This window comes from Anas platyrhynchos, chromosome 32 (genome assembly GCF_047663525.1).
Source record: "Anas platyrhynchos isolate ZD024472 breed Pekin duck chromosome 32, IASCAAS_PekinDuck_T2T, whole genome shotgun sequence".
In the NCBI taxonomy this organism is placed as follows: Eukaryota; Metazoa; Chordata; class Aves; order Anseriformes; family Anatidae; genus Anas; species Anas platyrhynchos.
Window position 1 is genome coordinate 4,597,003 of NC_092619.1, and position 140,125 is coordinate 4,737,127.

A 140,125-nucleotide genomic window follows, 5' to 3' on the forward strand; every position below is an offset into this window, starting at 1 on the left:
GGGAGTGCCCAGCACAATCACTCAGGTCCTCTGCCTGCCAACCAGCTCATGCTGCAGAAGGCCTCCCACACATCCCGACTCACATTTCCTCTGTGAGATCTTCAGCTCCTCCAGGGCATCCTGAAAGAATTAGACTCCTCTGTGTGGAAAACTGAATCAAGCACTGAATGAGCATTTTAGGGAAAAGTTGAGAACGAGGCAGATTGTTATTGTAATTATTGTAAGAGCTGAATATTTCATAATTTCCGGCATTGTTTCAATCATGTGGTTTCCCAGGGGATATTACCCTCAAAGGGAAGTGACTTTGAGACACTGTCTGTCCCACTTCATGGCACCCCTAGGGAACAACTTAGGGCTCTTGTGCTCACTTGGGTTCATCTCACCACTAACATACTGAGTGCAGTCTCATTATGGACAAGGCAAACATGTCCTTTTGACAGTCATTCTGTGTCCTTCCGTGGAGGAACAAACCACCTGTGCGAGTTGGGCCAAAAGCTCAGTGCTAGGAATGTGCTGGGAGAGGCTGCTCTGGGACCATGCCTTAGGGCAGCATCTGCCAGGGTGTCCAGAGAACAAGGACCCAACCCAGCCCCCGCTCTGCTGGTCCTCCCTGTCTCTCCCAGGAGGCCAGCCCAGCCCAGACCCTCCTCAGCTATCCGCATCTCCCTGTCCCCTCCCCAGCCCAGCTTGCTGGGCTGGACTCAAAGCAACAAATGGAGAAGTGAAGGGCAGTGGCAGTGTCCCTGCTGCTGCTGCCATCTGCATGAGATTCTCCTCCCCCAAACAGCCTGCAGCCCCCCAGGCCAGCTGCCCTCCCCAGCACAGCACCACACTACTGGCCCTGGGGCTCCTCAGTCAGCAGCACTGCACACACACAGTACCCTGCTCTGCTTTCCCTCTGCCTGCTGTGTTCCCTGGAGTTGCAGAGCTCTCCTTTCCTGTTCCCACCAAGATTTAGCACCTTACCTTTGGGTGGCTCCACCTGGGACATGCTCTATGGGCTCCATGTGCTACTGACTCCCTGGCACGCACTCTCCCTGCCAAGCGCTTGGGCTTTCCTGGCAGCTCTCACTTCCCTCCAGAAAGACGCCAGCCTGCCATCAGCTCTCTCGCATGTTGTGGACAGAGGCAGGTGAATTCACCATCTCTGAGGGTGTTGGCCATGAACAAGGAATAATCACAGGTGCACCTGTGCTGCTGTGCCAGGACTCTTCACCCCTCCACCTCTCCACACTGTCACATGCCCCTGAAGCTCCACCACAGGTCTCCAAGGAAGGGTCTCAGGCAAGCAAGTCCGTGCAGGATCATTTTGTTTATTTAAAGATGCAGAGGGAATCCTCAGCACAGCCCTGAAGGTCAGCACATAGGATAGCAAAAGGAAAACAAAACATGCAAAGAGTAAACATGCAGATACCACAAGAAACCACAAGGGCAAGGTCCTGCTGGTTCACCTCTGAGAACCAGCAGAACCTTGTCCTGCCCTGAAAGGGGAGGCTCTTTCCACCCACAGCTTCTCCCCGCAGCACCCTGGGCAGCTCCCCAGGCAGGCTGAGTGCTGAGCCTGGCAGGTGGCAGAGGCCCTGTCCCGGCACACAGCCCCTGGGGCACAGCATGGACCCTGCTCTGCACCACAGCCCTGGCCACCCCTGCCCGCATCCTGGCTGCACAGCCTGGAGCCGGTCCTGTGAGAAGGAACCCTCATGCCCTGTCCCTCTGACAGCTTTGGCAGGGAATCATTGATCCAGGGAATACCACCGTATTCCACATTAGAGAAGCCAGGACAGACACTGTGACATGTCCAATCATTCGTGGGATATGGCAGATTTAGAAGACTCCTGGGGGACACTCATCTACTGTACCCTTCTGCCAGATACTTACTCTGTGAAGTGTTGTGAAGAGTTCTCCCACAGTGAGTTCTCAGCATCCCCCCTCCACACTGCCTTTAACATCTCCCTCCCTTCTCTCAGACGCCCTTGTCCCCTGCAGGCAGTGCCCCCAGCCCTGCTGTGCTGTGCAGAGGAGCTGCTCCTGGGCAGAGCTGTCTCTCTGTGGCACTGCCTGCTTGCCAGGAGCTCACATTGGGTCCCCTCTCTCTGCTGGGAGTGGATGCTTATTTCCAGTGGTGTCTTTTCACGTAATCAAAAAAAAAAAAAAAAAAAAAAAAGTTGCAGACATGAGAATAATCTACCTACCCCATTTTACATTGGATCCTCACAGACTGACAGGGTAATGGCTTTAAACTAAAAGAGGGTAGATTTAGATTCTTTAGTTCTTTGAACTTTGAGTTAGGTTCGCCCACAGTGAGTTAGATTCACCCACAGTGAATTCCGCCCCAGGGATGGATGAGAGCCTTACAGTGACTGGTGGGAGACTGCCTGGCTGGGCTCCGGTGGTTCTTAGCTTTTATTGGACAAAAAAGGACAAAACCAATGATGTCCTGGGCTGAACGAGCAGGAGCTCTCTCAGGGGAAGTGTTCATCCCCCTCTGCACAGGACAGTTTCTGCCTGAGGGAGTTGCAGTTCACAACTATGATGTCTCTAGGCCCACATATGGGGGCTTGGATAAATAAACAAATTTATATGAATCATTCAGTTTGTATGATTTAGTCTAACCCCTTAAATTTGCCAAGATAAATTGCATTTTTGGCAAAGATCATGCATAAACCAAAAGGCCTCCCCTCCAGCTGCCCATCGTTGACCTAGGCATGGTCAACACCCTCTGGGTGTTGAGTGCGGAAGGACTCTAATGATACAGCTATGCCCTGGGCCTCTGTGTATCAGCTGAGGTCTGTCTCTGTCGTGGTTTAACCCAGCCGGCAGCTAAACGCCACGCAGCCATTCGCTCACCCTCCCCCCTCCCTCTCTGGGACGGGGGAGAGAAATGGAAAGTGAAGCCCGTGAGTTGAGATAAAGACAGTTTAATAAGACAGGAAAATAATAATAACAATAAATAACAATAACAATAACAATAACAATAACAATAACAATAACAATAACAATAACAATAACAATAACAATAATAATAATAATACAATGGTTATAATAGTACTACTACTAGTAATATGTACAAACAAGTGATGCACAATGCAATTGCTCACCACCCGCTGACTGATGCCCAGCCTAACCCCGAGCAGTCCCGCCCCCTCCCCCGGCTAGCCACCCCATATATTGTTTATCATGACGTCAGATGGTATGGAATACCCCTTTGGCTTGTTTGGGTCACCTGTCCTGGGTCTGTCCCCTACCAGCTCTTGCTGCACCCCTAGCCTGCCTGTTGGCAGGACAGAGCAAAAGGCTGAGATGTCCTTGGCTTGGTATAAGCACTGCTCTGCAACAATTAAAGTATCAGGGTGTTATCAGCACTCTTCTCATCCCAAGCCAAAACACAGCATGCCACCAGCTACTACGAAGAAAATTCTGTTCTAACTGAAACCAGGATAGTCTCTTAGAGAGCCATGGTGTTGTCACACTGTATATAATAAAAAGATTTGGCCAGCTCATAAACAAGGATGATAGGAGGAAAGTGTTAGCTGGTAAAGTCATTGCTTAACAGAAAAAAAAAAAAAAAAAAAAAAAAAAAAAACAGGCTTCAATTGAAACACGGCAGCTCATTTATGTTTGTTTGTTTTTCCCAACAATGAGTGACTTTCAGGAATTAAAGTAATGAACTTTAGGGTATCATCATGAAGAAAATGGGCATTTTACCATAGCTTTTATTATTGGTGTTTGCACTAGTTCTAAAACGTCCTGGAGAACTTATCAGTGTTTTCTCTGTACCAAAGGTTAGCTTGCTTAACTCCCAGATCTATTTAGTTATGAAATATTAATATGCCAATATAAACATATCCTTGAGACACTGTTTGACCATTGGAAGTATTGGGATGAAATGTATTCTTGGAAATGACTGAATAAATCTATATTTACACAGAAGGAGAGAAAGCGTCCATGTCCTTGGACTATGAAACATTTTATGAGAATTACTAGACAACCCTCAAAATTCTGAAAATGAAGACTTGTAAAGTTACTTAACACCCATTTTTTGGCATGTTTTCTCCTTTGCCTAACATCTTCATTCAGGGCTTGATTCAGTTGCCCACCCAGAGAGAACCACTGCCCTCCTTGGGCAGCTGGATTCCCCATCTGGAATGTGGAAGTGTGACCAAGGACCTGTGGGAGCCTTTCTGGAGCATGAGTTGGTGCACAGTCATGGCAGGGGCCAGTTGAGACCCCTGATACCTGTTCTACCACACCACTTTCTCACTCCCCCTCACCTCACCTCAGAGGAAGAGGGGGAGAAAATACAATTTAAAAGAGCTAGGTGTTATCTCAATAAAATGTAGAGATAAGGACAGGGAAGGTGATCAGCAATTACCATCACAGACAAAACAGACTCAGCGTAGGGAGATTAATATGATTTATTGCATATTACTAACAGACTAGAACACTGAGAAACTAAAAGCAAACTAAAACCTGAAACCAGGACAACACCTTAACCCTCCTCCCCCTCAACCCCCCCCCCCCCAGCCCCCTCAATCCACCCTTTTCAGCTTCCTCTCCCTGCATGATGCAGGGAATGGGGGTTGAAGTCAATCCAGAACACTTCATCATCTGGCTCTCCTTCATGGTCACTCTCTGCCCCCCGGACCAGTGTGGGGTCCCTCCCACACAATGCCATCATTCCTGGACTTATCTGATGTGAGCTTCCATGGGTGCAGTTCCAGAACTGCTTCAATATGGGTCCATACCATGGGTTCCATCCATAAGGAGAAGACTGCTCCAGCATAGGTTGCCAACAGCTGGCAGCTCCTGCCAGATCACTTACTCCTGCATGATCACCTACTCCTCTCCAAGGGCTGCAGCTCTGACCTGGAATCTGCTCCTGAGGGGACTCTCCATAGGACACAGCCTCCTTCAGGACAGACCCACCTGTTCCACCATGGGCTTCTCCATGGGTCGTAGTGTGGAGATCTGCTCCACTATGATACACCATGGCCTGCAGAGGAACAGTCACCTGCCTGCCCTTAGTGACAAGGCAAAATCCCACTGTAAGCTAGCTGAGAGAGCATCCAAGAGTGCTATTAACAGGGTCCATTGAGACTCTAAGGGGCAGGGAGAGGGTGAACCAGGTCCAGGATCCACCCATCGAGAGTATCATTAAACAGAGAGAGCAGACAGGCTGAGAGAAGACTGAGGTACTCAACAACTTCTTTGCCTCAGTCTTCATTGCCAGTTGCACTTTCCTAACTGAAATTGGCAGGTTGAACTGTATCCTGAAACTGAAGCAGGAGAAAATTTTTTGAGAGATAGGATAGGTGCTATGCAGGGCCTCTTCTCACCAACAAGGAAGGGCTGGTAGGGAATGTGAAGCTCAAGGGCAGCCTTGGCTGAAGTGACCATAAATTGGTGGAGTTCAGGATCCTTAGGGCAGCAAGGAGGGAGCACAGCAAGCTTGCTATCCTGGGCTTCAGGAGAGCAGAACTGGGCCTCTGCAGGGACCTGCTTGGTAGAGTACCATTGGACAAAGCCCTGCAGGGAAGAAAGTCCCAGAAAATCTTGTTAATCTTCAAGGATAACCTCCTCCAAGCTCAGGAGTAATGCATCCCAATAAAGAGGAAATCAGTCCACCTGCATAGATGAACAAGGAGTTCCTGGCCAAACTTATGCAGAAATAGGAGGCCTACAGAGGAAGCAAGGACAGATAGCCTAGGAAGAATACAGAGAAATCACCTGAGCAGCCAGGGATCAAGTTACAGAAGCCCTTTTAGAATTAAATTTGGCCAGGGGCATCAAGGGCAATAAGAAAGAGTTCTATTGGTACTATAAAACTATAGGTAATGACTATTTTGCCTCAATTGTCACCAACAAGAGCTCCAGCCACATGGCCTGTGCCCAGGGAGGCAAAGGTAGGGACTGGAAGAATGATGAACTGCCCACTGTAGGAGAAGATCAGGTTCGAGACCAGCTGAGGAACCTAAAAGTGCACAAGTCCATAGGTCCTGATTAGGTGCATCTATGGGTCCTGAGGAAATTGGCAAACAAAGTTGGTAAGCTACTACCCATCATATATGAGAAGTCGTGGCAGTTTGGTGAAGTTCCCGCTGACTAGAAGAGAAGAAAAATAACCCCCTTGGGAAAAAAGGAAAACTGGGGAACTACAGGCCAGTCAGTCTCACCTCTGTGCCTGGCAAGATCATGGAGCAGATCCTCCTGGAAACTATGCTAGGGAACATGGAAAATATGGAGGTGACTGGTGACAGCCAAAATGACTTCTCTAAAGGCAGATCATACCTGACAAATCTGGTGGCCTTCTATGACAGGTTTACAACACTGATGGATAAGGGAAGAGCAACTGATATACTCTTTCTGGACTTGTACAAAGCATTTGACACTGTCCCCCATGATATCCTAGTCTCTAAGCTGGAGAGACATGGATATGGTGGACAGACTACTCAGAGGGTAAATAATTGGCTGGATGACTGCACTCAAAGAGTCACGGTCAATGGCTCAATGTCCAAGTGGAGATCAGTTACAATTGCTGCTCCTCAGGGGTCAGTATTGGGACCAGAACTCTTTAACATCTTTGTTGGTGACATGGACAGTGGGATCAAGTGCACCCTCAGCAAGTTTGCTGATGGCACCAAGCTGTGTGCTGTGGTTGACACTCTGGAGGGTAGGGATGCCATCCAAAAGGCCCTTGACAGGCTTTAGAAGTGGACCTGTGAAAACCTCATGAAGTTCAACAAGGCCAGGTGCAAAGTCCTACATCTGGGCCAGGGCAATCCTAATCACAAATACAGGCTGAGTGGAGACTGGATTGACAACAGGCCCGAGAAGAAGTACTTGGGGATGTTGCTGGATGAGAAGATCAACATGAGCTGGCAACGTGTGCCTGCAGCCCAGAAAGCCAGCTGTACCCTGGGCTGCATCAAAAGCAGCGTGACCAGCAGGTTGAAGAAGGTGATTCTCCCCCTCTGCTCTGCTCTCATGAGACCACACCTGTAGTACTCTGATCAGCTCTGTGGTCCCCAGCACAAGAAGGACATGGAGCTATTAGAACGAGTGCATAAGAGGGCCACAAAGATGATCAGGGGGCTGGAGTACCTCTCCTATGAAAGGGGGCTGGGAAAATTGAGGTTGTTCAGCCTGTAGAAGAGAAGGCTCCGGGGAGACCTCATGTCTGTTTTTCTGTACCTAAAAAGGTCCTACAATAAAGCTCAGGATGGGCTCTGTATCTGATAATGTCATGATAGGACAAAGGGGAATGGTTTTAAACTTAAAAAGGGTAGATCTAGATTAGATATTCTGAATGAATTCTTTACTCTGAGGATGGTGAGGCACTAGAACAGGTTGCCCAGAGAAGTAGTGGATGTCCCATCCCTGGAAATGTTTAAGGCCAAGTTGGATACGGTCTGGCAAGGGGCTGGAATTAGATGATCTTTCAAATCCCTTCCAACCCAAACCATTCTATGATTCTATGAGTGTCTGCCCACCTCTTCCTTCATTATATTCTCAAGAATCTCTCACAGGGAAAGAAAGATTCCTGGATGCATCATAGGAACCCAAGCACACCACCTCCAAGCAGCTGAATGGGAGTGGGGCTTACCTCCATTTCAGTTGATTGACCCCACCTTATTCATCCTTAAAAATATCAAATTTCAATCTGGTGGTGGTGGAGTAGTTAATTTAGAGTGTGGTCAATATGATTGAAACCTTTAAAGCAAAATTCCTGCTGCTTAGATGAATGAACCTGATATCTCTGTCTCTGTTGTGGTAGAGGTGGGAGCTCTGAATGTTTTCTCAGTCCCTTGCCCTGTGGTTACCCCTCTTCACCACTTCACCACTGAGTGCAGCCACTCCAGTTGCCTTTAGCTCTTAAATTACCCAGGATGGTGGAGGGTGAAACCATGCAGGACAGCTCCGAAATTGCTACCTGGCTCATCCTCCATCCCTGAGTTTTTGCTGTTCTGAAAGGCAACTTCTCTCAGGATCCCTAGAAGGGTCCCAGATCCTTAAAAAGACATTCCACAGTCACATATGAGCTAGCTGGACACATGGACCTTTCCTGCCACAGACCGTTATACTGGCTGACCATGAGTTACTTTGTCCAGCCTCTTCTCATCTACAGGCAGAATGGTAGAGTATGGATTTGTCCTATGAAAGGGGCACAAGAGATTTCCACTAGGTACATTATTTGCAGAGTTAAGTGGTGTGATGCTTTTTTCCCCTCCCATAGATCACAGATTTCCACTTTACTACTCAGTTCTACTGCTCAGCTCCATCAAGTTTGAAAACCATGTAAGATACACTGATCCTCTGTAACTACGCATTAGCATTTCCTACCCAATTCTTCACAAATTTGACAAGTCCAATTTGTATAGAATTCAGCCATAGCCTGATTCTTTCAGGTTACTTCCAACTCTGTGGCCAATATCATTTATCGATTTCATAGTTGGAAGTGATTTATTAGCAACAGGACATTTTGAAAATACTTTGGTAAGCATTTCTTTTTATCACCCAAAGTACTAATTCCAGTTTTTAGGCCTAAACCAATCATTGCAAGCCATTTCAGTTAAAGCAGGAATTCACTAACACAGGTGGGCATTTAGGTGCCCAAATAGTGTTCTAAAGGTTCCTTGGAAATTTATCACTGGGGGCACATTAGCAAATGATCAGGCACCCATCACATACACACAGTCTTGACCAGATCCTGACAACTACACCAGATATGCATGGATGTCAGGAGTGCGGCCTCCTCTTCCAGCTGTTCCAACCCAAGCCCGCTCCTGTCCAGCCACTGGGGCCCAGCCCGGTGCCTGTAGACCCGGGGTCAACACCCAGGGCAAGGGACATAGTCGATGCTTTCCCCTTTTCAGTTTCAGCTGGTAGCAAAGCCAAGCATATGCCAGAGACACAAAGACAGATACAGAGCACTGGCATGACTGGTCACACAGGCTGCCTCAGCAAATGGCTGCCTTCAACAGCTCTTACACACAGGACTCACATGAAAGGGAGAAGGACAGGGAAATGCTTGAGAGGGTCCAGTGCAGAGCCATGAGGATGATTAAGGAAGTGGAGCAGGCTGAGGGAGCTGGGCCTCTTTAGCTTTGAGAAGAGGAGACTGAGGGGTGACCTCATTAATGTTTATAAATATGTAAAGGGCGAGCGTCAGGAGGATGCAGCCAGGCTCTTCTCAGTGACATCCAATGATAGGACAAGGAGCAATGGGTGCAAGCTGGAACACAGGACGTTCTGCTTAAATATGAGACGAAACTTCTTCACAGTGAGGGTTACAGAGCACTGAAACAGGCTGCCCAGGGGGGCTGTGGAGTCTCCTTCTCTGGAGACTTTCAAAACCCACCTGGATGTGTTCCTGTGTGACATGATTTAGGTGTTCCTGCTCCGGCAGGGGGATTGGACTAGCTGATCTTTCAAGGTCCCTTCCAATCCCTACCATTCTGTGATTCTGTGAAACAGAGACAGCTGAGCCCCCTGCCTCCTCTCCAGCTGGTAAAGACAGAAGGTCAGTACTGCAGGCACACTCCACGCTCCAGGTTTTCAAGCACACACGCATTTGTGGATCCCTCAAGTACCTATCATGGCTCTTCTGTCCACCTGGAACCCCTGCCCAGACCCCAGACCCTTTACCTACTTCAGGGGCCACCTACTGACTAGCTGCTCCAGCTTTCAGTGCACTGCAAATGCACACAGTCACACACCGGTCCCTCATGCACACCACAGACACAAGCATTCCAGGGCATAGCAGCATGGACCCACTACCCGAGACCCCCACCCCTTGCTGTCCAGCCCAGATTAAAGTCTGTGGGTGAATGCCCACGCATGGGCCTCCCCCACCCAGCGCCGTGCCCCCAGTGCCGTTCCCTCAGGGCTCGGTAACGGCCGCACCCCCCTGCACACCGCTCCCCACCCAGCCCGAGAAGCACCCAAAGGTGCCGCCACTTCTGCGCATGCACAGGCGGAACTTGGGAGGCACCGAGGTTGTGGGGGGTTCGTATGTGGGGTCCCCGAGGCAGCAGAGGGGCTGAGGCAGAGGGAGGGAGGGAGGGAGGCTGGGAAGGGGAGCAGGGATGTGAGGTGATGGGGAGGGGATGAGCAGTGTGAGGAACGGGGGGGGGGAGACGGGTTTCCACCCTATCCCGGGACATCCCAGCGCTCCCACAGGGATAAAAGGTTTCTATTTCACTTTCTACAGCTACAAGACAGGAAGTGACTGACAAGTCATGGAAAGCAAGAATTCTAGACAGTAAGAAAGCTATGGTAATAAGTATACCGTACTTTGTTGCACATAAATTCTGTGCAACAATAAGCTATTGTAGGTAAGAATAAGCTGCACTGCTTGCTTAAATGGTTATGAATTGAAACAACTGTAATTATAACCACAGCTCTACGGTCTTTCCTCACTCTGCCAAGAATCCCTAAATAACCTGCCAGTCCCCATAGCGCCAGCTGAAAGATGTCCTTAACATTTCTGCTGCCTCCCTGCAGCAAAAAACTCCTGCTCTAGGGGGAGGGGGGGGGATTGCGTCCTGCAACAGCCACTCATCCGCAAGCATCTGCCTCTCTTTTGCAGCAGCACCGTGGTGAACTGGGGCATCAAGAGGCAGTATGGAGAAAATCATGGCACATCTCCTGCGGGAAACCCTTGAAGAGCTAGGGAGATACGCCTTCCCGAGATTCAAGAGGGAACTCAGTAAAATCCAGCCCGAGGAGCAGTATGAGCGCATCGAACTGGAGAGCCTGATGGGGCTGTCACGAGCAGCCCTCGCCGAGCTGCTGTGCAGCCACTACGGACAGCCCTATTGTGTGAAGGTTACAGTCAGAGTGCTGAAGGCCATGGGAAGGAGCACCCTGGCATATGCACTCCTGCACAGGCTGACCGATGGTAAGTTGGGGGAAATAAGATTCAGGCAGGGACTGGGGTAGCCCTGAGTCGAAGTGACCCATACCTGTTACTGCAAGTGCTGCAGAAGCCTGTTCCCCTTGGCACTGTACTGCCTTCAGCCCAAAATGCTGTGCCAAGACACACACCTCAGAACCTGGTCCCATAGAGAGCAAATGCTTCCTTCTACCCAGGTCTCCCTGGAATATCTGGGTTGCACTTACATGTCTGCAGTTGGTGTAAATAACTTGTAGATGAAGCAACATGCTCTCTGCTCCAGCCTCATCCCAGAGAAGCAGCTGGAGGGTCCCTGCACAACCCCACCTCTCCCCATTGGCCCCACTGCAGAAAGGCAGAATGCACTGGATGGGGCTCTGGGCTACACAGGGCTGGGGCACCCTCCTGGGTGGAGGGCAAGGGGTTCCTGCCCAATTCCACCATCCCACCTTCATCAGACCTTGCACTTCCCTGGGGGAAGAAGGAGGGAACTTGACACATCAACCATTCAGATTCTTTCATAGCTGGAACTACCCTGGTGAGGTATGAATTGCACCAACTTTATTCTCCACTTCTCTACAAGGGGCAAATTTTGTCGAGCGCTACAAAAAAATTGTGATCCAGCAATCCTCTAATGTGGCTAATGTCATCATGGCTCTCCTCCATGAACATGTACTGACCTCTGAGCAGTCTGACAGCATCATGTCAGAAAGAACCAACCACAAGAGAATGCAGAAGCTCTATGAACTAGTGCCAACGTGGGATGTCACAAAGAAATATTGCCTGTATAAGGTTCTATGTGCAACAAATCCAATTCTCACTTTAGCATATACAGGTAAGAAATGTACCCTTACTATCTTCCCAGCTGTGAAAAAGTCAAGATAGGGGCTGGGCCTTTCAGGATAATGAGCCAACTACAGTTGCATATAAACACCTTGTCCTTGGGATGGTCAGGAGCCATTTCTATAGGAGGTGGCAGCACATCAGTTACTGTCAAACGACAAAAGTAGAGGAGGCTATTAAGAACACATTAGGAAAACTCATGCTTCCAGCTGAATCCCAGGACTGCAGATATAGTGCTTTAACCCTAATTTTTTTCACTTCTCTGTCTCCTCTGTCCTGCAGCTGTCCAGGCACAGGGTAGCATCATATTAAAGGGTAAGCGCTGTGTGTGCTCTATACCATCATTCCCTTGGTTTTTGAATGCATTACCCTTCCAAAGTCCCCTCCTGTCCCATTTGGTACTGTAAAGCATTTTAAGATGGCTGAGGATCCAGGCAGTCCTTGGCCATCGGTCCCCATCCTTGAGCCATGCACTGAATGATGCTGTAAGGTGCTGCTCTCCCATACCAGAGCAAGTATCCTCTCCTGTTGCTCAGCTGCATTTCTTTACTTAGACGCTGTCTCACCTTTGCTGTGCTTCAAGCAGCCTTTCCCAAGGCCTTGAGGCAATCAAGTCACCCTGTTTTCTGGAACTCACCACTGACTCCTCTCTCTTGCAGATCCCTGGGAAGACATTTTCTATCCTCAAGGTGAGCTCTGAACTACTCAGCATTGTCTTCCCTTTATTTACTGAATACATCATCCTCACAAAGTCCCCTCCTGTCCCATTTGGTGCAATAATGCATTTTAAGATGGCTGGGGATCCAGGCAGTCTTTGGCCTGTGGTCCCTGGCCTTGAGCTGTGTGCTGAACAGTGCTGGAAGGTGCTGCTCTCCCAAACCAGAGCAAGTACCCCCTCCTGTTGCTCAGCTGCATTTCTTTATTTAGAAGCTGTCGAACCTTTGCTGTGCTCCAAGCAGCTCTTCACAACCCCTTGAGGCAATCAAGTCACTCTGCTTTCTGCACCTCACCACTGACTCTTCTCTCTTGTAGGTCCCCAGAAACACACTATAGAACTTCAAGGTGAGCTATGAACTTCTCTGCATGTTCATGCCCTCGTTTTCTGAATGCATCACCCTCCCAAAACCACCTCCTGTCCCATTCAGGGCTCAAATGCAATTTAAGATGTTTGAGGACCCAGACAGTCCTTGATCTTTGGTCCCTGTCCTTGAGCTATGAACTGGACAGTGCTGGAAGGTTCTGCTCTCCCACACCACAGCAAGTACATCCTCCTGCTGCTCAGCTCCATTTCTGTACTTAGAAGCTGTCTCCCCTTTGCTGCACTCCAAGCAGCCTTTCCCAAGCCCTCAAGGTAATCATGTCACCCTGCATTCTGTACCTCACCACTTACTCCTCTCTCTTGCAGGTCCCCGGGCACAGTCTGGCTTTAGTAATCAGGGTGGTAAGTGCTGGGTGAACTCTGAACTGCTCAGAATTGTCATCCCCTCATTTTCTGAATGCATCACCCTCCCAAAGTCACCTCCTGTCCCATTCAGTGCTCTAATGCATTTTAAGATGGCTGAAGATCCAGGTAGTCCTTGGCCCGTGGTCCCCATCCTTGAGCTATGCACTGGACAGTGCTGGAAGGTGCTGCTCTTTCATAACAGAGCAAGTACTTGTTTGTGTTGTTCAGCTGCATTTCTTTTACTTAAAAGCTGCCTCTCCTTTGCTGTGCTCCAGGCAGCCTTTCCCAAGCCCTCGAGGCAATCAGGTCACCCTGCTTTCTGTACCTCACCACTGACTCCTCTCTCCTCCAGGTCTCTGGGCAAAGTCTGGCCTTAGTAATCAGGGCGGTAAGTGCTGGAGGAACTCTGAACTCCTCCTCATCATCATGTCCATATTTTCTGAATGCATCACTCTCCCAGACTCCCCTTCTGTTCTATTTCATGTAATAATGAAGTTCAAGATGGATGAGGATGCACGCAGTCCTTGCCTTTTGGTCCCTGTCCTTGAGCTATGCACTGGACAGTGCTGGAAGGTGCTGCTCTTCCATAACAGAGCAATACCTCCTCCTATTGCTTGGCTGCATTTATTTTCTTTAGAAGCTCTCTTACCTTTGCTGTGCTCCAAGCAGCCTTTCCCAAGACCTCAAGGCATTCAGGTCACCCTGCTTTCTGTACCTCACCACTGACTCCTCTCTCCTGCAGGTCCGCCGGCACAGTCTGTCTATATAGTTCCAGATGGTAAGTGCTGGGTGAACTCTAAACTGCTCAGCATCATCATCCCCTGATTTTCTGAATGCATCACTCTCCCACAGGTGTCCCCCGGGGGTCTGTGTTGGTTCCCATCCTCTTTATTCTCTTCTTTATTCCTCTTCATTGATGATTTGGATGAGGGAATTGAGTGCACCCTCGGTGAAGTTGCAGATGATACTAAGATGGGAGGGAAGTGTTGATCTGCTGGAGGGTAGGAAGGCCCTGCAGAGGGACCTGGACAGGATGGGTTGATGGGCAGAGACCAATGGGATGAGGTTCAATGTGGCTAAGTGCTGGGTCCTGCACTTTGGCCACAACAACCCCATGTAATGCTACAGGCTTGGGGTGGAGTGGCTGGAAAGCTGTGCAGAGGAAAAAGATCTGGGGGTGCTGGCTGATGCTCACCTGAACATGAGCCAGCATTGTGCTCAGGTGGCCAAGAAGGCCAACAGCATCCTGTCTTATATCAGGAATAGTGCAGCTAGCAAGGCCAGGGAGATTATCGACCCCCTGTGCTCTGCTCTGGTGAGGCCGCATCACGAGTACTGTGTTCATCTTTGGGCCCCTCAGTACCAGAAGGACATCGAGGCCCTGCAACATGTCCAGAGAAGGGCTACAAAACTGGTGAAGAGTCTGGAACACAAGTCCGATGAGAAGTGGCTGAGGGAACTGGGGTTGTTTAGTCTGGAGCAGAGGAGGCTAAGGAGAGACGTTATTGCTCTCTACAAACTACCTGAAAGGAAGCTGTGGGGACTTGAATGTCCAGCCTCTTTTCACAGATAACTAGTGATAGGACTAGAGGAAACGGCCTCAAGTTGCATCAGGGGAGGTCTAGATTGGAAATTAGGAGACATTTCTTCTCAGGAAGAGCAGTCAGGCATAGGGATGGGATGTCCAGGGAAGTGGTGGTGTCACTGTCCCTGGGGGTATTCAAGGAAAGGTTGGACCTGACACTTAGGGACATGGTTTAGTTGGGTGGGTGACATTGGTAGTAGGGTGATGGTTGGACCAGATGGTCTTGAAGGTCTTTTCCAACCTTAATGATTCTATGATTCTAATGCAGTTTAAGGTGGCTGAGGATCCAGGCAGTCCTCGGCCGTCGGTCCCCATCCTCGAGCCATGCACTGAATAATGCTGTAAGGTGCTGCTCTCCCATACCAGAGCACGTATCCTCTCCTGTTGCTCAGCTGCATTTCTTTACTTAGAAGCTGTCTCACCTTTGCTGTGCTCCAAGCAGCCTTTCCCAAGGCCTTGAGGCAATCAAGTCACCCTGTTTTCTGGAACTCACCACTGACTCCTCTCTCTTGCAGATCCCTGGGAAGACATTTTCTATCCTCAAGGTGAGCTCTGAACTACTCAGCATTGTCTTCCCTTTATATACTGAATACATCATCCTCACAAAGTCCCCTCCTGTCCCATTTGGTGCAATAATGCATTTTAAGATGGCTGGGGATCCAGACAGTCTTTGGCTTGTGGTCCCTGTCCTTGAGCTGTGTGCTGGACGGTCCTGGAAGGTGCTGCTCTCCCACACCAGAGCAAGTACCCCCTCCTGTTGTTCAGCTGCATTTCTTTATTTAGAAGCTGTCTAACCTTTGCTGTGCTCCAAGCAGCCCTTCACAACCCCTTGATGCAATCAAGTCACTCTGCTTTCTGCACCTCACCACTGACTCTTCTCTCTTGTAGGTCCCCAGAAAAACACTGCAGAACTTCAATGTGAGCTATGAACTTCTCTGCATGTTCGTGCCCTCGTTTTCTGAATGCATCACCCTCGCAAAACCACCTCCTGTCCCATTCAGGGCTCAAATGCATTTTAAGATGTTTGAGGACCCAGACAGTCCTTGATCTTTGCTCTCTGTCCTTGAGTTACGAACTGGACAGTGCTGGAAGGTTCTGCTCTCCCACACCAGAGCAAGTACATCCTCCTGTTGCTCCGCTCCATTTCTGTACTTAGAAGCTGTCTCCCCTTTGCTGCACTCCAAGCAGCCTTTCCCAATCCCTCAAGGTAATCATGTCACCTTGCATTCTGTACCTCACCACTTACTCCTTTCTCTTGCAGCTCCCCAGTATCCGTCTGAACCTGTACGTCAGGGCGGTAAGTGCTGAGTGAGCTCAGAACTGCTCATCACCATCATGCCCTTTTTTTCTGAATGCATCACTCTCCCAGACTCCCCTCCTGTCCCATTTAGTGCAATAATGAAGTTCAAGATGGATGAGGATGCACGCAGTCCTTGCCTTTTGGTCCCTGTCCTTGAGCTATGCACTGGACAGTGCTGGAAGGTGCTGCTCTCCCACACCAGAGCAATACCTCCTCCCATCGCTTGGCTGCATTTATTTTCTTTAGAAGCTCTCTTTCCTTTGCTGTGCTCCAAGCAGCCTTTCCCAAGCCCTCAAGGCAATCATGTCACCCTGCATTCTGTACCTCACCACTTACTCCTCTCTCTTTCAGGTCCCCGGGCACAGTCTTTCATTAAATTTCACGGTGGTAAGTGCTGGGTGAACTCTGAACTGTTCAGAATTGTCATCCCCTCATTTTCTGAATGCATCACCCTCCCAAAGTCACCTCCTGTCCCATTCAGTGCTCTAATGCATTTTAAGGTGGCTGAAAATCCAGGTAGTCCTTGGCCCGTGGTCCCCATCCTCGAGCTATGCACTGGACAGTGCTGGAAGGTGCTGCTCTTCCATAACAGAGCAAGTACTTGTTTGTGTTGCTCAGCTGCATTTCTTTTACTTAAAAGCTGCCTCTCCTTTGCTCTGCTCCAGGCAGCCTTTCCCAAGCCCTCGAGGCAATCAGGTCACCCTGCTTCCTGTACCTCACCACTGACTCCTCTCTCCTCCAGGTCTCTGGGCAGTCTGGCCTTAGTAATCAGGGCGATAAGTGCTGAGTGAGCTCTGAATTGCTCAGTGTCATCATCTTCTTATTTTCTTAATGTATCACCCTCCCAAAATCCCCTCAGGATATACCCTTCCAGAAGCAGAGCTGGCATTGAGTTTCCAACTTTTACCTGTGCATCCACAGCAGGCACCTGGCTCCACTACAGACTGAGCCTTGGAGGGAAAAATCTCTCCACTTCTGAGATGACAGGCTACAAAACTATGAAATTTTGGCTATGAAAGCCAAAGAAATTATGGCTGAACCTAGATGTTCCTCATGAGGAAATGCAACACAGCGAGTATCTCCCTTCAGCCAAGCCCAGACCTGTCCTGGGCAGTGGAGTGGAGGGATCCAAGTCCACCTTTCTTCTCACTGCTGGAGAGAGAGAAAAAACCACCTCAGCTGGAGCAAGGTGGGCCACAATCTCAGCTCCACTTTGAGTAGCCACTCAAGACTCAAAGTGTACATGCAAAGGCAGCAAAGTATCTTGCAAACATAATCAGGGAATAGCACAAAGGGGGCTCCCATGTGGCTATGCCTCACAGCAGGGAGGGTTCCACTGACTTCACTCCAGTTCTCTTCCCAGTATCATTCAGGATAAGAAAATCAGAAACATTCCTGGCAAGTGTATTATCACAACTGATAAAACAAAATTAAATTCACACTGCAGCCAAATACCTAAGAGCTGTGTGCAGAATGGAGAGTTACCCAAAGCAGCAGTTAGATCAATTCAAATTCTATGTAGTCATGCTACTTAAAATGTCTAACAATCTAGACAGTTCTTGGCTTTTGGTTTCCTCCTTCATAGTATGTCCTGAGCAATGATACAGCATGTCACTATTCCAGGAAGTGGCAAGTGTCTTCTACAGCTCAGCTGCATTTCTGTTTGCTGTTCCCCAAGCTGTCTTTTTCAAGGGATCTACTGGGAAATGGAAGTACAGGGAGGGTGGGAAGAGGCCATTCCTCAGGCCTCCTGCTGCTGAGCAAGAAATATGGGGCTTAAATGTCAGCTGGGATCTCTTGGCTTCAACCTTCATGAATAGACCCGCAAGGCAGGCAGAGGAAGGATCTCAAGAGGTTTAGGGGAAAATGTAAAGGTGGGTTCTGAACTGGGACAGCTCCTCTGGAGCATTCAGGCTCAAGTTCCTACAAGACCTCAGGAGTTGGGGAGGTCATCACAGCTCCTGAGGCCTTAGGGAGAAAGGATGCTCACTTGCTTGTTACTTGACAGCTACAGCTGGGGACTTGCCCTCTAAAAAGACAGACTGGTCGGACGAGGGCAGCAGCGTCCATGGGGCAGCAGTGTCCATGTTACCACTCTTTGGAGACATTGATAAGAGCACCAGTCCCAGTTCGGGCAGCAACACACGTTCAGGTGCCATCTGCATGTCATGTCGCGCTGAAGAGGTAAGGCAGTACTGGGTTCTCCTTACTCCTGTCCTCACCTTGGCTACAAGAGCTTCTTGGAGCTCCTCTCCAAGGGCAGCATGTGAGTGCATGAAGACATCCAGCAGCTGGGCTCAGGGTCTGCACATCTCTGCCTGCTCACGCTATTGTGGTTTCCCAGGCTACCCTTGTACACATCCATCTCTGGTGTTGACCAGCAAAGGGAAGTGAAAAGGGGGATTCATTTCCAGTCACTTCAGTGCATCTGGATACAATCCTAATGAGTTCTTTGACTCATTTCATGTGGGACAAAAGCCTGATGCATTTTCTGAGCCTGAGGCCCTGAGTCAGAGCCAAAGAAGCGCCCAGGAGGAAGCCCATAGGGCCAAGACAAGCACATGCTCTTTGATCCACCAGCCTAATGGATGAGGGGAGAGCTATGGACATTGTCTTCCTGGACTTCAGTAAGACAATATCCACAGCTCTGACATTGTCCCCTATTGATATCCTCATAAAGAAGCTGTTGATGGATGGCACGGTGGGCAAACAGTGAGGTGGATTCAAAACTCTCTGAACACCTGGGCCCAGAGGGTAGTGGCCAGTAGCACAAGGTCTAGTTGGAGTCCAGTAACTAGTGGTGTACATCAGGGATCTGTGCTGGGTGCTGTCCTGTTTAATATCTTCATTAATGATCTGGATAATGGGACAGAGCATACCATCACCAAGTTTGTAGATGACACACAACTGGCTGTACTGTTGCACAGAGCTTCCCCAGTACAAGAAAGAGTACCACGGAACTATGGGAGAGAGTCCCACATAGGGACATGGAGATGACAAAAGGCCAGGAGCACTTCTATGAGGAAAGCCTGAGAGCGCTGACACAGGTTCCCAAGAGAGGTTGTGAAGTCTTCTTCCCTGGAGATCTTCAAAAACTCTCTGGACATGGTGCTGGGCAACCTGCTCTAGGTGGGCCTGCTTGAACAGGGGTTTTGGACCAGACTGTAGAATTGTTTAGGCTGTAAAAGACCTTTAAGATCAGGAAGTCCAACCATCCACCTAACACTACCATGTCCACCACTAAACCATGTCCCTAAGTGCCACATCCACACACCTCTTAAATAGTTCCAGGGACAGCAACTCCACCACCTCCCTGGGCAGCCTGTTCCAATGCCTAACCACCCTTCTTGCTTATTCCTTCAGCTTTTCTTCTGGGCACCTTTCCAGACACTCTTCCCCAAGACTATACCACTGTATGGGGTTGCTATGGCCCAAGTGCAGGACTCTGTGCTTACCATTGTTGAATGTCATGTGATTGGACTCAGTCAATTGATCTAACTTATCCAGATCCCTCTGCAAACCTTTCCTACCCTCAGGCAGATTCAGCACTTGGTGTCAGCGGCAAACTCACTGAGGGTGCACTCCATCCCCTCAACAAGATAATTGATAAAAGTCTTAAACAAAAGTGGCCCTGGTACTGAGCCCTGGGGAACACCACTTGTGGCCCTCTGCCCATCAGGTTTAACTCCACTCACAACAACCCTTTGGGCCCAACCACCCAGACATTTTTTTACCCAGAGAAGTGTACACCCACTTAAGCTATGAGCAGCCAGTTTCTCCAAGACAATGCTGTGGGAAACAGTATTAGATGACCTCCTGAGGTCCCTTCCAACCTTGAACACCCTGTGATTCTGTGATTCTTGTTTAGGACTGGGCAGAAGAAGTGAAGCCAGAGATTATTGGGGACAAACGAGGGAAGAAGGAGATATACAGGTAGGTACCTGGTGGCTGAGTGTGTTCCATTCTGCCCTGCACAAACAGTTACAAGTATGGGCCAGTTCTTACGGGAGGTGGAAGGGATTAATTCATACCAATTAAAGATCTCTAGGCCAGGAAAGTCTACAACAGAGGAAGACATCCATGCAACAGAGAGACAAAGGTGCTTTTACAGGGCAGATCCCTGCCATGTCTTTACACATCGGGCAGTTGTGCTGAGGAAAGCCTCAAAGCAGGACACTCCAAGGAAAAGGGTAGGGTGATCCCACAGCCTGGTGTTTAACTTGACAGTTCCTTTCTCCTCTCATTCCACCACTCTGCAGAGCTCATTTTCCTCGGGCTGGTCTGTTCCGCTGTGTCGAGACGGACCTTGAGTTCCTGGTGAGGACGGCCACCAGCATTGAGTACAAGTACTCCTTCTGGGAGCGTCACCTGGCTTCGGGGATCCCCCCTGTATGGATGGAGGTTGGCCCCGTGTTCGACATCCATGCCCCACCAGGCACTGTAAAGGCCATTTATATCCCACACTTCCTGTGTCTTGGAGGTACTGTGGCAAAGATGATGGCTTGGTGGGTGAGACAGCGAGGGGCCCTACAGGAGCACACACCCACTTGCTGGCTGGCTGCCCTGGTGGGGCAAGCCAATCTGTAACATATTTTGTCCATTGACAGAGTGGAAGCAAAACACTTTCAGGATCCAAATTGCCCATGTTGTTGATGGGAACCTACTCCTGGAGAAGCCTACAAGGGTGAAGCCATTCCATGCTGTGCTGCAGGACCCCAGCTTTTCCCCCATGGGTGTCATAGTGCTTTCTGACATATTGCCATTCATCCCCGTCCATTCCCTCGTACTCCTCTATCAGGTCTTAAGTGCTGCAGACATCACCTTTCACCTCTACCTAATCCCCAACCATCGTGGCCTGGAAAAGGTGAGTGTGCCTCTGATTCTGTTCATTCAAGTTTGGTGGTTCCCAGGGTACACACCCAGGTCACCTGTGCACATCCTCTATGCAGTCAAGAGAGACAGGCGCCTCCAGGCTGCAATTCCTCCCCCTGGCCATGGCACACATTACCAGACAGTTTCTGGGAGGATGTCTCTCCCTTGACCACAAAACAGCCTTGGCCATGTGGTCAGAAGCAAGGCCCAATCTTTAGCTGCTTGCACTGGGGCACAAATCCCCAGAGAGTCCAGGCAGTGTGCCTGTCATCTAAGGAGAGGTGAGGGGCAGCAGCAACAACATGCCATCAGAGGGTGGCCTGAAGAGACAGTTTATCTCAGGGGACACTAAACAACACCTTCTCTGTGACTCTGGTGCAGCAAGAGCATCAGGAAAAGACTGGGTTCATTCGGTGAAATCACCTGGAGGAAAGGCCTCTGTTGAAGAGGGTCCCACAAGGCATCAGAGGGATCCTGCTCTTTCTAACTGCTTGTAGCTTTTCCTCCTCAGCTGAGTTCTACCAGAGCAATCAGACTAGCACTTTGTCTCCCTGCCCTCTTGGCACTCCCGTCACCACTTCTCAAGTCACTATGCTACAATTTTGCAGGCAGTGGATGAGGATGAGAAGAGAAATGGACATTCGGTCTTGGTGCACAAACCTCCCAACACCATCCTGAGATTTAACAGGTGGTATCGTGTATCCAGTTCTTCAAGGGCAGAGATAAACCCCAAAGTAAGTGAGCCTCGTACCTCACAACCAGGGTGAACAATAGTGTTCTCATGGATCATCCTGACACACTACCCTGCCTCTTCTAGAAGCTGAAATTCACCTACCTGTCATTGGACAGACGTCAGCTCTTCACTGAGATCTACACCAAGGACATGGAGGAAGGAATGCAGCTCACCTTGACAAAGGCGGACCAGGAGGGCAAAAGGGACTGCGAGCCACTCTGGGACACCTTCCTTAGAGCAGGTAGGGAGAGCAGGATGCAGGTCTATGTCACAGGTTCTGACAGGCTTGGAGGATGTCCAAATGTTCAGTCCCCTGCCCTGGGAAGGGAGCATGGTGCAGACATGCTCAGGTGCAGATGTTCAGACATCAAATAATGCGCGTCCCATCCTCCTGTCTTCAATTCTTACTCTCCATTCTCCTTCTGTCTCTCCTCCAGGTGACATCAAGCAAGCCACCTCTTCCACTCCAACATGCTCAGGTTTGTTCATCTTTTGGGGTGTGTGGGTTTGGCAGGGAGGGCCAGGGAGAAGACATCACATGTGGAAGGAGCGTTTCCTCAGTCGTGGTGGCAGATTTCCCTTCAGCAGACATCCTCATCTCAGGGGAGAATGGCAGTAGACCTGTGTGGTGACAGGAGTTGGACTCGATGATCCTTATGGGTCCCTTCCATCTCGGGATGTTCTATAACTCTATGATTCTAGTATGACATCCAGGCGAGGGACAATGGGACAGTATGAGGACACAAGCTATTTCCACAGAATGCCAGCCATGGCTTTCCACCTAACCTGAGATCTTCCTTTCTGCTGCTCACCCATGCAGGTCACTCACTTTTGGAGCATGAGCCATCCTCTGCTCTCCAGGTCAGACATAAAGGTGAGTTCATGACTGCTTTCCTTAACCCTAATACAGCCCAGACTGCCAGAGGGGGAAGGGCCATGAGGCCATAATGCAGAAGAATCTGTGGACTCATGTGTCCCCTTCATCAGTGCTTCAGGATTCACTACAACACCAAAGAACCACAGCTCAGGGTTCTACATGCAGATGTCTTCCGAGCTGGTGCATCTCAGCTCCTGCCAGTGCAGAACTGGGGTTCCATCATGTCCCTCTGCTCATCCATATGGTCCCCTAGGAGACTCCCAGGAGGTCCCACTTTAGCTCCAAGAGGGAAGTGTCCCTGGACACAACTCTGTCCTATCTGCCAACAGAAGGTGTCCCCGACAGCCCCAGAGGATTATATCAAAGCCCCAAACCACTTCAGAGTTGTGGCCTATAAAGCACATCTCTAGAAATAGATTCTGACTAGGGTGAGGAGGACCAGGATGAGATCTGCTTTGAGGTCATGGATATCTCTCTCTCCTGCACAAAATCTTAGTGGAAGTGGGAGATACAAGATGGATTAATTTTCCATGCCACCTATGCCCTAAGGGTCAAGGGACAGCAGTAACGGGACCTTCAGTATTAACATTGGTGGGTTGTCTCCTGCCAAGCTGGCAGCAGCACCCAACCATTCACCCTTCTGTGCATCTCCAGCCTGTGCACCAGGACAGCATTTTGTGGAGAAACACCGAGAGCAGCTGATCCAGCGTGTGACATCAGTCGACAGCATTCTGGATCGGCTCTACATGCGTGTTCTGAATGATGAGCAGTACAACCACATCCAAGCAAAAAGCATCAGGCAGGAGAAAATGCGCCTCCTCTACGACTTCATGTCCAGCTGGGACACCAACTGCAAGGACCTGTTCCTTGATGTGCTGGAGGAAACCAATCCCTACCTCATCCAAGAGCTGAAGGATCGTGAGGGCCAACGTGAGGATGATGGTGGTTCCAAGTGAACACAGGACTTTGAGGACTCAGGGAGGGTGAGAGATGGGGAACCCCAGGATGGGATCTAAGGACTCAGGGGAGCCTGCACTACAGTCTCAGGAGGAGCCAGCAGCCAGCGCTGCTGAGGGGGACTGATGAAGTAGTATGATAACCCTTCCTGTGCACTGCACCACGTGGGGAAAAAGCTGGCCCCAGAGCCAGCAGGTGTGAAAAGAAAGAAACAAAAAAAAAAAAAAAAAAAAGAAGAAAATAAAAAGTTGAAATGGTGCTTCCGAGCCAGGAATTGTCCTTAGAGCACAAGAAGACTGTTTGCACCCATGTTTGTCACTTCCCGTGTTCTGCCTGCACTCTGAGTGCTGTTCCAGCAGAGCCCAGGTTTACCAGCCCCACACGGCTGCCTCAGCTGCCCCTAAGGATACAGTGGCCTCAGGCATTGGGATGGCTCCTGGGTGTCCCCACAACTGACAGCTCCTGTCAGAAGACCCCCCCTGGGACAATAATCACCCCCACTGGCCCCTGTTGCCTTAGAGCTGCCCCCACAATCATTTCCCACAACCTGGGTAACCCCGAGATCTCTGGCACCCCTGAAGACAGTGCCCTCACTGCCACTCCCTCAGCCCCCTCAGGGGGTGCCTGAGGAAAAGGGAGGGAGGGAAGCCAATAAGGGGAGTGAGGGATGCAAAAGAATAAAGTATTAAAGTATTAAGTACTTTACTGCACAAGTATTAAATACAGTATTTTTCAAGCTCTGATTCATTCATTCCACTGTCCTTGATGATGGTGATTGATATGGGGTATACAGGTGTTAGGTGATGCCTAATGTTTCATATCACCTTTTTAAAACTTGAACTGTGAAATGGCTCCCTTGGTTTGAATCAACCTCTTCTGGAATTCCAAGCCTGGTCACCATATCTTTTAATAAGTACCTTATTATACTGCCTGCCGCTGCATTCCATAAAGGTGATTGCTTTGGGGCATCCTATTGTGGTAGGTATGCTCTTCTCCTGCACTTGACGGAAGTCTTCCTTGGGTTTATGAGCCACAGCAGGCCTTGATGCGACCATTCCTTGAACCAGACAGCACATCAATATCAGAGCACCGAGTTCATGCTCAAAGCCATGACCATGAACAAAGGGGGTACTGTCTTAAAGCAGGTACCCATTGAAATTCCCCGTGGAGAAATTATGGAGCTCTCCAGGGATCACAGCAGGCTGTGACCCTCAGTGTCCCTAAGCTTGGACACTTCTGAGGTGGGGTGTCTCTCAGGGCTTACGCCTTGAGTGTCAAGGCTCACCTGCAGACAAAGGCCAATGAGGGAGAAGAGTGAGTAATTTACCAAAATTGGAGGAAGATTTTAAGCACAAAACTGACTTTAGACCTCCCCCTCCCAATACCCTACAGTAAGTCTCGTATGAACCTTGCCATTCTCAAACCGTTAGCCAAGTCACAGTTTCAATTATAGCAAATTCCTTTGAATTATTGTGTTAAATTGGCCGATGATTAAATGCACATTAAGTGCTATTAAGAATAATACAATCTAATATTGTGACTTACCATAAAAGTATTAATAAATCTTAGATTGTTGCTAAATCAAAGTTGTGTAAAAATCTATTTGCAACACCTGACTAGTCAATAATTACTAACATGTATTTGTATCCCTTTGACATGCACATAATGTGTCTTCAACATTGTATAATCTACTTGCAGGTTTTGGAACGGGAAAGTAGCCCATGGTTTGTCTCCAAGAGTCTTTTCCTCCTTGTCCACCTTCAAACTGTAGACCTGAGAAACTGGGCAAATTTTAGTCACCTGTTTTGCTGCAACGTAAATTCCTGAGGCACACCAGTCCTTTCAGAATTGTCTTTGCCAATGCTGTATGTTCAAAATGATTTAGTTGGTGATGGATTTTTGCCATTGTAATCAAGTACCTTTTGGGCAAAATTGGTAAACCTGATTTACTTCTTCTTTTATCTATCTGTGCACCCAGTCTTTTCCATTCTTCTATTTCTTCTTTTGCTATTTGTTCATATAAAATTAGCAAATTAGTAAGAGTCTCCTGATATTTGATTTTTTCCCAAAGGCTGTCTTGCTATTGCTTTGGCTCTAGTGTTTGCATTGGTGCCTACTTTTTATAAATCAGTCTTTTCTTTATTGTGGGTTGTCTGATGCATCACACTGATCTCTTCGAAGTGGAAGGTTAATAACTGCTAACAAATTCTCAATCTATTGAGCATTTGCTGTCTGTCCGCCACTAGAGGTCATGAAACCTCTGTTTCCACAGCTGTCCTGCAGCATGGAAGGTATCAAAAGCGTATTTCTATTACATATGGATGGTCTCTTTTTACCATTCTGCTTCCCTGCAGATTTATGTCAGGGTTATTAACTTACCTGCTTGAGCATTGTGTTTAGGAGAAATACGCTCTGCTGTTAGTAATCTGTTCTGGGTCACGGTGCCATACTACCTGGAAAGAAGGTAAGGAACGGGGTAAGATAATCCATCTACAGATAGAGTCCAGTCTGGAGCTGGCAGGGTAAGGTCTCTAAGGATCTGAAAGGTCTGTCAAGATCAAGAAAGAGCTCACCTTGGTCTTACAGATCAAGAAAAGGTCATCTTTTCTTGATTCTAGGTTACCTCTATGCAGCCATGATGTGGTTCCCCTTCATCCACCAATGGTAACAAGGTTGCCAGGTTCAAGGATTTGCATCTTCTCAAGAGGATGTTATCTACTGTCATCAACAGCAGTTCGTACTTGTGGAGTCTCTGAAAACTCATATAGATAAAGAAGCACATTTAGTTAACATCAATTCAACACCGTGTAGGGTGTTTAGAGTCCTAACACAATCTTCTGACGTTTTTCTACTATCAGTGCTGCTGAGGCTATTGTTCCTATGCTTCCTGCCATGCCTTTAAAAACTGGGTCCAACTGGGCTGACAGTAAGCCACTGGGTACATCCGCCCTACCAAAGTGTGAGCCAAGACCCAGAGGCCATTCCTTTCCTTTCGTGCACAAGTAAATGGAACAGCTTACTGTAATTTGGCATCTTGAGTGTGGGTGCTGACATCGAAACTTTCTACAGGATTATGAAAGCTTTCTCCAAATCTGAAGTTCATTTCAGTCATCTGCTTTTGTGCAGGCCACAAATGGTTCAGCTATTTTCCCACAGGCTCTTATCCATTGCCTGGAAAATCATTGTACATATCTAAAAAACAGCTTTCCTTCTGGGGCACGTTTGGGCTTCTTTATTGGCAATAATGCTGTTTTACAAGGAAATTTACAAGGGGTTAAAATTCCCTTCTTCAACAACTCTTCACACGTCAGCCTTACTCCATCTTTAGCCTCTTGTGGGAAAGTGTATTGCTTTAAAGTGGGAAGTTTCCTCCTTTAGTTTTCAATGTAACTGGGGATGCTGATTCTAGTAGCCCCATACCCATTGAACTCCATGCCCATGAAGATGTTGGTATGCCTTTCAGCTCCTCAGGGATTTTGTTTATTTTCTGCCAGAACATAAACATTATTGTTGGAACATCTTCTACTGGAAGTTTTACAGTTATACCTTGAGTGATCACATACCAATTCTGCTCACAATTTACAGAATAAGTACCACCCTAATAAATTTGTAGGCGCTGATTCTAATACCAAAAAGAATTGGTCTACTAATAGCAGGCCCATCACATCTTCTATCTTTGAAACAGTTCCCTGCTTTCCTTCTGCACCTATGACATTTACATTTCCTGTTACATCTGAGCCCACTGGGACATTGGTTACTGTGGAATAAGTTGTCCTGGTATCAAGTAAATATGAATAACCTTATTTCCAATTTTTGTATCTATTATCGTTTCCTGGGATCCACCTGGGAGGTATATTCCTGTTTTATTTCCCAGTGCTGGGGTTTGTGATCTAAAATAACTTTGCTTATCTTCCTCTCATTGTCCCCTGCTCTATTAGGCTTCCCTAACCTGCATTCTAAGTCCCCTTCCTTGAGATTCCTGGGCATTCTCCAGTGCTCTGATTGCTTGGCATAACTGCAGCAATCCTCTAATGTTGCTCAACCTCTACTCTGATATCTGCTTGTCTGGTTTCTACTATTTCTTTGCCTCCTCTTAAAATCCCTTCCAATTAAGGCTGCCAGAAGGCTTGCCATTTGCTCCTGCTACTTCCTCTTTTGTCTAGCTTTTTCGTATCCTCATCTCTCCCATTATACACAAATGTGGTTATGCTCATTACTTCTATTGTTCTACCTTGCCACCCTGGGGTATATTTAGTAAAATATTTCTTGGTATCTGGGGCTGCTTGATCTACCAACAATGAGACAACCAAGGGCCGGTTTCAGGATCTATTTCCCCAAATATTCACAGCTGTTTCTCCAACCTCATTTGGAAGCAGAGGGGTGTACTCTGATCCTTGCTGACCGCCTCTTTGTCCAATTTACCATTCCTTCTCCTGCTGCCTCTGTTGCAGTTACTAACCCAGCGCAGCACTAAAAGGCACCTGCACCAAAGACAATGCCAATGCAGCCTCCAGGGAGGGTGGAAGGAGGATGGCAGGCAAAGGGAGAACAACCTCCTTTAGCAGAGCTGGCAGGGCAGGATGAACAGCCAGGGGTGCAAAACAAGACAGCAAGAGAGGAGGAAGCCAGAGGCAACAGCAGCACAGCAGAAACACCTTCAGCACTAGCAGCAGTTGCTTGAACTTGCACAGACAAAACACTCTAAGTTGACGCCTTTTTTCTATCACCCTATGACTCATTTTATTTAAATTGACCACTTTGTTTGGGCAATTCAGTTCTCCAAATTGCCCAAACATACCAGGGCAGGGAATTGGTCCTGAAATAATTATCACAACAACTTTAGGCAATCTATGTTAAAACTGCCAACTCCTGGCCACCCTTAGTCTGCAGTCTCTAACGCAGTCATAGCAGGCCAAGGTGTCTGACAAAATTCCACTACCTTTTTCTTAGATAACCTATAGATACCCCCAATTTTATTCCAATTTTCTAAAACTTCTGCTAGTGGAGCATCAATCACTCACTGTATCTTGTCCAATTTCTAAATTGCAGGATTTATGTGGAATTACAATTTTAACACACAACCACTCCACAAGATTTCTGTGAATTTACAGTCTTATCTTACCACCACCACATCTGTTAGAGACATAAAACAGGTGATTTTTACCCAGTTCACAGCCCAGTCCATCCCCAGAGGCTCTGGAGGCAAACTGTCAGTGCGGTCCCACCTGGGGAGCCAAATTCTGTCACAAAAATGACTTGGGATGTTCCATGACCACGAAAGAAACAGGACCCATGGACAGATTTACACAATTTTACTAAAGCTTTGTCAAGATCATGAGACCCCCATCCTCCACTAGAGAAATGAAAGCCCCCCCATTACATTTTGCAGCAGCTAATTAGATAATTTACAACAAAACACATCCAAACACATCATTACAACCATCCTGACCTTCATTGCCACGCACAGCAGGGCTTCTGGCAGGCAAGGTGCAGGCATTAGATTGGCTCCAGTCCTTTTTGTCTCCTGAGGCCTTTCTCATCTCCTAGGTTGAAGTTTCCTTAAATCAGGACTTTTGGTGATTGCTGCTCCTAGTGCATTCCAGGAGAGTGCTCAGGCCCTAGTTTGCAGCTCTAGGCAGACACAAAGCAATCAGTATCAAGCTTGTAGAAGAACAGGTAACTCATTAGGGCAGGGCACAGCAGGTAATCCTTTCTACACGCCCCAGTCTAACCCTTCCCCCCCCAGTTTCCCCTTCCTTGCCATTTCCCCCAAATCCCATCCCCCAAGGTGGGTGGGTGCCCTCCCAAACTGTATATTCCCACCCAAATTCAAATCCCTGAAGTTGGCTGTCCCCCCACCAACTATTTCCCCCAGCAAGCTATCACTCCTTATTGTACCATGCAAGCTGGCTATTTCCCCCCAAATCACCTCCAGCTGAATATTCCCTCCAAATCACCCCAAACTGGTGATGCCCCCAAATACTCCCTCCAAGGTGGCTATCAACCCCCCCCCTTCCTGCTGGCTCCTCCTCAGGCTGGCTAGTCTCTCTAAGAAAAGACCCCACAAACCAGAATAACTGGCCTGTGAACCACAAACTGGACTTAGAGGTCAGCATCACAGGGCACGTGTTGGTGGAGAGGTCTCTTTGCCCGTGGTTATGGGGGATTTACAGTTACTTCCAAGACCACTGTGGGGTGCAGGCTAGTGCTGCACGTTTTCCTTTGTCCTCAGGTCAATGAGCAGATTGAACATTACAAAATGTTTGGCAGACTCAGCAAGTGGAGTTGTCAGGAGTGTGCAGGGACTTGCCTGCATTCCTATGCAGGCCGGCAGCCAGAGGAAGGAGAAGGGCTGTACAAGTGACAACAGCATTCAGGGGAGAAAAAATAAAATAAAATAAATAATTTTAATAATTTAAAATAAAATAAAATAAAATAAAATAAATAAAATAAATAAAATAAATAAAATAAATAAAATAAATAAAATAAATAAAATAAATAAAATAAATAAAATAAATAAAATAAATAAAATAAAATAAAATAAAAGAGACAGACAAGCAGTTCCCAAGCTCCCTGCAGGGGCTTCCTGCCTCCCAGGGAGTTAGTTGTACTGCATCTAATCTCAGCCAGTGTGGGCTGAGTAGCTAATTCAGAGGGTGTGCAGAATTAACGTTTTAAGCAGTGCTCGTGCTGCTTTGGTGAATGAGCCTGATATCTCCGGCTCTCTGGCAGAGGGGTCGCACACAAACACACTCAGGGTTTAAAAACATGCATACATTTGCAGGTCCCCAAGCATCAGCACGGCCCATCTGTCCACCCACAACTCCTGCAGATCCCAGCCCCTGACCTACCCCACGGGTCCCCAGCTCACTGGCTGGTCCAGTATGGTGCTTGCTGCACACACGTAGCATTCACACTCACCCCCAATGCACACCACTTTCAGGGGTCCCCCGGGAGTACCAGTGCACAGACCCCACTGCCTGCCTGATACCCCAGCTTAGACCCAAGGGCCCTGCTACTTGCTGGCAGGTCCAGCTTAAAGTTTGCTAGCAAATACACATGCAAACTGGAATAAATTTGGAGAGTGGAGAAAAAAATGGAAAAAAAAAAATCACTGTATCATCAATAAATACTCTGTCCTCGAACCCTGGGCCAGGGCAATCCCAAGCACAAACACAGGCTGGGCGGAAAAAGGAATGAAATAGCCCTGAGGAGAAGGACCTGGGGGCATTGGTGGATGAGAAGCTCAGCATGAGCTGGCAACGTGCACCTGTAGCCCAGAAAGCAAACTGCACCTTGGGCTGCATCCAAAGCAGCGTGGCCAGCAGGTCAAGGGAGGGGATTCTCCCCCTGTGCTCTGCTCTCGTGAGACCCCAGCTGGAGCCCTGGGTTCAGCTCTGTGCTGGGTCTGGCTGGGATGGAGTCAACGTTCCCTGCAGCAGCCCATACAGGGCTGTGCTCTGCACCTGTAGCTACAACAGCACTGGTATCACACCAGTGTTGTGTCTATTGCTGATAAATACTGGCACAGCACCAGGACTCCCTCCAATCCCCCCAAAAGCCAGCAGGCTGGGGGTAGGGGACATCACCAGGGCACCTAAACCCACCAAAGGGATATTCCGTCCCATATGATGTCACATTCAGCAATAAAAGGTGGGAAAGGGGAAGGAGTGGGGGGGAGCAGGCTCTTGTTATGAAAATGTATGTTCTCAGAACAACAGCTACGTGTATGGAGGCCCTGCTTCAGGGACACGATCAAGAATCAATCATAGATGGGAAGTGATTAATTTGTGAGTAATTTCTTTCCTCTCTCTCTGCTTCCACATGGACTTTTTTTCTTTTGTCCCCTCTTCTTTTTCCCTTTAGTTCAATTAATTTTCCCTTAAAAACAATTTTATCTTAATTGTTTTCCCTTTAATTAAATTATCCTTATCTTAACCCGTGAGTTGTTTTTTTTTTTTTTTTCCTTTATTCTTCCCTTCCTCTTCTGAGGTGTGGGAGTGAGAGAGTGGTTGCGGTGGAGTTCAGCTGCCTTGCAAGGTAAAACCACCACAAGCTCTGGGGCCCCCAGCACAAGGGCATGGGAATACTAGAACGGGTTCAGAGGAGGCTCACAGAAACAATTAGAGGGCTGGAGCACCTCTCCTGTGAAGACAGGATCCCTGCAATCATTGTTGATTCCTGTCTTCAGTGTGTGGGCAGAAGTTCCGTCAGCTGTTCTGGAAACTGAACTCCTGTGCCTTAAGGTAGGATTTCTTTCATGTTTTGCTGCAGCTGCCAAAGATAATTATAGAGGTTTGACTGCAAAATTACTGTTAATGTTGCATCTTATGTCAACACCCATTTAGACAGTTAAGTTCTTGAATGTTACATATACTAGATGTTACTAAATGCAATGTTATGGTCTTACAACTCAGGATAGGATAGATACAAATGTCTCTTAAAACCCAGCCTACATCACCCCTACTGTCACGTTGCCGTCAAAATACTAGTAAGGGGACTGCTCAGTAATCAATCTTCCACACCATACTTGGGAAACGTGAGCTACGGCACAGAACCCTACAAAAACACACAACACAGACTTGTGCGCTTATATTTAAAAGTCCCCCTGACATACAATTGAGAGGTATAAAGTACTTGAAAACAAGATATAAAACAGGAAAAAGATACAAAAATCTTCAAGAAATATTTAAATAACATACAGCTATAAATTTTGCCTATACCTTTTATTCAACTACCCTTAAAGTACAGCAGAAAAAAATCCAGTGATACTGGAGTGAAAAATCAGTAGTCTGTGCACTAAGTCAATGCTGCTTACATGCCCTTCATTCAGTAAAGGCCTGGAGCATGAAGCCTATGCAAGATTACAATCAGCTTGTTTTTAAACAGTTCATATATATGACAAAAATAATAATAATAACAATAACTTACCGGTCAGTTTCCTAGTGAAGTGCTTCTGCTGTACTGAGTACAAAACCAGTAGCCGCACCTGGCAGCCAAGAAATCAAGAATTGAGCAAACCAAGGCAATAACGATGCTAAAAATACCTTCAACATTTTAAACTGTTACGCAAAATAAAAGGTTAGCAAAAATCCAGCTTTCAGAAAACTGCCTTATATTTAGGCAATTCTGTTAAAATTTCGAATAGGAAAAAAAAAACGTTAATAGAGAAATCAAAGTAGCCATTTCTCTCGGAAGTGTTATTTCAGCGTTTATTCAGCTTTAGGACACTGGAGCGATGCTACTCAAAAGAACGTGTTTTGCACTCTGCAGTTACCTTACTGCAGATGATTGCAAGAACACCGCTGCTCTATATATAATATAATAACTTAAAGTTCGCTGCTTTAAGTTATTCTCTGGACTGGGAGCACTTGTGGCTGCGCTTCCACAGAACTACTCCCTGCAAAGCCCCAGCTCCTGGCACCTCTTTGCAAAGCTCATTTCGTCGCTCCCTGAGGGACAAAAACACGGTGACACAGTCCTCGGGACTGCTCTGCCAGCAGGAAGAAGCCGTAGGCGGCTGGCAGGAGACTGCATCCAGGCAGCCATTTGGTACCGAAACGCGCCTCCCACTGCGTGTAACGAGCAGCGAGGGAAATAACCCCCCCCTTAACCGAGGGGAGGGACGAGAGGCTCCCTCCCCCGTTGCGGGCCGGCCGCCCCCTCCCCGCCCCTGTCCCCGTCACCCGCCTCAGCCCGGCCCCGAGCCCGCGGCCCCGCTGCCCCCGGAGCGCCGCCCCCCCCTCCCCTGGGAGCCTCCGCGGCCCTGGCCAAGATGTCTGCCTTCGGAGCCACCCGGGTGAGCGGGGGAGGGGGCGGGAGGGGGCGCGGAGCAGGGCCGGGGGCTGCGGAGGGCTCGGAGGTCTGAAGGGCTCGGGGCTGCTCGGGAGCCCCGGAGGACGGAGCCGTGCGGGGCTGAAGTCCGCGCCCTGCTCTGTTTTGTTGTGTTTTTTTTGTTTGTTTTGTTTGTTTTTTTTCCCGTCTCGGCCATGAATTGGCAGCGTTTATCTCAAGAGCGCTGCTCGTGTCTCTCTGCTGTTGTGCTGTGCATGCAGGGCCGTTAGAAAACAAAAAAATTTTAAAAATGGGTTTTGCTTCCCACTTCTAAGCGTCAGGGCTTACGGTTCAGAGTGTTTCGTAGGGTGCCTTTCCTAGCTGTGCTGCCTACACTGTTTTTTTTTTGTTGTTGTTTGTTTGTTTGTTTTTGCTTGTGCTGTTTTTTTATACGTGCAGTACATAAATATTGGTTTTCTGAAGTGCTGCAGTTCTCTAAACTTGAAATACCACTTACATGGAAAGAAGTTACTGAGCAGCGCAGGGAGGTTGTTTCTCTGAAGGGCCGAGCTTTTATAAACCTGGATTTCTGCATACATCAAAAGCTGCTGGCCCACCGGCACCTCCTCATTTCCGAGGTGGAGGTGGTTCAGGGCTCAGGTAGCACCTTGCTAAGCCTTCGCAGGGGCCTTTTCCTGGCTTCCCCGCTTCCAGAAGTAGGTAAAAGTTGAAGGGCCCTGGGTCAGTGCTGAGGCGTGACCGCTGGGCTGGGCTTGCGGCCAGGGTGCGTGGTGTGCCAGGCCAGCGGGTGTTCAGGGCACCAGGCGGAGAGCTTCCAGCCATAGGAAGGTGACAGACAGTGACCACGTACATCGGTGTTCCGAGTTCAGCCCCCGGACACGGCACCTTCACAGTCGTGGTTTTGGCCGCAGAGAGCCATAGGAGCTGTGCGAGCATCGCTAGCACCTTGGCACTGAATCCAGCTGTCCCACTGAGTCAAAGAGGGAAGCAGATGGAATAGGTGGCAACCCAAATTCGTACAGGTTACAAACTGTGGTCCTTTGTCACTTGATCGCTTGCGCCACATCCAGGGATGGATCACACCTTGTCCTTTCCTTGTGTCTGTCTGTGGTGTTTCTGCAGAACCTTCCGTGCTGATCTGGCATACCACTCTGTATGAAAACCCCAACAGACATAGGTTTTCTGGGATGAATTTCACTGTTCCCTTTATGTAGGATGTCACCCTTAGCATTATTTTGAATTCAGTACTTTTTCTAGTTGAGACAAAACATTTTGGTGAAAAAGCTGTGTATGACTATCAAGGGCTGCTCCTTTTTTTTAAAAAAAAAAAAAAACGGTGATTTCTAATACCTAGCTTTTGCTCAATGTCATCATCATCTTGGCTTCTACTAGATAAAGGAAGGTATAAAAAATTCTGAATGATTGAGGTTCGTCTAGATGCTTGTTGAGTTTGTTTGTTTTCCTATATTACAACAGTGGTAGCAGTTGCATAAAACTTAAGTAAAATATCATGCTACTATTCTGCAATGCTATGGCTTGTGAAAACTCCAAATGAGTAATATATTGCCTAATAGAAAATACAGTCCCGAACTGTGAATAAACTTAATAGTTAAATATTCAATTATGTGATACCTTCCCCTGTCCTATACCTAGTCTTCCAGCATTTCTTCACCTTTCAACTTTATAGATGTTTTCAGTATGCTTTAAAAATATCTCTTTTCTCTCTGTTGATACCCGTGTTTGCTTTTTTAACCTTCTTTGCGTAGCATTCTTATTTTTAAGAGCAGTAATCTACCACTACTTTGTTTTTTAACTACTTATAGCCTACCCAGCTATATACCGCTCCTGTCTCTAGAGTTTCCAATACAAATTCTGACATATTTTTGTACTATTATGATTAATTCAATTTTCTAATGCTACAAAATAAGTGACTGGTCTCATCAAACATTTTTTTTAACCTAATCACTGGTCACACGATGAAAGAGACTGACATCTGCAATGTCCTTTCAGGTAGTTGCAGAGAGAGCTGAGGTCTCCCCTCAGCCTCTTCTCCACGCTAAGCAACCCCAGTTCCCACAGCCACTCCTCATAAGATGTGTTTTACAGCTTCCTTGCTCTTGTCTGAACATGCCCCTGAACCCTGATGTCCTTCTTGGAGTGAGGGTCCCACCACTGAACACAGTACTCAAGGTGCAGGCTCATCAGTGCCACGTACAAGGGGACAATCACTTTCCCAGTCCTGTTGGCCATGCCAGTTCTGATGCAGGCCGCGATGACACCACTACACCAGTAATCACTAAGTATATATACATTACTGCAACTTGCTAGAAGGGAATCTTGTGCATTATTAGGTCAAAATATTCTGATACCTATTGTTTATTACGTAGATTGTTTTCAGAATCATACTAATCCTGACGGTAGGTAAACACTGGATAGGTGGAGTGCTTAGTAGTGGGCAATAACTTCTGGCTTGATTAGTGTACATTTCAAAATATATATATTATTATGTCTCTGAGCATGTTCACATGTGGATTTATGGACTTTAAAGAAGACGTGCTATATTATGCTTAGTTATTTTTAAATAATTGATTTTGCAATCTTAGAAATGGATACACCAGTTCACACAAGCTCAGTGCTGTCTTGGATCCCATGTTGATGTAAGCCATCAGTTTGCATCAGCTTGCCACAGGAACAAAGTTGAAGGTAGCCAGGAGTTCTTCTAGATCATGTTAGTCACTGTATTGTACCTGATGTGATACTGTTTTCTAAACAGGGAATCTATATTTAAAGTTGTGCTGCCATCAGGTTAGTAGCTTTAGGAGACTTGAGCTATCAATGTCTTATATCTCCTGTTCTGTTTCTCTTCAGCGGATGCTCCAAACCATTGCAGGGCTTGGATGGAGATCACATTCTAGTAAACCTGCTCAAAATGTCCATACAGGCAAACTTGGAGCTGGCTTTAGCTTCGGTAGGTATCACATTCTTTGAAAGGAGTGCAGCAACTAAGGACAAATTGCAGAGTTAGTTTAAAATAAAAAACACTGTATTGCAGTTCAGTATGAAGAGAAAGTTGAATTTTTTTGGTTACTAGAGAGGCCCAGGAAGTGGTGGTTTAGATTGTCTTGAGAGGAATGACACTACTCTTCTTTGTCTTGAGAGGAATGACATTACTCTTCTTTTCCCCTACTCTGACAACTGGCAAAATTAAAGCCAATGTAGAATTTGTGACTTCTTTTTTCTTTTTTATAATAGAACTTACTGATGAACAGAAAGAGTTTCAAGCTACTGCTCGTAAATTTGCTCTGGAGGAAATTATTCCTGTTGCTGCACAATATGATAAAACTGGAGAGGTAAATCTATCATACAGTAGGGGAAAATTAGATTTTTATATTACCCTGCATGAAATTTAAAATGCTGGCTGTGATTAATCAGAAGGTGATTTTCCTCATTTATTTCAGTATCCTCTTCCACTCATAAAACGGGCTTGGGAACTTGGTCTTATAAATTCACACATACCAGAAAGCTGCGGTAAGTAAATATTTTTAATCTGTAAAATAAAACTAAGAAAAGGATTTGGAGGTGTTTATATGTGTAATTAGGGATTCTGTATAAAATAAACAGTTGCATATTTGAATAATTAAGTTTAACCTTTTAATTTCCTGTTTTATTCATTATGTAGTCTGAGTCTTCCATCTTCAAAGGCTATCATGGAAGTGGAAGGGGTTCCTAAAAAGGATAAAGACAGCAAAAGATACAGAACAGCTTCTGTATGAGAAATAACTAAAACGTCAGTGTCATGAAGAGTGTGAAAAGGGATTGATAGCTCATCATCCCTTTCCATACAACTAGAAGGCATCAGTGAAGTCAGCAGATGGCAGGTTCTGAGTAAATTAAAGGAGGCCCCTGAGCACTTTTACAAGACAAAGCTGTGGCATTTCTCATCACGGTACCAAGAGAAACTCGTGGCAGAGTTGCTCTGTCCCTGGCATTCCTGCTCCCAGCCAGCCTACCCCATTCTCCAGCCAGGTCGTTCCTTGGTCACATCTGCTGAACAGTTAAAATCTCTATATCCCCTTCATTTTATGCAGTGTGTAGTTAATTTGTGAAACTCATAGCTGCTGCATGATATTGATGCTAAAATATGTACCTATGTTAAAAAGAGATGAGTGCAAATTCACTGAAGGGGAAGTCTGTCAAGGGTTAGCATTAACAAGGATACCAAGAGTACTTCAGGGTGAGGGAGACACCTAGAGGATGGTGAATGTATTTTGAATAAATGATGTATTGTTACTGTATTTCGAAGCACTTCCCAAAGTCGGTTTCTGTCAGAAATAGTCAGCCAACCAATCTAGTAACCTAAAATGAATAACTCGGTATTCATAGGAGCTATGGTAGCTCAGGAGCCTTTGTGGTCACTTCTCTGCTTCCTAAGAACTCTAAAGGACATTCTTAAATGTAAAGTAGTCAAACAGTTGTTGCCATTCTGTGTAACGTGCCCCATATCAATCGTGCAACCTTGGAGCAGTCAAATGTAGTTTTCCAATCATCTCTTACCATTCTGACAAAACTTTATTTAAAAAGTTGGTGTGGGATGTCTGATCAAACGCAGTGCACAATCAAGTGTATGCGGGGCAGTATGTTTTTGATAGTTAATTTATGTAAATTGCTAGTATGTCCCACTTTAAAATCATTTTAGTAAATTAAATATTTCAACTGTAGGTGGTCTTGGCCTTGGCAGTTTTGAAGCGTGCCTTATTACGGAAGAGTTAGCTTATGGATGCACAGGGGTTCAAACTGCCATTGAAGCAAATTCCCTAGGGGTAAGTTCTGTCATTTCTTACCTCCTTTAAACTGAAGTCTGTGCGTTATAAAAAAGCAGATTAATAGTATAAATATTTTCTTTCAGCAAATGCCAGTAATCATTGCAGGAAATGAGCAGCAACAGAAAAAATACTTGGGAAGAATGACAGAAGAACCCATGATGTGTGTAAGTATAACTTATACACTGTAGAATGTTCCTAACCCACATTCATCGGTATTAGTCATTTTTTGGAAGAAAGCAGTGGTATCTACTTAAAATTTAGCCTATTTTTGCTTGTAAATACACTGTGTCATTTATTCAAAGTCAAGGAATAGTAAATTTGATGCAAACAGTGAGAAAATAGAAGTTATTACCTGGAAAACCATCCTAATCACTTACAAAAAAAAAAAATTTATTTCCCTTTCAGGAGGTTGTTTAGCTGGGGTCATTTAGCTTGGAGAAGAGAAGGCTCAGGGGAGACCTTATTGTACTTTACAATTGCCTTAAAGGAGGTTGTAGTGAGGTGGGGATTGGGCACTTCTCCCAAGCACCAAGTGATAAGACAGGGAAGATGACTTCAAGTTGCACCAGGGGACGTTTAGGTTGGACTTAGGAGAAATTTCTTTACTGAAAAGGTTGTGTGGCATAAGAATAGGCTGCCCAGGGAAGTAGTTGAGTCACCATCCCAGAAGGTCTTCAAGAAATGTGTAGATACAGAATTTAGCATGGTTTAGCTGTGGACTTCAGTACTAGGTTAAAGGCTGGACCAGATGTCCTTAGAGGTCTTTTCCTACTTGAACAATTACAAGCTTCTGTGATTCTAAGAAGAGGTGTGGGAGTTTAAAAGAGATATGACATGAGCAGTACTTGTTACAGAGAAAGAAAGAGTCATGTGCAATGCATTACAACCTGAATAACTAAGCCCCATAAAATGAAGAACACAGTAGGTATAAAATGTTACACTGTACTCTTATTTGCAAATTTTAAAGATCCTCAGCTTTTACATCAGTTTGTGAAGTATGAGGAATTGATGACTTAAGAGTTACAAAATGTTTCTGTTTATCATGTTTATCTGGTGTACAAAAGGTTCAACATGAGTCAGCAGTCCATGCTTGCAGCCCAAAAGGCCAAATACATCCTGGGCTGCAACAAAAGAGGTGTGAGCAGCAGGTTGAGCGAGGTGATTGTCCCCCTCTGCTCTACCCTTGTCAGACTCCACCTCGAGTACTGCATACAGGTTTGAGGCCCCCAAAACAGGAAAAATGTGGACCTGTTAGAAAGAGTCCAGAGGAGGGCCACAAAGATGATCAGAGAGCTGGACCACCTCTCCTGTGAGGAGAGGCTGAGAGAGCTGGGGATGTTCAGCCTGGAGAAGAGAAGGCTCCCTCATTGTGGCTTGTGTATTGAAATACTGAAAGGGTTCTTCTAAAAAGGCTGGAGAGAGACTCTTTGCTCACTCAGATAATACAGGATGAGGAGTGATGTTTTAAACTAAAAGAGGGGATATTTAGGTTAGAGGTTAGGATAAAATTCTTCACTCAAAGGGTGAAGAAAACCTGATCTAGTGAGTGGCATCCCTGCCTGTGGCAGGAGGGTTGCAATTAGATGGTCCTTAAGGTCCCTTCCAGCCCAAACCATTCTATGATCATTAAAAATTATTTAAAATATGCATTTATTAGGAAAATTAACCCATATTTGCTTTGACAGTTGTTGCGTTTTGGTGGTGGTAGGGTATTTTGTATAATATTTTAGGGTTTACTATGTGGTTTTGGTGCACATAGTCTGCAATAATATGGTTCCTAAAGAAAGAACTTTTTTCCTCAATATTTTATATTTTATTTTTTTCTAGGCTTACTGCGTAACAGAGCCTGGAGCAGGCTCCGATGTGGCTGGTATAAAAACAAAGGCTGAGAAGAAAGGAGATGAATATGTTATTAATGGACAGAAAATGTGGATCACAAATGGTGGGAAAGCAAACTGGTGTGTTAACAGTTGACTCATCCTACATTTCCTATTATTCTGTTCTATACTGTTTTTTTTTTTCCCCAAAGTTAGATATTAGTGTTTCTTTAAAGTTCTGTTGTAAATCCAAGTCTTCATTATGTTTCACCCCAATACAATTTTGCATCTGTGATTAGTGTATCAGCATAAGTATAAGACTCTCAGGGCTGTGCAAAGCTTAAAAAGGAAATTAAGTGATGATATGGCAACTATACATTCAAGAATACCTCTTAAACCTTGATGCTACCAAACAAAATAATTTTGCTTTTTCTTCAAGGGAGGACAGCAGGAGTGTGATTTAATTTGCAAAATACTCAGGAAGCCCATATTACCAGCTACTTTACTTTGAAGGTGCAGTGATCAAGATCACATGCTATTGATTCTGTTCAAAACATCTCTCACTTTTAGTGAAGCTAGAAACACTCTTGGATTGTGGTGTTACATTTTATTTTCATAAGGGAAGACATTTTCTAACAGTCAAAGAATCCAGATATTGCTGTGGTGGTGTGTCTGTGGAGCATGCTTGACAATATAGACCTCTTTTCATCATGTCTCACATAATACCATACTCATCCCCAACACATAAATTGTCTTAATTTAAGTGAAAAAGCTGTGTGCATTCATTCATAAAGCTGAATTTTCTAATTATTTATTTCCTTGTTCAAGGCAGAACTATCAAAGAGAATGTACCAGCTACATGTATCTTTTGACATTACCGAACACCATGAATGTGATTTACAGCTGTTTAATTTCTAATTGAAATACTTATTTACAACTTAGAAGAATAACATTAAGATCTTAGAAATCAGGTGATAACATTTTCTGTGCAACACTGTATCTCCTAAGAATTCATTTTTAAATATGTGATGTGACAGGTTTTTACCTGTTCATGAAACTTTTTTACTGTTCATGAAACTGATAATACCATAAAGACTTAAAGTAAGTGGAAAAGGTGGAGAATCTTTGCATGTTTATATTAAGTAATTTTATTAAATCTTGAATGTTGCAGTAAGAGATGCAGTGACACTTCTCTCCGTTGCACACTGTCGGTTTATTTCTGTAAGGGGCAAGAAGAATGGATTGTTAATTTTCTGATAGATTTATTACATGCTAGAGACACTAAATATATAGATATACATACACATTGTTAATTGTGAGGATAAACTGAGTTTCCACCACTTTGTTTTACACTAGGTACTTCTTGCTTGCTCGTACCGATCCAGATCCAAAAGTTCCTGCAAGCAAAGCTTTCACTGGATTCATTGTGGAGGCAGATAGCCCTGGCATCCAAATTGGAAGAAAGGTAAAGAAAGTATCTCTTACTTGACAAACCAGGGGTTATTATTTGTTTCTAAATCAAATCACAACAAATTGCAATTAAAGAAAACATGTTACACAACTGAACGTTTTCACATTGTCATCTTTTCATTTTCACAACATAAACTATTCATAAGACATAATTTTACTCAGTCAGATAAAGAATTATTCAGAGTGGATTAAAGGAAAATGACTTTGAATAGCTGCAAAAAAATCTTTTGAGAACCATTTTATTGATCAATGCCAGTAGATGAGAAATATGCCATAAAAAATAAGGTGGACGGTTTTAACCATAATTACACAGTGAGCTTTAATTTTAGCTACTGCTTAAGGAAGGTTCTCGAGGTTCTGGTGCAAATTAAATAGGGGAAAAAAAGGGAAGGAATCTGAAAACTTGAAAACTCCATTTTATTTTTTTGTGCATGTGTTTCTGTTACGGTTATTTTTTTCTACTGCCTGCATACTAGTTTCTTTACTTTTTCCTTTCCCACCTCAAATGATAACAGTTGAACTTGAGAAAGACCACGTGAGTGATTGCAGCTACAGAATCAATTTTATATAGGCGTAAGATAAACTGCCCAGCTTAGACAAATAAAGGGCATGCTGGTCTGTAAATGCAGAACTACTATTTGTCACGTATATGGTAATTCTTAGATGAAATTGAAGTGTGTGGGAGGAGCTGGAGGGGAGAAGCTTACCTTATGCTTTGAGTAAACTAAAGCAAGATGATGTGTTGTACCTTGGAAAAATCAAGTTAGTTGGCACCTCCGTAAATTTCTCTTTTCAGGAAATGAATATGGGTCAACGCTGCTCAGATACAAGAGGTATTGTCTTTGAAGATGTGAGAGTCCCGAAAGAAAACGTATTAATAGCTGAGGGAGCTGGCTTTAAAATCGCAATGGGAGCTTTTGATAAGACCAGACCACCTGTAAGTATCAAAAATAATTTATTTATAAAATGTAATAGGAATTTTTTTGTTTTTATTCTGTGCTGTATTTAATTCAGGTAGCAGCTGGTGCTGTTGGGTTAGCAAAAAGAGCACTCGATGAAGCTACTAAATACGCTTTGGAGAGAAAAACCTTTGGGAAAGTGATTGCTGAAGTAAGTTAATGACATTTTTATTCATACATATTCACTTATATAAGCTATGTTTTCACATCAGTACAGTAGATGTACTACTAGTGAATTTTCAGGTTTGTTCCTTGATTTTTAGGGTATGAGTTACTGTATCTCTGCCATTGCTTAGGTTCTCAAATACGTAGGTCAGTGACATCAAAATAAATCTAGCCATGCAGTTACTCCAGGAATTCTTCTAAACTCTCAAGACATACGTAAGTTCTTCAATACTAAAAAATAGTGATTTTCACGCAAGGTATAAGCTTCTCTGAGCTATATGAAACGATACACAGTATTAATAAAAACTTAGAATATGTTACCAACCACGCCATTTACCAGTTTTAAAGAAATTTAAATAAACAGCTAGCTAAATAAGATGTCATAAATACTGAAACACAACTTCATAATTCAGTACTTAATCCCTGTGACTAAATGAATTTTAGAATGAAAACCTTAAAAGTCTAATTCAACACAGAATTATGACAGCTTGATCCATATTCTGTAGAACTCATCTTGTACAATTTACGTTGTTGAAGGTATTAGTGTATAAAAAAGATTATATTCTTTTTGGATGTCACAGAATCTTAAGCAGGCAATGTTAATCTAGTGTATTTCATCATTCATAGCACCAAGCAGTGTCATTCATGCTTGCTGAAATGGCAATGAAAGTGGAACTTGCTAGGATGGCTTACCAAAGAGCTGCATGGGAAGTTGATGCTGGCCGCAGAAATACCTACTATGCTTCCATTGCAAAGGCATTTGCTGGTGACATTGCAAACCAAGTAGCTACAGATGCGGTGCAGATTTTTGGAGGAAATGGATTTAATACTGAATATCCTGTAGAAAAACTAATGAGGGATGCTAAAATCTACCAGGTAAGTAAAAGAGAATGTGATTTCTACAATAATGCCTAAATTTTATATAGAAATACCTAATGGCTACTTATTTCAAATCTTGATATACACATATGACATAATTTTTTAGAATGACAGTAAGTATCCTTCAATTTAAAAAAAGGGAAACTCAAATTGGGCAAATTCTTGCATACTATGCACTAGATCAATAGCTTAACCTACATGTAACAAATAAATTTAATGGTGTGTTTTTTTCCGTATATGGTAACTCTGAAATTCTTAGGCTCTTCTTCATTTGGAATCTTCTTCATTTTGGAATCAAACACTGTAGAAAACACTACCCAAAGTACCAATACTTCCTCTGGTATTCTATAAGTAGGTGTAGTTTATGTATGATGCTGTTCTTGAAAACCTTCGGTGCTGGAAATTCTCTGATTTTCCATATGTATCATAGACTGGTGCCTGCCTATAGTTTAGCTTTTCCTTCAGCCTGATACCTAGTTCAAATAACAGTTATTGCAAATTATCTCCTTTTACTCCTCAGATCCAAAGACAGTATGCAGAACAACTGATTGGTACTGACAGTTTAGGAGCTTCTCACGTTTCTCTTATTTTAGTCTAGAAGAGAACACTACAGCGGCTTCTTCACCTCTTTCCTCATCAGTCATGCTGAATGACTTTTTTAGTTTTATTTTTTCCTTTTCTGTTTCCAGTCTCTTCATTGCTTCTGGCTGTACTCTAAACCTTATGTTTGAAACTTTGGTAGCATAACCCAGGCAGAATATTTCAGTTGATATATCACCAGCATTGAGTGTCATGGACTATATCGTGGTCTTGCATATGTTGTATTAACAGAATTATGACACAATCTGGAATGATTGGCCTGTTTTTAACAACAAACCAAACCTATACTTACTCATGTTTAGCCTGTAGTCACCCATAATTCCCAGGTTTTTCTGCATTATTATTGCTGTGAAATTATTCCATGTTATGTCATAATTCTTGTCTTGGGATATATTATGCTGCAGTTCTTCATTCAGCAAGAATGTTTTAATTATGCTCAGCAGAACCAGTAATCTTTTCACCTCTTTCTGATAGTAATAGTGGCTAGGTAAAACTTATCAGAATAGGTATCAAGAAATGCATGTGAACCATAATCTGAAAGGTTAGTTAGTTATAACAGTTGTCGTTCTTAAGATCCTATTAGTTAGCATTTCTCTTATAGCTGACATTAAAATGAAAACTATGATTCTCCCTAGCCAATATTTTGGTTTTCTCTGTTTAAGGAAAGACAGCTACTACTTTGGAGTCTAAAGGTCCTTAGTACTAATTGCAGTCCTGCAAGCAAGATGAATGAGTAATACAATTTTACTTTGGGCATTTTTTCTGTCAGGTTCTATGTTTTTCTAGAGAAAGATGTGAGGGTTGGAAGCTTATTTAAAAGTTAAGATTAATTTTACAGAATTCTAGTTATTCAGATCTTCTATTATACTGATCCATCACAGGTGCATGTCAAGGTAGACTTTTCTAATTGTTCAGTCTAATAAGATTTAGTATTAATTTTTGTTGTTTTTCTGCTTCCCTTCTTCCCTTAAAAGAATACAAGGAAGGATTTTGTCTTTAGAATAATTTTGCCCATGTCTCTTGATTATGCTTTACTATATTACGGCCCAATTCCACATGGTACATGCTTTTGGCCATGGGTTTCGTGTATAAAACTTCATTTTCCACTTGTTCTTTTCTTCCATATATTTGATATTTCTCAGTATTACACAGTTCTACTACTTCCCTTCAGTTGAAGGTGGTGCTTGAAGCTGCTTCCCTTGCTTATAAGCCAAAACCTCTTTTGCATTTATTTAAGCAGACTGAGAGTTTTGATGTCTTTACACTTGAGTTCCATGGCTGTCTTCATCAGCAAGTAATTTAGTACAATAGGAGGAGATTAGCAGATTGCAGGAATAGCTACTGAATGCCCTCCAGCTACACTATATCCAGTTTGGAGAGGCTAAGTTCACAGCATGCCCGTTTGGTTACTTGGACTGAATGTCCCCATTATGTGTGTAATTGTAAAGGCTTGTAAGTTGTAAACAAATCTGTAAATTGTTATAGGCCTAGACAATTTTGGCTTCATTAGGATTTGGACCGTATGTGGTGTATAGAGGGAGTAGAGTTTCCAGTTAAGTTTGCTCTAAAAAGCACCTACTTTCACCAAACTAAATCTGCTCTATAACCTGGATCATTGTAGGGTAAGCAGCAGCAGTCCGATGATTCACTTTGAGAATGAAAAGTTTCCTCTGAAGCAAAAAACTAATGTGACTGCAGGTTATAGTGGTTCTATTTCCAAAAAGCTTTGTAAGGTTCTTGAGAATACTGTCCCTATTTTATGACTGCAGAAAGTGAATTTACCTGAATTTGAGCAACTCGTCAAACCAAGTTCTGGCGGACCTGGGAACTGAAACACTTGAATCCCTAAGCTGTGTTACTTCCACCCTCAAATCCTGTTGCAGTATATCTGTGGAGCATAGAGTCTTCTTACTGCATTAGAGCTTCATATATACAGTGTTTTGCATCTGTGTCTTTCCTGCCATCAAGCCATGTAAAACGGGGATAATGCAGAATGTTTCTAGAAGACGATGCAAGAATGTAAGGTTAAAGAACAGGAAAAAAGGGATACTGTATTGGAGAGAGTACTAGTTAGCAAGAAGAAATGGAAGTAAATGAATCAAAGCAAATGCTTGATGTGACGTTGAAAGGCTAGACAACAAAAGTACAACACTCAGCACAAGTCATCTTCTCTTCACCCATTGTTTTAAAACCTAGTTTGTAAAACCTAAACTATGTATTTTCTTCCTCAGATAACACGTTTTCTTGATCGTTTTTGGCTCCCTATGTCTATTTGCCTGAGAAAATTATTGAATTTAGATGAGAGGATATGAGACTGTCTCTCAGTATCTTGTGTATGATTTATTTTATTTAGCCAAATGTAGCTACTTAGTCACATTGGAATTTTTCAGTTCTATTTTTCTTGGATTTAACTTTCCAATCCACGCTGTAATCTAGTATGCTAAGGAGGTTTAAAAGTGTAGAAAGATCAATTTAAACCTTTTAAAAAATGATCATCTAACATTGTTGCAATTCTTCTTTTCAGATTTATGAGGGAACTGCTCAGATTCAAAGGATGATCATAGCTCGTGAACATATTAGCAAATTTAAGGCTTAAAGAAATGTGTGTGGCACTATGGTAGTATTCTGTGTTCTCATGGAAGAGGATTTTAGTGTGTTTCTCAATACAACGGAAAATTTGTGGAAAAAAAGTCCTTTTCCTTAAAAATCTTTTTATTGAATACGTTATTAAACACTACTTCTTCCCATCCACTCCCTCTGAATTCCAAAGTGGTTGATTGTTGTCTTTCCCCACTTAATCATTTTCACTCAAATATTTAGCCTTTGATGGGGGAAGGGAAAAAACCTTCCCTATAAAATTTATAGATTTATTTGATTTAAAAAGTTACCAAAATTCAGATTTTTTTTTTTATTTGTTTTGGTCAGTGAAGGCATTCAGCATGTGGAAATTCAGCATGAGGATTTAAATACGGAGAGTTTCTGTATTGTTTATAATGATACAGATTTGTTCCGTCTCTTTTATCATTGGCATTTGGATGGATATCAAGTTAATAAATCTCAGGGAAATAGTTACTTACAAATGCTATTCTAATTCCTCAGGAATACCATGTTGCAGCAGATTGTCTCTAGGTCACCTAGAGCTAGCTGAAAATAAATACGCTAACATGTTGGTTTTGTTGGCCTTTAGAAATTCATATTTAAAAAAAAAAAAAAAGAATATTAATTTCTGAACCATTCGAAAGCATGTATTATCATGAAATAGAACACACTGCACTATTATTTTTCTCAAACAGAGACAGGATTACTATTTGTAGTTTGTCTATATTTTATGTGTGTCCCTGAAGCAATATGAACAAAACCTACTTCTTGTTTTCAAAAGACACAGCATAATAGGGCTTATTTTCAATTTCTTAACCACGTTATTCACCTAAATCCAGCACTGAAAAAAATGTCATTGAAAGCCTTTATCTCTGTTCTTCAAAGAAACCTGTTGTGTTCATGAAGAAAATACTTGTGCCTTCTCCTGTGCAAGACGTCTGCGTTACAGTTGGGTGTTATGGATAGCTTTTGGTAAAAATAATTATGTGGTTTTGTTATAGCATAAATAAGAATGATTGTTCAATTTTTAACTTTTTAATTTTAACCAATGCCACATAAAATAACCTCTAGGAAACATTGCCATATTTTCATTTATAATGTATCTATTCTAAATTTGAACATTACTCCAAAAATCCAAGTACAAAAAGGGCAAGAAACGAGAACCTCACAACACAATGTTTTTTCACTGTAAAGTTAGATGATCAAAATGTTATTTCTGACAGCCATTGCTGCATTCAAATAAAAACTCATTTTAAACAGAGAGGCGTGGTGGTTTTTATTCATTTTGTTTGCCACATCATTTAAATTGTATTTTGCATAAGTTGTCCAGCTTCTGAAACAGACAAATAGCTGCACCTCAGTTCCTCCTGTGCTACTGCCCACGACAGCTGCGTGGCTGTTGCGGTTCAGCAGTGTGAAGGCTTTGCCTGCATGAAGACTGTTCTGAGGACTAAGATCCAACCCAGCAGTGACGGTATGCGGCTTGAAGGAAAGCAGCCTCTCTGACTGGTGCACTTGCTTAAGTAAATGTTCAGTCACGATGATTCACTTCAAGTCAAAGTGAAACTTTTCCTTAAGAATGACTTATGTGATCATTTTTATTTCAGATTCAATGTATTTAAAGGTATATTCCTTTCCATCAGTGTATGCACTTAACTGTTTGCAGCAGGAACAGCCAAGGAAGAGGAATTTTTGAGAATTTTGTGTTTTGTTTTGGAATTTGGCTAGGCTCTGCTGGGCAGTGCTGGCAGAACGCGTGTTCCCTGGATGTCTTGGAAAAATTACTCAGCCACATCTGGAGTGCCATATCCAGCTCTGGGCTCCCCAGCATAAGAGAGAGATGGAGCTACAGGAGACAGTCAAAGGGCCGCTAAATGACAGACAGATGGGACAGCTGCACTGAAGGAACAGATGACAGATTCTGGTATTTGTCACATCACGTCACAGTGAGAGTGGTGGGATAAATGCCAACACAGGTCAGATGTTTGTTTTCTGTATAGTCAGTGCTGTCCAGGTAAATTGCAGAAAAGCAATTTCTAATCAATGGTTTTGATGATTGCAAATTTAAAAAACAAGTACTCTTGGGTAGCAATAACAAAAACTATTTCAGTATGTTACTTAAAAACAAACACTAATGGACAGACCTTCAGGAGTTAGTCCTATCACTTTCTAAAATAAATAAATCAAATTATAGAATGATGTGCTTTAAAGTTCATAATGGTGACTTTGCACTCCTGATAAATTTTATAATACTCTGGCTACAGGTTCTCCTGGAACTTCAAATGATTTCCTTTGGATTTTTAAAATTCTCTGCACATTCAGGTGAAAGCCCAGAAAATGAGTACTGTTTTAATTTTTATATATCTATGCATATATGCATGTGTCTATATAGATGCACATATTACTGTATTTTATAATATTTAATTACTTGGTATTTATATAAGCTATGCATTTATGTAATATGTATGATTCAAGTGCAGTACATCTACATTTTAGTACTATACAAAGGAAATATGGTAGGAACCAGTTCTTGTTCTCAGATCTGCTTTTACGTTAAAAATAAAATGCTCATCAGACTGGTATCATTTTTTCTTTTCTTTTTTCTTTTTTTTTTTATCTGGCTTGTGGCTTTTTCTTCCCCCTGAGAAAAAGGATTTAATCTCAGTCTTATTTTTTCACCATAGTGACTAGCATTATAAATTTAACTTATAACCATCTATTATGCCTTTTTTTCCTGTTCCTTCTCATGCAAACCATGGTGGAAAACAATACTCAAAAGCTTCTAAAAAATTGCTTGATTACTTGCACCTCCAGTCCCATCTCATGGAAGAAATGTTTAAATGGTGTTACAAAAAATAAGATAGTATCCTGGTTTCGGAAGAAAGTATATAGGAATTAAGGTATTGGATTTGAAACCTTTAGGGCAGAAGAATATTGCTTTCTTGGATCCCTGATGAGTGTTGACATGTATTATCTTATCTAAAGTAGATGTTTATCACCGGTTAAGCTCTAGAATTACTCAGAGACCCAGGAAGCTGAAGTTTCTTTAGGTTCCAACCTTTGAGCTTCTCAGAGCTGTCCAGTTGAATTCCTTTCCCAAATTCTAATCCAGCACTAGGAGGCAGGGGTACACTGTAAGGTCGTTTACATTGATGTATTAGAGATGTGTAGTTCTTGGATTAATGACTGATGGTACTAGGAAATACTTCTACGATAACTGAATATAGCTTTAGAGACACGAAGTTGAAAAGTGTTAGCAAATGCTAATGATCGTAAAGTCTCGTGGTAAATTTAAGCAGCTTGTCTTGTGCACGTTCTTAGTCCAAAAACACCATTTAGTTTCCTGTATGTATAAAGGGCCTTGTCACATTGAGAGAGGGAGTTAGGAGAATACAATAAATCACTAACCTTTTAGAAAAGAATTTACTAACTTTTAGAAAAGGGGGGAACTGGGAGAGGAAGCTAGGTGAATCTTATCAAGTAGAGATAAAGTGATAGCATGAAACTAGGATGCTCAAATTAATTAAAGCAAGAAGCCTTGGGCCCCAAGGTCAGTCTCCTAATAAGAGTGTGAGCCTATCTTAAGAAACTGGTCCTGCGGATGGACAAGAGCCAAGGAGCAACTGAGTCTGCACAGAGACAAGAGGTCAACGAGCGGTGACGAGGAAGAGTCATCAATCTTCATCCCCATGACCCCCAATGACCACCACCAGAATACACTGCGCAAGCGCAGATGGGAGGAGTTTATGGAAATGACTCCTTGGAACTAATTTTAATATGGAGCGGGACAGGTTATGAATATGTATAGGCGTATTGTGAAACTTCATGCATATGTAACACTTTACTGCATAAAACCAAGACAAGTTGCTGCGTCAGGTGCACACAACTTTGGCAGGACTACCCCCTGTGCTGCCCAGCGCTGAATAAACATACCTACTTTACAATCTTACTGATTGTGGAGTCCGTTTTCCGCAAGTCAACATCTTCCAGGTAAGTGTACCAGAATAATTGCAGAATTGCAAAATCCAACAATCAAAATCATGTTCTTGAATCAGTTTGATTAAAACCTGCTTTAGCTCAGGGTTTTAGGCTGGGTGTAGCTTTTATGGTTTAGCTTCCAGGTTTAAGTGTACCAAAGAAAATCTGCAGCTCTAGTCAGTCTTGCTTTAAAAACAACAATTGTTTCTACTTCTGCCCAGATACCAGAGAGAACCCAAATATTTAAGGCTGATCAAGAATTCCAGTATTTTGAGAATCTACTGCCCTGCAATTATCAAGTGGGGCACTACAGATAAATGTTAAAATTGTATAGCTATTTACAGATTACCACTAGTTGAACTGATTTGCATATATATAGCTATACATAAACTGAAAATGATTTGTTCACTGTTACGTGTAGTAAAGATCCAGATCGCTTGAGCTGTAGTGTGCACTTTGTGAATGAGGAGATAATCCGTCAGCTGGAAAAGAAAACAGTACAGAGGCATCTTTTTGGTTAATTTTTATCATTGTGTAAAACCTAGTATTCTAGCATTTTGTTCTGTATTTTCAATAGAGATTTAAAGGTGGTTTTGTTGATGCTGACAAAACTAATCTTTATTTCGTTCCCTGCAATTTACATTCTCGGAGAAATACATACAAGATTTTCATGTGCTGTACTTCTAGCAAGCCCTAAATCACTTGCACAAGCACAGTCTTCTCATTCGTATTGCTGAAGCTTGTGTATTTAATGAGGGTGATAGAATACAAAGGAACTTGATGTACCTTAGTTGCATTTCTGATTGCAGGGGAAAGTAAATGCTACTGATGTGGGGAAGGCCATATAATTAATTTTGTCCTGTATGAAGGAATTTATTGTAGGCAGAATTCTGAATTGTGTGCAAGTCAGGTGAGTTTTTCTTTACATGGAGATGCTTTAAATAAGCAGTTACTGCATACTACCTCTAAATGTTCCTTTCCAACTTCTACAAGTAATACCATTTAATCATCAACTATTCTCATTATAATAGTAAAAATCACGCTCTAGGCTGTGAGACCCCAGCCCGACCAGGAATCCTTCCACTCTGAAGATGTGCAGAATGATTCTGTCATGTTAGCTTTATAATCATGTAAGCAGTCAGAGGCTGGGGGATTGTAAAAACATAAAGGTATTGATAAGAGATTGTATAAAGGGTGACGCAGAAAATCCGTAGGTGTGCCAGCCTTGTGGAAAACCACGTGGTACTAAACAATAACAATATCTCAACCTAGTGTGTCGATTGGCTTATTGTATGTTGGGTAATGAATCCAAACTTTTTATCAGACAACAGAAGCAGCCCCCAGGGTATTCATAGTCCCTTGCTCCACAAACAAGAAGTGCAGAAGCAGTTTTACCATTCACACCTCTATTTGCTCATGGGCTCTTCCTCATTCCAGAGAATTATCTGATAATTGTGTTTGCTCAAGTTTAGCCCAGTACAGTCAGCAAGATGACTCAGGGAGGAGGCAGTATGGCATTGACACTCAAAAAAGGTATGTGCAGTCATTTTCAAATTTGGAAAGCTAAGAAACAAGTTTTCACAGAAAAAATACACAAGAGATGGTCACTATTCTACAAGTCATAGACTTCAGTCTGGTATTCTCAGACAGCTCTCTTGCTGCTTCCTTCATAATATGAGACCATCACATTTCCAAAATACTCTTTTCTGCTACTTAGAATACTTTGCTCCAGTTATATTGCAAAGAGCTCTTACCCTTGGCAACAACTAGCCTCATAGTTGCCAAAGCTCTAATTGTATATAATTTGCATTATAAGAAACAGTTACTAATTTTGCTCAAGTTGCCTTTTGCCACTAAGGAGAATTAGGAGTACTTTCACAGGTGAAGGAAGGGGAAATGAAAAAAAAAAAAAAAAAAAAAATGGGATATGCCTTTTTGCATGTATCCCAAAATGAAGAGTCAGGATTCATATGCTGGAACTTCAATTACCTTTCAAGAAACTGGGGATCCAGAAGCTGGATGATTAGGTTTTAAGTAGCTGAGGGTACTTACTCCAATAAAAGACAAGTCTGTGGGAAAAAAAAAAAAAAAAATGCATTTTCTTCATGAAGAGAATACCACGAAATTGGGAATCTTAATACTTTCCAGAAATCTTGTGGTAAGGATTTGGTCCTAAATCTTGAGAAATTATAGGATCCTGAGACAGTAAGTCAACTCCAAGAACTACAGGAGAGGATGTGAATGTTATCACCTGTCATTAAGAAGCAAATACCCCAACCGATGTGGTGACAGCAGCAGCAAGAGGAGAGGACGCACAAGCAGGCAGAACTGTCTGTCAAAGTCAAGTGCAGGAAGAAAGGGCAGAGCTGGAACCTGTAAAGACAGGGTGATAGAGGACAGATGATGTAATAAGGGAGAGGATGAGTTGAAAACAGTCAAGGAAGTGGAGAGCATCAAGAAAGGAGTTATTTCATGCAGTGGAAAGAAATTGCCAACAGGACAGAAAGCAATCTTTCCATTTTGGAAAGAACCTTTTAGCAAAGCGGTGCTCCCCAGCCCACTATTTGGCCATCATCCTGCAAAACAGTATTATATTTTTTGGATTTTCACACCTCCTTAGGCATAATGTACTGATTCTTCACTGTTTTTCATTCCTGCATAGAGTCATTTTTAAACATATAAAGTGTTGGAGAATATCAGAACTCCAAGCGCGTAATAACACATGTAGGATTTCAGAGCTTTATTAATTTAATAAGAAGCTTTATTAACAGTAATCAGAGGGAAAGAATGGCAGCATCTCTCTCTTGTGTTCTCTACCCGATTGCAGAGACCCGATTTACACACTGTTTCAAAGAAAGGAAAGAGGTAAGGAAAAAACATTATAACATTAACAAAGTCAAGTGTGCTTTCCTGGGAAGGATGGATGCCAGAATATCATTTAGATCTTAAGAAGAAGGAAGTACCCATTCCTGGAAGGGGTGGACTCCTTAAGCATCTTGTTAACTGCCACAATTGACGCCCTGGTTAGACATGTAGGAGTGTCAAACCCAGTATTATTAGCTCAGAAAACAGGAATAATCAAACTGCTAGGTTTTGGTTGAAAGCAATGTTCTTTTTGCTAGGTGAACTTCTTCATCAGGCATCTTATATCTTAAATATTGGTGTTTTGTTGTTGTTTTTGTTTTATTTTGTTTTCCCACCACACAGGGACTCCATTTTTAGGACACATTTCAATTCTGAAATGTTCATTTAGAAGCCAGCCTGGAGTTTTTGTGTCACAGGCACTGCAGAGCCTGCAGGGTGTTAAACGAGGTGCAGAGTGTGCCTCCTGCAGCCACCGCAGCCCACGCCAGCACATATCCCAGTGACAGTGTCCCAGAGGGGGTGAAGTGAGATTAATATGTATATATTCCATTAATATAAGTACCCTAGCAGTAACCCTTGGTGTGCAAGCTAGGAGGAGCAATCCCTCTTGCACCCAGTGCTGCAATAAACATACCGGCTTTATAACTCTCCTCAAGTTGTAAAGTTTGATTTCTGTACCTCACAGCTGATACAACAGAAGTAAGGGAAACCCTCCAAAGGGACCTGGGAAAAAGTTTGGGAAGTGGCCCCTCATAAACATAATGAGGTTCAACAAGTCCAAGTGCAAGGTGCTACACCTGGGTCAGGGCAGTCCGAGACATAAGGACAGACTGGGAGAAGAACTCATTGAGAGCAGCCCTGCAGAGAAGGACTTGAGGGTTCTGGTGGATGGAAAGCCTGCCATGAGCCAGCAGTTTGTGCTTGCAGCCCAGAAGGCCAACTGCATCCTGGGCTGCATCAACAGAAGAATGGGCAGCAGGTGGAGGGAGGGGATTGTCCCCCTCTGCTCCACCCTTGGGAGGCCACATAGCATCATTAAGGTTGGAAAAGTACACACTTGAAGTATTGCATCCATATCCAGCAACACCAACACAAAAAGGATGTTGATCTGTTAGAGTAGGTCCAGAAGAGGGCCACAAAGATGATCAAGGGGCTTCTTCTCCTATGAAGACAGGCTGAGAGAGCAGGGGTTGTTCAGCCTGGAGAAGGCTCTAGGGAGACCTCATTGCAGCCTTTCAATACTCAAAGGGGACTGATGAATTAATGGAGAGCAACTTTTTACATGAACAAATAATGATAGTACACTGGCGGATGGTTTTAAACTAAAAGAGAGGAGATTTAGATATTAGGAGGAAATTCTTCATTCAGAGGGTAGTGAGGTACTGGGACAGGTTGTGCAGAGAAGTGGATGCCCCATCCCTGGAGATGTTCAAAGACCAAGTTGGACAAGGCCCTGGTCAACCTGATCTAATGGGTGGCATCCCTGCCCATGGCAGGTGGATTGGAACTGGATGATCTTTAAGGTTCCTTCCAACCCAAGGCATTCTATGTTCCCTCAAGTACCTGGCACGGCTCCTCTGTCCACCTGGAACCCCTCCCCAGACTCCAGGCCCCTTACCCACTTCAAAGGTCACCCATTGACTAGCTGATCCAGCTTGAAGCTCACTGCAAATGCACACTCATCCCTCATGCATGCCACAGTCACAAGTGTCCCTGGGCATAGCAGCATGATTCCCTGATTCCCACCTGATTCCCTGGCCTGACACCTCAGCCCAGACCCAAGGCCCCCATTACTCGCTGGCTTGTCCAGCTTAAAGTTTGCAGGTGAATGCACGTGTACACCCCATGCAGGCCAGTTTGGTGAAGATGCAGATGCTCAGGCCCCCCAGCAGCCAGCACCAGGCTGTGACCCATGGCCCTGATCCAGCTGCTGGTGCAGAGCCTGCACTCACCTCACACCAGTTGCCCCCAGCAGCTCTTTGGGAGCACACAATGCTCACTCCCCATGGCTGGGAGGAGAAGACCCCCCACTCACTCCAGCAGCTGATGCCAGGACCCCACTGGACCCAGTAGGTGGCACCACAGGCCAGGTGCCCACTCCTCCAGTCAGACTGGCACACAGTCCACTCAAACAAACACACACAAACACCCCTGAGTTAAAAGCAAAATAATGAGAAAGAAGTAGATAGGACAGACTGCGGTGATCAGATGCAAAGCAGACAAGTGTACATCCCATTTTGCCTGTGAACCACCATTTTACACTTTTTCTGCCTGCCCCCCCTATGTTCCTCCTGCTTCCTTTTCAACTTGCACTTCCCACATGGGTTTGCAGTGCTCTGCAGTTTCCTGTATCCCTCACAGTCCAAGGTCTCCCTGGTTTACAGTCTTATCTGTTGCAAAGTCCATGTTGATCCGCCTAGAAGTATTTTGATAGCTCATCAACTAGTGTGACTGAGAGTGATTTTTTTTTTTTCTTGTCATTGTCTCCATGTTTGTTTTGTCAGGTCTTTGCCTTAGCATTTTGCATATTGTTCCCCTTTCTTTTCTTATCAGCCTGATCCAGAAATCCTCACTCAGAAACCATTGCTTGAATCAACAGTCCCACATCCTGTCTCTTCTCTTATTTATTACAACTGTACAGGTTTGTTTCTGGTCAGTCTACTAACTTAAAAGTCCTTGATCAAGATAAACCTGCTGGAATAAACCTTCCACATTCTCACATGCCCTTACCAATCAGTGTGACCAGACACCAGAGATACTGAAGGGAAGCAACAGAAGGGTAATCCTTGCAGGTCCGGCCAAGACTACACAGGGTTACACTGACAACTGCAGCAACTCTGATCCTGCAACTCCCTTCCAGAGAAGTGGGACTGTAAAACTTAGCATGCCAAGGCAATATAGACCTATCTCTACAAGATACCTTAAAGGAGGCTGTAGTGAGGTGGGGGTTGGCCTGTTCTCCCACGTGCCTGGTGACAGGACGAGGGGGAATGGGCTTAAGTTGCACCAGGGGAGTTTTAGGTTGGATCTTAGGAAGAACTTCTTTACCGAAAGGGTTGTGAGGCACTGGAACAGGCTGCCCAGGGAAGTGGTGGAGTCACCATCCCTGGAAGTCTTTAAAAAACGTTTAGATGTAGAGCTTAGGGATATGGTTTAGTGGGGACTGTTAGCGTTAGGTCAGAGGTTGGACTCGATGATCTTGAGGTCTCTTCCAACCTAGAAATTCTGTGATTCTGTAAGACCCTTTAAAGGTACTTAGCAGCAGTACTAAGTATGCTCCATGAGTGCATCCTTCCCAGGAGATGAAACAAATGGCTGAGAATTGTTGTGTAAGAAGAGATGATGAACTTCTTTCTGGTTCTTTAAGTGGGAGAATGTCAGATTATGTGATAAAAGCTCATCTACCCAGCCACAAAGGAACACAGAAGCATGATGACAGGTGGTCATACCCTGCAAAACACACTCTGATGTCACTGCCCCCAACCCCACCATCACTTTGACTTTACAGCTGCAATCTATTTGCTTTATTCTGAGAAAAGGAAACACATGAAGAGGGATGGGAGGTTCCAGCTGCTCAGGACACCCAGGTCTCTGGGGAAGGCCCAAATGCCTGGGTCCTCAGAGGGCAGAGGCTTGGGAATTGGAGTTTTCTGGAGGAGCTGCCAGGCCCAGCAGCCCCCGGGCGGTGGTAAAGAGGTTGAGGGGTGCAGCACCATCGGTGATGAGGGTCGACTGGAGTCCCAGGCCTTGCAGCAGCTTCACCTGGAGATGGGCACAGTGCTGGTCATCCCTCCCAGCACACCACAACCCTGGCAGACCATACCCCCTCCGGCAAGTCCAAGCAGGCACTGCCTCCTGGAAGCCCTGTCCTCCTTGAGCCGCTTCCCCACTCAGACCTGCCCCATGGAGACCCCGCCCCATGGAGACCCCTACCAACAGCCTGCCCCCTGAGGCTCAACACCCACAAAGCCCCACCCGCTCCCATGGATCCAACCCCCCCAAGCCAGAGCCCAGCCTCTGCAGCCTCCACCCCTCCAAGAGCCCATACCTGATGCCACGCCTCCCACCAAATGGCCACACCCCTCTTAGGCCACGCCCTACTCACCTGCAGCTCAGGCCCAGCCCGGGCGATGTCCCGAATGGTGTCGGGACCCAGGGCCTTGGCCACCTCCCGCACCCGCGAGGCCTCCACATCCGCCAGCGCCTGTGCCCGTGCCGCCTCCACCTCCGCCCGCGCCCGCTGCGCCTGCACCTCCTGCGCCTGCACCTGCTCCAGCCGCTTCAGCTCCGCCTCCTGGGGGTGGAGAATGCATAGGGCCCGCCCCTTTTGCTCACAGACACGCCCACCCGCCACAGGCCCCTCCCACTGAGCCCACAGGCATGCTGCTCATTGGTTAAATGCCCCATCAATGGGCCCCGCCCCCTCCCTTCAGGCCCCACCCCCTTCCCTTCAGGCACCGCCCCCCTCCATTCAGGCCCCGCCCCCCTCCCTTCAGGCCCCGCCCCCCTCCCTCCAGGCCCCGCCCCCCACGCACCGTCTCTATGGCGATAGCCTCAGCCTTGAGCTTGGCCTGGAGGATGGCCGCTTCGCCCTCGATGCGGGCAGCCTCTGCTCGGGCCTGAGCCTCTGCGCGTGCCACCCCCGCGCTCTCCACCGCTGCGCTGTGGGGCTGCGTCACACACCGCGCCCGCCACGGGCCGCACCCCCTCCCACCACGCCTTCCGCCCCCAGCCCCACACCTCCGCCCCAGTGCCCTCGGGAAGATGGAGGACCACAGGACCACCCTTGGGAAGCTGCAGAGCCCCAGCACACTGTGGGGGGATGGAGGGCCCCGGTACACCCAAACCCACTGAGGAAGACCTCAGTACTTGCTGGGAAGGTGGAAGACCCCGGTGCCTGTGGGCAAGCAGAAGCCCTCAGAGCCCCCAGGGCAGTGCATAACGAGGACATGGCTGACCTGAGAGCCTCGAGCTCCAGCAGTTCTCTGCGTGCCCGCTCAGCCTCAGCCTGGTCAAGGAGGCGCTGTCGTTCCAGGCGTCCTCGGGCCTCCTGCGCTAGGCGCTCTGCCTCATGCCTGTTGACAGAGACCAAGGGATGCGAGATGCATCCCTTTGTTAGGCATTGGAATGGGCTGCACAGGGAAGCGGTGGAGTCACCATCCCTGGAGGTCTTTAAAAGACGTTTAGATGTAGAGCTCAGGGATATGGTTTAGTGGGGACTGTTAGTGTTAGGTCAGGGGTTGGACTCGATGATCTTGAGGTCTCTTCCAATCTAGACAATTCTGTTATGTATGGGACACTGGGGACAGGGTGGGACACAGGCTACGCTGGAGATATGGGGGAAACTGGGGGTGTGGGGAGGCAATGAGGATATGGGGCATGTTGGGAACATGGGGAAACAGGGCATGCTGAGGGTATGTGGCATGTAGGGGACGTGAAAACACATGGAAGGAAGTTTTGGGACATGGGGGATATGGAGGACATTTGAGGACATGAGGGATGTGGGGAAGACAGACGGGGATATGGCAACACAGGGCATATGGAGAGCCAAAAGTAAACATTTGGGGACATGGAGGGACTTTTGGAGAATCAAGGGAGACCTGTCATTGGCCTCCTGGGAGTTAGTGGTGATCCTAACAGCAAACTGTGAGGTGCACTGGAGAAAGACATGGGACATGAGGACTTGGTGGGACATGAGGTGACATGGGGAAACATGGGGACCTAGCAGCAGCCTCCTGGGAGTTGGTGGCAATCTCGATAGCCAGCTGGACACTGCGCTGCAGGGCATCGCGGGTGCGCTGGTCCACAGGCTCCACACTCTGGATGTCGACGCTTGTCACCACCAGCCCATTGGGGGCAAAGCGGAGCTGCTCCCGCAAACGCCCACTCTCATCGAAGCCAAACACAGCTGAGCAGATGAGACGATTTGAGTTCTGGGGACATTGGGGACATCAGCGTCACTTGGGGATGTTGAGGCCGTTGGGGCAGTGGGGACACAGGGGAACATACAGGGCTTCATCGATGCCAAACAGAGCCAAGCAGAACAGCCTGTTTGAGTTCTTGGGGCATTGGGAAATTCCTGATGTCCCCAGTGACTCTTGGGCACATCAGAGGCTCAGGGGGCCAACAGAGACCCAGGGTAATATGCAGGAGCCACAAGGTTATGCCGAGTGACACAGAAGGGGCACATGTAATGTTGGGGGGGATGTTGAATCTGAGTGGACCATGGTCACACATGCAACATAGGAAGACATGTGGGGGCATAGGTGACACAGGATGGTGCACCAATGACCCAGAGTACCATGGCGGGAGGAGGGGGTGGAGGCACTGGTGATGCAGGTGAAAGTGGGGGTACTTGGGCTTGACCAAGGGAAAATACGTATGACCAACAAGACCTTGTGGAAGTCATCAAAGGTGACGGCAGCAACAGCACCACGCACACGGGAGGCCAGGGCCTTGCAGGCATCACCCACAAAGTCAGGGACACTGAAGAGGCGCCCCAGATCTTTCGGTTCTTCTGGTACCTCGAAGTGCCTGCAAGGAAAGTGTCCTCAGGTCTCTCCCACCCCAGAGTGCTCCCACCCTGGTCCTTGATCCTGGCCTGATCCTACTCCCACTGCCATAACCCACCTCTGTCCCAGAACCACCAACCAAAGGCCAAAGCATCAGGCTCTACCCAACAGCCAAGCTGCACCTCCTGGCTCTAGCACGTGCTCCCTAACTAAAGGTTTTGTCCCCAGTGATGACCCAGGATCTGGTCTGTCCCCATATTGTAGTCAGTGCCTCCACCAGATCCCGCCCCACCTCCTCCTCGTCCTCCTAGCCCAGTCCTGCCCAAGCAGCATCACTGCCCAATAACCCCAACGCCACCCACAGCCTAACCATGACCCCACAGCCCAAGTCCTGACCCCACAGGGCTCAAGGCCCTATCCCCAGTGTCCAAGACTATCCCAAATCCAACCCCACCCCCAGCCCCTAGCCATGTCCCCAAGCCTCACACCCAATCCCATCCCACACCATTTACCTGAGATGACTCCAGGCCCCCACCCTCATCACCCACCCCCATGGCCCACCAACATAAGCCTCACCCACCAGTTGTAGGCCAGCTGGAGCTGGAGGCGGGCATGGTCAGCAGTCTCGATGGTCACGATGTCAGCACAGAAGTCAGGGCCAAGGCGGAGGCAGAGGCTGCGTCGGGCATGGGGCCGCTTGGGGCGGCCTGCTGAGAGGGACAGGACCGTCAGCTGCTCCCCAGGACCCAGCACCACCAGTTCAGGGCCCAGCACCACCCTGCAACACAGAAAGAACATGCCAAAGCCATGACACACAGGTCCCAGCACTGTCACATGCACCATGGAGACCAATACCACCCTGGCACATCAAGGACACGCTGTGACACATGGGTGAAGGCACAGTCACACTGGAGCCCAACACTCCCTTGTGTTGTAACAAGAACACGGAAAGGACATGGGTCACATGCTGAGGATACAGATCACAAGATGGGGACACACCAAGGACTTATCACAGAACCACAGAATCCCAGACTGGTTGATGTTGGAAGGCAACTCTGGAGATCACCTGGTCCAAGCCTCCTGCTCAAACAGGGCCACCTAGAGCCAGTTGCCCAGGACCATGTCCAGACAGCTTTTGAATATCTCCAGGGTGGGAGATTCCACAACCTCTCTGGGCAGCCTGTGCCAGTGCTTAGTCACCCTCATAATGAAAAAGCAAGAGAGAATCTCTTATGATTCAGTTTGATCCCATTGTCTCTTGTACTGGCACTGGGGACCACTGAAAATAGCCTGGCTCCCTCTTCTTTGACCACCCCGGCACTCAGGTATTTATCTACATTAATAAGGCCCAAGCCTTCTCTTCTCAAAGCTCCAAAGTCCAGCTCCCCCAGCCTTTCCTCCAGGAGATGTGCTCCAGGCCCTTCATCATTTCTGTGGCCCTTCATTGGACTTTCTCTGCAGGATGGGCAGGTCTCTATTGTAATGAGGAGCCCAGAACTGGATGCAGTGCTCCAGGTGTGGCTTCACCAATGCTGAGCAGAGAGGTGCATTACCTCAACCTGCTGGCAACACTTTGCCTAATGCAACCACTAGCTGTCACTGTGGCAAGGGCACATTTCTGGCTTATGTTGGACTTTGTGTCCACCAGGACCACATTTTGCAGAACATTTTCTGCAAAGTTGCTCTGCAGCTGGGCAGCCCCAGCATAAATGGTGTGTGGGACTGTCCCTCCCTAGGTTCAGGACTTTGTAGTTGTCTGTGTTGAACTCCATGAGGTTTCTGCCTGTCCAGTTCTCCAGCCTATCCAGGTCCATGCCCTCCTGTGTTACGGCAGCGGGACCCTCTGGCATCTCAGCCACTCCCCCCAGCTTTGTATAAATCACAGACTGGCTGAGGATCCACTCTGCCCCCTCACTGTCCAGATCATTACTGGAGGTGTCAAATATGTCTGGAGTGAGTACTGACCCCTGGGGTACACCACCAGTTACCGGCCTCCAACCAGACTCCATGCCACTGGTCACCACTCTCTGGGCTCAGCTGCTGAGCCACTCTTCGGTCCACCCTGTTCTGTGCTCATCCAGCCCAGGCTGCAGCAGCTTGCCTGTGAGGATCTTATGGGGGACTGTGTCAAAGGCCTTCCTGAAGCCCAGGTAGACCATATCCACCGGTCTCCCCTTGTCTACCTGGCCAGTCATTTCATCACAGAATGCTACCAACCATGTTCATCAAGCCTGACTTCCCCTTGGTAAATCCACGCTGACGATGAATTTCTTGTCCTTCCTGTGCCTGGGGATGGTTGCCAGGATTAGCTGCTCCATCACCTTCCAAGGGATCGAGGTGAGGCTGATGGGCCTGTAGTTCCTTGGCTCCTCCTTTTTGCCCTCGAAGAAAAGTGTAGCACTTGCTTTCCTCCATTCTTCAGTCATCTCTCCCAGTTGTCATGACCGTTCAAAGATCACCAAGCAAGGTGTTGCAATGACATCAGCCAGCTACTTCAGCACTTGTTGTTGCACCCCATCAGGGCCTATGGAACTATATATACACCCAATTTGCCTAAGCATCCTCAAATCTGATCCTCTGCCACCAAGGGCATGCTTTACTCCAGGCTTTCTTCCTGGTCTCCAGAGCCTAGGATACCTGAAGACTGCTGTGTCTAATGTAGACTGAGGTGAAGGTGGTATTCATTCCCACAGCCTTTTCTACATCCTGTGTCACTAGGTCCCGTGCTTCATGCAGCACTGGGCCCATATTTTCTTTTGTCTTCCTTTAGCCCTTTCTGTACTTGTAGAAGCCCTTCCAGTTACCTTTGACATCCATTGCCAGATTGAGCATTGCCTTTCCAATCTGCAACCCTACATGCTTGCACGGTGTCTCCATTTTCCTCTTAGGTTACCTGTCCCTGCTTCCATTTTCTGTATGTTTCCTTTTTGTGTGTGAGTTTGGCCAGGCTTGTTTATCCACGCAGATCTCCTGACATTGTTGACCTACTTCCTGCTCTTGGGATGGACTGCTCCTGAGCTTGGAGGAGGTAAGCTTTCAGAATCCCACAGGACTCTCACAAGCAGGTCTTTGGAGAAGCCATAGTCTGCCCTCCTAAAGTCCAGGCTTGTGATCTTGCTTTTTGCCTTGCTTCTTCCCCTCAGGAGCCTGAACTCCACCACCTCATGGTTACTGCAACCATGGCTGCCTTTGACATTCATATCCTGCAACTGAACACAAACCTCTTAACTCCTTTTGTTGATACCCCAATGCTGCAAGCACTAGGAAACAGACTTTTCAGAAGAGGCTCCCCAATGTGCTCATTTCCCAGAAAGTGTGTTTTCTTTCCCCATAATCATGTCCAGAGGGTTGGACTAGCTTTGGCAGTCCGTCCACAGCATCCTGGATCCAGGCTCCTAGCAGACAGGAAGAGACCAGGTTGACCAATGGTTGCCTCCATCCCCTGAAGCATGCCCACCAGCATCACTCACCAGTTCCTCCCAGTGCTCCTACGTGGCTCAGGGTCAGGTTGCCCAGATGTTTCATTTGAAAACACGCCCAGCTCCTGATTCCTCAGCTTTGAGAGCAGCAAACTTATTACACAGCTGCAAGCTGGGGAACAGGGCAACTCCTCTTGGCATCGGAAATCTCCAGCTTCCAGCCTTTGCCTTCCTCAGAGTTTGCACATACCAATCTGCTAGGAACAGGCTCTGTCTAGCTCACATGCCAAGGACATGCCATGACATGGAGGTCCCTGCACTGTCACCTGCTCCTTAGGGCCCATCGCCAGCCTGTGGGATTACACATCAAGGACAGGAGTTACATGACAGAGACTGCCAAGGATGTGTTACAAGTCCCTACACTGCCACCTGGTCCCCAGGGCCCTGCATGGCCAACTCGAAACGCAGCACGACTTCACACCCTGTCAAGGACAAGCAAAGGGTCGCATGCCAAAGTACATTGGGTCTGGCTGGGATGGAGTTGATTTTCTTCAAAGCATCTCGTATGGTGCTGTGGTTTGCATTTGGGACCAAAATAGTGCTTATAACACACCAAGGTTTCAGCTATTGCCGAACTGCACGGCACCAAGGCCTTCTCAGCTCCTCTGGCTGCCCTGCAAGAAAGGAGGCTCAGGGTGGGCAAGAAGTTGGGAGGGGACACAGCCAGGACAGCTGACCCCAACTGGCCAAAAGCCTATTCCAAACCATATGATGTCATAAAAGTTTGTATTTTATAAAAGCTGGGAGAAAGGAGGAAGAAGAGGGACATCTGGGATGCTGGCACCTGTCTTGCCAAGTAACCATTACACTTGATGAGCCCTGGGAATGGCTGAACATCACCTGCTGATGGCAAGGAGTAAAGGAACTCATTGTTAGATTTCTCTTGCTTGCACCCAGAGCTTTTACTTTACCAACCAAACTTTATCTCAACCTGAGGCTTTTCTCACCTTTACCTTTCCAATTCTCTCCCCCATCCCACTGGGGGATGTGAGCAAGCAGCTGCATGGTGCCGAGTGCCAAGCAGCCTAACAGGGTTAAACCCACAACAGAAGGACGTGCCTAGGACATGCCCAGGACACACAAGTCCCCACACCATCACCTGCTCCCTGGGGCTTGGCACCACCAACACTGGGCTCTGCATCGGTCAGTGGGGCCACCTACCACAGATGTGCCAACAGTAACATCATCTAAACCCAGCACCGCCCTCTGCGTCACCTCTGTGCCCCAAATCCTCCTCCTGCGTCCTCCCCACCATATCCACCATGTCCCTGCCCCACCATGCCCACAACCACAGGTGCTCACCGTGCCCGCCGCTCGCGGTAGTCGTAGACCTGCACAGCAGCGTTGTGGGGCACCTGGTAGGTGACGGCACGGGTACGGTCACGGTGCTGGACCTCAGCATCCGGGCTCGAGGAGGAGGGGACCCCAGCATCCAGGCCAGTGCGGTCTCCACGGGCTTCGGCCAGCAGTGCCTCCACCCCAGGGGGCAGCTCCTTCTCCCACAGCTCCTCGGACTCCGTCAACATGTAGGTCTGGCCCGTCACCACCCGCACCTGCATTCACACCCACCTCATGGTGCTGCTGGGCTGGGACGGCCGCTGGGGGCACTGGGAAGGGATTTGGAGGGCACTGGAAGCACTTGGAGGGTGTATGAAGGCATTAGGAGGGGCACTGGGAGCATTGGGAGTTTGGGGGCACTGGATGGGTATAAGAGACACCGGGAGCACTAGGATGGTGTGTCTGGGGACATTGGGAAGGTCTGGGGGAACTGAACAGGGGTTTGAACACACTGGAAGCAGATATATGGGATACTGGGAGCCCTGGGATGGACTGTGGAAGGTGACGGGGGGTACTGAAAGGGGGTCCAGGGTGCACTGGGAGCATGTCTGGGGCCACATGGGATACTGGGAGCACTGGAAAGCAGTGTGTGGGATACTGGGGTAGGTTATAGGAAGCACTGGGAAGGGAGCTGGAGGCACTAAGATGGATTTTGGGAGCACTGGGAGAGGGTCTGGGGATACTGGATTGGGATACGGGGGCACTGGAGGAATGTGGAACACTGGCAGGAGAACTGGGAGCACTGGGAGTGGGAGTGGAGGGCTATAGTGAGCTCGTGAGATTACTTGGTCTATAGGGAGTCCTGGCTGTTTTGGGGAACTACGGGGAGCTATGTGAATTACAGGAAGCTACTGAGGGCAATGGGGAGGACCTGAAGGCATCTGTGGGGGCCGCAGGGTGCTATAGAGGGCTGTGGGTGAGTGGGAAACGTTTATGTGGGTCTACAAAGGATTACTGGGGGCTATAAGGAGCTGCAGGGATCTATGGAGAACTACAGAGTGCTGTAGGGGAGCCCTAGAAGTCTACAGGGAGCAGTAATGGGATTATGGGGAGCCACAGAGAGCTAAAGGGGGCTATAAGGGGGCTATAGGAGACATGAAGGGCTATAGGAGGCCACAGGAAAATCAGCTACAGGGAGCTACGAGCTCCAGGGGAGCTAGAGCAGCGGGGCAGGCACCTTGCCAGTGCGGATGTCGCGCACGTAAATGCCCTCGTTGTCAGCTAGGGCCACAGCCTGGCGACGTTCCAGCACAGCCACCTCGGCGGGCGGCACGTACTCGAGGGGGCCCCGGGCCAGCCAGCGGTCACCTGCGCGCCGTGTCACCTCTGTCCCCTCCTGGGGATGTGGGGATACCATCAGCAACCAGCCTGGGGACGCAGGGACGCACGGACCCCTACCCAACCCCTGGCTGGGGACATGGGGACAGACGCACACCTCATGGCCCTCTGCTACCAGCCAGTCTGAAGGCATGGAGACAGAGAGCACCCCCACGGGCTGCCAGCTTGGGGACAGCACCCCCTCCCACTGTCCTCTGCCACCCACCTGGCTTGGAGACCCAATGATAAAGACGGATGTCCCCACAAGTGTCCCCCGAGACCTCCATAACCCCCCAGACATCCCCCACATACCCACCTGCCCCCAGGCACTCGACTGTCCCCCACGACATCCAGCCACCAGCGGGTCCCCCAGTTGTCCCCTTTGTCCCCAAATCACTCCTGGTTGCCCCGGGCATCCCAGGCTCCCTGGACCCCCAGTTTCTCCCAGGTGCCTCCAGGTGATCCTGTAAGCCTGGGTGCCCCCTGGGTCACCTCACTGGTGTCCTTGATCGTCTGGAGCGCCTGAAGCAGTAGCCCCTCATCCTCAGAGAGCACAAAGACATCCTGGATGCCATCCTGGAGCCGCTCGCCTGGTTGCAGAAAGAAGGACCTCTCCCCCTGGGGATGTGGGAATGTGTCACCAGCAGGGCAAGGACGTGGCAACGTGGTGAGGACACGGGGCAGGAGCATGGGGATACGGTGAGACACAGTACAGAATATATGGAAGGGGACATTAGGGCCCCTCAAGGATTCCTTTGGGTCCCTGTGGACCACTTTTAAGACCTTCAGGGATGTCTACAGGTATGTCAGGGCCAACTTCAAGTCCCTGGGGACCAACCATGGGCTGCTGTAGAAACTTAGCATCCCTCATCAACACATTTAGGTGTTAATTTAGGTGTTGTAGGGTGCTTTGGGACCACCATTGAGATATTTGGGAATGCCTACATGTACATCAGGGCCACCCGTGGGCTCCTTGGGGGCACTCAGGGCACCTCGGGGACACCTCAGGGGTCATGCCAGGATCCCTCAGGGATAACTTTGGGACTTTAAGGGATGCCTCAGAGATGCATTAGGGTCCCTTGGGGCCACCTTTGAGACCTCTGGGGACACCTATACATATACCAGATTCCCTCAGAGCCATCTGTGTGGCCCCTGGGGCCACCCTCAGGTCCTGAGGTCCACACTTGGGACCCCTGGGGCACCTTACTGTCCCCCACTGATACATTAGGGGCACATTATGTCTTAGAGCTGCTCAGGACCACACCTTTGATACCTGTGGGGAAGCTAAGGTCACATTAGGTCACTTGCGAGTCCCTGGGGTGCCCACCTTGATCACACGTTGCTGGCCCAACTGGGGCTGCCCGTTGGGCCCCACAGGGTCGAGCACCACGCAGTACTGCCGGGGACCCAGCGTCGTCACCTGCACCTCAGCCACCACCTCCTCGAACACCTCTGGGACGTAGGCCTCGCTCTGCTGCTGCGTCACCAGCCACTCCTCACCCGTGCGGCGCACCCGGCCCTGTGCATCCTCAAAGGTCCGTACGGCTCGCAGGTGCAGGGCTTTCTACGGGAGGGAGGGACAACAGTGGGTGGTGGGACACCAAAAGCTGGCCCCGCCAGGCCTTGTCACCTGTGTGGGCAAGGCGACAGGGTTATGGGACTTCAGACTCGTCCCATACGGTCCTTGTTATGTGCGGGTGAAGGGAAGACAGGGATATAGTGGATTGCAGCAGGGCTGGACCCTCTAGAGAGTCCTTGTCACCCACAGGTGCAGGGAAAAAGGGGACACAGTGGGCTCAGGGCAGGGGGAATGGGACCCTCAAACATATCCCCAAGGAGCCTCGTCACCTGCGGGTGCAGGGGGCACAGGGGGGTGACGGTACCCCACACCTATCCTGGAAGGTCACTTGCCAGCTTGGGTGCAAGAGAATAGCGACACAGAACCCCCAAACCCATCCTGAAAGGTCCCTAACACCTGTCTGTGCCCAGAGCACGTAACAGGACCCCCAAATCAGGTCTTTGTTACCTATCAGTACAGCAGGAATGGGGTCATGGTGGGCTGGTGGGGACAGGATACCCGGAGGGTCCACATCACCCCCTGAGGCAGGGGGAACAAAGACAGCATAGCTGAGGGGGACAGTACCCCTCACACAGTCCTCAACACCCATGGGTGCAGGGGGCATGGCAACATGGTGGGTTGGAAGGTCCCTCAGAGGGTTCTCATCACCCATGGGTGCAATGGGGACAGTGCCATGATGGATCAGGGGGATAAGACCCTTCACCCACCCTGGAGGATCCTTGTCACACCCACGGTTGCAGGAGAATAGGTACACGGACCCCCAAACCCAGTCCAGAGGGACCTCCAGAGGCACCACAGGCATGGCTACACTACTGGCTCAGGTCCTGGAGAGTCCCTGTCATCTGCAGGGGCAGGGGAAACCACGGGCAAGGGTCACGATGCCAGGTACCTTGTCGGTGAGGACGTAGGCGTCCACAACGTCGACCACCTCCTCGTAGACACCGGGCAGGTAGGCACCCACCCGCTTCACCAGCCACTCCTCCCCTGGGAGCAGAGGGATGGGGCTAAGGATGCTGCGGTGCTGGGCAGGGTGGGGACTGGGAGTCCCAGGGGGACTGGGATGGGATGCGTTTTGAGGGGACTGGGGCATATGCAGGTCCTAAGGGTGCTAAGCATCCTATGGATCTTAGGTGTCCTAAAGGTGCTGGGAGCAAAGGGCCCTAGGGGGCAGATGGAAGAATCCTAAGGGTGCTGGGGGTACTGGTAGTTATGGGAGCCCTGTGGGTGCTGGGAATCTTGAGGGGCTAGGGGCTAAGACAGGGTCCCACAGGTGCTATGGGAGAGGAGGGAGGTTATGGGGTTGGGCAGGATGGATGTGTTGGGCATCACAGGGGCGCAGTGGGGTCAGACAGGGATGCTGGAGGTGCTGTAGGGTGAGAGGGGGTGCTGGACGGTGGAATGGGAATGCGGGAGACCCCAGGCAAGCTGAGGGATGAGGCAAGTGTCCCAAAGTGTCCCACACATGCCGCAGCGCCCAGGGGTGCTTCTGAATAACACAGAAATCCCATGGGTGTTAGGGGGTGACACAGGGGGTGACACAGGGCTCCCAGTGGTGCTGGAGGGGTCCCATGGGCGCTCAGGATGCTGGGAGTCCCAGGAGGGCTGTCAGACAACACAGAAGGTGTGTGCATGCTTAGAGGAGACACAAGGATTGCGGGGGTGCTTGGGGTCCCAGAAGTTCTGGGAGATGGGTTGGGGCGCTGCAGGCTCCAGGGGCACTCTCAGATGACCCGGAGCTCCCATGGGTGCTGAAGGGTGACACGGGCGTCACAGAGGGGCTGGAGGGGGAGAAGAGGATCCCAGGGTATGGGGTGTGGTGTCTCAGGGCTGCCTTCAGGCAACACTGGGGTCCCATGGGTGCTGAGGGGGGGGACACCAGAGGCACAGGGTGACACTGAGCCAGCTAACACTGAGTGAGGGCTGAACCCAGGAAGCCACTGCGGCTACCAGGGAGCCCTGGAGTGTCACCGGGTGCAACGGGGTGTCCACGAGTGCTACCTGTGACGCGGCGGATGCCCTGACGGTCGAGGCACTCCTTGCGTGCCCGCAGGCGGATGGCCTGGTTGTGCCCGATGACAGTGGCCTGCAGCGTCTCCACCACCTCCACCTCCTTGCGGGGGATGTAGGTACCTGCACGCAGGCAGCACCATCAGCCCCCAGCTCCCTGAGGTTTCCCCAGGGGGTCCTCAGGAAGGTGTCCCTGCTGCTCACCAGGACCCTCGAAGAGCCACTCGTCGCCTGCTACGAACTTGTTGGAATCCTCGTCCTCAAAGTCAAGCAGGGCCCGAAGGCGCAGGGCGGTGTCAGCCAGCACCACCTGCAGTGGGGTGACACCCTGGGGACACAGGTGTCGGAAGAGAGTTGAGTGAGACAACGTGGGGGCATGGGCATCGTAGCGGAGGTGTGGCAGATGTGGAGGGTGAGAGGGATGGTTTCAGGGGTTGTCCTGGGGGCACAGTAGCAGACACGGGGACACAGAGGGGTCACTGCAGGAGACGTAGATGGGAAGTGTCACTGTGGACTAGGTGGGGACACAGGGTCACGACAGGGCTGTGAGAGTAAGGGGGGTACAAGGGTCCTTGCAGGGAAATGGTGGACATGGGGGTCACTGTGATGGACCTGAGTTTAACCCGGGGGACTGGGACAAAGGTTTTCACCATGGGGGATGTGGGCGACAGGCTGGGGATGGGGACAGTACAGGGGCACGAGTGACACTTTGGCGACAGAACACACTGAAGGGATTGGAAACAATGCAGGGACACCTTGGGGAGAGGTACACAGGCTCAGCGCAAGGACAAGGATGACACACTGAGGGGGGGGGGGTCTACAGGATAAATTCTGGGCCATGAGATGGCTAGAGCAGGTATGGAAGAGAACGGGGAACTATAGGGGCTATAGGAGCTGTGAGAAACAAGAGGGGGATTAGAGGAGCTCTAGGGGCTATGGGTAGCCATGGAAGGTTACGGAGATGTGTTACAGAGAGGGATTGTGGAGTCTATAGAAGTTACAGGAGACTGGGGGGTGGGAGAGTGGGAGGGAGCAGAGGAAGCACAGCGGTGCCAAATGAACTGTAGGAGCTCCAGGGGTGCTGAGGAGCCTGTAAAGAGCTGCAGGAATACCTGAGCAGGCAGCTGGAAGGATTACAGAAAAACCCAGTGGGTTACAGGAACTCTAAGAGAGCCATTGGTGAGCTAGAGTTGTTCCAGGGGTCATGAAGGGCTAAAATAGCTGAAGCAGCTATAGGGGACCACAGCAAACTGCAACTCAGCTATAACGGGCCACGGTGGGGCTAAGAGTTATAGAAGACTGTCATATGCTACAAGAGCTGGGGGGCTGTCTGTAACTACCAGGAAGGCTGCAGGGGCCTGGGGGGGCACTGCAGGGAGGGCGGTGTTACAGGTACCTGCTGGAGCTCCTCGCCGGGGTACAGGGGGAAGGGCTCCTGGGCCAGGCGGACGTCGAGGTCAGCGTGCCGCAGACGGACCTGTCCTGCGCCATCCACCAGCACAGCCCCCGTAGGGCTCCGGGCCACGGGGTTGAGCACCACGCAGTAGTGGCGGGGGGGCACCATCACCATGCGTTTGGGCGCAAACACCACCCTGTGGGTACCCCCACACTGCTCCCCTCAGCTCTACAGAGCCCCCAGGGCCCTATGGAACCCCTCAAGTCCTCCACAGCCCCAGTCTAGCCCCACAGCCCTCCTATGGCCCTCTACAGCCTTATGGAACCAACTCGGTCCTATAGAGGTCCTACGATCCTACAGAACCCTCAAAAAAACCCCAACAGCCCCACAGAGCCCCTGCAGCCCTGTACACCTTCCCCCCCCCCAAGGGCCCATGAAGTCCACATAGCCCTACAGAGACCCCCAACACCTCCCACTGTCCTAAAGAGCCCCCGCAGAGCTTCCTCAAACATCACTCACAGCCCTGTAAACCCAGATCACTCTGTAGCTACGTAAATCCCCCCCACCCCATAGCACGAATGTTTTGTAGCCCTGCCAACCACAGCATGGCACTCCCACCCCACAGCTGCTCCCCCCCCCCCCGCCACAGCATCCACATCTTTCGCTGAAGGAAGGAGACTGCCCCAAAGCACCCACCTCTCGTGGTCCTGCCTGATGTAGGTGTGGGGCCCAACCTCCACACGAGTGACGTTACTGTTGAGGTCCAGCACGTGGACATAGTGGTAGGGGGGTATGCGGATCACAGGGTCTTCCATCGGGTAGGAGGCTTCGCCGTGCAACAGGAGACTTTGCCACGGGGGCGGGCGAGCTCGCTGTGGGACAGAACAGCCTGCTGTGGCTCACCGTGGGAGTGGCAGGCCTTGCCACAGGCCAGAAAAGCTTAACCTGGGGCAGGTGAAGTCCCTGGGGGGCAGATGAAGTTGCCATGGGGTGGATGAGATTGCCAGGGGAGCAGAAGACCTGGCCGTGGGGTAGGGGACCACGTCACGGCTCACTGAGAGACCTCGCCACAGGCTCCGCGGTGGGGTAAGAGACTACATCATGGGCCAGAAGGGCTTGCCAGGAGGCAGAGGAGCTCGCTGCGGGGCAAAAGGAGCTCTCCGGGGAGAAGACGAGCTCACACCGCGGGCTGGGCGACCTCGCCACGGGGAAGACGAGCTCCCCGTGCCGCGGGTAAGCTCGCCACGGGCTGCGGCACCCCAAAATGGCCGGGACACCTCGCTCCGGGGCAGGAGAGCTTTCTGCCGGGCAGACAGCCCCGCCGCGGGGCAGGAGACCTCACCTGGGGCGGCGAAGGAGATGAGCTCGCTGGGGGGGGGGGGGTCAGGAGATCTGCCCTGAGGCACAGCAGCAGGCGGCAGAGCGGAGGAAGCCCGGAAGAGCTCTTTGCCTTTGCCCTGGCCCAGCCCTGCACGCAAGGCAGGGCCCAGCCCACCGGGGCCGCCCCACGGGCCGGGATCTGCCCCCCACCCGCGGCGGGACTGACCCCAGGCAGGGCGTGCCCCCCCTTCCCCCCACCAAGGCGGATTTACCCCCAGGTAAACGCGGACTGACGCAGGGCAGCCCCCGCTCCCCGAGGCGGATCTGCCCCGGGCGGCTCCCCGTTTCTCCGGGCACACCCCGGGGGGGGCTGCGGGGCACGGCCGGGCTGGCTCCAGCAGCGGGCACAGCCCCGGGCCGGGCCGGGCCGGGCCGGGCCCCCCCCCCCGGCAGGCTCCAGCCCGTCGCTAGGCGACCGCCGCCGCCATTTTGCCGGTCGCAGGCGCCGCTCCCTTTGCCCCCTTCCTGCCTCATTGGGAGGGGTTGGGGGGGGGGGGCGGGGAGGTTTGTGGTATGTGGAAAAACTCAAAGCAAATGAGTTATAAAGTAGGCATGCGGTTTATTTCGGCGCCGGGTGTGTCCCAAAGGCATAAAGCGGCGACTTGCTGTGGTGATAATGCAGTAAAAAGTTAGGCACGCAGGAAGTTTCCCACTACGCCTATGCATATTCATAACCTATCCCCGCTTTGTATTAAAATTACCTCCAAGAAGTTATTTCCTTAAACTCCTCCATTCTGCGCCTGCACAGTGCCATCGCAGTGGTCATCAGGGGGGCCGTGGGGATGAAGGCTGATAACTCCTCTTCATCGCCACTGGCTGCTCCCCCCCCCCCGGCTTTGGACAGACTCAGCTGCTCCTTGGCTCTTGCCCAAACCACACGGTCGGTCTCAGCTGTTTTTTTGAGACGTGTTCCCCATTTTTGTCAGGAAACATCCTCTGTGAGGGGCCCCGAGACTCCTTGTTTTGGTTAATTTGCACAGCAGTAAGCAAAGACGCTCAGCGACGTCTATTTTAATGCGATTAGGCAAGCCTCCGTTCTTCCATCCCTGGCTTTAACAATAATGATTACTTTATTTAGAAATCATTAATGTGATTAAACAAGCCCCCATTCTTCTAACCCTGGCTTCAGTGGGGGGCAGAGGAGGGTGACACGGGCCGAGAACGTGGGGATGGAGGGGCACAGGCAGTTATGCAGGGACAGGGGAGGACATAGGGACACAGTGTGGGGACACCCAGGAGGGTGGTTGGGGACAGGGACCATAAATGATGGGGCCCCTGCTGTGTCCCCAGGGCTCACCCCCTGGGATGTGGCCCTACACCCCAACCTGCTGGCAGGGGCCCAGGGACAAGTGCTGCAAGCGCTCAGCAGCAGGGACCCCTGGGTGCAGTGGTGAGTGTGGGCAGGGCATCCCTGTGTCACCAACTGTGGTGCCCTGTGTCACCCTGCTACCTCCAGGGTCACCCTGGGGTGCCACAGCCGGCCTGTTGGTTGCCCCGGCGCCCCCCAGTTTGCTTTGTGTTACCCTCTGGGATCCCATGTCACCCCTGTAAGCCTGTATTACCCTGACTTGCCCCACAGCATCCCTGTGGTCCCAAGCTTACACTCTGTCTCTCTCAGGATCACCTTCTGTTATATCCTGAGGTCTGAGTCCCCTGGCGTGACCTAGGCCACCATGTGCCACTGCAGAGGCTCCTGGGTAACCCCATGCCACCCCATGGTGCCCCCTGTGTCACCCCAGGATCCCCTGATGTGTTCCATGATATTCTCTAGCACTGCACGGGGAACCTTGGTTCACCCCATGCCAACCCCCAGAGTCCCTGGCATGTCCCATGGCAGCTTATGTTAGGGTCCTCTGGTGTGCCCCACACCATATCCAGTGGTTGCCTGTCACTCTCTGGGTCAGCTGGTGTCTCTCCAGGTTCCCCACGTCACCCAGTGCCAGCCCCTAGGGTTCCTTGCCTTACTTATGTCCCCACCATCAATCATCCTTGTGACTCTATCTCCCTCCTCGCTGTGCCTGTAACCCCTTTTGCACTACCAGAGTGTCCCCCAGGGTCACAGTGCTACCTGCAGGTGTCCCCGGGACACTCCTGGATGCTCTGCAGGTGGAGGACCTGGCCAGGATGCTGAGCTTCTCGGTGATGCACGTGGCTGCAGTGCTAGACGTGAGTGGGTGATACGCAGGTAGTATAGGTGATGCGTCGCTGGCATGGGTGACATACGCATCACAGTGGTGAAAGGGGTGACAGCAGGTGACAAGTGGGTGACACAGATGCCACCTACTGCCACTCTCCTCTCTGCATGCCAACCTGCCCAGCACATGGGGGACACCCATATCACCCTCAGGTCCCTCCAGCCTGTCTCCAGTGGTATCAGCCTGCTCCTGTGTCCCTGGGTGCAGGGGCTACAGCGCATCCAGACACCCTGGGTCCAGGGGTGATGGGGGAAGGGGTATGCCCTCCTTGCATCTCTAGGATGCCTGGATCCTCCAGATATGAACTGAGGAGCTTTGGGGAGAGGGGTTCCCTGTACTCTGAGGTCCCCAGGCCCATGTCAAGGCTGTTTAGAGGGCAGGAGGCAGATGGATGTCTGGATCTCTCAGATGCCTTAGGTCCCCTGGACAGAAGCTGAGGTGATTTGAAGGAGAGGGCAAACCTGGACACCTAGATTCCTTGGATATAAGTGGAGCCATGCATGTTAGCACCCTGGTCACCTGGGTGCCTCAGAAACAGAAAACAGGGTAAACTGGACATGAGACACAGATTCAGAAAAGGGTTTAGGTTGGAAGGCAATTCTGGAGGTCATCTGATCCAAGCCTCCTGCTCAAACAGGGCCACAGAGAGCCAGTTGGCCAGGACCATGTCCAGACAGCTTTTGAATATCTCCAAGGTGGGAGACTCCACAACCTCTCTGGGCAGCCTGTGCCAGTGCTTAGTCACCTTCATAGTGAAAAAAGTGTTTCCCAAGGCTCAGAGGGAACCTGTTATGCTTCAGTTTGATCCCAGTGCCTCTCATCGTGGCACTGGGCATCACTGAAAAGTGCCTGGCTCCATCTTCTTTGCACCCTCCACTCAAGTATTTATATACACTGATAAGATCCCCCCCTAGGCTATCACAGTCCCAGCTATCTCAACCTTTCTTCTTAGGAGAGATGCTACAGTCTCTTCATCATGTTTGTGGTCCCACTCAGGTGCTTTCGCCGCTCCTCCCACTTCTGTGTCACCTGCGAAGTGGCAAAGGTGGCATGTCCCACCACAGTATCATAGAATGGTTTGGGTTGGAGGCCACCTTAAAGATCATCTAGTTCTAGCCCTGTTCCCACTAGACCAGGTTGCTCAAAGCCCCATGCAACTTGGCCTTGAATGCTTCCAGGGATGAGGCATCCACAGCTTCTCTGGGCAACCTGTGCCAGTGCCTCACCACCCTCAGGGTAAAGAATTCATTCAGAATTTGTCCAGAATCATCCAGATAATTAATGAAGATGTTAAAAAGACTGGAGACAGTGTTGATCCCTGATCTACACAGCTAGTTACTAGCTTCCAATTAGACTTTCAGTTGCAGATCACAACCCTCATGGTCCTTCTGTTCATCCATTTTTCTACCAACATCAGTTTCTCCATGTCTAAGCCATGCATTGTCAGCATCTCTATGAGGATGTTATGGGAGACGGTATGAAAAGCCTTACGTGTGGAGGTACACATGTAATACACGCCCCTTCAGCACCAAGCTAGTCTCCTCATTGTAATGGGCTATCAGTTTGGTTAAGCCTGATTTCCCCTTGGTAAATGCATGCTGAGTACTCCCAACTGCCTTCTCCTTCATGTGTTTGGAAGTGGCTTCCAGGAGAGTTTTCTCCCATCACCTTTCTGTGGATAGTGGGGCTGGCAGGCCTGTTATTTCCCTGGATCTTTCTTTCCTCTTTCCTATCTTGAAGATAGAACTGACATTTGCTCACTTCCAACCTTCAGAAACTTGTCCCAGCTGCTATAAGCTGGTCTCTTCAGTAAAGACTGAGGCAAAGAGGGCTTTGAGCAGGGAGGGACAAAAAGCGAGGCTTCTGCAAGAACATAAACAGCAAAAGAAAGACTAAGAAAAACATTGGCCTGGGACTGAATGGGACTGGGGAATGAGTGACAAGCAACAAGAAAAAGGCTGAAGTACTCAATACCTTCTTTTGCTGTTTATGCTGTTTGTTGTGATGCCTTCACATCAGCTATTAACCTTTCATGCAAATAAAGTTTTTCTCTTGGACCTGCAATGATTGCATTCCATTGATCATGACTTATTTCACATTGCTCTGAGCTGCTGTTATAGTTTCCCTAGCTCATTTTGTAAAGTCCTTACTTCTGTTTCTAAATCTCGTACTTTTCCAACTTCCATCTCTAGTTGTGAGGCTTGTAAACAGGCTTTGTGGGCTTCTAAGATCTTCCTCTCTTCTGATTACGATGTTTTCTTGTCCTCTTGTCCTGCTAATTTAGGAGTTTCCTACTCCCCTTGTTTCTTGATTTCTTTTTGTAACTTCTTTATCTCTTCATTATTATTATTATTATTATTATTTTATTATTTTTTAGGATATTCTGTGTGAGTCACATAAGCTATATTAGAGTGTCCACATGGCACATGGCTTCTTTTTTACTGGATTTGAATTTTGCCCATTTGCAATGCCTAACCTAAGCTTCACAGTCTGCAGAGGTGGCATCTGCTACTTTGAAACAGCAGATCCTCCAAGATCAATTTTCTCCTGTTAAATCACCCGCTTGTGGAATTCGGTAACATCCTTTTCCTCAGTGACATATTTATTTAGTGTGAGCTGTGAGGTCTGTTTTATCTTTTGCACTTCCCACACTGCCTTTGCACAAACAAACTCTATGAAGAGTTTTGTTGTGGGCTAACTTATACGGAGTTTTAAGTGTGCTTTTTGTAAGAACTAATTCCACATTTGCTTTCCTTCAGAGTTCAGTTGATTCTGAGCATCCAGAGAGACAGACAGCAAGGTGCACTTCTGGTCATCTCATTTGCCATCTTTACAAGCCCTTCACTTTTATTTCAGGTTTTGTCTCTCAGTTTTGGGGCAACAGGACAAACTTGGGGTGTGGCTGTTCCTCAGGGCATATTCCCAGACAAAATACTGTTTGAGTCCAACCAAGTGTGTGTCAGGAGCTATTCCTGAAGTCAGCCAACCAAATATTAAATCAACAAAGTTTCATTTATTGAGGAATGTCTGTGTGCAGCAGCAAGGGCTGCCTTCAGTCCAATATTCTACCTATAGTGCAGCTCCTTTACTATATAGGGGCAGGAGTATTTCATGCTGCTGATTTACTGCCATCCATCCAGGAGCTATGAATGACTCAGACATCTGCCTTGGAATAGTCTATTTCCAGATGCCCAGTGAAGTTTGGGATGCGTCTCACCAGATGGTGAAGGGGTAAGGTTACTCAAAAACACAGAATAAGCACAGTAATTGTCACTTTTCCTGGCACATAAATATTTATTTATTCAGCAATCTTGCCAAACCTGGATAAGCTCAAACCCCCCAATAAAAACAACCTATTTGTCAAGCAAGCAGGAATAGGAAAATTCACAGAAGAGAGAATTTTGACTCCAGCACTCCTACACTGAATGCAGGTGAGAGATGTACATAAAAAAATTACAAATGTATCGCCTGTACCTTGCCTACATTCTCCATCAGACTATTACACGTAGGTCTGTCATGCATGTCAAAGAGCCACTTCACAGAGAAAGTGCAAAAATGAAACTGATTTGGAGAATTTAGTTCAAATGGTGCCTACACATTTGATTTCTATAATGTTAAATGGTGCCTTCAAATTTGGGTTCTATAATGTCAAGGATAGAAACTGCACAGACAAAGGTCCGAGTGTGCAATGAAACACACACAAATCATGATATTCAGATATTCATCAGAGACTATATCTACAGGAATTCCTCTGGGGTCCGCCAGCACCTGGAAGATTTTTCCAGTTACGGTCCAGTTACAGAGGAACTTATGGCACAGATGACTGAATGAAGACAGAAGTTTCTGAGAGCGTTAGGAAAAAAGAAAGAAAGTGAGACAGCAAGCTTTCTAATATGAGTAAAGTGGGGAGAACTATGCCCTAAGTTTTGTGGTGAGTGGGGTCTGGTCCCCTGTGTTGGTCTGTTGGCTTCCCTTCCTTTTTTCTCTTCCTCTGCTTCTCTGACTCACAACACCTGCTATGCGCAGACCTTATAGTTCTACAAAAACTTTCACTGATTCTTACAAAGCCTTTTTAGATTTACACACATTAACAAAAAAGCAGCTCCCAACAGACAGTTTTGAGCAGTACTGCCAGAGATCAAAAATAATAATAATTAAAAAATGCTGCTAACAGGGTGTTTGTTGAGTTGTGGGCAAGTATGGCTTCTCCTAGATGAAAAAAAAAAAGTTCCCAAGAACCATATCCTTTGAAATCCTACCTGGTGCAACAGCATCAAGAACAAATAGCTCTTCCTATCTCTCTGTAGATAGTTGTATTACCACATTTGAAGGAGAATTACACAATCACGCATTGCCATCCCACACCCATCATCATAATTCCAGTCCCTGAGCCAGCACAGCAGAATGCCCAGCTGAGCCAGAAATGACTGAGATTGACTGCTGATCAAGCCTATTTATTCTTTATTGCTGACTGCTCTGGCAAGACTCACCCTTAGGTGCAGCCAAGCAAACCTCCCTGTTTAACCCTTGTAGCTTTGGATCTGACCTTATGCTCCAGCCCACACGGCTGTGAATGAGTGGACTGGGCACAAGCTGAGAGCTCTGCATTCCTCACCCTCATGTCCCAGCTGACACCACTGATGCTGTGCAGATGCTAAATCTTCCTGCTGCCAGGCAGTCCCTGAGCCCAGGGCAGCTCCAGCTCCTTGGAGGTCTGTGATGAAGCCTACCTGTGGGCTGAGGTGGAGTTGTGAGATGAGCTCTTGACCAGAATCTTCCCCGGGGAACCTTCGGAGGGAGTGCATCTCCTTGTGGCAGTCTGGCCTGCTGTGACTGCCAGAGGGAGAAAAAAAATCAAGAGACCGATTGATGCGGAGCACAGTGTCCAGCTCCCCACAGCATGTGCTGGTGAGCTTGCACTCCCATGGCCTGTGGGGAAGACACATGCAGAAGATCTGTGGAGTCAGCACAGCCACCAGGACAGATGCACCTGACATTGCCCTTGACATGCACTAACCCCAGCCTGCCAGGACACCACACAGTCCATCCAGCGCTGGGCCAGCTGGGGCCATGGAGATTGAACATGCTAAGGCCAGACCCAGGCCCAGATGATGGGCGGCCATGGGGATGTTCTGCCCTGGCACTAGGCCCAGCGCTATGCAGGCAGAGGGCATCCAGATGTCCCCAGTTATAGATGGCACGGCCACTGGGTCAGCCTGTCTGGAGCTGGGTGCAGCACCCAGCCCTTCAGCCCCTCCAGCTGTTGCAGGAGGATCTCCACTGGTGGAACAGCCAGGCCTTCACAATTCAACGGGAAAGTAGAACATTTTGTTAATTGCATGAAAATCAAAAGAAATGATGGTGGATGGGACACATGAGGTTTACAATTGCAAGGAGGAAAGTACAGAGCAAAGCACAGCCCCAGAAGGAAAAAGAGAGACCTGTACCCTGTGCCCTAAGACACCTAGGAGAGGACTGGGCTGAGGGGCCGATATAAGTGAAACTCAACAGAAGGGAGAACATGAAGGTAAGGAGAGAGGTGAGCTGGGTTTTAGTGGGAAAAGAGATACAGAAGGGAAAATAAAGGTTCTTGCCGAACTAAATCTCTCAGATACTCCCAAGCGCTGAGGGAACCTGATGGCACCTGATGGCAGGTGCAAGGCAAAGACCATTTGTCCACTGAAAATGCCTTGTGGAATGAAATGTGACCATAAGGCATGGAGAAATTCCATGCAACAGAACAAGCTGGGGGCCAACTGACTAAAGAGTAACTTTGCAGATGGGGACTTGGGAGACCTCATATTGAGTAGGAGCATGCAATGTGTTCTTGGCAGCAAGGAACAACAGCTGCACCCTGGGCTGCACTGGCAAGAACATAGCTGGAAAGTTTACAGGCATGAGTCTACTCCCTTTATTTGGCACTTGTGAGATCATATTTGCTGGGAGGGAGAAGCAGACAAGACCATTCTAATTGTCCAGACCATCTGACTCTGTTTTGGTATCCATATCCTCCTGCATTAGCTTCACACAACTATCCCAGTTCCAGCAGTATCTCCTTCATGTCCTAGTACAGCAGCTGAGGGGATCCCCAACCTTAGCAGTTCTTCCATGAGTACCGCTGTCACATGTTCCATTGACACTGAGTACATTGGGCTATACAGAATGTGGGAGATATTCTCTGTAATTGGACCCTTCAAGAAATGTTCAGAATGTTAACTATCCTTTAAAGGAAACTAAACCAAATAAAACAAACACAAACCAAACCAAACAAAGCAAATAGAATCATAGAATGGTTTGGGTTGAAAGGGACCTTAAAGATCATCTAATTCCAACCCCTTGCCATGGACAGGGACACCTCCCAGTGGATCAGCTTGCTCAAAGCTCCATCTAACCTGGCCTTGAATGCTTCCAGGGAGAGGGCATCCATGACTTCTCTGGGCAACCTCATCAACTCCTTCAGCATGTCTTCTCAGGAGAGGTGCTCTAGTCCCTTGAGCATCTTTGTGGCCCTCCTCTGGACTTGTTCTAATAGGTCCAAGTCTTTCTTCTGCAGGAGGCCCCAAAGCTGAACACAAAGCTCCAGGAGGGGTCTCATGAGGGCAGAGTAGAGGGGGTGAATCACCTCCCTCGCCCCACTGGTGAGACTTCTTTTGATGTAGCCCAGGGTACAGTTGGCTTTTGGGGCTGCAAGCATACATTGCTGGCTAATGTTGAGCTTCTTATCAACCAGCACCCCCAGGTCCTTCTCATCAGGGCTGCAAAGCAAACCAAACTAAACCAACCAACCAACCAAACAAACAAACAAAAGTACTACTTTGAATAGCATACTAATGGTAAAATTAAACAACTCTGCTGCCTTTTTCTCCACTAGGAAGGACACTGCCTGTGTCTTTTCAGCTCTAACTCATGATCTATTTCTGGACAATTCTGAGCACAGGTGTAATTTTCTAAGATGGTTTCCATATATTTCTATAGCTGTACATGGACCACTCTTCCTGGGCTGACAGCTCTCCATCCGTAGGTAAGTCTTGGCTTTCCAAGGGAAGCAAACTGTTCTTTGACAGTCATCCAGTAACACAAGAAAGGCTCATTACAATGAAAAAAATGTACTCCACAGGGAAGAGGGGATACAGAAACAGAACTGTGTTTTTACAGAGATTATGTTTTTTCCAGTACCCAAATCCTGAAAAGCCTTCTGCACCATGAGCCATCTTTTGCCCTGTCTTAGGGCTCTGCTATCATTTTGTGCTGTGCGTGTGTGTGAATCTCCTCCAGCTCACCCTGGGCACTCATATGACTATATTGTTAAAATGGAACAGATCCCACCTACCTTGGCACCAGAGTTGTCTGCCTGAAAAAGTACCATGTTCATGTGAGCAGGATGAGCAAGTCTGTGCAGGGCTCTCTTGCTACTGCTGCTCACCAGCATGGCATCTCTCCCTGCCAGCCTGCACAGCGCAGATAGTCAAATCGATCAAAGGAGAAGCAACAGACCATGGCCATCTCACACATATGCCCTGGGGAAAAGTAGCATTGCAGCTTAACCCCTATCAAAATCAAAAGATTAATTCACAAAGGCCCAAGATCTGCAGACATGCAGGAAATGCAGAACCCTACGTATGCTTTTTATCGTAGAATCATAGAATCATTAAGGTTGGAAGAGACCTTCAAGATTATCTGGTCCAACCATCACCCTACTACTAACATCACCCACTAAACCATGTCCATAAGCACTAGGTCCAAAGGTGAGGATTCTCTCCAAATCCAAGTCAACCCTTCCAAGTTTTCAGATCAAGGACTACAGGGAGGGGGGTAATGACAAGAACAGGTTTGTATTTTCAGGAAGTACAAATGAAAGGGCTTTCAAAAATATCTTCTGCAATGGAATTTATGCCTCTCTACTAGAGAGACAAACAGTACTCCTGCAGACAAACAGTACTCTGTACAAAATGTTTGTAGAGGCAGTGGATGGGTACATAGCTCTGTAGCTCCCATATGAGACCTCACACAGCAGGTCTCACCTTCATCTTCATGCTTCATGCCATTAAACTGCTCCTATCTCAAGCACACAAGTTTGCTTCAATCTTATGTTTTCTCCCCACTGCCCCATCTTGCTGAGGAGGGGCTGTGGGGTGCTTCACTGCCTCCAGGGTTAAGCCCACTGATGGCGCTGATGGAGCAGCAGGTGGGAGAGCAGTCAGGTGCCAAATCTGCACTTTTTCCAGCCTGCCTTCCCTCCCTGCACATGCATTTTGCTTGTGACCAACAGGGCTGGAAGCAGCTTGGAGACCTAGGCCTGAGTCTAGTGCAGCCTTCTGCTCCATCTCTGCTGCTCCAGCAGCCAGAGACCTTCACAAAAGCCATCCATTCTTCTGTGCTACTGCCAGCTCACTGGGCAGCCCCAGCCTGGCCCTGGCACTTGTCTCCCAACCACAGCAAAGGGCTGCTGTTCCCCTGGGCCACTCAGTACAAGCAGGATGATCTACAGCCACAGGAGAGCCTCCTTGCAGCTGTATGACCTCCCAGTCTCCACACAGGACAGCACCTTCAGACCCGCCAGGACAGCAACCCTGAGGCTGTGCAGAGCAGCGAGGGGACACAAAGGGGAGGAGTGGGGCAAAGCTGGCTTCAGCCCACTTGGACACCATGGACAGTGTGGAGCACTGAGGGAGTTGCAGGTGGAGGTGCCTGTGCTGGCACAGTGTTTGTGACAGAAGGCATTTGTGTCCCTCTAACAGCATCCCATCCCGACTCTGATAATCTTTTTCATTTCCAAAGACAGCACACAATTTTCCCCCAAATACTTATACAATAAAAGACTTACACAATAAAAGATTTAACCTTGGTTGAGTACCATCAGGTGAGGGGCTGCTTGAGCAAACAGGACATACTTAAGTCCATGATGAGCTCTGATGGGACCCACGAGTGCTGAGGGTAGCCGGCAGTTTGGGGTGCAGAACCACATTCCTAGAGAGACATGTCAGGGTTATTAGGGAGGCACCCAAGGGCCCACACCATGGACAGTGGCATATGCTAGCAACTAAGCTGAGGAGTATCAGGGTGTCTGAGGAGGAGATTGACTGGTGGAATTGTACTCTACCATCCTTGGAACAAAGGCATTGGCCAGTCGTAACATATGATTCTATAGATTCCCTACCCTCTCACTACTGGACATGAGGGGTTAATCTAGGAATAAGGGGGAATGGAAGAATTTTTCTGGTCAGGGCAGCAAGCAAATCCTCTCCTTCCTTACCTCGCCTTCCCAGGTGCCCTTATACAATAGGTATGAAGACTGGGAACTTGAAGGTCACAGATTATCAAGGGATGTCTCTAGATCAGCTAACCTGATCCTTATGGGTGACTTCAACTTCACAGACATTAACTGGGAATACCAACTGTCAATACAAACAGTATTCCTAATGAATTCCTAACAGAAATTCCTAATGCACACTGAAGCTAACTTCTTGGTACAGGCACGAAGGGGAAAGGTGCCTCCAGGATTTGTTGTTTAAAATCTTTGGTGACAGGAGAAAAACTCCACTCAAAATGTAATCCTTGGATATAAGGAGAACAGATGTCAGGCTATAAACCACTTCATAAGGAATCTTGGGAATCTGTTTCTGAAGGTGATGGGGTCCAGCAGTGCTGGTCACTTTTTAAGAGCCATCTCTTAAGAGCACAGGAGCAGGTGATTACAAAGTGTTAGATGTTAAACAAGAAGGGCAGAATGCTGGCTTGGCTGAGCAGGAATCTTCTTCTATAGCTTAGGTGGAAAAGGAAAGTTTATGGACACTGGAGGCAAGTACAAGTGACAAGGGAGGACTACAGAAATGCTGTGTGCCTGGAAGGAGAAAAGATGTGTGGCCAAAACTCAGAGTTGAAGCTGGCCAGTACTGTGGGAGGCAACAAAAAGGGCTTTTTAAAGTATGTCAACACCAAAAAAGGGACTACAAGTAACATTGGTCTATTATTCACCTCACAAATAGGGTCACAGACAAAGCAGACATTTAATGTCTTCTTTGCCTCTGTTTTCAACACCGAACACGGGCCTTGGGACACCTGGAGCCCTGTGTTGAAATCCATTACTCATAGAATCATAGAATCATAGAATCATAGAATATCCTGAGTTGGAAGGGACCCTTAAGGATCATCAAGTCCAACTCTTGACACCGCACAGGTCTACCCAAAAGTTCAGACCATGTGACTAAGTGCACAGTCCAATCTCTTCTTAAATTCAGACAGGCTCGGTGCAGTGACCACTTCCCTGGGGAGCCTGTTCCAGTGTGCAAAAGGTCCATGTTGTTAAACCCCTACATGTTCTGTTTTCAGGTGATTCATCATGACACACAAAATTATGGCTATAAAAACCTCAGAGACAAACCAAGGAAGTTTTATTACCAGATAAACAATCGCAAGAATCCCAAAACTTTGAGGGATGAGGGTCGTGTGTGTCTTTCCCCCCACTCTCGCCCCGCTCCCCTCCCATCTTCCCATTTTGTAAAACATCACAACAAAACCAAGCATCTTCAGGAACTTTGAAGAAAACTGGGAGATTTCCCAAACCTTTTCCCATCCATGTTAAACCAAAACTTGGATTCACTGGACCAAATCCTGACATTTTGCTCAGTTGTCCAGCTGTTCCAGCTCATCCATGTCATCTGGGTCAAGCCTCTTGATCTGGGTCTCTGAAGAAAGAAAACAAATGTCAGTGCCTGCCAAGTACAGCCAGGCACCAGCCTGTGCAGGAGTTAGCAAAGGCATAGCACTGCTGCTCGGGGGCTGCTAGTAGTGGCAAACCCTGGCAGCCATGCCCAGGACTCTCGGCTCTGCCTTCCACAGATGACATAAAACAAGCTGTGAGCTGTTCAGCACGTGACGGAGGTGAGAGGTTAGAAACCTGCCCAGCTGTTTGCATCAAACCCAGTTGAGTAGAGGTATAGGTAGAAGTGACAGATTCCAGTTATCTCAGGACCAACTGGCCACCTCTGGGATACTGCTTCCTGGCTCAGTGCACGTGCTAACCTCGCTCTGGGCTGAAAAGCTACCCAAAGTGCTCAGCATGGCATTTCCACACTGCGGAGTTCAAAAGATAATCAAACTTTGAGAGAGCACAACAGACACAAACCTGACCGACAAATGGTAAGAGACGTACATAGTGATGGGAACCCAAACTGGTCAGTCACACTGACTGATGGAGCTCAGAATGTTTATTCCACAGAGGTTATCCGATCAAGGACCTTGGCAACTGGGCAACGTGGGAAAAGGGGGAAACAAGCAACAAAACACCTGACACAGACCTGACAAACCCAATGAGACAATGACGAGAAACTAACCTCACCACTCACACTAATCGGTGGGCTATTGAGAAATTACAGGTGCCACTTCCCAGAAGAACCACCTGCACTTTACAGCTGGTAAGGCTGTGAGCCAGAGGGACCTGGACTGGAAGGGGTGTGGGAACTGGGAGGGCTGTACAAACCCATGATGAGACGTGCAGGAGGAAAGGGAGGTGGGAGGTGCAAAGAGGGGGTAAGCTGGAAAGGGCACAGAAGCGGCCACTTGCATGTGAAATGGGGCTAGTCGGTGTGCTTCTTTGGTTTAGCCCCAACACTGATCGCCACGGTCTGTCTTGTAGTCTTATGCCTACTTAAATCTTTTCCCACTTCTGTCTTTCTGTGATCTCACACTCAATCCCTGGTATGTGTGTGTGTGTGTGTACGTGCGTGCATACAGCAGTACCTTCTCACCAGCTACTGCTGAGACCTGTGCGTGAATGAAAACTGGTGCCAACTCCTGCAGTCAGACAGGGACAAGGCTGCCCCTGGCCTCGGCTGCCACCTACTGGAGCCACTGCAGGGGTCTCACTGCAGATACTGCAGCAAGCACGATTCTTCAGCTCCCAGCCACTGGGCTGGGGATGCTGTGCATCCAAAAAAACATCTGTTGGGGGGGCACTGGCGTGACTGTGACTGTGTGTGTGTGTACATGATGAATTCGAAGTGACAGCTGCTGGAGGCAGAGGTGAGCATCTGTACCTTCTACAGACTGTGTGGGTATGGAGGGTGTGTGTGTGTGTGTATTCACCTGAAAACTTCAGCCTGGGTCACCTAGTGACTGCGGGGGCCCTCAGGCCCAGGCCAGGGTATCAGGTGCATGGGTGGAGTCCGTGCGAGTACCAGGCTGGACCAGCCAGCAAGTAGGGGACTTGTCAGAGGGCAAGGGTCTGGTCAGGGACACTAGGAGAATAGAGGGGCTGGGATGGTGCTTGCTGACCCACAAACACCTGTGTGTGTTTGGACCTGGAAGTGCATGTGTGTGCTTGCACTAGTGACTCTCTGCCAGCCAACGAGGAGAAGGGGATTTGTGTGTGCTTGTGTGTCTGTGTCTGTATATTTGTGTGTCTGTGCGTGTTGGTCTCAGGGACATGTGTTCTGTGACACTGTTGATTGAGCCTGGGTTAAAGGGTAAAGTGGCAGACGCATCCCTCAGCTTGTGCAGAGACCCCAGGTGCCCAGGCACCAGGCTGGGCTTCAGCAGCTCACAAGGACCGTACTGGTCTGTACTGGCCTGTGCTGTGCTTCAGCAACCAGGCATGGAGGTCCTGGGCCAGAGCAGCTGCAAGAGGTGGCCACACTCCTGACATTCCTTAATGCTTCCCAATGCACTTCTCATCCACGTGTACCTCAGCTCTTTGCAGCATCAGAGCTGGGCACAAGGATATTCACGGAAATGCTCCTCTATACTGTGCACGAGGTACGTGGTCTGCCTTTCCACCATGTTGAAGGCAATGCCCTTCTTCCCAAAGCAGCCCGTTTGCCCAATGCAGTGCAGGTAGGTCTCAAAATCCAGCTGCTTCTCCTGATTAACAGGGAGGCTGAAGTTCACCACTATGGTGACTTGTGCCACATCAATCCCTGAAAGACAGAGAGGTTTCTCGCAACCAGGATCCGAAGGCAATCACCCGCGTCCAGATCGGAGCTAGTCCACTTGCAGTATAAAGCGGTCAGCCCTGGCTCTGCAGCACACACTACAATGACATGTCAAGGCAACAAAAGACCTACATGTAGAGGCCACGGAGCACAGGTTGTGTCACCAGAAACGAAGCAGCATCGTGTGTCCCCTGCGAGTTGATGGGCCATGGGGCAAATCAAGGGGATTCCCACACTGCAGACGCTGCGAGGGTATTGCTTTTCAGGATACAGTACCTCTAGCACAGACGTTTGTGGTGATGAGAACCTTCTCCTTCCCATCGCGGAATCTGAATCACATCAGCCCTCTGCACTATGGTCAGCTCTGCCGTCAGCATGGCGACCTGGTGCCCATCCTTGCTCATCTCCACCGACAGCCAGTCCACACTCCTGCGAGTCTAGATGCGTGGGAGAGGCAGGAGGAGCTTTTGCAGCAGCTCTGGTGATACTGGTCTCCACCAGGCATGGTGCGCTCTCCAGGAAGTCGGTACACACCCAGACCGACTACCCGTTAAAAAATGCAGCAGTTCAGGTCACCGGGTGCGGGGAGCATCTGAGCCTGTTGCTGCCATCGGCGGGAGGCAGAGAAACTGCGTGCGTGAGGTGCGAGCAGCTGGATGACCTGGTCCACATGGTGGCGGAGCTCAAGGAGGAGGTGGAGAGGTTGAGGGATATCAGGGAGTGTGAGCGGGAGATAGACTGGTGGAGTAACTCCCTGCAGGGCCTCAAGGAGAGGTACCGAGGTGAGACACCCCAAATGGGGGTGGACCCCCTGTCCTGTCGCCGTCGGGCAGAGGGAGGGGATCTGGGAGTTGAGGAGGAATGGAAACAGGTCCCTGCTCGACATCGCAGGCGATGCCCTCCCCTTCCGGCCCCACCTTCCCAGGTGCCCTTACACAACAGGTTTGAGGCCCTGGAGCTCGACAGACCGGTAGCTGAGGAAGAGGTAGGAAGTGTTCCCAGGAGGATGCCTAGGGCGAGGAGGTCGACTCCACGCCTCAGGACTGCCTCCATCAAGAAAGACAGGAGGGTTATTGTTGTTGGAGACTCTCTTCTTAGGGGAACAGAGGGCCCTATTTGTCGGCCTGACTCTACCCGTAGGGAAGTCTGCTGCCTCCCTTGGACCAGGGTCAGGGATGTTGCCAGGAAGCTTCCCAACCTGGTACGCCCCTCTGATTATTATCCTCTTTTGATAGTCCAGGCGGGCAGTGACAACATTGAAGAGAGAAGCCTGAAGGCTATCAAAAGAGACTTTAGGGGGCTGGGACGGTTAGTGGATGGAGCGGGAGTGCAGGTGGTGTTTTCATCCATCCCTACGGTGGCAGGGAGGGGTACAGAGAGGACACGGAAAGCCCACCTGTTAAACACGTGGCTCCAGGGCTGGTGCCAACACAGAAATCTTGGGTTTTTCGACCATGGGGCACTTCACTCAGCACCCGGCCTGATTGCCGCAGACGGGTCCCTATCTTTTAGGGGAAAAAGGGTCCTGGGCCACGAGCTGGCAGGGCTCATTGATAGGGCTTTAAACTAGGTAAGAAGGGGGATGGGGCTGAAGCAAGGATTGTTGGGGCTGTGCCAGGGGGAACAATGGCAAGGCCGGAGGATAGGGCAATGGCCCAGCTGAAGTGCATCTACACCAATGCACGCAGCATGGGCAACAAACAGGAGGAGCTGGAAGCCATCGTGCTGCAGGCAGGCTACGACTTGGTTGCCATCATGGAGACGTGGTGGGACCAGTCTCATGACTGGAGTGCTGCTATGCCTGGCTATAAGCTCTTCAGAAGGGACAGGCAGCACAGAAGGGGTGGCGGTGTAGCTCTCTATATTAGAGAGTCTTTTGATGTTGTAGAACTCGAGGCTGGGAACGACAAGGTCGAGTCCCTTTGGGTTAGGATCGGCAGGGACAACAAGGCTAGTGTCCTGGTCGGGGTCTGCTATAGACTGCCGAACCAGGATGAGGAGACGGATGAGGAGTTCTACAGGCAGCTGACAGAAGTTGCAAAATCTTCAGCACTTGTTCTCGTGGGGAACTTCAACTTCCCTGACATATCCTGGAAGCACAACACAGCCCAGAGAAAGCAGTCTAGGAGGTTTCTGGAGAGCGTGGAAGATAGCTTCCTGACGCAGCTGGTTAGTGAACCTACCAGGGGTGGTGCCCTGCTAGACCTTCTCTTCACAAACAGAGAAGGACTGGTGGAGGATGTGATTGTTGGGAGCTGTCTTGGGCAGAGTGACCATGAAATGGTGGAGTTCACTATTCTTGGCGAGACCAGGAAGGGGACCAGTAAAACCACTGTATTGGACTTTCGGAGGGCTGACTTTGAGCTGCTCAGGACATTAGTTGGTGGAGTTCCTTGGGAGGCGGTTCTGAAGGGCAGAGGGGTCCAGGAAGGCTGGGCGCTCTTTAAGAGGGAAATCTTAATGGCGTAGGAACGGTCTGTCCCCATGTGCCCAAAGATGAGCCAGCAGGGAAGAAGACCAGCCTGGCTCAACAGAGAACTGTGGCTTGAGCTTAGGAGAAAAAAGAGGGTTTATTATCTTTGGAAGGACTATAAGGATGTAGTGAGGCTGTGCAGGGACACACTGGTGTGGTAGTGGAGGGGCACATCCTGGAGCACCTGGCATGCTGCGGTTCCCTCGCTGCCCTGGGGACAGGCTGGAGCCCAGAGGCAGTGGCAGTCCTCTGGGAGCAGCCTGACAGCCGGGTGGTCACTTTCCTTTGGAGAAATCTGATGGCAGGGCAGAGAGCAAGGAGAGCTCCCCAGTGACCCTGAGACAGAGTGGTTTCCAGCCCATGCTTGCCTCCTCATGCAGAACAGGGAAGCCAGATGTCCCATATCTTGTTTTCCTCCCCTGCAGATCACGTTGAATATTAGCTTTGGAAATTTACCAAAGAATAGGCAGTCAACTGGAAGATTTCATGAAATGAAATGTTTATGTTTTTTAACAGTGGCATATCTCTCCCCTCTTCCACAAACATTTATTTTTAGATATCATTAAACCAGCAGATGGGATCTCCCTGAAGACCACTTTTAATAATGTCACTTTGTTTTTAAATATAATAAATAATGCAACACTGATAAGCTAATTCAGCTATCTGGCAAGTAGTGCAAGAAGCAGAAGCAGCCAAAATGAAAATCTTCCAGTTGACTGCTTGCTCCAGGATGTGCTCCTCCTCTACCATACCAGGGCTGCCCCCCTCCATGGGCTCTGCTGACTGCCAATGCTGGAGGGAGCCCAGGCTGCCCCACGTCCTGCTGCAACCTCCTCCTGCTCAGGCCCTGTCTGGAAGGACCGTGCTGCCTGAATGGGCTCCTTGTCCCACGGGCCCTGGGCATACACAGCTTATAAGAGATGCTTTGGAGTCAAACCTCTCTTCCCTGTCCAGAGAAAATTTGCTCCCGCAATTAGGTCTGAGCAGCTGCCCGGGGACAAGTGCCTGCCTCATCGCGTCCCCTCTGAATGGCCTCATCCTGCTCAGGGACAGGGCTAGCCCCTGCTGGGGCGAGGGGCATTGCAGGGACACTGCCTGGGAACAAGGCCTTTGGGGAGACTTGGCTGAGCCCCATGTGGGAATGGAAGGGGAGCTGGAGCCTTGCTGGGGATGGGGCACTGGCACCCGCCACGTGGGGGTCAGCTCTGCAGGGAAGGACTGGGCCCAGGTGTCCAGGAGGGCATGGTGCCCCCAGACAGTGGCAAGGCATGGACCAGGGCAGGGCTTGTTCCCTTGTGCTGTCTGTCCTCCCTCGGGGGCCATGGCTGGAGACTGGGACCAGTTTGGGGCCTGCAGTAACTTGGAGATGGTCTGGGCTGGAGCTGTGCTCTTCGACCGACCCCAGCAGCTCCTGCAAGCAGAGTCCTCATCCCCTGGTGCCCAGCATTCACCAGTGCTCCTCACGGCCAGTGCCTCCCAGTACCCTGATCACCCTCTGGACCTCAAGTTCTCAGTCACCCGGCTGTCCCCATTGCCCATGCCCCCCAGCTGTCCTCCTACCTTCCCAGTGTCCCCTAATGCCAGTGTCCCCAGTGCCTGAAGAAGAGGAGTCAGTCTCAGCGTGCCATTCACTCAAGGGACTGCAGAGGGGTCAGAAACAACTCTGCTTAGAGTCCCTTAATTTGAGGCTGCATCATTTCTGGGGGAGTCCTGGGGAGTAAGCCTGGCCTGGAAGGTGAGGGGCACTGGGAGACAGGGAGATGTGGCTTTAGGGGCTGTTGGAGGATGGTTTCTTGCTGGGGAACTCACTGCAGGGTGTCTGACCACCCCCTCGCCACCCCCTGATGCCCGGAGCCGTCCCTGTGGAGCTGCCCTGTGCAGGAAGCTGGCCTGGTGCCACAGAAGGTGGCTGGGTGAGTGGCGGAGGTGTGGGTCAGTCTCTGCCAGCGGTGAGCTCACTGCCAGGGCTGGTACATGCCAAGCGTGGCTTTGCCCCTGGGCTCTCGGGGCGGGGTCAGTGGGGAGTCCTGCGAGAGATAAATCTTGCTCCTCACTTTCTCCAGCCTCATCCGGGACTGCGTAGACCACGGAGGAAGATGAAGATCGCCCTGCTCAGCATGGCCCTGCTCCTCGCCATGCTATGCCTCCCAGCAGATGCTCTGGTGAGCCCCAGTGCTATGGGGATGGGTTTCATGCTATGGGCAGCTCTTGGGGAGGAGACCCCACTGACCGGGGGCACTGCGCCCTCCCTGACACCTAGACTTTGGCAAAACCTCCATGAAGTGTCCAGGTGATCCCTCCACTCCTGGTCAGGTGTGTGGGATGCCCAAAGAGTCTGGAGATCTCTCTCCAGAGACCTCTGGGGACCCCTCCTAAGCCCACCGCCCCAACGCCTTTGGTCCCCACCAAGGTGTCCCTTTCCCTGGATCTCCTCCATGTCCTGTCTAGGCTCCCCAGTGCCGTACCTTTCATCTTTCCCAATGCCTTTCTTTCATTCTTTCCTCTCAGTCCTCTGCCTTTCAGCTAATCCATTGCTGTGGTGTCCCCTTCCTTTCACCCCCACTTCCAAATACCCCCCCAGCAGTCCTCCCAGTCCCCTCGTTTTGGTCCACCTCAAGCCTCTTCCTTCAGCCCACACCAATCACGTCACTTGAAGTCTCCACATTCGCTCTATTTGAATTCCTTATCCCCTGACTTGCATCCCACACGGTCCCATAACTTCAGCACCCCCAGCCCAGTAGTCTCTTGGGGTCTGCAAATTCCCTCTGTTTGAATCCCCTCTGTGCCCTGTCTTTTGGTCCCCACATCCTTGTCTCCATCCCCACCCGAGGTCCCTGCATCAACAGCTATTCCAGATGAAGCTGGGGAGCAACGGGTCTGTGGGGAGCAGAAGGGATTTTCCCTTGCAGACCGAGGGGAAGCTACGCAGTAGGGGTGACTGGGGACACCTGTGCCCCCTTCATCCTTCCACATCAAGCACCAATCCAGACTGACCCCCTCATTCTCCTTTCCTAGTTCCTGAAAGACTCTGAGTTTGCAGCAAGTGGAGGTTTTGATCTGGAAGTGAGTATCGGGGTGGCCTTGGGCTGGAGCCAGTCTTGAGAACTGCGGGGCCATTTGCCTCCCCCGTGCCCTGCTGTCACCTGCTGGGTTGAATTCATCCCGGCGTCCACTGAGGTCTCACAATCTCTCTCCTGCTGCAGCTGAAGTTTCTGCGAGGGAAGAGGGCTCTGCAGCCTGTGCCTGTCGAGGTGGTGGCAGCAGTGCGCAAGAAACGCCTGGCTGCAGATCTCTATGCCTAGGTGAGCAGCACTGGTGTGTCGCTGGCCCCGCAAAGGATCCTTTACTCCAGGAAACCCCAGAGGCCTCTGTGCTGGGCAGAACTTGTGTATGGCTGGGGGCAATAGAGGGCATTAGCCATGATCTGTCTCGGGATCATGGAATCACAGAATGTTTTGGGTTGGAGGGGACCCTAAAGGTCATCTAGTTTCAAGCCCCCTGCCATGTGCAGGGACACCTCCCAGCAGACCAGGTTGCCCAAAGCCCCATCCAAGCTGGCCTGGAGCACTTCCAGGTATGAGGCATCCACCACGTCTCTGGGCAACCTGCGCCAGAGCCTCACCACCCTCCGAGTGAAGAATTTCTTCTGAGTATCTAATCTAAACCTACCCTCTTTTAGTTTAAAACCATTACTCCTTGTCCTATCACTACACTCGCAGAGAAAGAGCCCCCCCAGAGCTTTTCTGCAGGCCCCCTTTAAGTACTGAGAGGCCACAATGAGGTGTCCCTGGCGCCTCCTCTTCTCCACGCTGGACAACCCCAGCTCCCTCAGCCTGTCTTCACTCCTGCCCTTTGATCATCGTTGTGGCCCTCCTCTAGACTTGTTCTAATAGGTCCATGTCCTTCTGGTGCTGGGGGCCCCAGAGCCGACCACAGGGCTCCAGGTGGGGTCTCACCAGAGCAGAGCAGAGCAGAGGGGGAGAATCACCTTCCTTGCCCTGCTGGCTACGCTGCTTTTGATGCAGACCAGGGTACAGTTGCCTTTTGGGGCTGCAGGTGCACATTGCTGGCTCACGTCAAGCTTCTCGTCAACCAGCACCCCGAGGTCCTTCTCCTCAGGGCTGTTCTCAATCTGTTCTTCACCTGGCCTGTGTTTGTCCTTGGGACTGCCCCAGCCCAGATGCAGGACCTTGCACTTGGCCTTGTTGAACTTTGCGGCTGGACAGAACCGTCCCTGGGCCTTATGCTCAGTGGGCTGGATGGACCCAGAGGCTTAGCATGCAGTGTAGACAGGGGTTCTGATGCCATACAGACCCCCAGGATCCCCATAGGACTGGGTCCAGAGGTCTACGGGCACCCCAGGGTAGCTGCACGCTGGGCAAGGGGCTCTGGGTGCCGTACGGACCCCAAGAGAGCCGAGTCCTGCTGGGGGTGTATTGGGGGCTGGGGGTGGGCTCCGATTCCCTGCTTCATCCTCTGATCTTTTGAGAGACCTGGTGGGGACGAGGCCTCTCTCGTGTCCCCACGGATGCTGGGCGATCGCGTCTTGCGCTTTGTCTTTCAGGCCCACAGATTGTGATGAACCCCCATCCTGTCCCCCCCCAGTTACATGAAGAGACGGTCATCCCTGGATCGTGCTGCCAGATCCTCTGGATGATATGGCCCATTTCCCCTCCGTCTGCAATAAACACCTTCAGCAAAGCTACCATATGTGTGCTGGTGTGTGCCCCTCTCCTCTGCTGGTGACTGGAATGCCTGGGTCCTTTCTGGCAGCACCACTGCAGTGAGCAGACTGGCTGAGGGGAAAGCTGGGAGCCCAGAGGCCTGTGTTTCTCTGTTGGGCAGATTCCCCCTCCCACGCTTCCCACCTGCCATATGCCCCCAGTTTAGGGCAGATCGGGGCAAAGTGAAGCATGGGACTAAGGGTGGATTCAAGAGAGGTAGCAGTACAATGGAGGCTGTCTACGGGCCGCCCGACCAGGAAGACCAAGCAGATAAGGCCTTTTATAGGCAGTTGGAAGCAACCTCACATTCACAAGCCCTGGTCTTCATGGGAGACGTCAACCACTGCACATCTGTTGGAGGGACAGCACAGCAGGGCATAAGCAATCTAAGAGCTTCCCGGAATGCATTGGTGATAACCTCCTCCTCCAAGAGTGTCGTGGTTTTACTCAGGTGGGCAGCTGAGCTCCACCACATCTGCTCTCTCACTCCCATACCTCAAAGGGAAAGGGGGAGAAAATACGATGAAAAGGGCTCATGGCTTGAGATAAGGCCAAGGAGATTGCCACGGGCAATATGGACTCAGTGGAGAGAGATTAGAGAAATGTATTGCCTGTTACTAACAAGCTAGAGAAGTGAGAAACAGAGAAAACAAATTAAAACCACCTTCCACCCCATCCGCTCTCTTCCACCTGCTCCCCCCCATGCAGCACAGACAAACAGGGAATAGGGGTTGTGGTCAGTTTATGGCACTTTGTCTCCGCCACTCCTTCTCGGTCACTCTCTGCCCCTGCTCCAAAGTGGGATACCTCCCATGGGATGCAGTCCTTTCCAAAAAGGATCCTGCGTGGGCTTCCCACAGGCAGCAGCACTTCGAGAACTGCTCCAAGTATGGGTCCGTACCATGGGATCCATCCATCAGCAGCAAACTGCTCCAGGATGGGACCCCATGGGTGGCAGCTCCCCCCAGGTCCCCTGTTCCTGCAGAGGCTCCTCTCCACGGGCTGCAGGTCTGACCTGGAGTCTGCTCCAGCAGGGGTTCTCCACAGGCCACAGCCTCCTTCAGGTCAGATCCATTGTGGGCTCCTTCCCTGGCTGCATCATGGAGCTCTGCGCCGCTGTGGTACACCATGGGCTGCAGGGGGACAGCCTGCTCCACCAGGGACCTCTCCACAGGCTGCAGGGGAACTGCTGCTGTGAGCCTGGAGCACCTCCTGCCCTCCTGCTGCACTGACCTCGGAGTCTGCAGGGCTGTTTATCACTCCTCTGTCTCACTGGTGCTGATGTGCAGCAGTTTTCTTTCCTTTCTTAAATCTGCTTTCTCAGAGGCATAGACTGCAGAGCCTGAGTTTATACAATATCAGTCCCCCCCTTTTCTGGAAAATCTAGTAAATTCTTTTACTTAATACAAATATTTTTCTTCCCAGTCTTTATGGTATGTACCCCTCAATACCTTGCCATGCACTTTTGTCAAGGAAGCTAACACGGACATTCGTTGTAACAATTTCCAATTCCAAACAAATATTACAAAAGACAATATTAAACTTATTCTGGCCCTTCTTGGAGATGGGTGACCCAGTTGCTAGCCACCAGTCGACTGGAAGAGGTTCTTCACCCAGAGGGCTGTTGTGCACTGGCACCGGCTCCCCAGGGACGCCGGCGGTGGGAGCGGGCGCGGGGCCCGGGCAGCCTCCTGTTGGGCAGCCAGTCCCCGGGCAGCCTGTCCCCCACGCGCTCCCCTGGCCCGGGCTGCCTCTGCCGTCGGTGCCGCGGGCTGTGTGGGCTGTGCGGGCTGTGCGGTTCGCCTGGCCGCCGGCAGCGGTGTGCGGGCCGGTGCCGGGAGCTGTGTCCGTGTCGGCAGCGGGGTGAGGGCCGGCCACCCTCGGGGCCCCGTGTGCCGGGGCTGGCCCAGGCGGGGCTGCGGGGAGGTGCTGAGCATCGTGTGTCTTGTCCCGTGGCAGAGCCCACCTGCACGAGCGAGGACGAGGAGAGCGAGGAGGAGGGCAGAGGTGGGTCCCGCCGGGCCTTGTCCCCCGGCGCCTGCGCGCAGGCTGCAGGGCCAGCACCCCCGGGGCCGGGCTGGGGGAGCGGCAGCTCCCGGAGCCTTGGCAGCAGGCGAGGGCAGCAGAGGCGTGGGCTGGGGCAGGGTGCCAGGCTCCCATGAAGTCCAGCCGGGTTCCTCGGGCCTGAGGTAGGTTGCGCAGGAGAAGAGCTCGGCGAAGAGCCGGCGGTGGCAGGGGCGGTGGGGGCAGATGTCTGGAGAGCCCCGTGCGTGTGGGACGGGGGACCCGAGGGGCACTGGGGCTTGTCACGAGCCCGCCCCTTCTCTAGTGGACGTGGCGGAGAGCTCCCTGTTGAACAAGCTGATCCACACGTCCCTCGTGGAGTCCAGCCATCACGTGGAGATCCTGCAGCAGGACCCCAACTCGCCTCTCTTCTCGGTGAAAAGCTTTGAGGAGCTGCACCTGTGAGTAGGCGGCAGCCCCAAGGCAGGTGGGCTTTGGAGCTGCCCCTGGGCGCTGTTAGCCATTCCTTGTGGAACGGTCACTTTTGGTGCTTTTGGACAGGAAGAAGGAGCTCTTGCAGGGGGTCTATGCCATGGGCTTCAACAGGCCGTCCAAGATCCAGGAGACAGCTCTGCCAATGATGCTGGCCCATCCGTGAGTACCGGGGCCGCCCGGGTGAGCAGACCGGTACCACCGCCTTGGCTCCCCTGCGGCACCGTGGTGTCGGGGTGCCAGTGCGGGGATGCCAAGCCTCTGTGCTCAGCTAAGCAGCCTTTGCCTTGCAGGCCCCAAAACCTGATTGCACAGAGCCAGTCAGGGAAAGGGAAAACGGCAGCTTTTGTGTTGGCGATGTTGAGCAGAGTTAATGGTGCAGAGAAGTACCTGCAGGTAATGTAGGAAGGGGAAAGGCCATGCGGCAGAGGTTTGGCTGCACCCTCAAGCTGCTGTCCATGGACAGAGCTCTGGTTTTGTCCCAGTCTCAACGGTGGTCTACCCGCTGTGGCCGCTGTCGTGGGCTGGTAAACACCCAGGTAGCGTCCCAGCAGCAGGGAGGTTGGATAGAAAGCTTGGAAGCAGACGAAGCTGCCAGCTAAAGGAGGGTACTTTTACTTGGTAGCAGTGGATTTAGCCAGGCCCTAGGTATCCTGACGTTCTGCTTTGAGGAGCATCCGGCCAGCTTTGGGAAGCACATGCAGAGACTCCAGCTGTTTGCTGTGACTTGCGCTAGTTTCTGGTGCCGTAAAAGCTCCTGGGAAGGCAAGGCACCTCTCTGGGTTCAGAATCACCTACGCAGGCTGGGTGCTGCACTTAAAAGTCTTGAGTCTCAAGCATCCTATGTAATTTCAACTCTCAGTTGCAAGCTGGGCACAGAAGCAAAAGGCACTGTGCCTGAGGAAACAAATTTCCCTAGCAAAAATCACGGGATCCCAGAACGGGCGAGGTTGTAAGGGCCCTCTGACGCTCATCTAGTCCAACTACCCTGCTGATCAGGATCACCTAGAGCACACTGTGCAGGATGGCATCCAGGTGGGTTTAGAATGTCTCCAAAGAAGGAGACTCCACAGCCTCTCTGGGCAGCCGTTTCTAGCGCTCTGTCACGCTCACTGTAAAGGGACCTCTCCTAGTAGTTGCCTTGAGTCCTTTCTGCCTTCAGCTGTACAGAATCACAGAATTTCTAGGTTGGAAGAGACCTCAAGATCATCGAGTCCAACCTCTGACCTAACACTAACAGTCCCCACTAAACCATACCCCTAAGCTCTACATCTAAACGTTTTTTAAAGACTTCCAGGGATGGTGACTCCACCACCTCCCTGGGCAGCCTGTTCCAATGCCTCACAACCCTTTCAGTAAAGAAGCTCTTCCTAACATCCAGCCTAAAACTCCCCTGGTGCAACTTAAGCCCCTTCCCCCTCGTCCTGTCACCAGGCCAACCCCCACCTCACTACAGCCTCATTTAAGGTATCTGTAGAGAGCGATAAGGTCGCCCCTGAGCCTCCTCTTCTCCAGGCTGAACAAGCCCAGCTCCTTCAGCCGCTCCTCATAGGACTTGTTCTCCAGACCCCTCACCAGCTTCGTCGCCCTTCTCTGGACCCGCTCAAGCACCTCGATGTCCTTCTTGTAGCGAGGGGCCCAAAACTGAACACAGTACTCGAGGTGCGGCCTCACCAGAGCCGAGTACGGGGGGACAATCACCTTCCTAGCCCTGCTGGTCACGCTGTTTCTGATACAAGCCAGGATGCCGTTGGCCTTCTTGGCCACCTGAGCACACTGCTGGCTCATATTCAGCCGACTATCAACCATCACTCTCAGGTCCTTCTCTGCCTGGCAGCTCTCCAACCACTCATCTCCCAGCCTGTAGCTCTGCTTGGGGTTATTGCGCCCCAGGTGCAGGACCCGGCACGTGGCCTTGTTGAACTTCATGCAGTTGACCTCAGCCCATCGGTGTAGCCTATCCAGATCCTCCTGCAGAGCCTTCCTACCCTCGAGCAGATCGACACACGCACCTAGCTTGGTGTCATCTGCAAACTTACTGAGGGTGCACTCAATGCCCTCGTCCAGATCATTGATGAAGATATTAAAGAGGACCGGCCCCAGCACCGAGCCCTGAGGAATGCCACTAGTGACTGGCCTCCAACTGGACTTGACTCCATTTACCACGACTCTTTGGGCTCGGCTATCCAGCCAGTTTCTAACCCAATGAAGCGTGCGCCAGTCCAAGTCAAGAGCAGCCAGTTTCTTGAGGAGAATGCTGTGGGAGACGGTGTCAAAAGCCTTGCTGAAGTCAAGGTAGACCACATCCACAGCCTTTCCCTCGTCCACCCAGCGCGTCACTTTGTCGTAGAAGGAGATCAGGTTCGTCAAGCAGGACCTGCCTTCCATAAACCCATGCTGACTGGGCCTGATCGCCTGCTTGCCCTTCAAGTGCTGCATGATGACTCCCAAGAGGATCTGCTCCATGAGCTTGCCTGGTACTGAGGTCAAACTGACAGGCCTGTAGTTTCCCGGCTCTGCCCTCCGGCCCTTCTTGTAGATGCGCATCACGTTTGCTAGCCGCCAGTCAACTGGGACCTCCCCCGATAGCCAGGACTGCTGATAAATGATGGATAGTGGCTTGGCCAGCACCTCTGCCAGTTCTCTCAGTACCCTTGGGTGGATCCCATCCGGCCCCATCAACTTGTGCACATCCAAGTGCCGTAGCAGGTCACCAACCAGTTCTTCGCGGATAGTGAGGGCCACATCCTGCTCCCCATCCCCTTCCACCAGCTCAGGGTACTGGGTACCCAGAGAACAACCGGTATTGCCGCTAAAGACTGAGACAAAGAAGGCATTAAGAACCTCTGCCTTTTCCTCATCTTTTGTAACTAAGTTTCCCCCCGCATCCAGTAAAGGATGGAGATTCTCCTTAGTCCTCCTTTTTGTGTTGATGTATTTATAAAAAAGTTTTTTGTTATCTTTAATGGCAGTAGCCAGATTGAGCTCCAGATGAGCTTTGGCCTTCCTAATTTTGTCCCTGCACAGCCTCGCTACATCCTTATAGTCCTCCCTAGTGGCCTTTCCACTTTCCCAAAGATTATAAACCCTCTTTTTTCTCCTAAGCTCAAGCCACAATTCTCTGTTGAGCCAGGCTGGTCTTCTTCCCTGCTGGCTCATCTTTGGGCATGTGGGGACAGACCGTTCCTGTGCCATTAAGATTTCCCTCTTGAAGAGCGCCCAGCCTTCATGGACCCCTCTGCCCTTCAGAACCGCCTCCCAAGGAACTCCACCAACTAATGTCCTGAGCAGCTCAAAGTCAGCCCTCCGAAAGTCCAATACAGTGGTTTTACTGGTCCCCTTCCTGGTCTCGCCAAGAATAGTGAACTCCACCATTTCGTGGTCACTCTGCCCAAGACAGCTCCCAACAATCACATCCTCCACCAGTCCTTCTCTGTTTGTGAAGAGAAGGTCTAGCAGGGCACCACCCCTGGTAGGTTCACTAATCAGCTGCGTCAGGAAGCTATCTTCCACGCTCTCCAGAAACCTCCTAGACTGCTTTCTCTGGGCTGTGTTGTGCTTCCAGGATATGTCAGGGAAGTTGAAGTTCCCCACGAGAACAAGTGCTGAAGATTTTGCAACTTCTGTCAGTTGCCTGTAGAACTCCTCATCCGTCTCCTCATCCTGGTTCGGCAGTCTATAGCAGACCCCGACCAGGACACTAGCCTTGTTGTCCCTGCCGATCCTAACCCAAAGGGACTCGACCTTGTCGTTCCCAGCCTCGAGTTCTACAACATCAAAAGACTCTCTAATATAGAGAGCTACACCGCCACCCCTTCTGTGCTGCCTGTCCCTTCTGAAGAGCTTATAGCCAGGCATAGCAGCACTCCAGTCATGAGACTGGTCCCACCACGTCTCCATGATGGCAACCAAGTCGTAGCCTGCCTGCAGCACGATGGCTTCCAGCTCCTCCTGTTTGTTGCCCATGCTGCGTGCATTGGTGTAGATGCACTTCAGCTGGGCCATTGCCCTATCCTCCGGCCTTGCCATTGTTCCCCCTGGCACAGCCCCAACAATCCTTGCTTCAGCCCCATCCCCCTTCTTACCTAGTTTAAAGCCCTATCAATGAGCCCTGCCAGCTCGTGGCCCAGGACCCTTTTTCCCCTAAAAGATAGGGACCCGTCTGCGGCAATCAGGCCGGGTGCTGAGTGAAGTGCCCCATGGTCGAAAAACCCAAGATTTCTGTGTTGGCACCAGCCCTGGAGCCACGTGTTTAACAGGTGGGCTTTCCGTGTCCTCTCCGTACCCCTCCCTGCCACCGTAGGGATGGATGAAAACACCACCTGCACTCCCGCTCCATCCACTAACCGTCCCAGCCCCCTAAAGTCTCTTTTGATAGCCTTCAGGCTTCTCTCTTCAATGTTGTCACTGCCCGCCTGGACTATCAAAAGAGGATAATAATCAGAGGGGCGTACCAGGTTGGGAAGCTTCCTGGCAACATCCCTGACCCTGGTCCAAGGGAGGCAGCAGACTTCCCTACGGGTAGGGTCAGGCTGACAAATAGGGCCCTCTGTTCCCCTAAGAAGAGAGTCTCCAACAACAATAACCCTCCTGTCTTTCTTGATGGAGGCAGTCCTGAGGCGTGGAGTCAACCTCCTCGCCCTAGGCATCCTCCTGGGAACACTTGCTACCTCTTCCTCAGCTACCGGTCTGTCGAGCTCCAGGGCCTCAAACCTGTTGTGTAAGGGCACCTGGGAAGGTGGGGCCGGAAGGGGAGGGCATCGCCTGCGATGTCGAGCAGGGACCTGTTTCCATTCCTCCTCAACTCCCAGATTCCCTCCCTCTGCCCGACGGCGAAAGAGCAGGGGGTCCACCCCCATTTGGGGTGTCTCACCTCGGTACCTCTCCTTGAGGCCCTGCAGGGAGTTACTCCACCAGTCTATCTCCCGCTCACACTCCCTGATATCCCTCAACCTCTCCACCTCCTCCTTGAGCTCCGCCACCATGTGGACCAGGTCATCCAGCTGCTCGCACCTCACGCATGCAGTTTCTCTGCCTCCCGCCTATGGCAGCAACAGGCTCAGACACTCCCCGCACCCGGTGACCTGAACTGCTGCATTTTTTAACGGGTAGTCGGTCTGGGTGTGTAACGACTTCCTGGAGAGGGCACTGTGCCTGGTGGAGACCATTATCGCCTAGCTAAGGGCTGTCATTAAGGAGGTGTTCGTATGGGTGGGGGAAACGCTCTGCCCTTCCTGCTCGCCCTGCCTGTGCTAACTGCTGCGCCACGCCCTGTTTGCCCGTCCTGGTCACTCTCCCTAGGGGCAGCTTTTGAACGGCTGGGGAGGGGGCGCTGCTGGCTCTGCCTTCGCCTCGTCAGCCTCCCTCACGAAGACTGCCAGGTCCTGGCGGCTCCCTCAAGTATGCTCGATGCCGGAAAAATTAGCCCTGTGTCCTGGTTTCAGTTAGAACAAAATCAGTTAGATCAGTTAGCTCGATGGCATTATAGTACATTGTGCACCGTTGTCTACTAAAGCCTTATACTTCTGTGCGCGTGATGTGCCAGGCCATCGAATCCACACAGTCCAATAAACTCGATTGTCCCTTTCCTCCCCCTGGCTGGAGGCAGGGCCCCCCTAATCCTGGTCAGAATCTTCTTCGTTTCTGTGTTTGAAGGACTGTCTGCTGGAAGTTGGAGCAGCAAACTTTTCAGAGAATCCCTTTTTCCTGATTGTTTTCTTTTGCAACTCACGTACCCGTGCCTCTAGGGTTGCGGTAGATTTTCCATCCCATTTTCTCATGTCCTCTCCATGGTCTCGTAAGTAAAACCACAGGGTGGCACGGGGTGACTACCCACCATATTGTCTTCCTTGTGTGGATGAACGCCTACTCCTGATAGCTGAGACACTGCTTTGTACAGGTACGAAGGAGAATAATCTCTCTTCAAGTTGGTGAACCTTTTCAGAAAGTTTCTCCCAAGTGTTCTCTTTCGGTCGTTGGACACTGGTTGGTTCAGGTGGGGAGGAAGATAGATTCTCTTTAAGTTGGTGGAACTCTTTGGAAAGTTTCTCCACAGCTGAGATGCAGGCCTGTAAGGAAGAGGAGAGACTTTCTTCGTACTGCCGGAGTTGTTTAGCCACTTCATCCACTGTGGGTTCCTCATCCTCTTTCCAGGCCATTATTGCCAATGAGCTGGCATATGATGATGGTGCACTCCGTACAAACTTCCGCCACATGGGTCGTGTACACTTGACTTCATCTGGATCTTTGGATGTTTGTCTGAGGTCTGGATCCTCATAAATCACTTCCCGTACGGCTAATTCCCTCAGGTACTGGATTCCCTTCTCCACAGTGGTCCACTTGCCTGGTAGACATAAAAGTTCTTCCTTGAAGGGATACCTTTCCCTCACAGCTGAGAGGAGACGCCTCCAGAGGCTGGTGGATTGTGCTCCATCTGCAATTGCTTTGTCAATGCCGGCGCCTCGAGCAAGGGATCCCAGCCGCTTGGCTTCCCTGCCTTCTAATTCCACACAATTGGCTCCAGAGTCCCAGCACCGGAGCAGCCAGGTGACAAGCTGCTCACCTATACAACGACCAAAATCTTTTCGCACATCTCGTAGCTCGCGCTCGTTTAGGCTTCGGGTAGTTACTGTTGATTTTTCGGCATCCTCATCTTCCTCCTCCTGAATCCTTGATGGTCCAGCGTCGTCGTCGTCTCTGTCGTCTCTATACCTAGATTTGGCAGAAGACTCTCTGCCAGGGGAGAACGGCCCTACCTGGAGCCTCTGGCAGAAAGAACCTGGGGAAACTCGAGGTCAGCCCCTGGGGTTTTGGGGTCGAGGATACAGAGGATCTGAGGCCCGCTATACTCCAACTGAAAAGGAGATATTGGCAGCATATGAAGGAGTTCGATCTGCTTTGGAGGTGGTCGGTACTGAAGCGCAGCTCCTCCTAGCACCCCGATTGCCGGTACTAGGCTGGATGTTCAAGGGAAGGGTCTCTTCTAAGCATCATGCAACTGATGCTACATGGAGCAAGTGGGTTGCACTGATTACTCAGCGGGCTTGAATAGGAAACCCCAGTCGCCCAGGAATATTGGAAGTGATTATGGACTGGCCAGAAGGCAAATACTTTGGGATATCATCAGAGGAGGAGGTGGGTCGTGCTGAAGAAGCCCCACGTTGGGCGCCAAAAAGACTGTCGTGGTTTAGCCCGGCTGGCAGCTAAACACCACACAGCCGTTCGCTCACCCTTCCCCTCCCTCTCTGGGACGGGGGAGAGAAATGGAAAGTGAAGCCCATGAGTTGAGATAAAGACAGTTTAATAAGACAGGAAAATAATAATAACAATAATAATAAAATAATAATAATAATAATAATACAATGATGATAATAGTACTACTACTAATAATATGTACAAACAAGTGATGCACAATGCAATTGCTCACCACCCGCTGACCAATGCCCAGCCTAACCCCGAGCAGTCCGGCCCCCTCCCCCCTGCTAGCCACCCCTATATATTGTTTAGCATGATGTCAGATGGGATGGAATACCCCTTTGGCTAGTTTGGGTCACCTGTCCTGGGTCTGTCCCCTCCCAGCTCTTACTGCACCCCCAGCCTGCCTGTTGGCAGGACAGAGCAAAAGGCTGAGACGTCCTTGGCTTGGTGTAAGCACTGCTCTGCAACAATTAAAGCATCGGGATGTTATCAGCACTCTTCTCATCCTAAGCCAAAACACAGCATTCCACCAGCTACTAGGAAGAAAATTAACTCTGTTCTAACTGAAACCAGGACACCCTGTCTGGCCCGATCCCCCGCTCCGCTGCAGAACGCGTCTGCCCCGGAGCCGATCACCTCGGCAAATGGCTGCCCTTAGATACATTGGGTAGCGAAAGAAATAGAACAAGAGAGATAGGAAAAGACAAGAGAGAGAGGGGGAGAGATGAAGAAAGAAAGCCACTTTGTGTGGAAGAAACTGCAGAATAAGGGAACCAAAGAAATTGTCCCTGACTACTACATCCCTTGGATGTCCTTGGCCAGACCTAGCTTTGCTCCTGATCAGAACGTAGACAAGTAAATCCTCCTCCCCCGCTTTTTCCTGGTTGCTCAGCTTTGAGCAAATCAGCCACCAAACCAGCCGAATAAACAGGGAAAGAGCATCCCTTTGATGCAGAAGGCTTTTCCTGATGTGGGAATGAGTTCTTTCCTGCACATCGGCAGGCTCAGGTCTGCTTAGTCCTGAGATGTGGCTTTCTTTAAAACTGTAGCCCTTAGGCAGATGAATAGGAAGATCTTCAGCTCACTTTAACTTCCTTTGAGCTGATACTGGATGATCCTTGTGGGCCGTTTTGAACTCAGGATATTCTGTGATACGGTGTTGAAGTGCCTTGTGTTGAAGGCGACACAAATAAAATAGCTTGAAACAGCCTTTCTTCAGGGCATGGTACAGGTTAATGAGGACTTCTGGGCAGCAGGCTGCTCTGCCAGACAGGGTCAGTGGTTGACCATCAGCATCCCACTGCCCGGGCTGACAGGAGCTGCAGTTTCCTGGTGACAGAGGTAGTGAGAGAAATGAGCGTCACACTCAGCCCTTCCCACCTCCTCTGTGTGCTCAGCTCAGCTGGTATGTTTGGGGAGCTGGAGAAGAGCACCTTGTGGCTAGCTGCTAGCTACTCCTTTTTAAAGGAAAACTGTTTTTAGATGGTCTGGGTTTATCCCTTCTACCTGAAAGGGAGGTGGAAAAAGTTCTCCTTAGAAGAGGGGCCCGTACAGCTGAACTCTGCTAAAGGCTTGCCAAAGGTTCTTCTTCGGGCTCTCTTTGGCATGATGTAGGGAGTGGGTTTACCAATTTCAAAGGCTTTCTGCTGCCGTTATTTCAAATTGGTTGCATTCAAAGTATTTTCAGCAGTCCCAGGAAGCAGGAAGTTGGTAACTCCGATCCCGTTACAAGACACTGAAAGTCAAACCTCGGGCAGGAACTCTTCAGGTTCTTGCTCCATAATAGGGCTTAATGCCTCTGAACCTCAGATGGGGATAGGTCTTTAGTGGCTGTGTTTCATTTGCTGTTCCTCTGAATACAACCAAAGCTGGCCTGGATAGAAGCACATTCACAAAAGGCTCGCTTTTTCCATTATTGAAACGTAAGCTTTTTCCAAAGTCAAGGGGACCCGTCCATGTGCAAATGCTGTGTGTGAGCGATGTCTGCAGGTGCAAAGAATGAGACCAGCTGCGAATTGGGTGCTTTTTGGGTGTAGTATGCCTTTTGGAATAATAATACTGCAAACACAGTATTAATAAATCCTTTTTCAGCTCTAGGGCTTTACCTAGGGACTGCCAAATGCTGCTTTTCTCTGCAACCTTCAAGGAAACAGTGTGGAATTTTGCAATGCAAATTGTCTCCAACCCCATCATAATAAAGCTCCGTCAGGAAGAGCTGACCCTGAGCAATATCAGGCAGTACTACTTCATGTACAGGAACAGAGACGAGAAGTACGAGGCCCTGTGCAACATCTACGGCAGCATCACCATTGGGCAGGCTATGATATTCTGCCAGGTAAAGCAGCTAGTTTGCCAGGAGAGAGTGGTGGTGTCCTTGCAGTCAGTGGTATGTAAACGATCTTACAGCGTGGCCTCAGTACTTCTGCTGAGACCATCAAAAGGAAGGGAGGGATAGGAAGCACCTGGGCAGCACTTAAAGGACAGCCCTTCTGGCACAGCCATTAGATTGGCTGGAGCTGAGCATGAAAGCACGGGTACGATGACTTGCAGCAAGTGCAGCCTTTAAAAGAGGTGTTCTAACAGCATCTGTCGTGACGGTTGAGATCCCATTTGCCTGGCTTCCCCAGGGAGCATTGCATAGGAAACATACTGTGTTTCCTTGCCCTTTGCACTTTGTGTCCTGACAAGGGCTTCTTCCTCGCCTGCATCACTTTGGTCTTCTTTTGAGGCTCTGCCTGTTAAAAAGCAGCAGGGGCTCAACTGAAAGGAGCAGGGGATTTAGGGGAAGCTTAGCAGTGAAGGATTGGCAATGACTGAGAGGAGCAGCAGCAGCAGAGCTGCTGCAAAAGCTCCTCCTGCCTCTCCCATGCATCTAGAGGTGTGACCTTATTGCAGCTTCTCAATACTTAAAGGGGGCTTATAAAACAGATGAGAGAAACTTTTTGCCTGGCCAGATAGTGATGAAACAAGGGGAATGGTTTTAAACTAAAAGAGGGGAGGTTAGATCAGAGGTTAGGAGGAAATTCTTCACTCAGAAGATGTTGAGACATTGGCACAGGCTGCACAGAAGAGCTGTGGATGCTCCATCCCTGGAGATGTTCAAGACCTGGTTAGATGAGGCCTTGAGCAACCTGATCTAGTGTGTTGCATCCCTGGCCGTGGTGGGGGGTTTGGAACTAGATGATCTTTAAGGTCCTTTCCAACTCTTGCCATTCTATGATTCTGTGGATTCTATGACATACTACATGGAAGAGTGCAAAGAGGATGGAAACAGGCTTTTATCACTGGTGTCCAGTGATAGGAGAAGAGACAGTGAGCACAAACTGAAATAGAGGAAGCTCCCACTGATCATCAGACAACACGTTTTTACTATGGTGGTGACCAAGCACTGGCAGAGAATGCCCAGAGATTTTGTGAATATCTCTCCTTGGAGATATTCAAAAGCAGCCTGAACATGATCCTGGGCAACTGGATCTATGCTTGAGCAGGGGGCTTGGACCATATGCTGTCCAGAGGTCCCTTCAAACCTCTACTGTTCTCTGATTCTGTGAGCTTCTTCAATTGTACCTTTCCAATTCTCACCCTTGTCCCACTGGGAGTGACTGAGCAGCTGTTATGGTGGTTTTTTTTTTGCTGTCTGGTGTTAACCCAGAACAGGATCCCCTTCATTAGCTGAAATGATTGAACCATCTTAATAATATTACAATGTTTATCCATCATGCCAAAATGGGAATTTCCAGGGAGCGTATCAAGAAATCTTGATCTCCTCCTGTAACTTCTTTACCACTATTTTCTGTCGATCGTAATATGTATTTAATTTCTCTATTCTTTAATATATTTTCACTTATCCAGACAAAATGACCATTTCTAAGTAATATTTTCAACAGCCAATGTGGACATAAGCACTTTCCATCATTCTTCATTTTCCCTTCTGCCCTTATTCTCTGTTCACTCTGATAACTCTCCAGTTACTGCTTCGAACTTCAGGAAGTTAAAAGATTGCCCTGTCTTTATGTAGTCCATTTGTCTCTTTAGCCAGCTCTTTAACTGTGTTTGTATTTAACATTTCATATCTGCCTATTTAAAACATTTCTTATAAGATTACCTCTTGTGGAAACTTCACTGGAAACAGCTTGCACCTAGCTGTGGTTTAACCCGGCCGGCAGCTAAACACCACACAGACGTTCGCTCACTCTCACCCCTCCCTCTCTGGGATGGGTGAGAGAAACGGGAAAGTGAAGCCTGCGAGTTGAGATGAAGACAGTTTAATAAGACAGAAAAATAATAATAACAATAATAATAATACAATGATGATAATAGTACTACTACTAATAATATGTACAAACAAGTGATGCACAATGCAATTGCTCACCACCCGCTGACCGATGCCCAGCCTAACCCTGAGCAGCCGGCCCCCCATCCCGGCTAGCCACCCCTATATATTGTTTAGCATGACGTCAGATGAGATGGAATACCCCTTTGGCTAGTTTGGGTCACCTGTCCTGGGTCTGTCCCCTCCCAGCTCTTACTGCACCCCCAGCCTGCCCGTTGGCAGGACAGAGCAAGAAGCTGAGACATTCTTGGCTTGGTGTAAGCACTGCTCTGCAACAATTAAAACATTGGGGTGTTATCAGCACTCTTCTCATCCTAAGCCAAAACATAGCAGTCTACCAGCTACTAGGAAGAAAATTAACTCTGTCCTAACTGAAAACAGGACACTAGCATACAGTTGTGGAGTATATTTTATTGTTTATTAAACTTTACCATATTTCATTTTGGTTTTTATTTTTTTTCTTCATCTTGGAAACCATCCTTCAAACAAGTGTCCCAACTCACAGAATCACAGAATTTCTAGGTTGGAAGAGACCTCAAGATCATCGAGTCCAACCTCTAACCTAACGCTAACAGTCCCCACTAAACCATATCCCTAAGCTCTACATCTAAATGTCTTTTGAAGACTTCCAGGGATGGTGACTCCACCACCTCCCTGGGCAGCCTGTTCCAGTGCCTAACAACCCTTTCAGTAAAGAAGTACTTCCTAACATCCAGCCTAAAACTCCCCTGGCGCAACTTTAGCCCATTCCCCCTCGTCCTGTCACCAGGCACGTGGGAGAATAGACCAACCCCCACCTCACTACAGCCTCCTTTAAGGTATCTGTAGAGAGTGATAAGGTCGCCCCTGAGCCTCCTCTTCTCCAGGCTGAACAAGCCCAGCTCCCTCAGCCGCTCCTCGTAGGACTTGTTCTCCAGGCCCCTCACCAGCTTCGTCGCCCTTCTCTGGACCCGCTCAAGCACCTCGATGTCCTTCTTGTAGCGAGGGGCCCAAAACTGAACACAGTACTTTTTTTTTTTGTTTTGTTTTTGTTTTTTTGTTTTTTTTTTTTTTTTTGAGTAGCTGTTATGGTTTCCCCTGCCCTGGGTACATTCAATCACTGTTTTAGTCCTCCTCTTAATGGCAGCGTAGCCATTTCCCAGGCACCATCCAGAAAATAAGCTTCTGTAGGGCCTGAAGCAGCTAGCATAGATCTTCCCTTACACTAATCTCACAGGCTGAGCCAGCCTAGCCAAGGGGCTCTTCCCTCCTCCCCTTCTCCTTCCACTTCCCTCCTCTGCTCCCAGGGGCATAAGTCCCTCCTCTCCTGCCTTCCTCTTCCACTGTAGTTGCTGCCAGACCTGACTGAGATGCTCCAACTCTTTTTTGGGGTGGGCTAGAGGGGGCAGGCAGGGTCAGGTTATTGTGCTAAATGGGCCCACAGATGGTCCAACAAGCAGAGCTGGTGCAAGGTGACAGAGCACATGGCATGGAGAAGGGAAGGCATGGGAACTCTTTGGTGATGCTGATATTTTACATTGGCTCCCTATGTCTTGTGAGCCCACAGCCAAGCAAGGGGTAATGCCGGTTGCAAAAATCTTACCCTTCAGACTGTAACTGCTGACTGCATCTTTCAACAGCCTCACGGAGTCCCAAAGAGCACCCTTTAAAACCAAAACCGCCACATCAGCAAGGCTGGAGGAACATCCACCTGGTATATTAGGCTAACCCAAGGCCACCTGGGCTTTACTATTATCTCGCTACTGTCTATGTAAAAAGTCACACTCTGGCTGCCAGTGTTGAAGTCAATCCAGAACTCCTCCAGCTTCTCATCTGATGGCTTTTTCACCTGGGAAAGCATGAGCGCTGTGTTGCTGTTTCTTCTAATACATTATTCTCAGTTTTCTTTACTGCAATGAAACTGGAGAAAGTTGCTCCACATACACACACCTTCCAGAAATTAAAGTTGTGATCAACATGTAAGGTGCTGGCCAGTTCACAATAGCTAGTTAACTCAGCCATGCCCACCAAGTCAAAATGAGGCTGTACATCAGCTAAATGAAAGGAAATACCTCAGGCAAATGCCTGCATGTTTGCACCAGGGAACACTGAAGCTTCAGTGTGAACTGAAGTGACTGAAACTCACCACTCTTATTGTCCTATCACCTGACCAGACAGAGGTAACCTCACCATGATTAGCTCTGAGTAACCTCAAAGCCTACTGCTGTCCACTCATGTACTCAGGCAGAATGGACAAGACAACTCATGTCCAAGCCTTCTTTCCTGCATGGGCCTACCAGGTACTTGGATGGGAGGGTGGAGGGGGTGGGGTGTCTCACAATCAATGTACCAACCAGGTATCTATCTCTGGCCCATCAGGGACCAGGCAGATGTGAGCCTGTCATGTTAAAGTGTGTAACCAATTAACCGTTACAGGTCAAGTCAGATTCAGGGTATTGAACTATCACGGTCACAGATTCACCAATAATGTATTTACGGATGTGGGTCTGGTCAGACTAAACTATCACAGTCATGGACTCACCAACAACGTAACACACCCTTACTATAGTTGTGTTCAACGAGAACTATTCACGGCTAGGAACAATGCAATTAAATGCAATTTATTACAGCAACAAGTACACAGGTTCTTTGATTGCCAGCGATAATTTACTGTCTGCAAAAGTGTTGTGGTTTAACCCGGCTGGCAGCTAAACACCACACAGCCGTTCGCTCACCCTCCCCCCTCCCTCTCTGGGATGGGGGAGAGAAATGGAAAGTGAAGCCCATGAGTTGAGATAAAGACAGTTTAATAAGACAGGAAAATAATAATAACAATAATAATAATAACAACAACAATAATAATAATAACAATGATGATAATAGTACTACTACTAATAATGTGTACAAACAGGTGATGCACAATGCAATTGCTCACCACTCGCTGACCGATGCCCAGCCTAACCCTGAGCAGCCGGCCCCCCATCCCGGCTAGCCACCCCTATATATTGTTTAGCATGATGTCAGATGGGATGGAATACCCCTTTGGCTAGTTTGGGTCACCTGTCCTGGGTCTGTCCCCTCCCAGCTCTTACTGCACCCCCAGCCTGCCTGTTGGCAGGACAGAGCAAAAGGCTGAGACGTCCTTGGCTTAGTATAAGCACTGCTCTGCAACAATTAAAGCATCGGGGTGTTATCAGTACTCTTCTCATCCTAAGCCAAAACATAGCACCCTACCAGCTACTAGGAAGAAAATTAACTCTGTTCTAACTGAAACCAAAAAGCAAGCTAGCATGCATGAAATACACAGGTGCGCAGCCTGGAAATTAACACGTTAAAAGGCACAAAGACTCTATAGAGATTTCTATATCAAGTTTCCATGGAGATACCCAGTATAACCAAGTGTTCAAATCTCACCCCCAGTGCAGGGGGTGAAGAGAGGCTCAGCCTGTTGACTGATCCCAGAAGTCACAACATCCTCATGATGGTATATTCCCTCATGATGGTATCTTCTCTAACATTCCCTCTCTCTTAGGCCAATATATATTATTTTCTATCTTTTAGGTGAAGCTTGAGTGACTCTAGTCAAGCATATCTGATGATCTTTCAAGGTCCCTTCCAACCCCTTCAATTCTGTGATTCTGTGATATCTTAGTTATGATTGGTGAAAAGTTTTCCCGTCTTCATTTAAAGATATAGGCTCTGAGAAATTCAGAGCGTGTGCTCAGTGAGGGGGGGTTGCACCTTGAAGGTGAGTAGCTTTTGGGATGGAGGTTTTGGTATTATAATGATATTATATGAGCAAAAGTTCACCGGAGTACAGCATTTTGTCAAAAATATGACAGGTCGTTGGCTCAGGGTAACAAAAGTGCAGCTTATAGGTCTTGGTGTGCACAAGAACAATCAAGTCCCCACCTGGTCTCAGCCTAGCTATGGTGTCTCCACTCCACTCTACACTCCGTACTGTTCCTTAGAGCCAGCACACCAGGTTCCCTCAGTGTGATAGCATCTAAGGTTGGAAGCCTAGGGAATGCTCAAGTAATGCAGCTACACCCTACCCTGAAAGCCTCCTCAGTGCTGTACATTTTCTTTAAAATGTGAATATTAGTTTAATTTTCTTGGTCATTTTATGCAGTTACTCCACAGAGCCTACATACATCTTTCACAGCAAAGAGGTTGAGCTACCAGCTGCTTCAGGAAGAAGTAGTCTCATAGCCCCTTTCCCAGCCACATTCCTGCTGATGATCTATCAGTTCCAGAGGCAGAAGTGAACTCACAGCCATATTCACAGCTGTACCAGATTATGAGTTTCTAAGGCACAACTGACTTCATAATAACATATCCACCTGCTTCCCTCCCTGTGACCCAGCAGCTGAACAGATAAAAGTAAGCTGATCGTAATACCAGAAGCATTGTTGGCCTCTCAGCTTCTCTGATGGACAGGAGACAGCTATGCCTCTTGTGTAAGGTACAAGGGTAGGAGTGGCTATCACTATTCAAACCAAATAAATATTGGTGGTCTCAATTCCTTACATGCAGCTGAGATCACATACACTAGCCATGTGCCTGAAGGTGGCTTATCAAGTATTCAGGCAGAAGTGACCTCACAGCCACCTTCACCACCACATGGCTCCTGCTGGCCCATGAGGTCCTGAGGCACAACAGTCCTGTTGTCAAGTCAGATTAGGGTCTAGTGATTAGAACTCACCTTTGGGGGTTACGGACTAGGCAAAGGTTTAGGGGCTGGTTTGGTGTTCTTCTTAGGGTGCCTGGTCGCTACTTAGGGTATGAACTAGCTTTGTGGGTTGGGGTTTTGTGTAGGGCTGGGGTGAGGGCTAGGGATCAGGCTTAACCTTTCATTGCTAGGAATAAAGGCTAGGATTTAGGGTGAGCCATGGGGTAAAACTAAGAGGTTATGGGTTTGGGCTTCAAAAAATGCTCTGAGGTTAAGGATTAGATCAGTGGATTCCTGTCAAGGTGAGGGGTAGCATTTAGGGAAAGGGGTAGGGCTCGATGTTATTAATTAGAAATGGTGAAAGGGTGTATTATGAATGGTTTCACAGTCAGTGTTGCAGCTGTCTCATACCTGAACCCCTCCTACCTCTTCAAAATCTTTTATTTCTGTTAGTCAAGCTCTTCTTCACTACCCCTTATCTCCCGTCTCTTTTCCCAGCTTCCCCTGGCCTCCCCAAATGTGTCACCCTGTTGGGGGCAGCTTTCTGAAGGCCTTTATGACCTCAGAGGCTCTGCCTCCCTCCTGTTGGCCAGCCAGGTGCTGGGACAGAAGTGACCTCACAGCCAGCATCCACAGGGTTACAAGGAGCTGTTGTGCTTGGGAGGCCTCTTCCCAGCCCACCCAGGAGCACGGGTTGCAGGGAGTGCCCTGCACAATCACTCAGATACTCTGCCTGCCAACCAGCTCATGCTGCAGAAGGCCTCCCCCATGTTCCACCCACATTCTACCTGCTCGCAACTCGCTCAGGCAGTATCTCTGTAAACCTCCATTGGCAACGACAGGCTCATGCAGTCCCTGCAGACAGAGACCTGAACAGCCACATCTTTGGGGAGGCATTTGGTACAGGTTGCCACAGACTTTTGGCAAGTGCTTTAGCAAGTGCATGCCAACTGGTGGTGTGGCCATGGCTGGGATTGCTTTCTGGGAGGTACCTGGTAGGTGAGACAGTCTATGGAGTAGATGTCAGTTGTTCTTCCCCTATCCATGAGTGCTGTAAGTCCCTTGTAGAAGGCCACCAGGCACAATTTGCCCTTCGTGAATGTGATATACGTTCATCTGATTTGTGTCAGTATGGAACAGTGCTAGGGCCGCATGGTATGATGAATGTGACCTTCTGTCTTACATACCCTTGTATAACCACAAGTCTAAGAAAAACAGAATGGTTAATGTATATAGTTCTTGTACCTTGACTTTGGTTTCTTCCCTTTCCTCCCCGTGTCCCAGTCTCCCCCTCATTATAGTCAATTTATCAAATCTTCAGAAATATTCCTCAAATCCATGAGCCTCTTTGCTTTTGTTATTCTGAACTCTTATTCCTAACAGTTACAGCCTTTTTGCCTTCTTTGTGGTTGATTTAGCACTGCTATAGATGTGACTGGAGTGTCCCTGTGAATGGCCTGTGAGGAATGTTTTAACAACTTGTGAAGTGTCAATAGAGAGCTATTTGTATTTGTATGTTCTTTCTTTGAAGTCTCTGATGTCTGGGGGTTTCAGAACAACTGCTAACAACTAGTAACTGTTATGGCTTCTGAATGGGACACTATGCAAGCCCCTGATATCTGGCCAGGTGGCCAGGAGATTAAGGAGAAGAAAAAAGAAGCTGAAGGACGGCTAGGAGACAAAACTTGCAGGGGACGCTGTGTAAGCTTTTGACATGCTGCCATGGAGTACAAAGGGGAAGGACAAGGAAAAAAAACTGAGAGGAAGACTACGAGCCTTCAGCATGAAAGACCCCCAGAGACCTCCAGGGGGACCACCGGAGACTGATGTGCATGCTCCAGTAGGAGGGACTGGACCCCGGAAGCTAATTATAATAACCTATTTTTTTTAGAAGTAGTAGTGAATATGTATTAGTCTAGGAGCATAAAAATCAGCTACTTGATGTAACTGGTGTGCATCCTGGTAGAGCGGAGACTCCCGGTGCACCCAGCGCTGTTTGCTTACCTCTATTCCTTTAATAAATTGTAAACTTTGATTATAATCCTATTTTGAAGACTGAGCCATTTATAACAGTGAAGCCATGTTGGCTGTTGCCAGTTGCCTCCTTATTTTCCACATGCCTCAGCATATTTTCCAGGAGGATCTGCTCCATGATCTTGCCAGGCACGGAGGTAAGACTGACTGGCCTCTAGTGTAGATGCACTTCAGGCCTATTTGGACAATAGTGTAGATGTACTACAGCCTGATTGCACATTAGTGTAAATGCACTAGGGCTAGTCAAGCTCTTCTTCACTACACCATATCTCCCATCTCTCTTTTCCCAGCTTCCCCTGGGGGAAGCCCTACCCTTACCTTTTTATGGAATTAGGGAAAAGCTCTAATTCATGCATGACCATTCCTGGCCACTTCTGTGGTTTCTAACCTGTCCATGTCCCTTGTGCCTTTGCTGCTGCATGGCTCTCCATCCCCTAACTCAACCTGGATGGCAGACCAATCAACCTTGTTAGCCCACTGTCCTATAACCTTTGTCATACCACCCCCAGGCTTGTCTCTGTCAAGCCTGGTTTCACTCCTTTCCCCCCTTCAAATCTAGTTTAAAGCCCTATCACTGTGTTCTGCCAACTCCTGAAAGAAATCAAAGATCCCCCTTAGAGACAAGTGAACCCCTCCACTGCCAGCAGGCCTGGTGTCTTGTAAAATGACCTGTGATCAAAAAAAACAAAGTTCTTCCACTGACACCAGGCTCTGTGCCAGGTATTGTTTTGCTGGGTCTTCCTGTTCTTTGCCTTGTTATTGTCTGCAGATGGAGGGATAGAGGAAAACACTATCTGTTCTGCCTATCCCTTAACCAGGTGTCCCAAGGCCCTGAAGTAAATTTTATTTGCCCTTAGGTAAGGAGGTAGGCTTCAGAAAAGTGCTGTCCCCCCTCTTCAGGATCCTCTTTTCTGACCATATCTCATCTCATTAGCGTGATAGCACTCATTTTCTGCCAGGTGTTTGAGACATCATTCTTTTGTAGCTTTTCAGTCTCTTACACCCATGGAGAGGACCAGGGTGAAGCAGGCAGTGTCCCTGCAGACCACTGGGTACCATGTTGGAGTACATCTCCACCCTGCAGCCCCTGGAGGAGCTCATACTGAAGCAGGTGGAGCTGGCCTGAATCATAGAATCACAGAATCATCTAGGTTGGAAGAGACCTCCACGATCATCTAGTCCAACCTCTGACCTAACACTAACAAGTCCTCCACTAAACCATATCACTAAACTTTAAATGTCTTTTAAAGAAGGGATGGTGACTCAACCAGTTCCCTGGGCAGCCTATTCCCAAGGCAGGTCAATCTGGCCTGAAGGAGGCTGCAGCCCATGGCTGTCCACACAGGAGCAGGCCCCTGGCTGGACCTGACTTCCATGAAGAGGAGTCCATGGTGGAGCAGGTGATCTGGTGGGAGCTTCCACATGTGGAGGAGACGTGCTGGAGCCACCCGGTCCTGAAGGATTTCACCCTGTATTACAGACAAATATTGAGCAGTTCTTGAAGAACTGCAGTCTGTGGGAGGTCCTTCTAGGATCAGATCATGAAGGACTGCCTGCATCCCTTGAGAGGCACACTGTGCTGGAGGATGGGAAGAAGGTGAGTTGGCAATTTCCCTGTCCTTTTAAGAACTCATGAGATGTTTTTTGATGTTGATGTTATTAATGTTATTGTTGTTCTTGGTTGGTTGCTTGCTTAGGTATGTTTTGTGTTGTTGTTGTTGGTGTTGTTGTTCCATTTCTTTTTTTTATTTTTCCTGTATTTTCCCTGTCCTGAGGACCAGAGTGAGACAGAAGCGTATTGGTGCTTGGTAACCTACCAGTGCTAAACAGCCACCACTCCATACAGCAGGCTGTGCAATGGGGGTACTCAGCACGGGGCTGCAAAAACACCTGTGAACCCAGGAGTGCTGGGCCCCTGTGGAAGAAACCGCTGCCCATCACAGAGTGGGGAAGAGGACCTAGGGATGCGGGCGGTCTGTCTGGACTCCTCTCCTGACCCCTCTCCAAATGGGGGCTGGTGTTCACACAGTGCTCCACAGGCCTCTGCAGCAGCCTGCTTGCATTGGTCCCTCCCAAACAGAGGTGCACCAAGGTGTGGCACCAGCTGCTCCTCAGGCTGCTGTCCACATCCCCTACTAGAAGGAGAGGAGGAGGACACAGAGCACCCTCGTAGGCTTAGGAAATCTAGGACCATTTTCAGTTCAGCACAATGATCTCTTCTCCCTCTTGTGCATTTTGAAAAGTGACCACTGAGGCACGCCAGATTTCCTGCTCCAATCCCACTCACCTCTTCTCCCCCTGACAGCTAGGCCATAGTGTCCCAGCAGGTGAGAAGGCAAAGGCTGCTGCTCCAAAAGTATTTCTTCTGCGGGGCACATCCCTTGTAATGCTCCCTTCCCCGTATCACTCCATGGGCATCTCTGACCCATGGCAGAGTGCCTCTGTGCTGTGCTGGAAGGTTCCAACCTGTTTGCCACTCATTGTTAGGTAACTGATAAGAAGTAACTTCATCTAACATCTAGCAAATCTAATATCTGCTTGGAGCAACAGGAACACTGAGTGCAGTGAACTGACTTCCTGTACCAGGGTCCTCTGATTCTCCCTAGTACTGTCCTCCTGTTTAGGCTCTACCTGCTGCAAGTGCTGCAGGAAGCCCAGGCATTGGTGGATGAGCACCCGGCATGCTCAGGTGGCAAATATATTGGCACCTAAGAGATAAAATAGGGGACTATCTGGTGATGTCAGTCGTGTATTTTAATGGGTTTATTTTCTGTTTTATCTAGAGCTTTTTAAGTGACCAAGCCCATTCATGAGATCTGTTTCCCCTTCAGACTTTGTGGCCAGCATGTGCATCAGGAATTCGAATATGCCATTTGATATCCCATTTATAACTATACTCACATTGAAAGGGGTCTTGAGTTTTCAGTAAATTCACCATTTAAACTCCAAGGATATTCCAAACAGAGGTGTGCCTCAATTCCACTTTTCACAGCTACAATGCTGCCATTATATATTCCATATTCATTCAGAACTGTTGCATTTCAGGTCAGATTCCATAATTTGTTATTAAGACCATCTTAATTCCCTCACCAGCTGATGAAGGAAGAGCTGTGCATGCCCCTTGGTTACGATAGTTCCATCTCACTTAAGTCCTTGTATTAAGTCCCATGCAGGGTTTGGAGATTCATTTCCTTTTCTCCTGCCAAGAAGGACAAGGAGGTAGGCCTCCAAAAACATCCTTCACTGTTACAGTATACAAAATTATACATATAATATAATCGTAAAGGCTTTTGCAACTGTCTACAAGATACACAAGGTAAGAACAAAGCAGGTTTACCAACTTATGTTAGCCAAACTCTCAATTAAATGAGACAGGATTTTACATCCACAGTGTGTGAATACTTGTCCTGCACCATTTTTTCCCGTGTAAAGAACAAGAACAGGTAACAATGCAAACAATAATCCACGCGGCAAAGAAAAGCCTTTCACCAAACTTCCCAGGTTGGAAGTGGGTAATCCATCCATGACTTCTCAAGGTGATGCCTTGGGCTCAAAGTGTTTATCTTTTACTACTGGGAGGTCATGTCATCCTCCACAGGGAGCAAAGTCACAGTGTATTAGCTTCCCATTTCTCTTGATCCTTCTAATATCCAACTTGGATTTTGTTTCCCCAAACCAGTGAATTCCATGTGACTTCCATAATTAATTAATTCTAGCACTAGTTCCCCCAAAGTGATATGGAGGGTCCTTCCAAACAGGGAAGAAATCTAATTCTGAGGCCCTATGTAGAAGTCAGATTTGGCGATTACTGGAGAAGAGAGGAGATGAGGTGAAGTGAGATGAGATGGTGAGGTGAGGTGAGGTGAGGTGAGGTGAGGTGAGGTGAGGTGAGGTGAGGTGAGGTGAGGTGAGGTGAGGTGAGGTGAGGTGAGGTGAGGTGAGGTGAGGTGAGGTGAGGTGAGGTAAAGCAAGCTGAAGTGAGGTGAGAATTGTTGAGATTAGGTAATGTTATGTGTGGTGTGGTGTGGTGAGCTGAGCTGAGCTGAGGTGAAGTGAGGTGAGTTGAAGTGTGTTCAGCTTAGGTGAGATAAGGTGAGTTGATGTTTGTTAAGGTAAGGTGAGGTGATGTTAGTTAAGGTGAGATGAGGTGATATTAGGTGACTTGAGATGAGGTTAGGTGAGGTAAGGTGAGGTAAATTGAGGTGACATAAGGTGAGGCAAAATGAGGTAAGGTGAGGTGAAGAGGTTATGTAAGATGAAGTGCGCTGAGGTGAGATGAGATGATGTGGTGAGGTGAGCGCCTTACTTCATCTGTCCTCACCTCACCAGAATGCTCACCTCACCATCTTTACGCGTCTCACCTTAGCTCAGCTCACCTCACCACACCACACCTCACTTCACATCATCTCACCACAAATTATCTCATCTCATCTGACCTCAACTCACATCTCCTCATCTCATCTCAATACACCTAACCTCACCTCATCTCACTTCTCCTCACCTCACCACAGCCTGTCTCATTTCATCTCTTCTCACCTCCACTTGCCTCATCTAGTTTCACATCATCTCATCTCACTTCACCTCCTCTCAGCTCATGTCATCTCATCTCTTTTCATCTCACATCACCTTAGTTCGCCTCAGGTTACCTCACCTCATCTCACCTTACCTAACATCACCTCACCTGTAATCACGTCACCTCATATAAGTTCAGCTCATCTCAATTTACCTCTTTCTAACTCATCTCACATTACCTAACTTCTACTCATCTCACATTACCTAATATTACCTCACCTCTAATCACCGCACTTCACATAACCTCACCTCAGCTCAACTCACCTCACCTTATCTGACGTCACCTCATCTCACCTCAACCTAACCTAACTGCAGTTTAACCCAATTCTCCTCGCCTCAACTCCCCTCAGTTAAACTCACGTCACTCATCTCTTCTAATCTCACCTCACATCACCTTACCTTACCTTACTTCTCCTCACCTAACCTCACCTCATCTCATTACCTATCACCTGGCAACACCTGATGTCACCTCAACACAGATCAACACACTTCACCTCCACTCCTATTCCCTCCCCACATCTTTGTGCCTCTCCTCTCCACTTAACACATCTCATCTCATCTCATCTCATCTCATCTCATCTCATCTCATCTCACTTTAGTTTACCTTACCTCACTTCACAGCTCATAATATTTCATCTCACCTCACCTCATCTCACGTCACCTCATCTCACCTTGCCTAACACCTCCCCTCACCTAAACTCACCTCACAGCAGTTCAACCCACATCATTTTACATCACCTCACCTTATCTCACCTCACATCACCTCACTTTAACTAATCTCATGTCACTTCATCTAACCTCAGCACACATCACCACAGTTCAACCCACATCACCTCAACTAACATAACCTACTTCACCTCATGTCACCAAAACTCTGATAACTTCCCTTCCCTTCCCTTCCCTTCCCTTCCCTTCCCTTCCCTTCCCTTCCCTTCCCTTCCCTTCCCTTCCCTTCCCTTCCCTTCCCTTCCCTTCCCTTCCCTTCCCTTCCCTTCCCTTCCCTTCCCTTCCCTTCCCTTCCCTTCCCTTCCCTTCCCTTCCCTTCCCTTCCCTTCCCTTCCCTTCCCGAGGGATTTTTTGAAACAGCAAAAATCCCATGCCTTGCTGTAGCTGAGCAAACCAAGCTACCAGGGCAACTATGAGAAGTTCCCATGACAGTGTTCCCACATCGCCCAATTGAGGAATTCAGAAAAATATTGTTACCAGTCTCTGGCTTCAAGAACAAGGTCTAGGTGACTGCTAATCACAAGGGGGTTGTTTTCTTGCAGGTGGGGTTGTTTTCTTGTAGTTGTTTGTCTGAGTGCTTTTGACCAATAATCTTGTGTGAGACACAATCACCCCTGTTAAGTTCACTATAAAAGTTAGGCTATTTGGGCAATAAAATGGAGCATGATCTGACTCTACTGGTGTCTGTTGTGCTTTTGGCTGTGCTTTCTGCAATCTATGGCGGCTTGCTGTAGCTGAGCAAACCAAGCTACCAGGAGAAGAAGAAGAAGAAGAAGAAGAAGAAGAAGAAGAAGAAGAAGAAGAAGAAGAAGAAGAAGAAGAAGAAGAAGAAGAAGAAGAAGAAGAAGAAGGAGAAGGAGAAGGAGAAGGAGAAGGAGAAGGAGAAGGAGAAGGAGAAGGAGAAGGAGAAGGAGAAGGAGAAGGAGAAGGAGAAGGAGAAGGAGAAGGAGAAGGAGAAGGAGAAGGAGAAGGAGAAGGAGAAGGAGAAGGAGAAGGAGAAGGAGAAGGAGAAGGAGAAGGAGAAGGAGAAGGAGAAGAAGAAGAAGAAGAAGGAGAAGGAGAAGGAGAAGGAGGAGAAGGAGAAGGAGAAGGAGAAGGAGAAGGAGAAGGAGAAGGAGAAGGAGAAGGAGAAGGAGAAGGAGAAGGAGAAGGAGAAGGAGAAGGAGAAGGAGAAGGAGAAGGAGAAGGAGAAGGAGAAGGAGAAGGAGAAGGAGAAGGAGAAGGAGAAGGAGAGAAGGAGAAGAAGGGGAAGAAGGGGAAGAAGAAGAAGAAGAAGAAGAAGAAGGGGAAGAAGGGGAAGAAGGGGAAGAAGAAGAAGAAGAAGAAGAAGAAGAAGAAGAAGAAGAAGGGGAAGAAGAAGAAGGGGAAGAAGGGGAAGGGGAAGAAGGGGAAGAAGAAGAAGGGGAAGAAGAAGAAGAAGAAGGGGAAGAAGAAGAAGAAGAAGGGGAAGAAGAAACAAAGAAGACTAAGAAAACGAAGAAGAAGAAGATGAAGACTAAGTAAATGAAGAAGAAGACGACAAAGAAGAAGAAGACTAAGAAAACGAAGAAGACGACGAAGAAGAAGAAACAAAGAAGACTAAGAAAATGAAGAAGAAGACAACGAAGAAGAAGAAGAAACAAAGAAGACTAAGAAAACGAAGAAGAAAAAGATGAAGAAGAAGAAGAAGAAGAAAATGAATTAGAAAACAGACGACGACGACGAAGAAGAAGAAGATGAAGAAGAAGAAGAAGAAAACGAAGAAGAAGAAGAAGAACAACAACAACAACAACAAGACTAAGAAAACGAAGAAGAAGACAATGAAGAAGAAGAAGAAATGACGAAGACTAAGAAAACAAGGAAGAAGAAGAAGAAGAAGAAGAAGGAGAAGAAGGAGAAGAAGGAGAAGAAGGAGAAGAAGAAGAGGTAGATGTGTTGTGTCTGTCTGAGCTGGAATCACCTTTTCCCTGCCGCAGCCCACATAGTGCTGTACTCTGCACTTGTAGCTGGAACAGCACTGATATCACTCCAGTGTTGTGCCTATTTCTGTGTAATGCTGGCACAGCATCAGGACTCCTTCCAAGCCCCCAAGAGCCAGAAGGCTGGGGGTGGGCAAGTGATGGGGAGGGGACATTGACGGGGCAGCTGACCTAAACCAACCAAAAGGATATTCCATAACACCCGATGTCACACTCAGCAATACAAGGGGGGCTCTCGTGGGGGAGAGGGCTGTTCCTCCTGAACAATCCTACGTGTTTGAGGCCCCGCTTCCCAGGACGTGGCCGAACACTGCTCATTGATGGGAAGTAAAGAATATTTTTTTCTCTCTCTCTGTGCTTCCACGCGGACTGATTGTTTCTTCTGTTTCTTTTTTCCCTCCCTATTCCCTTTCCCTTTAATTAAACCTTTCTTATCTCAAACCTCAAGTTCTCTGTGTTGTATTTTCTCCCCCTTCCTCTTTGAGGAGAGGGGGAGTGAGAGAGCGGTTGTGGTGGAGCTCGGCTGCCCACCTGAGTAAAACCACCACAGTCCTTTTTGGCGCCCAACGTGGGGCTCGAGGGTTGAGATAACAATAGCATTGATTGAAGTATTTACAACTAACATATTGGTAGTCATAATGCTCGGTTTTCTGGTAATACTCTTCTGTGTGGATATGTTGTATGTAGTCCACTCTGTTTTCTTTTTTCCTTTACATCCAATCAGAGAAAGTGTTGAAGTCTGTGCTTTTTTTTTTTTTTTTTTTTTATCATGTTGTGCTGTAACATACTGGCCTTCAGTTTTGTTTGGTATTCAGGCCCGGCATTGTTATCCTCCTGGTCTCATGGAGATTATCTTATTGAAAATATTAAGAATTACAGCGCCTTCTTTTTTGCCCCTAGCAGTCAATCAGTGAATAATATCGGGTGTGGTGCCTTCTACTTTTCTCCCTGTGGGCTAATTACAGCAGCCTTTCAGTATCTTGGATACTCTTGGTCAGATATTATCCTCCTATTACTAGGTCTAGTGTTTGTCTTCTTCCCCAAGGTAAAGCAACTTATTAATAATATTATCCAAGGACCTGTCCCCAGACAAAGTAGTTGTGGGTGGCAAGGTGTGTGGGGGGATTTGGGCAGCTACCTATCATGGTTTTCTCCTCCAATGGTTCTAAATTTCACCCCTGAACAAGTACAAAATCCAAGAAAACTGGTAGAATGTTTGAAAGATGTATGCCCTGACCCTGGCAATACTAGAGGACTCCAACAGCTTGCTGCACTCTGCTGGGGTCTGGCTTACGCCTATCAGATGTCAATTAACATTACCCAGCACCCTCAAGGGGATAGGGAGGTTACTGAATTTGATGATGAGACAGCACACACTGTGACCGCCCCAGAGGACCGACCATCTATGGTATCAGTCGCCCCTGAAGTAAAGATAAAACAATGGAAACGGAGATCAGGTCGTTTAGTAAGAGAAGAAGCTCCTCCTACGGATGAGGGAGAAGAGGAAAAGGCAGGCAGCTCTAAAGCAGCGTCATCATGGCAACATCACAGAGAAGAGACTGAAATCATAGATGAATCAGAAACTACTCGGTCTCTATCCTTGAGTGAGCTGCAAGAAATACGAAAAGACTTCAGTCGTCATCCAGGTGAGCACATCCTCACTTGGCTGCTTCGATGCTGGGATAGTAGGGCCAATACCCACCAGCTAGAAGGCAATGAAGCCAAGCAGCTGGGATCCCTTTCTAGAGAATGGCTCATTGATAGAGTAATTGGGAGAGAGGCACAAGCTATCAGCCTCTGGAGGCGAATCCTAACAGCTGTGAAAGAAAGGTATCCCCACAAAGAGGATATTGCATACCAAGTAAGCAAATGGACCACTATGGATAAGGGCCTCCAGCAGCTGCAGGAATTAGCTGTGCTGGAGATGCTTTATAGTGATTTAAACAACGCCCAGGTACCTAAAGACCCTGATGAAGTCCAATGCACAATGTCCATGTGGCGGAAGTTTGTATGGGCTGCACCCCCAACACATGCCAGCACACTGGCAGTAATGTGTTGGGAGGAGGGGATGGGGCCAACTGTGGACAACGTGTCCAATCAACTTCATAAATATGAAGAAAATCTCTCTGCCCCAGTACGGGGCTGCATTTCAGCTGTGGAGAGACTGTCCCAATGGTTAGATGAACACATAGCTTCGTCCTCACCTAGACTGAAAAATCTTTCAGCCATCAAGTGCCAGCAGTCCCCGGCTCAAACAAGGGAGAATTTGGGATGCACACCGCGAGGTACCTTGTGGTTTTATTTACGTGACCACGGGGAAGATATGAGGAAGTGGAACGGTGAAAGATATGAGGAAGTGGAACGGTGAACCGACCTTGGCCCTAGCTGCTCGGGTATGAAAGATACAGCAGCAACAAAGAGGGCCCCTAGGAGGATTGCTGCCCCAATTTCTGTTGGACAGTCCCCCAGAGGCAGTAGAAGGAATATTATTACTCCTGACCCTGACAAAGAGACTTCTGCTTCACATTTGGAAGAATTAATTGATAGATACTCTGACCAGGACTAGTGGGGCCCTGCCTCTGGCCAGGTAGAGGAGAGGGACAACCGGATTTACTGGACTGTGTGGATTCGATGGCCTGGCACACCGGAACCACAAAAATATAAAGCTTTAGTGGACACAGGCGCACAGTGTACCCTAATGCCATCAGGCCACCAAGGTGCAGAACCCATCTCTATCTCCGGAGTGACGGGGGCATCCCAAGAGCTAGCCATATTGGAAGCTGAAGTGAGTCTAACTGGGAATGAGTGGCAAAAGCACCCCATCGTGACTGGCCCAGAGGCTCCATGCATCCTCGGCATAGACTACCTAAGGAAAGGGTACTTCAAGGATCCAAAAGGGTACCGGTGGGCTTTTGGCATAGCTGCCTTGAGCACAGAGAAGATTAAGCAGCTGTCTACCCTGCCTGGTCTCTCACAAGAGCCTTCTGCTGTAGGATTGCTGAGGATTGAAGAACAGCAAGTGCCAATTGCGACTACAACTGTGCACCAGCGGCAATATCGCACCAACCGAGATTCCCTGATTCCTATCCATGAGTAAGTTCACCATCTGGAGAGCCAAGGAGTGATCAGCAAGACTCATTCACCATTTAACAGTCCTATATGGCCAGTGCGAAAGTCCAATGGCGAGTGGAGGCTAACAGTGGACTATCGGGGCCTGAATGAAGTCACACCACCAATAAATGCAGCAGTGCCAGACATGCTAGAACTCCAGTATGAACTAGAGTCAAAGGCAGCCAAGTGGTACGCTACAATCGATATTGCTAATGCATATTTCTCTATTTCTCTAGCAGCAGCATGCAGGCCACAATTTTCTTTCACTTGGAGGGGCATTCAGTATACTTGGAATCGACTGCCCCAGGGGTGGAAACACAGCCCTACCATTTGCCATGGACTGATCCAGACAACACTGGAACAGGGGAACGCTCCTGAACACCTGCAGTACATCGATGATATCATCGTATGGGGTAACACAGCAGAAGAAGTTTTTGGGAAAGGGAAGAAAATAATTCAAATTTTCCTGAAAGCTGGCTTTGCCATTAAACAGAGTAAGGTCAAGGGGCCTGCACAGAAGGCAAGAAGAAGAAGAAGAAGAAGAAGAAGAAGAAGAAGAAGAAGAAGAAGAAGAAGAAGAAGAAGAAGAAGAAGAAGAAGAAGAAGAAGAAGAGAAAAATAAGAAGACGAAGACGACGACGAAGAATAAATGAAAAAGAATGTGAAAACGAAGAAGAGGAAGACGAAGAAGACGAAGAAGACGAAGCAGACGAAGAAGACGAAGAAGAAGACGAAGAAGAAGACGAAGATGAAGAAGACGAAGACGAAGAAGAAGACGAAGAAGAAGAAGATGAAGAAGACAAAGAAGAAGACGAAGAAGATGAAGAAGACGAAGAAGAAGAAGAAGACGAAGAAGACAAAGAAGAAGACGAAGAAGATGAAGAAGAAGACGAAGAAGACGAAGAAGATGAAGAAGAAGAAGAAGATGAAGAAGAAGAAGAAGAAGAAGAAGAAGAAGAAGACGAAGAAGAAGAAGAAGAAGAAGAAGAAGAAGAAGAAGAAGAAGAAGAAGAAGAAGAAGAAGAAGAAGAAGAAGAAGAAGAAGAAGAAGAAGAAGAAGAAGAAGAAAATGAAGAAGAAGAAGAAGAAGAAGACGAAGAAGAAGAAGAAGAATCATAGAATCATAGAATATCCTGAGTTGGAAGGGACCTTTAAGGATCGTCAAGCCCAACTCTTGACACCGCACAGGTCTACCCAAAAGTTCAGACCGTGTGACTAAGTGCACAGTCCAATCTCTTCTTAAATTCAGACAGGCTCGGTGCAGTGACCATTTCCCTGGGGAGCCTGTTCCAGTGTGCAACCACCCTCTCTGTGAAGAACCCCCTCCTGATGTCAAGCCTAAATTTCCCCTGCCTCAGCTTAACCCCGTTCCCGCGGGTCCTGTCACTGGTGTTAATGGAGAAAAGGTCTCCTGCCTCTCGACACCCCCTTACGAGGAAGTTGTAGACTGCGATGAGGTCTCCCCTCAGCCTCCTCTTCTCCAGGCTGAACAGGCCCAGTGCCCTCAGCCGTTCCTCGTACGTCTTCCCCTCCAGGCCTTTCACCATCTTCGTAGCCCTCCTCTGGACACTCTCCAACAGTTTCATGTCCTTTTTATACTGTGGTGCCCAGAACTGCACACAGTACTCGAGGTGAGGCCTCACCAGCGCAGAGTAGAGCGGGACAATCACCTCCCTTGACCTACTAGCGATGCCGTGCTTGATGCACCCCAGGACACGGTTGGCCCTCCTGGCTGCCAGGGCACACTGCTGGCTCATATTCAACTTGCTGTCTACCACGACCCCCAGATCCCTCTCTTCTAGGCTGCTCTCCAGCGTCTCATCGCCCAGTCTGTACGTGCAACCAGGGTTTCCCCGTCCCAGGTGTAGGACCCGGCACTTGCTCTTATTGAACTTCATGCGGTTGGTAATCGCCCAGCTCTCCAACCTATCCAGATCCCTCTGCAAGGCCTTTCCACCAGGCACTGACGTGAGACTGACAGGCCTGTAATTGCTAGGGTCTTCTTTCTGACCCTTCTTGAAAATTGGCACAACATTTGCCAGCTTCCAGTCTACCGGGACCTCTCCAGATTCCCAGGATCGTTGAAAAATAATTGAGAGAGGTTCCGCGATGACATCCGCCAGCTCTTTCAGCACCCGGGGATGAATCCCATCCGGACCCATGGACTTGTAGGGATCCAGGTGGAGTAGCAAATCCCGCACACGTTCAGGGTCGGTTGGGAGTTTGGCATCCCCACCGTCCCGGTCCTCCAGCTCAGGGCACCCTGGGTCCTGAAGCCCATCATCGGCATTGAAGACAGAGGCAAAGAAGGCGTTAAATGTCTCTGCTTTGCCTATGTCATTGTCTGTGAGGAGACCTTCCCTATCAAGGAGCGGCCCTATGTATTCTTTAGTTCTCCTTTTTCCATTCACATATCTAAAAAAAACCTTTTTATTTTCTCTCACAGACACAGCCAGCTTCAACTCTAGGTGTGCTTTAGCCACACGAATTTTTTCCCTACAAACACGAACAGCATCCCTGTATTCTTTCCATGTCACCTGGCCCTCCTTCCAGTAGCAAAACACTCTCTGTTTCCACCTAATCTCCATTAGAATGTTCCTGGTCAGCCACGCTGGCCTCCTGCCCCACCTGCCTGACTTGCGATATTTAGGAATTGCCTGATCTTGTGCTTCTAGGAGGCATCGCTTAAAGAATGACCAGCACTGGTGGACATCGAGGCCTTCAAGAGCAGTTTCCCAGGGGACCTTGCTGACTAGTTCCCTGAGCAACCTGAAGTCCGCTTTCCCCATATCTAGGGATGAGGTTTTGGTGGCACTTTTCCTTCTGTCACCATAAATTTTGAACTCAACCACTTCATGGTCGCTATGACCAAGGCGGCCACCAATCACCACATCTCCCACGAGACCCTCTCTGTTTTCTAGCAACAGGTCTAGGAGGGCACCTTTCCTAGTTGGCTCCATTAAGAAGAAGAAGAAGAAGAAAAGAAGAAGAAGAAGAAAGGAAGTGGATTAAGAAAATGAAGAAAGAAGAAGAAGAAGAAGACGAAGAAGAAGAAAATGATGGCGAAGAAGAAGAAGAAGAAGAGGAAGAAGAAGAAGTAGAAGAAGAAAACGAAGAAGACAACAAGGAAAAAACGAAGAAGATTAAGAAAATGAAGAAGAAGACGAAGAAGAAGACGAAAAAGAAGACGAAGATAACAACGAAGAATTAACGAAGAAGATTAAGAAGTTAGATTAAGAAGAAAGATGAAGAAGTAGAAGAAGAAGAAGAAGAAGAAGAAGAAGAAGAAGAAGAAGAAGAAGAAGAAGAAGAAGAAGAAGAAGAAGAAGAAGAAGAAGAAGAAGAAGAAGAAGAAGAAGAAGAAGAAGAAGAAGTAGACTATGACAATGAAGAAGAAACGAAGATTAAGAAAATGAAGAAGAAGAATACGAAGAAGAAGAAGAAGACGAAGAAGAAGAAGAAGACGATAACGATGAAGAAGAAACGAAGATTAAGAAAAAAAGAAGATGAAGAAGAAGAAGAATACGACGATAACGACAAAGAAGAAATGAAGAAGAATAAGAAAATGAAGAAGAAGAAGAAGAAGAAGACGATGATAACAACGAAGAAGAAACGAGGAAGATTAAGAAAACTAAAAAGAAGTAGAAGATGAAGAAGAAGATGAAGAAGACAACGATAACGACAAAGATGAAATGAAGATGATTAAGAAAGAGAAGAAGAAGAAGAATATGATGAAGAAGTAAACGAAGAAAACGACCAAAGCAATGAAAAGAAACGAAGATTAAGTAAACGAAGAAGAAGAAGAAGAAGAAGAAGAAGAAGAAGAAGAAGAAGAAGAAGAAGAAGAAGAAGAAGAAGAAGAAGAAATGAAGAAGATTAAGAAGATTAAGAAAATTAAGATGAATAAGAAGAAGTAGAAGAAGACAACGACAACGAAGAAGAATATGATGATGAAGAAGAAGAAGAAGACAAAGAAGAAGAAGAAGAAGAAGAAGAAGAAGAAGAAGAAGAAGAAGAAGAAGAAGAAGACGAAGACGAAGAAGACGACGAGGAAAAAACGAAGAAGACTAAGAAAACGAAGAAGAAGAAGAAGAAGAAGATGAAGAGGAAGAAGAAGAAGACGAAGATAACGATGAAGAAGAAATGAAGAAGATTAAGAAAAAAAAGATGAAGAAGTAGAAGAAGACAACGACGAAGAAGAAGAAGTAGATGATGACAAGGAAGAAGAAACGAAGAAAATTAAGAAAACAAAGAAGAAGAATACGAAGAATATGAAGAAGAAGAAGAATCACAGAATCACAGAATCACAGAATTTCTAGGTTGGAAGAGACCTCAAGATCATCGAGTCCAACCTCTAAGCTAACACTAACAGTCCCCACTAAACCATATCCCTCAGCTCTACATCTAAACGTCTTTTGAAGACTTCCAGGGATGGTGACTCCACCACCTCCCTGGGCAGCCCGTTCCAGTGCCTAACAACCCTTTCAGTAAAGAAATTCTTCCTAACATCTAACCTAAAACTCCCCTGGCGTAACTTTAGCCCATTCCCCCTCGTCCTGTCACCAGGCACATGGGAGAACAGGCCAACCCCCACCTCGCTACAGCCTCCTTTAATGTACTTATACAGAGCAATAAGGTCACCCCTGAGCCTCTTCTTCTCTAGGCTGAACAAGCCCAGCTCCTTCAGCCGCTCCTCATAGGACTTGTTCTCCAGGCCCCTCACCAGCTTTGTCGCTCTTCTTTGGACCAGCTCAAGCACCTCGATGTCCTTCTTGTAGCGAGGGGCCCAAAACTGAACACAGTACTCGAGGTGCGGCCTCACCAGAGCCGAGTACAGGGGGACGATCACCTCCCTAGCCCTGCTGGTCACAGTGTTTCTGATACAAGCCAGGATGCCGTTGGCCTTCTTGGCCACCTGAGCACACTGCTGGCTCATATTCAGCCGACTGTCCACCATCACTCCCAGGTCCTTCTCTGCCTGGCAGCTCTCCAACCATTCCTCTCCCAGCCTGTAGTTCTGCTTGGGGTTATTGCGCCCCAGGTGCAGGACCCGGCACTTGGCCTTGTTGAACTTCATACAGTTGACCTCAGCCCATCGGTGCAGCCTATCCAGATCCTCCTGCAGAGCCTTCCTACCCTCGAGCAGATCGACACACGCACCTAGCTTGGTGTCATCTGCAAACTTACTGAGGGTGCACTCAATGCCATCATCCAGATCATTGATGAAGATGTTAAAGAGGACCGGCCCCGGCACCGAGCCCTGGGGGACGCCACTAGTGACTGGCCTCCAACTGGACTTGGAGAAGTCTTCCAGAAGAAGAAGAAGACGATAACGATGAAGAAGGAATGAGGAAGATTAAGAAAATGAAGTAGAAGAATAAGAAGAAGAAGAAAAAGAAGAAGAAAATGAAGAAGAAGAAGACGAAGAAAAAGACGAAGAAGGCGACTATAATGAAGAAAAAGAAATGAAGTAGAGTAAGAAAAAGACGAAGACGAAGAAGAAGAAGAAGAAGAAGAAGAAGAAGAGGAAGACGAAGAGGAAGACGAAGAAGACGAAGAGGAAGATGAAGAAGACGAAGAGGAAGACGAAGAGGAAGACAAAGAGGAAGACGAAGAAGAAGACGAAGAAGAAGATGAAGAAGACGAAAATGAAGAAGACGAAAAAGATGCAGAAGACAAAGAAGACGAAGACGAAGAAGATGGATCAACAGAAGACGGATCTCTACATTAATATAAAAGGAGTACTGCACACTTCTGCTCAGGAAGAAAATCACGGAAAATGTAAACTTTGATTTTAGATGTTGAATTTCTTGCAGTGAGATCTTCCTCATCGCATGATTCTATTTGGATTTAAACCATATTATCTATGGAGAGACCAAGATTAGGACAAGAACAACACAGAGTTCAGCATGAAGCCAATCAGGAGCTAAAGTTTGTATTCTTTGTGTTCAACTTTATCCTTCTCTTGCTGGAATAACCTGCTTTTTGACTCTCCTCCTCTGCAGTAGGAGCATGTTCCCTCTTGCTTTGGTAATGCTCTTTCTCAGTGTTTTTAGTCTCGTCCTTTGTATCTTGGCATCTCTCTGTAACAGCTGAGGAGGAAAGCTTTTTAGAGCTACATTCAGTGTCAGACTTGAGAGAGGAATTTTTGTGGTGTAAATGCCTGAAGTAACTAGGAAAATAAAACTAACATTCACACTTTTAAGGAAAAGGTACAGCATTGAAGAGGCTTTCAGGGTAGGGCATAACTGTATTATCTGAGCATTCCCTAGGCTCCCAACCTTAGATGCTATCGCGCTGGGGAAACTTGGTGTGCTAGCTCTAAGGAACACCACGGAGCGTAGAGTGGAGTGGAGACACCACGGCTAGGCTCTGTAATCAGGTGGGGCCTCGATTGTTCTTGTGCACAAAGCTGCACTTTTTGCCACCCTAAGCCAAAGACCTGTCATGTTTTGACAAATGCTGTACCCTAGTGTACTTTTTGCTCATTATAATATCATTACAATACCAAAACACACCTCCATCCCAAAAGCTACCCGCCTCCAAGGTGCGACCACCCCTCACTGAGCATGCGCTCTGAATTTCTCGGAGCCTATTACTTTAAACGGACTGAATTTAAGAAGGTATCTTGCAACTCTTCCTCTTGTTTGCCACTTAATCATCAAACCAAATGAAAACTATTTGCCTTTAACCTCTTTATTTCAGGCCTTCTGATGTAGCGGCACCTCTACACCAGCTGGGGACTGCAAGCAGCTGTCTGGAGAGGTCGAGGAGATCTGCTGGCAACTTTGAAGCAATTTCCATCCCTGGAAGATTGCAAAACTCGGCAAGACCCAGACCAACCCGATCTCATTTCGAAGTTAACCTCGCTTTGAGCAGGAGGCAGGGCCAGATGACCTCTGCAAGTCCCTTCTATTCCTTTTCCCCTTAGAATCTGGAGACGTTTCAGCTAAAAAGGAGGGCAGAAACACTCTCCATAGGTCTCCACAATGCAGTAAAACAGTGCCGTGTACCTGGTTAACCTCTGCAGCCAGCAAAGCATTTCTATTTGCAGCAGTGCCCTGACCCCAGCCTCTTGCTGAGCTCCGTCCTGTGCTGCTCGGATGCTCCCGCTGCTCAGACACGGGGGCTTAGAGAACCACCGGGCCAGCACAAGCCCCCCAGCTCACTGTCAAACTTCACATTTGGCATCTTTCACTTCACCAGCGCCGCCGGATGAGGAGCCCAGCAATGCCTGACGCCGCTCCGGGATCACCTAAACGCGGGGCTGGAAATTCAGATTCAAAGCTGCAAAGGTTTTTCTTAGTGAAAGCATGGAATGAGTGGCCATCGGTGACTAACCTTACAGGAAGGCATTCACTTTGTGAATGCTGCAGTGAGTGAAGACTGAAGACATTTTCTGAATGACCTAAGGAGAGTCCTCCCCGAAAAGCAGGACGTTTTATTGTCTATGTAACATCTCCTTTGAAGGTTCGAGCACGAGATCCACCAGGTTTAAAATCTCAAGACATGGATCTGCCACCACAGAAGCAATACATTTCATCTACTAAGCCTAAATACCGTATTTTGCCTCCTCTGTAGGTTTAAAAAAACACGGCCATGCTTGAAGGAATGCATTCTCAGATACTCTACGTATTTTAATTAATACCACAGACATGTTGTGCTGTTTAGGGGAATTTGCAATTACATTTTCATTTCCAACCAAACGTAGCCTGACACAAATTGGGAGTAACAGGAACTAATCATCTGGAAGCCTGGATATGCATCATTCACCATTTTCTAAGAAAATGACAAAAATATAAAACCCCAGCAGTCTGAGAACGTGAGCATTGAGGTAAAGGCCTGATCAAACAAACGCGCACAACTATGATTTGTCCTTTTAACTCAGCAAAAGTCTGCAAACTGCCATGGTAGCAAATGAGGAGAAGGAGTTGGTATTTACAGAAGTTGCAGCTGAAGATTCAGATAAACCATTCGGGTCGATGCTCCCTTCCTGCAGGTTTAAGCTGCGGTCACATTGCCTATTTCAAACCCTTTTGATTTCTACCAGTCACCCCAGATCCCACCTATTTTGCACGTTTTCCAATCAATGAATTCGCTACATGATTTCTGGGGCAGAAGAGCAGGCCTGGTGAAGAGGAGCATGCCTGGTGTCATTATTAAATCAAATCAAAAGTGTCCAGGAGAAGCCCGGGGTGTGGTACTCACAGGGAATGTTTGTGAGCGGCCAAGTTCAGCAGAAGAGAATAGGCAGGACTGGAAGCCCAGGGGAACGAGATGCATCTGTTGTTGTAGGCAGCCCCAGCAAAATGTTACAGCTTCACTAGCCTGGGGCATGATTCCTCCCTTCCCTTTTGATAGCCAAGTACAATATTAGCTTGCCTTTTCTTTTTTTTATTATTATTATTTTTATTTCTTTTTGCCATCGTCAGGCTGAGGCCGGCTGAGAATATTTTGTGTCTAGACTAATAAATGTTTGTGCGTATTTTGTAAGAGCGGTTTAAGGGAACAGAATCCACTTTTTGTTTTCTGCTGGAGGAAAAAAAAATAAAATAAAAGCAACCAAGCACCCCCGTGCATTTGTTTGAAATTGCATATTACGGTGCTGCTATTTTATGTGCAATCAATACATAATTTGGAAGAAAAAAATGCTATTAAAATTCAGAGCTATCCCTGAGCAGCTAAGGTTCTCTTGGAAACTGAAGGAGGAGTCTGAAATTATTGTTCTTTTGTTTGCATCTCCCAGTGGGAAAGGCAGCACACAAGTAGAAAACACTGTGCTTTGAGGCGGCATGAATCATTAAGAATAAAGATCATGCCCTCCTCCCTCCCCCCCATTTAAACATGAGATATTAAAACTGAATCTAGGACAAATTTAAACTAAACAGACTCCTTCCTTCCCGGGCAGTCAGTGGGTTAAATCAAATATCAAAGGGGCAACATCAACCTTATAACTTCCTCTGCCGAAATTAAAAAAAAAAAAAAAAAGGTAACTTCTATTTTGCCTGCCCCGACCCCAATCGCATCGCCCAAATGGGTGCAAACTGCTGGGATATGTGAGGGCCCAAGCCTACATTTTCCCTTTTTCGTATTTGTTGGAGGAGGGCGGGGTATCTCCAGATGAAATGGCTGACCGAGCTTTTTATTTCCGCACTTTGGGTGGAAATGACTGAATCTTTCCAGGCAGCGGAGCAGTGCTCGGCCAGCTCCCTTGGCCTCCCTGGGTGGGAAGAGCCCTGCCGGGAGCAGCCCGCGTAACCCTCAGATGCCAGCCCCATCAGGATTAGGTCCAGCAATGGGATGTTGGCTCCTCTAAGTGAGGACGCATCCTCTCAAAACACATACACAGAGATTTAAATGAGATATTCCCAAGAACACCTGCCTATTCTTTCAGCACGTGTGCAAAGAGTAAATTCATTTTACTTCATTCCTCTTTTTCTCAACTCTCCCCTCCTTCCTCCAGAAGGAAAAAACCAAGCAATATTAGCAGGGCCTTCCTTTTCCCCTGGTGGAGTCCAAGAACGCGAGAATTGAGAAAAGCAACTTGTCAGGAATTGTGAGGAATGTTTTAACAATTCGTGTCCATAAAGAACAATTCTGTTTGAATCCTGTCTGCCTCTGGGTCCTGCACTGGCAATTCAATTCTTGAACCACAGATGCAGTGTGTCCCAGTCTCCCCCTCATTCTAGTCAATTTATCACGTCTTCAGAAAACACTCCTTAAATTTATGAACCTGTTTGCTTTTGTTATTCCGGACTTCTATTTCTAACAGTTACAGCCTTTTTTCCTGTCTTCTTCGAGATTAACTTAACACTGCTATAGATGTGTCTGCGAATGGCTGGGGAAGAATGTTTTAATTACTCGTGAAGCGTCAAATAAGAAAGCTGTTTGTGTTTGATGTCTGGGAGTTTCAGAACAACTGATAACAACTAGTGACTGTTATGGGATACTATGTGGATCTTTGGTATCTGACCAGGGGGCCAAGAGATTAAGAGGAAGGAAAAAGAAGCTGAAGGACGGTAGGGAGACAACACCTGCAGAAAGTGTTCTATAAACTTGGAATTGTGCCGAGTGAGTACAAAGGTGAGAGGAAGACTACGAGCCTTCAGCATGAAAGACCCCCAGAGACCCCCAGAGGAGACTGATGCGCATGCTCCAGTAGGAGGGACTGGACCCCGGAAGCTAATTATAATAATCTATTTTTTTTAGAAGTAGTAATGAATATGTATTAGTCTAGGAGCATAAAAATCAGCTGCTTGATGTAACTGGTGTGCGTCCTGGTGGAGCGGAGACTCCCGGTGCACCCAGCGCTGTTTGCTTACCTCTATTCCTTTATATTCTTTTAATAAATCCTATTTTTTTATTTAATCCTAATTTGAATCCTGAGCCATTTATAACAGGAATCAAGTTTAAAAAGAGTGTTTGTGGACAGCGAGGTAAAATACCCGAAGCTGTAATAAGAAACACAACTTTTAACTAAAAAAAGCTTCTTTCCATTGTAAATTATTCCAGTTAGTGAAATAACAAATTAGTTCTCTGCTCAGCCACAGCCTCCGCCACCAAATTTAAGTAAAACCTGCAAAGAAGTCAAAGTTGTAAAACATTTGTCAGATGCAAGGGGCAGCGTTGCGTGGGTTAGCATCACACTCGGATGCCCACAGCACCAACAGGTGCTTTCTTTCGAGAGGCACCAGCTCCTCCAAGAGTTCCCCGCACAAAGAACTGAAGAAGCTGCAGGCAGGGTGAGCCTTCCTCAGTCCTCATCCTCACAGCGAGGAGTACTGGGGACAGGGAGCTGTGTTTCGGCTTGCTGAGAAGCAGAAACCCCCCGAGTTTTCAGGCGGGCTCCGCTCAGCTCCCCTTGTGACTGCTGCTCGGGACACGATGCTGCCTTGCTCAACACCCTCGACTCCAGCAGGTGCTGCTGCTGGCAGCTGACCTATGTATACAAAAAAAAAAAGAAACCAACACAGTATTTTCCTGCTTTTAAAGTATATCCCGAAGATTTACTAGGAATTGTGACGTACTGCAGAAGCCCACAGCTGTAACTAAGGTTTGTGGGGTGTAGAGGGGCTGGGGGTTAAACAAGGCCAAGAAGAGCCACATCTCCTCCCCGGTTGTCTCCCCTCTACTCTTTTTAGGACATCCAACATTCCCAGATCTTGTTTTGTCCCAGTGACCAAACAGGAGCCTGGCACTCATGCATTACGCCTTAAAACCTCTACAAACCGTGCGCCTAAGTCACAGCACTCATTATAAGCCGGCAGCTCTTTCTGGTCTCACAAACTACATGTGGCTTGAGAGATGCTCTCCAGATTCAGGGCGCTGAACACCTGCAGCCTTTGCCATAACCATGACAAAGTTCAGGAGCTCCCTTCTGGCTCCAAGGCTGGCTCCAGCAGCAGCTTCAAGCTGTGGGTCAAGAAGGCCAAGATACCCAACGAGAACCTACAATACCAAGCGGCTTTCTGGAACGGCTCCAAACACAACTGGAAGCCTGTTATTTTTTTTTGGAAGTGAGCTCTTCTGGACCTGTTAGGTGCAAGCAGAAGTCAAACTTTCAAAGCATGTTTGCATCGTTAAGCTCTCCATGATCCATCTCCAAGGTCTTCTGAGAGCTAGTAGCAACGTGTTCAGAGTTCTTGCCTGTTTTCCCCTTCACGTTCTCCCACGACAGCAGCCATGTGCTCCCTTTGGGCTGACTTCCAGAGCTGGGTAGAAAGGATCCCCTGGAAGCAGAGATGCTACTTTATGCAACACCTTGCAGCTCACTGCACTCTGAAGGGTACACGAAAAGAGGTGAGTGGTCCTGGTGTGGTTCCTTCCAGCTCTCAGAAAGGCAAGAGAACTGGAAATGAACCATCACCCAAAGGGAGGCACGGCGCAGCCTTACAAAATACCATCTGGCTGCTACAGGATAAGGAAAGGAGGCATTTTTGGTGGCTCCCATCTCCACAGAAAAAGAAACAACTACTTATGCAGCAGAGTGGTTGGAGTATTTCAGGAGGCCCTGAGCTACCCCAAAACCCAACAATGAAACCACAAACCAAATCGAAACCAAACCAAACTAACATGATGGACTGCAATAAAAGATGAAAATCAGAATTAATACTACCAATGACAATAAAGATGTTGAAAACTTGAGTCATCACATCCCTTGTGTAGACTGCAGGAGGAAGCACCTTTAGTGCCTGATGTGACAGTGTCAGAAAGTTAATTAATAACACCACAAAACTGGATTCCTGTGAGCACACACTCGGCAAAGGTGATACAACCGACAGCCGGACTTGAACACTGATACTGGTACCTGACTGGGAAATAGTGAGGAAACAAAGGGAGGAGGGGAAACCGTGCTATCCTGAAAATTGCATCACTTGTTTACAAGTCACCGGCAACTCCGAGGCAAACCATCTCGGGCATTTATGGATCAGTGACCTCACGTCTCTGGCACAGGACGGAGAGGGAATACCGACCGTGAGTTCACAGAAGGGAACAGCGCGTCCAGGCCCTCCTGCACTCCGCCAAATGTGGTCAGAATGTCCCCTCCCCTCATCACCCCAAAACTTATCACGTAGGACTTCTATTAAACAGACCCCAAAGAGCTCGTTCTGTCAATTTTGCAACAGGCTCAGGATTTCTCAAAATTAGAGAGCCTAATTTCATAATATACAAAAATACTGCATCTGGCACAGGGGAATTCTCAGCTAGACTTCAGCCTTGAGACACAAAGCGAAACTGACCATAGAAATAGAGATTGGCCAGAGCTCAGCCACAAGCGAGTATGCCTCCGTTATATTTATTACGTGCAAACAGAACTAGAAAAACAGTTTACACTGACTTGCTGCTTTAGAAGTTAGTTCCATAAAGATGGAAGAAATTCTCAACTCAAACTTGAAGAAAGCATCAGACTTCAAAACCAGTCGTAGATCTTTGAAATAAGACTGTTATGAATTCAGAAGTCACATCCAAACAAAAAGATCATTTATATTAATGGTAACTAGATTAAAAAAAAAATAATCCTGTCCCTCAGGCTTTGTAAGTGACTGGGGGAAAAACAGTGCAAGGATAGTAATAAGCCTAAGTGAAACACCACAAACTGCTAAGGGAAGCAAAAGACCCAAGGAAACAGCCTTTTTGGTACATTAGGAACAAAAGGAATCCTAACAACAGCACAAAGTCCATCACTTGACAGAAATTCTTCAGTGTAGAGAAATTTACAAAAGGCAGAGCCGTTCAAAAGCCAGCTCTAACAGGCTCCAGGGACGCATGGACACGCAGCGATAAACATCGGTTTTCCCAGCAATAACCAGCAGAGATAAATGACGACAATTACGGCTAGCAAACGGAGCGCTGGATGCAGCTGAAGCAGGCACAGGTCATCGAGGGCTTGGCAAGAGAAGAGAGAGCCCAGAAGAGCCACAAGAAGCATTCAAGGAGTAGGAAAGCCTCACAAAGAGAATGCGTGCCCTACCTCCAAGTGTTATGTCTCAAACTTGTCTTTGTTAAACAAGCACAGTGCACAGGTGCTTTACGGAAATGCAAAGGGCTTTTTGGCTGAGGAAAACTAGTAGGACTGCCAGCCTGAAGTTAGCAGTCACCTCGTTTAGAAAAAATGGCACCTCCTTCTAACGAGCTCCGGGGAACCCAATTAACAGTGTAAATGGAAGAGGCTGCCTTGCTGGCAATGTTTCAAGATGGTAACAAATGGGTTTTCTACATAATGTCTGCTTGTTCGGGGAGGTTTGGACTTACAGCCTATGGCATTTGGGTCCTGGGGTTTGCCTCATACAGGTTGTTCTCCACAGCTGGACCAGGTTCCTCAGAGCACCCACCAGCTCCTCGTGCGTGAAACCCCTCTGAGCAAACACCAACACAGCACAGGCTGCTGCTTAACACTAGCAGCACAGCTTTCCAAACTCCCCTCTCCTTTCCCCCTCCAGCGGGCTGCTCGTGTTCACCTCAGGCCTTCCACAACAAAGCCCCCTTTGCACGGATTGCCGTGCACTTTGACAGCCCCAAGGCGCTCTCTGGGGCGCCTGTCCCGGCTGGGACCGCCACCTCAGCCTTGACTCACCCTTCAATGAAGCCAAACTCCTCCGTCAAGCCTGACGGGGAGCCCCAGCACCTACCGGGCAGCGCTCACAGCCGCAGCCTCTCTGCTCCCTCAGTGCCCCGCCGCCGCCTCCATTAGGCGCCTCGCCCCGCCGGCTGCCGATCTCCAGCGCCGCGCAGCACCTGGGGGACAGCCGGGCGTCAGGGCGGCC

General features: G+C 48.4%; 6 protein-coding genes, 1 long non-coding RNA gene and 1 other non-coding gene across 25 annotated transcripts; 6 read left to right on the forward strand and 2 right to left on the reverse strand.

The window, feature by feature from the left end:
* Positions 1 to 10,592: 10,592 nt before the first annotated feature.
* LOC140000479 (apoptosis-associated speck-like protein containing a CARD) lies at positions 10,593 to 15,322 on the forward strand. The gene is made up of 8 exons (XM_072030375.1): positions 10,593 to 10,900; positions 11,478 to 11,729; positions 12,397 to 12,426; positions 12,770 to 12,799; positions 13,143 to 13,178; positions 13,534 to 13,569; positions 13,924 to 13,959; positions 15,282 to 15,322. The coding sequence occupies exons 1-8, from the start codon at positions 10,624 to 10,626 to the stop codon at positions 15,320 to 15,322; spliced, it is 738 nt and encodes a 245-aa protein (XP_071886476.1). The 5' UTR covers positions 10,593 to 10,623.
* Positions 15,323 to 15,647: 325 nt separating this feature from the next.
* On the forward strand, positions 15,648 to 23,749 carry LOC119714638 (NACHT, LRR and PYD domains-containing protein 1b allele 2-like). The gene is made up of 12 exons (XM_038171568.2): positions 15,648 to 15,684; positions 16,028 to 16,063; positions 16,418 to 16,453; positions 18,075 to 18,250; positions 19,935 to 19,999; positions 20,326 to 20,546; positions 20,674 to 20,930; positions 21,547 to 21,672; positions 21,756 to 21,912; positions 22,109 to 22,150; positions 22,492 to 22,545; positions 23,203 to 23,749. Exons 4-12 carry the CDS (start codon positions 18,152 to 18,154, stop codon positions 23,502 to 23,504), a joined length of 1,323 nt encoding a protein of 440 aa, XP_038027496.2. The 5' UTR covers positions 15,648 to 15,684; positions 16,028 to 16,063; positions 16,418 to 16,453; positions 18,075 to 18,151; the 3' UTR covers positions 23,505 to 23,749.
* A 434-nt stretch (positions 23,750 to 24,183) lies between these two features.
* On the reverse strand, positions 24,184 to 33,130 carry LOC119714640 (uncharacterized). Of its 15 annotated transcripts, none has more exons than XR_005261996.2 (6): positions 32,783 to 33,125; positions 32,437 to 32,494; positions 31,646 to 31,779; positions 28,955 to 29,857; positions 26,079 to 26,257; positions 24,184 to 25,958 (listed from the first exon to the last, which is right to left on the reverse strand). It is a non-coding gene; the product is annotated as an uncharacterized lncRNA (long non-coding RNA). The 15 variants fall into 15 exon arrangements; XR_011805547.1 differs by having other exon boundaries at positions 28,955 to 29,136; positions 29,816 to 29,857; positions 32,437 to 33,115; XR_005261989.2 differs by having other exon boundaries at positions 32,437 to 33,123.
* Positions 33,131 to 33,144: 14 nt separating this feature from the next.
* On the forward strand, positions 33,145 to 47,872 carry ACADM (acyl-CoA dehydrogenase medium chain). Its single transcript, XM_038171570.2, has 12 exons — positions 33,145 to 33,304; positions 36,169 to 36,268; positions 36,553 to 36,650; positions 36,759 to 36,828; positions 38,020 to 38,120; positions 38,207 to 38,287; positions 39,951 to 40,081; positions 41,297 to 41,405; positions 42,207 to 42,347; positions 42,425 to 42,520; positions 43,162 to 43,410; positions 46,538 to 47,872. The coding sequence occupies exons 1-12, from the start codon at positions 33,281 to 33,283 to the stop codon at positions 46,607 to 46,609; spliced, it is 1,272 nt and encodes a 423-aa protein (XP_038027498.1). The 5' UTR covers positions 33,145 to 33,280; the 3' UTR covers positions 46,610 to 47,872.
* A 1,684-nt stretch (positions 47,873 to 49,556) lies between these two features.
* On the forward strand, positions 49,557 to 49,641 carry LOC119714648 (small nucleolar RNA SNORD45). Its single transcript, XR_005262000.2, has one exon. It is a non-coding gene; the product is annotated as a small nucleolar RNA SNORD45 (small nucleolar RNA).
* Positions 49,642 to 56,963: 7,322 nt separating this feature from the next.
* MVP (major vault protein) lies at positions 56,964 to 71,914 on the reverse strand. The gene is made up of 16 exons (XM_038171573.2): positions 71,779 to 71,914; positions 71,083 to 71,278; positions 69,891 to 70,014; positions 69,678 to 69,809; positions 68,569 to 68,663; positions 67,428 to 67,664; positions 66,593 to 66,718; positions 65,961 to 66,119; positions 64,748 to 64,998; positions 60,547 to 60,744; positions 59,850 to 59,988; positions 59,176 to 59,387; positions 58,413 to 58,529; positions 57,990 to 58,116; positions 57,560 to 57,748; positions 56,964 to 57,216 (listed from the first exon to the last, which is right to left on the reverse strand). Exons 1-16 carry the CDS (start codon positions 71,895 to 71,897, stop codon positions 57,073 to 57,075), a joined length of 2,565 nt encoding a protein of 854 aa, XP_038027501.1. The 5' UTR covers positions 71,898 to 71,914; the 3' UTR covers positions 56,964 to 57,072.
* Positions 71,915 to 71,953: 39 nt separating this feature from the next.
* On the forward strand, positions 71,954 to 94,764 carry LOC101790701 (uncharacterized). Of its 4 annotated transcripts, XM_038171574.2 has the most exons (5): positions 71,954 to 72,315; positions 92,123 to 92,221; positions 93,075 to 93,122; positions 93,263 to 93,361; positions 94,624 to 94,764. In XM_038171574.2, exons 1-4 carry the CDS (start codon positions 72,184 to 72,186, stop codon positions 93,359 to 93,361), a joined length of 378 nt encoding a protein of 125 aa, XP_038027502.1. In that variant the 5' UTR covers positions 71,954 to 72,183; the 3' UTR covers positions 94,624 to 94,764. The 4 variants fall into 3 exon arrangements, with proteins under 4 accessions (XP_038027502.1, XP_071886482.1, XP_071886484.1 ...); XM_072030381.1 differs by lacking the exons at positions 92,123 to 92,221; positions 93,075 to 93,122; positions 93,263 to 93,361; positions 94,624 to 94,764 and adding exons at positions 81,633 to 81,678; positions 84,987 to 92,114; XM_072030382.1 differs by lacking the exons at positions 71,954 to 72,315; positions 92,123 to 92,221; positions 93,075 to 93,122; positions 93,263 to 93,361; positions 94,624 to 94,764 and adding exons at positions 72,577 to 72,680; positions 81,633 to 81,678; positions 84,987 to 92,114.
* Positions 94,765 to 96,968: 2,204 nt separating this feature from the next.
* On the forward strand, positions 96,969 to 106,960 carry LOC140000480 (ATP-dependent RNA helicase DDX25-like). Its single transcript, XM_072030376.1, has 5 exons — positions 96,969 to 97,248; positions 97,349 to 97,441; positions 97,573 to 97,675; positions 105,959 to 106,086; positions 106,547 to 106,960. Exons 1-5 carry the CDS (start codon positions 97,034 to 97,036, stop codon positions 106,929 to 106,931), a joined length of 924 nt encoding a protein of 307 aa, XP_071886477.1. The 5' UTR covers positions 96,969 to 97,033; the 3' UTR covers positions 106,932 to 106,960.
* The last annotated feature ends 33,165 nt before the right edge of the window (positions 106,961 to 140,125 follow it).

Excerpts from the sequence above, each read along its gene's own strand:
- MVP (XM_038171573.2), bottom strand. The coding sequence starts at position 71,897 with ATGGAAGACCCTGTGATCCGCATACCCCCCTACCACTATGTCCACGTG. Across the intron at positions 71,279-71,778 it reads ATCAGGCAGGACCACGAGAG|GGTGGTGTTTGCGCCCAAAC; the intron begins GTGGGTGCTTTG and ends GGGTACCCACAG. Across the intron at positions 70,015-71,082 it reads CCGGCGAGGAGCTCCAGCAG|GGTGTCACCCCACTGCAGGT; the intron begins GTACCTGTAACA and ends CTGTGTCCCCAG.
- ACADM (XM_038171570.2), top strand. The coding sequence starts at position 33,281 with ATGTCTGCCTTCGGAGCCACCCGG. Across the intron at positions 38,121-38,206 it reads TTGAAGCAAATTCCCTAGGG|CAAATGCCAGTAATCATTGC; the intron begins GTAAGTTCTGTC and ends ATTTTCTTTCAG. Across the intron at positions 42,348-42,424 it reads TTGATAAGACCAGACCACCT|GTAGCAGCTGGTGCTGTTGG; the intron begins GTAAGTATCAAA and ends TATTTAATTCAG.
- LOC119714638 (XM_038171568.2), top strand. The coding sequence starts at position 18,152 with ATGTTACCACTCTTTGGAGACATTGATAAGAGCACCAGTCCCAGTTCG. Across the intron at positions 20,547-20,673 it reads ACACTTCCTGTGTCTTGGAG|AGTGGAAGCAAAACACTTTC; the intron begins GTACTGTGGCAA and ends GTCCATTGACAG. Across the intron at positions 21,673-21,755 it reads GGGCAGAGATAAACCCCAAA|AAGCTGAAATTCACCTACCT; the intron begins GTAAGTGAGCCT and ends TGCCTCTTCTAG.
- LOC140000479 (XM_072030375.1), top strand. The coding sequence starts at position 10,624 with ATGGAGAAAATCATGGCACATCTCCTGCGGGAAACCCTTGAAGAGCTA. Across the intron at positions 12,427-12,769 it reads AGACATTTTCTATCCTCAAG|GTCCCCAGAAACACACTATA; the intron begins GTGAGCTCTGAA and ends TCTCTCTTGTAG. Across the intron at positions 13,570-13,923 it reads TGGCCTTAGTAATCAGGGCG|GTCCGCCGGCACAGTCTGTC; the intron begins GTAAGTGCTGGA and ends TCTCTCCTGCAG.
- LOC140000480 (XM_072030376.1), top strand. The coding sequence starts at position 97,034 with ATGTCTGGAGAGCCCCGTGCGTGTGGGACGGGGGACCCGAGGGGCACT. Across the intron at positions 97,249-97,348 it reads AGCTTTGAGGAGCTGCACCT|GAAGAAGGAGCTCTTGCAGG; the intron begins GTGAGTAGGCGG and ends GCTTTTGGACAG. Across the intron at positions 106,087-106,546 it reads CGGGCTCTCTTTGGCATGAT|TATTAATAAATCCTTTTTCA; the intron begins GTAGGGAGTGGG and ends CTGCAAACACAG.
- LOC101790701 (XM_072030381.1), top strand. The coding sequence starts at position 87,795 with ATGGGGCAAATCAAGGGGATTCCCACACTGCAGACGCTGCGAGGGTAT.